Source organism: Rana temporaria, chromosome 11 (genome assembly GCF_905171775.1).
Source record: "Rana temporaria chromosome 11, aRanTem1.1, whole genome shotgun sequence".
In the NCBI taxonomy this organism is placed as follows: domain Eukaryota; kingdom Metazoa; phylum Chordata; class Amphibia; order Anura; family Ranidae; genus Rana; species Rana temporaria.
Genome location: NC_053499.1, coordinates 142343424 through 142454540, shown reverse-complemented (window position 1 = coordinate 142454540; position 111117 = coordinate 142343424). Strand labels below are relative to the sequence as shown.

The 111117-nt window shown below is 48.8% G+C and overlaps 3 protein-coding genes across 12 annotated transcripts in view; 2 read left to right on the top strand and 1 right to left on the bottom strand.

Moving 5' to 3' along the window:
* Positions 1 to 13464, top strand: part of LOC120916834 (cyclic nucleotide-gated cation channel beta-1-like) — a 15147-nt gene extending 1683 nt beyond the window's left edge. Inside the window, exons 2-9 of the mRNA XM_040327777.1 lie at positions 321 to 557; positions 2063 to 2222; positions 2613 to 2710; positions 4697 to 4780; positions 6307 to 6425; positions 6854 to 7000; positions 10363 to 10552; positions 12113 to 13464. Of these exons, the coding sequence (XP_040183711.1) occupies positions 321 to 557; positions 2063 to 2222; positions 2613 to 2710; positions 4697 to 4780; positions 6307 to 6425; positions 6854 to 7000; positions 10363 to 10552; positions 12113 to 12331 (1254 nt within the window). The 3' untranslated portion in view covers positions 12332 to 13464. The remainder of the gene's footprint in view (positions 1 to 320; positions 558 to 2062; positions 2223 to 2612; positions 2711 to 4696; positions 4781 to 6306; positions 6426 to 6853; positions 7001 to 10362; positions 10553 to 12112) is intronic.
* A 13663-nt stretch (positions 13465 to 27127) lies between these two features.
* On the top strand, positions 27128 to 81658 carry KIFC3 (kinesin family member C3). 9 transcript variants are annotated; one of them, XM_040329248.1, is made up of 20 exons: positions 27128 to 27410; positions 44602 to 44671; positions 49479 to 49993; positions 50033 to 50110; positions 50191 to 50229; positions 57969 to 58076; positions 59998 to 60213; positions 60329 to 60502; positions 61316 to 61463; positions 62427 to 62557; positions 64648 to 64759; positions 65103 to 65284; positions 70267 to 70371; positions 72005 to 72135; positions 72503 to 72626; positions 73957 to 74086; positions 75724 to 75953; positions 77932 to 78066; positions 79929 to 79992; positions 81440 to 81658. In XM_040329248.1, exons 1-20 carry the CDS (start codon positions 27228 to 27230, stop codon positions 81463 to 81465), a joined length of 2901 nt encoding a protein of 966 aa, XP_040185182.1. In that variant the 5' UTR covers positions 27128 to 27227; the 3' UTR covers positions 81466 to 81658. The 9 variants fall into 9 exon arrangements, with proteins under 9 accessions (XP_040185182.1, XP_040185181.1, XP_040185183.1 ...); XM_040329247.1 differs by having other exon boundaries at positions 27129 to 27410; positions 49479 to 50110; XM_040329249.1 differs by lacking the exon at positions 27128 to 27410 and adding an exon at positions 36920 to 36995 and having other exon boundaries at positions 49479 to 50110.
* Positions 81659 to 81740: 82 nt separating this feature from the next.
* KATNB1 (katanin regulatory subunit B1) lies at positions 81741 to 107526 on the bottom strand. 2 transcript variants are annotated; one of them, XM_040329258.1, is made up of 20 exons: positions 107330 to 107526; positions 104825 to 104960; positions 102985 to 103115; positions 102044 to 102161; positions 101864 to 101964; positions 100170 to 100211; positions 100007 to 100090; positions 97271 to 97386; positions 97123 to 97194; positions 95324 to 95474; positions 93926 to 94113; positions 93573 to 93670; positions 92330 to 92380; positions 92157 to 92230; positions 88274 to 88423; positions 88048 to 88197; positions 86655 to 86731; positions 86513 to 86587; positions 86262 to 86378; positions 81741 to 82125 (listed from the first exon to the last, which is right to left on the bottom strand). In XM_040329258.1, exons 2-20 carry the CDS (start codon positions 104862 to 104864, stop codon positions 81993 to 81995), a joined length of 1968 nt encoding a protein of 655 aa, XP_040185192.1. In that variant the 5' UTR covers positions 104865 to 104960; positions 107330 to 107526; the 3' UTR covers positions 81741 to 81992. The 2 variants fall into 2 exon arrangements, with proteins under 2 accessions (XP_040185192.1, XP_040185191.1); XM_040329257.1 differs by having other exon boundaries at positions 107360 to 107526.
* Positions 107527 to 111117: the final 3591 nt, after the last annotated feature.

Here is a 111117-nt window from a genome sequence, read left to right as displayed (position 1 = left end):
GGTCGCATAGAATAGAAATCTATGCGTAACTGATTCTAAGAATCAGGCGCATAGATACGACGGCTCGGATTCGGACTTACGCCGGCATACATGGCGCTACGCCGTTGTAAGTCCTCTGAAAATTCTGGGCCTTAATGCTTATTTCCTTTACTCAAGCTTTGGGAGAGGCAAGGGGACATCATAGATTGGGGGATGTCAGAGGAACAGTGTAACACAGTGCACGCAGGGCTCCACCTTCATACATATGAGCAGGTGTAGGGTGTATTCAGTGGCTGAAGCCAATTGTTCCCCCAGAGTCTGTTAAAGACATGGCTGAATAGGTGACACATCTGGCCCTACCTCCGAGGTTCCATTTCTTTGTGTTTTCATTAAATTGTCCTCATGACTCCAGTGATGTTTCCCTCTTCTCCTTCAGCTACATCCGCTGCTATTACTGGGCTGTGAAGACCCTCATCACCATCGGGGGGCTCCCCGACCCACAAACTCTCTTCGAGCTTTGGTTCCAGCTACTGAACTACTTCATGGGAGTGTTCGCCTTCTCCGTGATGATTGGTCAGGTGTGTACTCTACTCCTCTGTTATGATGGTCAGGTTACTTCTCCGCCATGATTGGTCAGGTATATTCTCTGCTCCTTGATCATGGTTGGTCAGGTGTGTACTCTACTTCTCCGTCATGTTTGGTCAGGTCTTTACTCTGTTTCTTTGTCATAATTGGTCAGGTGTGCACTCTACTTCTTGGTCATATTTGGTCAGGTGTGTACTCTACTCTTCCGTCATTGTTGGTCGGGTGTGTACCCTACTCCTCAGTCATGATTGGTCAGGTGTGTACTCTACTCTTCCATCATTGTTGGTCGGGTGTGTACCCTACTCCTCAGACATGATTGGTGAGGTGTGTACACTGCTCCTCAGACATGATAGGTCAGGTGTGTACTCTACTTCTCCATCATGATTGGTCAGGTGTGTACGCTACTCCTCCATCATCATTGGTTAGGTGTGTACTCTACTCCTTGGTCATAATTGGTCAGGTGTGTACTCTACTCTTCCGTCATGATTGGTCAGGTTTGTACCCTACCTGCTCCTCCATCATGATTGCTCAGGTTACTCCTCCGCAATGATTGGCCAGGTGTATTCTCTGCTCCTTGGTCATGGTTGGTCTGGTGTGTTCTCTACTTCTCCATCATGCTTGGTCAGGTCTGTACTTTACTGCTCTGTCATGATTGGTCAGGTGTGTACTCTACTTCTTGGTAATATTTGGTCAGGTGTGTACTCTACTCTTCTGTCATGACTGGTCAGGGTGTACCCTACTCTTTGGTCATGATTGGTCAGGTGTATACTCTACTTCTTTGGCATGATTGGTCATGTGTGTACTCGACTCCTCCATCATGATTGGTAAGGTATGCGCCCTACTTCTATGGCACGATTGGTCAAGTGTGTACTCTACTCCTCTGGCATGATTGGTCAGGTGTGTACTCTACTCCTCCATCATGATTGGTCAGGTGTGTACTCTACTCCTCCATCATGATTGGTCAGGTGTGTACTCTACTCCTCTATCATGATTGGTCAGATGTGTACTCTACTCCTCCATCGTGATTGGTCAGGTGTGTACTCTACTTCTCCATTATGATTGGTCAGGTGTGTACTCTACTCCTTCATGATTGGTAATGTGTGTACACTAGAACAAAGATCAAATGTAAAATGAGAGAGAATGAGAAGAGTGGGGGGTGAGTGCAGTGGCGTAGCGTGGGGGGGCGAGGGGAGCCACCGCCCCGGGCGCAAAATTTAGAGGGGAGCTGTCACGAGTGTGGAGAGGAGGGAGAGCCAACAACAGATGGGACATAGGAACATATTCATGATGTCACCACTCCAGGCTTTACAGTGGATCATGTGACCAGACTGGAGCTAGCTGAAAATAGGTAAGTCCATGGGTCAGGGGGGTGCAAATTACTTGCCTCGCCCCAGGTGCTGACAACCCACGCTACGCCACTGTGTCAGTGGCACTGATAAAAGTAATGGTGAGCTATCTGTAGTTGGTCATTTGGTAATTGCCTCTCTTCCTGTCACAGATGAGGGACGTGGTAGGAGCTGCTACAGCTGGTCAGACATATTACCGCAGTTGTATGGACAGCACCATCAAATACATGAACTGCTACAAGATCCCGCGCAATGTACAGAACCGCGTCAAGATGTGGTACGAGTACACCTGGCAGTCACAAGGCATGCTGGGTAAGAACCCCATTCCTGGCTTTGTTCTTATTACCTGTAACTACATTTCCTATGACCCTCCTCTCCAGAATGGACACATGTCAGGGAGGCACAGCTTCAGTCACACCCTAATCACACCGGTGTTTTACTTGGTGGTGAATATAAGAATGGGGGTCTCAGGGCTTACATACCATTATAGTAAAATTATAGTAAAATCTGTCTGAATATTGAAAGGAAGCCTGAAGACAGGTTCCCAGGTGACAATGAGGATTTCCACAAATGGGAAATCTGCGAGAAATAAAGGAAACTAAAAAAGGGAAGTGATTATAGAAGATTTATCACCCAGAGATAGAAGGGAAGGGCAGTCTGATATCTGTCTCTCCTCTGACATTGTCATTCTGTGTCTGTCAGATGAATCAGAACTGATGGTGCAGCTTCCAGACAAGATGCGGCTGGATTTGGCTATTGATGTGAATTACAACATTGTCAGCAAGGTGGTGCTCTTCCAGGTAAATGTCACATTTCATTTCCATAAAGGTTTATTTGTAGTACCAGGAGAGTCTGAGGGGATCCTTGTAGTACTGGGAGAGCCTGGAGAGATCCTTGTGGTACCAGGAGAGTCTGAGGGGATCCTTGTAGTACTGGGAGAGCCTGGAGAGATCCTTGTGGTACCAGGAGAGTCTGAGGGGATCATTGTAGAACTGGGAGAGCCTACAGAGATACTTTCAGAGTGGGAGAGTCTGGGGGATCCTTGTTGTACCAGAAGAGCCTGGGGGATTCTTTTAGTGTCAGGAGAGCCTGGGGAAATCTTTGAAATATCAGGAATGTCCAGGGGGATCCTTAGCAGAAGAGCCTGGGGAGATGCTTGTAGTACCAGGAAAGCCTGGGGAGATCCTTGTAGTGCCAGGAGAGTCTGGGGATCCTTGTGGTACCAGGAGAGTCTGGGGATCCTTGTAGTACCAGGAGAGTCTGGGGATCCTTGTAGTACCAGGAGAGTCTGGGGATCCTTGTAGTACCAGGAGAGTCTGGGGATCCTTGTGGTACCAGGAGAGTCTGGGGATCCTTGTAGTACCAGAAGAGCCTAGGGAGATCCTTGTAGTACCAGGAAAGCCTGGGGAGATCCTTGTAGTACCAGGAAAGCCTGGAGAGATCCTTGTAGTACCAGGAAAGTCTGGGGATCCTTGTAGTACCAGGAGAACCTGGGGGAGATCCTTGTATTATCAGGAGAGTCTGGGGATCCTTGTAGTACCAGGAGAGCCTGGAGAGATCCTTGTGGTACCAGGAAAGTCTGGGCATCCTTGTAGTACCAGGAGAACCTGGGGGAGATCCTTGTAGTACCAGGAGAGTCTGGGGATCCTTGTAGTACCAGGGGAGTCTGGGGATGCCTATAGTACCAGGAGAACCTGGGGGGGGGATCCTTGTAGTACCAGGAGAGTCTGGGGATCCTTGTAGTACCAGGAGAACCTGGGGGAGATCCTTGTAGTACCAGGAAAGTCTGGGGATCCTTGTAGTACCAGGGGAGTCTGGGGATCCTTGTAGTACTAGGAGAACCTGGGGGAGATCCTTGTAGTACCAGGAGAGTCTGGGGATTCTTGTAGTACCAGGAGAGTCTGGGGATCCTTGTAGTACCAGGAGAACCTGGGGGGGATCATTGTATTACCAGTGAGTCTGGGGGAATCCTTTCAATACCAGGAGAGGCTGGGTCAAGGATTTGAGGGGATCCTTGTAGTGCTAAGAAAGCCTGGGGATCCTGATTGTAATGGAGAAATCTTTGTAGTACCCGGAGAAACTGGAGGGATCCCTGTAATACCATGAGATCCTATGGGGATCCGTGTAGTGCCAGAAGAACCTATGGAAATCCATCTAATACTAAGAGGACCTATGGGTATTGGGGTTTTCCTGTTGTACTGGGAGAGTCTGATGGGTTCCTGTTTGTATTGGGAAAGCCTGGGGGTTCCTTGTTGTACTGGGAGAGCCTAGGGGGTTTCTGGTTGTACTGAGAAATCCTGGGGGTTACTTGTTTTGCAAGGAGAGACTGGGGGGATCCTTGTAATACTGGAAGAGTCTAGGGGATCCTTGTAATGCTGGGAGAGCCTGGGGCATTGATGACGAACCTTGGCACCCCAATGTTTTGGAACTACATTTCCCATGATGCTCAACTACACTGCAGAGTGCATGAGCATGATGGGAAATGTAGTTCCAAAACATCTGCCAAGGTTCGCCATCACTGGCCTAGGGGGTCCTTGTAGTGCTGGGAGAGATTGGGGTGATCCTGGTAGTAATGGGAGAGCCTGGGGGATCCCAGTACAATTAGGAATAATGAATGGTACTGGTACTGTGCATACTAATTCCAGTTTTTTTCTTGCTTTCCCTCTGTCCTTCTCAACTCCTCTTCATCACCTAATTTCTTTCTTCTTTCATCAATTCTTGCCCCTTCTTTGTTATTCTACCCCTTTCCCCCCCTTTACTTTTCCCCTTCCAACCCCCCTCTGCAGGGTTGTGACCGGCAGCTGATATATGACATGCTGAAGAGGCTGCGCTCTGTAGTTTACCTGCCTGGGGATTATGTCTGTAAGAAGGTGATGTACAGGGGGGGTTGGAGGGGTTCAGATGAGAGGAGAAAGTGATGAATGAAGCTTCTCATAATCTCTCATTTAAAGTCATGTATACATATATATTGCCTTCAGTGATAGGGATTATTCAGAACAGTGGTCTGTGTGAAAGCTGGTGGAGGTGACACAGGTGAATGTGACACACATGGAAGTGATGTAGGAGGTAGTGGTATGGGTGGAGGTGACTCGGGTTGCAGTGACACTTGTGAAGGAGACACAGATAGTAGTGACTCAGGTGGTGGTGGCACAAGTAGAGGTAACAATGGTGGCTGTGACTCAGGTGGCGATGATGACACAAGTGGAAGGGACTCATGTTGCAGTGACACAAGTGGAGGTGACACAGCTGGCAATGGCGCAAGTGGAGTTGACAAAGGTGGAGTTCACACATGTGCAAGTGGATCAGGTTGTGGTGACACAGGTGGCAGTGACTCAGGTGGCAATGACACAAGTGGAGCAGACAAAGGTGGCAGTGACTCAAGTGGCAGTGACACAGGTGCTAGTGGCTCAGGTGGCGGTGACACAAATGGAGGTGACATAGGTGGCGATGACACAAGTGGAGTTGACACAGGTGGCAGGGACTCAAGTGGTGGTGACACAAGTGGCGGTGACACAGGTGCTAGTGGCTCAGGTGGCGGTGACACAAGTGGAGGTGACATAGGTGCTAGTGGCTCAGGTGGCGGTGACACAAGTGGAGGTGACATAGGTGGCAGGGACTCAAGTGGTGGTGACACAAGTGGCAGTGACACAGGTGCTAGTGGCTCAGGTGGCGGTGACACAAGTGGAGGTGACATAGGTGGCAGGGACTCAAGTGGTGGTGACACAAGTGGCAGTGACACAGGTGCTAGTGGCTCAGGTGGCGGTGACACAAATGGAGGTGACATAGGTGCTAGTGGCTCAGGTAGCGGTGACACAAGTGGAGTTAACACAGGTGGCAGTGACTCAAGTGGTGGTGACACAAGTGGTGGTGACACAAGTGGCGGTGACACAGGTGCCAGTGACTCAGGTGGCAATGACACAAGTGGAGTTGACACATGTGGCAGCGACTCAAGTGGCGGTGACACAAGTGAAGGTGACAGTGAAACAAGCAGAGGTGACTCAGGTGGGAGTGACACAGGTGACAATGATACAGGTGAAGGCTACACAGGTGGCAATGACCTAGGTGAGTTATGGCACAAGTGAAGGGGACTCAGGTGGAGATGACACAGGTGGCAGTGGTGCAGGTGAAAATGATACAGATGGTATACACCCACTCATGTCTGGCTATTAAATATTTCTTGCAGAGGGAGATCGGGAGAGAAATGTACATCAGCAAAGCAGGTAGAGGTGGCAGTGACACAGGTGGAGGTGGCAGAGGTGGCAGTTATTCAGGTGGAGGTGACACAGGTGATAGTAATGCATGTTGTGGTAACAAAGGGGAAAGGGATACAGGTGGAGGTGATACAGGTGAGGCGGCATACACTTGCTCATGTTTGGCCATGAAATATTTCTTTCAGGGGGAGATCGGGAGAGAAATGTACATCATCAAAGCTGGACAGGTCCAGGTCCTCGGAGGGCCGGAGGGACAGACTGTGCTAGTCAGTCTTAAAGCAGGATCTGTCTTTGGAGAAATCAGGTGAACTAGACAGACACCTTCATCTTCCTCACAGAGGGGGGGGGGTGTATTTGTGGTAGCAGGGATTATAGGGGATATTTGTGCAAGGAGGGGAAAATTTGGGGGGGGGGGGGGGTATTCCATCTAGGGTGGGGGATTGGAGAGAATTTGTGCTGGAAAGGGGGATTTGGAATAGAGGGGAGAGGATTTGTGCTCAGAGGGGAAATTTGAGGGGTAGAGGATTTGTACTAGGAGGGGGAATTTTTTTTGGGTAGGGGGGTGGATTTCTGATGAGAGCATATGTGGAATGAGAGGCTTTTTTTTGGGGGGGGGCTCATACATCTTGGGGAGGGGGGGGTGCAATTTGGCATGTTCGCCCTGGGCTCTAGGTGACCTTGCCCCAGCACTGTGAGGAAGCAAGTTTTTCTGAATATTTTCTCTCTTTATAGTCTGCTGGCTGTGGGCGGAGGAAACCGACGTACTGCCAATGTGGTGGCGCATGGCTTCACCAACCTCTTTATCTTGGATAAGAAGGATCTAAATGAAATCCTGACCCATTACCCTGAGTCACAGAAGGTTCTGCGCAGGAAAGCAAAGTGAGTAAGGGTAATCGCAGATGTCCAAAAATTACAACTGCCTCTGTAGTTTGATAGGCTTCCAAGTCAATATCCATATTCCAAAGCAGCTGTACGCGTGAATGGTGGCTGTGGGGAGCCAAGACAGTTCTTACTGCAGATATTGTATTCCTAAAAACAACGGGGTGGATTTACTAAAGGCAAATAGACTGTGCACTTTGCAAGAGCAGTTGCTCCAGAAATTGGTAAATTACCAGAAGTTCTGCTGACTTCCATTATCCAATCATGCAAATAATGCAAGCAAAGCAAAAAAAATATCCCGATCACATGCAGGGAAAATTTAAAAAAACATGCATTTGCATGTTTTTTTTAATTTTCCCTGCATGTGATCGGGATTTTTTTTTGTAAAGTGAAGCTTTACCTCGTTTACCCCCCTCCCAAAAATCAGCTTGTGCTGTAACGAATCACACGCGCTCTACCCAGAAGCACTCTCTCATGTCACGCTGCCCTGGCGGCCCCTTCTCTCTTCTCGTTCATCCCCATTTACTTGTGACATCATCTGGGATGGACGAGAAAAGGAGGAGGGGCCGCCGGGGCAGCGTGACATTAGAGAGAACTTATCACAGATGCTTCCTGCATACTGGCTGCCAGGTAAACGCTGTGCCCCCTGATGTGCTCCAATATGCCCCGATGTGCTCCAATATGCCCCGATGTGCAGGGCCGGACTTACCATTGGCCTTGACTGGGCTCAAGCCCAGGGGCCCCACCCAATAGGGGGCCCCCTTTAAAAAAAAAAAAAAAAAAAATTTTTTTTTTTTTTTTTTTTTTTTTTTAGGGGTCCGGAGGTCCCCAGGGGCCCGGAGGCCCCCAGGGCCCCGGACGGCAACCCCCCTTTTTTTTATTTATTTTTTGTAAAAAAATGTTTTTTTTTTATATATTTTTTATTTTTATATATATAATATATATATATATATATATATATTTTTTTTTTATTATTATTATTAAAGGGCCCAGGGGTCTCCAGGGCCCCGGACGGCAACCCCCCTTTTTTTTATTTATTTTTTGTAAAAAAATGTTTTTTTTTATATATTTTTTATTTATATATATATATATATATATATATATATATATATATATATATATATATTTTATTATTATTATTAAAGGGCCCAGGGGTCTCCAGGGCCCCCGGATGGCAACCCACCTTTTTTATTTTTTTATAAAAAAAAATTACATTTTTTTTTATATATATATATATATATATATATATATATATATATTTTTATTAAAGGGCTCAGAGGTCCCCAGGGCCCCATGTGGCAACCCCCCCTTTTTTTATTTTTTTTATAAATGTTTATTTTTTTATTTTTGTTTATTTTTTTATTAAAAGGCCCAGAGGTTCCCAGGGGCCCAGAGGTCCCCAGGGCCCCCGGGTTTGGCAACCTCCCTTTTTTAATGTATTTTTTATAAATGTTTTTTTTTTTTATTATTAAAGGGCCCAGAGGTTTATTTTTTCTTTTTATTAAAAGGCCCAGAGGTCCCCAGGGCCCCGGATGGCTACATATATTTATATATATTTGTTTTCTTCTTTATTTCTTCTATTTTTTGTAAAGGCCCCCCCGCTTCTCAATTTGCGGCAGCCCCCACGCTTCTCAATTTCAGGCGGCAGCACCCCCACCCCCCTAGGTTCTCTGCTTCAGGGGGCCCATGCCTTAAGCTGTGCAAGGGGCCCCAAAATTCCTGATGGCGGCCCTGCGCATACCTCCCAACACGCACGGATTCTGTGGGACTTTCCCGCACAGACAGCTTCTTCCCGCAGTCCCGCAAAAGGGTTAATTTTCCCGCACTGCAAGAGGAGGCAGCACAGAAGCAGGAGGAACCGGAGTGGTGTGTGGAGGACTGTGGCTGCTGAACGGAAGAAAGCCGACAGCCGGGCTAATGACAGTCTGTGGCCCCGGCTGTTGGCACAGGCTCAACAACTTTAATGCGCTCCCCCCCCGCTCAACAACTTCAATTGGCCCCCCCCCGCTCAACAACTTTAATGCGCTCCCCCCCGCTCAATAACTTCAATTCGCCCCCCCCCCCGCTCAACAACTTCGATCCCCCCCAATTCTCGGCTCCAGGGGGCCCCTTCAACACTCAAGCCCAGGGGCCCCCCCCACCCTAAGTCCTGCCCTGCCGATGTGTGCTAATATGCCCCGATGTGCGCCAAGTGCCCTGATGTGCCATGTGTCCTGATGTCCCGTGCCCCAGTCTGCTGTGCCTCAATGTTGTGTGCCCTGATGTGCTGTGCCCTGATGTACTGTGACCTGTGCCCTGATGTGCTGTGCCCTTTACCCTGATGTGGCCAGGTGTGCTGTACCCTGATGTGCTATGCCCTGATGTTCACTGTGCCCTGATGTGCTGTGCCCTGATGTTCACTGTGCCCTGATGTGCTGTGCCCTGATGTGCACTGTACCCTGATGTGTTGTGCCCTGTGCGTGCCGGGGGGGGGCGGCAAAATACACCTTCGCCTGAGTTGGCAAAAATCCTTGCACCGGCCCTGTACACTATATACAGTAAAAGCATGCCCTGTTTTAGGTGCTTCATTGTACTTGGAGGAGGTATAGAATTCCAGCTGAAGTATTATTTTTTGGCCTCGATAGCTGGTCTGAAACTTCCTGATTTGGCCAAGGTCAGTATAGCTGATTCATCATGTATGAGTTATGTGAAGGAGGAACACTTGGACTGTTTTGTTTCTTTCTCTGGAACACTGGAGATATGGGAGTAATCTGCCGTAATTGGAAAATGGTTTGCCGTGTCAGTGATTGGAATGACATCAAATCTTTGGGCCAGATTCAGAGAGAATTCCGGCGGCGTAACGTAATGCATTTACGTTACACCGCCGCAAGTTTTATGGGCAAGTGCTTGATTCACAAAGCACTTGCCTGTAAACTTGCGGCGGCGTAGCGTAAATCCGTCCGGCGCAAGCCCGCCTAATTCAAATGGGGCGTGTATAATTTAAATTAGGCGCGTTCCTGCGCCGAACGTACTGCGCATGCTCCGTTTTGAAATTTCCCGCCGTGCTTTGCGCAAAATGACGTCGCACCGACGTCATTTTTTGAATGTCGACGTGAGTTACGTCCTTTCCTATTCACGGACGACTTAAAAATTTGAAATTCGACGTGGGAACAACGGCCATACTTTAACATGGCAAGTCTAAAGATAGGCCACGAAATAGCTGCTTTAACTATACGCCGGGAAAAGCCGACTAGCGCATGCTCCGTTTTGAAAAACAGCAGATACTCCGGCGTATTTCTTCTGTGAATCTGGCCCTTTGTGTGTATGTCCAGTACATTGTATACAGATACAGTCAGTCCTCCTCTGATTTTTCGCCACTGCAGGAAAATGCTGAAAAACACCGCCAAACCGAAAGGGGGTGAGGGTCCAGCACAGAAGGGATTCCAGCACATAATTCCGCCCAGACCTGAGACTCCCAAACTGCTAAAGGCGGCTGTTGCTGCTTCCGAAAAAATGGGCTTCAAGGGATTTTCTAAACTGAAGCATCGACTTAAAGTAAAGACAAGTGTGGAGGTAAGAGTGATGTTTGAGATGATCTCCTGTCTGAGTGGTCCCCGGTTCAGCCAACCATCAGTCCCGATCACTACTGGATCCCTGCCAAAAAGTTGGTGTCCCTGCCCTGCCCCCTCTCCACTGGTGCTGCTTACAAGTTTGTGGAAGCCTCCAAAGTCTACAAACTACAAAAAAAAAAGAAATAAAGAAAGTAAAAAATATATATATAAAAGGGGTGTAGCCATCTGGGGCCTTGGGGACCTCTGGGCCCTTTAATAAAAAGAAAAAAAGAAATAAAATATATATATATAAAAAATATATATTTGTTTATTTTTTTTAAAAGGGGGGTTGCCATCTGGGGCCCTGGGGACCTCTGGGCCCTTTAATAAAAATAAAAAAAAGAAACCTCTGGGCCCTTTAATAAAAAATAAATCAAAAACTATTTAAAAAAAATAAACATTTATAAAAAAAAAAGGGGGGGGTTGCCATCCAGGGCCCTGGGGACCTATGGGCCCTTTAATAAAAAAAAAAAAAAATATATATATATATATATATATATAAACAACAACAACAAAAAAAAACATTTATAAAAAAGGGGGTTTGCCACATGGGGCCCTGGGGACCTCTGAGCCCTTTAATAATAATTAAAAAAAAATGGCCCTTTAATAAAAAATAAAATAAAAATATATTAGAAAAATATATTTTATTTATTTAAAAATAAATAAAAAAAAGGGGGGTTGCCATCTGGGGCCTCCGGGTCTGGACCCCTAAAAAAAAAAGGGGGGTTGCCATTCGGGCCCCTGGGGACCTCCGGGCCCCTTACACGTGTACTGCCTGTACCCCCCTGATGACGGCCCTGCGCCTGCCTATCTCCTTGCCTTCCCTGGCAGAGTGATCTTCGTCTGCTCCCCACCCAGTAGTAGCCGGGGCCCGGAGAGTAAGGCCCCGTACACACGACCAAACATGTATGCTGAAACTGGTCCGCGGGCCAGTTTCAGCATACATGTTCGGTCGTGTGTGGGCGCGAGCGGGCCGAATTCCAGCAAACATTTGCCCGCCGGGCCTTTTCCCAGCGGGCAAATATTCCTGGACGTGTTTTAAAACCGTCCGCTGGAATCCTGCCCGCTCGGACATGTACGGTCGTCAGTACAGACCTACCGTACATGTCCAGGCGCCCGCCGTCCCTCGCATGCGTCGAATGACTTCGACGCATGCGTGGAAGCCTTTAAATGGCAGGCCCGCCCACGTCTCCGCGTCATCGTCGTGGACACGCCCCGCGTATTGTTTACGTGCGGACTTCTGTACGATGGTGTGTACAACCATCGTACAGAAGCCCTCTGGCAGACATGTACGGTGAAAACGGTCCGACGGACCGCTTTCACCGTACATGTTTGTTCGTGTGTACCCGGCCTAAGACTTGACAGGCTGTGAGCCATTACTAGTAAAAAAAAAATATGTTCCTGAATTTCATTTTAAAAATCTGGTCACCTTATCATAGACTGCACTTTAGATCTCTGTGTCAGAATGATGGAGAAATTGTACAATCTTCTGACACGCTGCCTTGTGTATTTATCTTTGTAGCCCTCCAGAACGAGTCCCCTGCCCCCCGGGTCCCCGGTGCACCGAAGATCTCCAGTGCCCTCTATTAAACCAGAAGATGATGACCCAACGGAAATCGTGGCAGAGTCTACAGACAGCACAGTCTTTATCAGGGTTAGCCCCTCCCCACGAGGGGATGAGCAGATACTGTCGGTGGAAGTGACGGCCCCTGAGGAGGAGGAGGAGGATGGGAAGAAATGATGAAATAGGTAGAAGATGAATGATGCAGTGCCTCATGAGCCTCACCATAAATCTCCGAGGCTTCAACTTTCATCTGAGCAATATTATCGCAATCTCATCTGCAGAGGATCATCACAACTTCACGAGGGACCTGAAAACTAGATTGCACTACAGACTCCACCCACAATGTAATGTAGAATTTCTGGTAGAGGCGGATGTCTATATTCATGGAACATTCCACTGTGTCTATCATAGCACTAGGACCAATTTACAGAGTCCATACTGTCCCACTAGAGCTCTCATATATTGTTTTGTGTAGGAGATTCCCCTGTGGGGGGCCACACCAACATCAGGGCCGATGTGCGGGACAATAAATATATAGAAAGGGGCAGATTATTGGACCAAACCACAGGCTTACCTTTCCTCATCTGGAGAGAGTGCCAACCAAAATATTGCAGATGCTCTGAGGAAGGAAAGAGGCAAGTCTTCACACTGCAGATAGAGGGCGCTCTCTTCTCACATCACAGAGAGGGGGCGCGCTCTACAGGACCCCGCACATGGGCTGCGGTTTTGAATCATTGCATTGAGAATGGGCGCTCTCTCCACACACCACACAGGGGGTACTCCTTCCAAGTATTGCAGAGAGAGGGGGTGCTCATTCTACACACCACACAGAGGAGGATCTTTCCAAAGACTGCAGAGGGGAGGCAGGCTTTCCAAATATTGGAGAGGGGGCACCTTCTCCACACACCACAAAGGGGGCGTTCTTTTCTAAATATTGCCGAGAGGGCACGCTCTCTTCATACACCACACAGGGGGTGCTTTCTCTACATGGGGTACAGAACCTTTACCACATGCTGCAGAAAGGGGGCGCTCTATTTCTACACATCACAGAGAGGGAGCACCCTCTTCATAGTGAACAGTTAGCCTAGAAATTAAGCAGCAGAAAGTAAACTGGGTGGCAGGATTCTCCCCCCCCCTTTCCACAGAATCGCACCTGTGAGGGGTGTAGAAAGTATGGAGTCTGGGGACCCCTTGGGTTCCTGAGAGGGGGTGGAGACTCCCTCAGTTCCTGTGAATGCATTGTAAAGGTGGAGCTCTGTGTTTGTTAGATTTGGAGTTTCTATTTTTGAAATAAATATAACCTTCTCTGATTTGGTGTGTTATCTGTAGTGGGCGGGGCCCGGATCACAGACACCCTGAATTTGGTGCCGATTTACTCCTCGGCTCCTGCACCTGGCTGCTCTTCCCAATAACCACCCCTGGCTCCCCAGCAGCTCAGAGTATGAGGCCAACGTGTTCACAGCATCTGTCTGATGGAGTACTGCTACCACTAAAGCCAGAGAAGGGATCCCTGTGTATTTGTACCGACCAATCAGGAGAATGGATCCCAGTGTATCAGTACCGCTATCGCCCTATCGGGATAGTGTATCCAGTGTATAGGTACCACTATCATTATATTACGACCCCAGTGTATAGGTTCCACTATTGCCCGATTGGGAGAGTGGATCCCAGTGTATCAATACCACTATCACCCAATCAGAAGAATGAATGCCTGTGTATTAGTACTGCTATCACCCAATCCGAAGAGGGGATCCCAGTGTATAGGTATCACTATCGCTCTATTACGACAGTGGATCCCAGTGTATAGGTACCACTATCGCCCTATTGGGAGAGTGGATCCCAGTGTATCAGTACCACTATCACCCAATCAGAAGAATGAATGCCTGTGTATTAGTACTGCTATCACCCAATCCGAAGAGGGGATCCCAGTGTATAGGTATCACTATCGCTCTATTATGACAGTGGATCCCAGTGTATAGGTACCACCATCGCCATATTGGGAGAGTGGATCACCCAATCCAAAGAGGGGATCCCAGTGTATCAGTACCGCTATCGCCCTATCGGGATAGTGTATCCAATGTATAGGTACCACTATCACTCTATTACGACCCCAGTGTATAGGTTCCACTATTACCCTATTGGGAGAGTGGATCCCAGTGTATCAGTACCACTATCACCCAATCAGAAGAATGAATGCCTGTGTATTAGTACTGCTATCACCCAATCCGAAGAGGGGATCCCAGTGTATAGGTATCACTATCGCTCTATTATGACAGTCAGGGCAGGACTTAGGGTGGTGGGGGCCCCTGGGCTTGAGTGTTGAAGGGGCCCCCTGGAGCCGAGAATTGGGGAGGGGGTCGAAGATGTTGAGCGAGGGGGGGATCATAGTTGTTGAGCGGGGGGGGGTACATTAAAGGATTAAAGTTGTTGAGCGGGGGGGCAAATTGAATTTGTTGATCGGGGGGGGGGGCGCATTAAAGTTGTTGAGGGGGGGGTGCCTCTCACCTGTGCATGGAATGTGTCGGCTCTCTTCCCTTAAGCAGACATCCACACACCACTCCGGTTCCTCCTGGGGGGTTTTGCAGTTGTTGAGCGGGGGGGAGTGCCTCTCACCTGTGCCGACAGCCGGGCCACAGACTGTCATTAGCCCGGCTGTCGGCTTTCTTCCCTTTAGCAGCCACAGTCCTCCACACACCGCTCCGGTTCCTCCTGCTTCCGTGCTGCCTCCTCCTCTTGCAGTGCGGGAAAATTAACCCTTTCACGGGACTGCGGGAAGAAGCTGTCTGTGCGGGAAAGTCCCGCAGAATCCGTGCGTGTTGGGAGGTATGCGCAGGGCCGCCATCAGGAATTTTGGGGCCCCTTACTAGGGTTGCCACCTGTCCAGGAATCACCCGGACAGTTCGGGTTTGGGATCTTGTGTCCGGGTTTCAGTCTGCCTGAAACCCGGACACATTATTTAGACTGGGCTGTGGCTCCCCAAGTAACTGAGGTAGTCACACAAAAATCTGTTGCCATTCGGGAGATGCGGGCCGCTGACTGGGGGCAGGTTTGGCATCACTGAGGGGGAGCCATGATGTCAGCAAGAGCAGTTTGGCCACACCCACTGTTTGCCGCAGTGCGCTGCATTACCACTGTCCTTGAAGCACCCAAAGGTGCCCCAGGTCTTTTATAATTCTATTGTGTATACTACGAAAAAAATGTGCCCTGTGCCGCTAAAGTGTTCAGGTTTGGCTTGAAGAAAAGGTGGCAACTCTACCCCTTACACAGCTTAAGGCATGGGCCCCCTGAAGCAGAGAACCGGGGGGGGGGGTGCTGCCGCCTGAAATTGAGAAGCGGGGGGGCTGCCGCAAATTGAGAAGCGGGGGGGGCCTTTACAAAAAAAAGAAGAAATAAAGAAAAATATATATACAGTACAGACCAAAAGTTTGGACACCCCTTCTCATTCAAAGAGTTTTCTTTATTTTCATGACTATGAAAATTGTAGATTCACACTGAAGGCATCAAAACTATGAATGAACACATGTGGAATTATACATAAAAAAGTGTGAAACAACTGAAAATATATTTCATATTCTAGGTTCTTCCACCTTTTGCAGCAGACACATCTCTAGAACTGGTAAGAGGAGACTGTGTGAATCAGGCCTTCATGGTAGAATATCTGCTAGGAAACCACTGCTAAAGAAAAGCAACAAGCAGAAGAGACTTGTTTGGGCTAAAGAACACAAGGGATGGACATTAGACCAGTGGAAATCTGCGCTTTGGTCTGATGAGTCCAAACTTGAGATCTTTGGTTCCAACCCCCGTGTCTTTGTGCGACGCAGAAAAGGTGAACGGATGGACTCTACATGCCTGGTTCCCACCGTGAAGCATGGAGGAGGAGGTGTGATGGTGTGGGGGTGCTTTGCTGGTGACACTGTTGGGGATTTATTCAAAATTGAAGGCATACTGAAACAGCATCTTGCAGCGGCATGCTATTCCATCCGGTTTGCGTTTAGTTGGACCATCATTTATTTTTCAACAGGACAATGACCCCCAAACACACCTCCAGGCTGTGTAAGGGCTATTTGACCAAGAAGGAGAGTGATGGGGTGCTGCACCAGGTGACTACCTCTTGAAGCTCATCAAGAGAATGTCAAGAGTGTGCCAAGCATCAGGGCTTTTTTTCAGGGGGAACTTGGGGGAACTCAGTTCCACCACCTTTGGCTCAGACCCTTTGGTGCCTGCTCACCACAATCACTTGTAATCACAGAAGTCTGGTTTCTGTGTTTACAAGTGACAGCTCTGCGCTCTGTGTATAACCCCCCCTGAACTCTGCACTCTGTATGTAATACAATCCTGGTATTTAATGCCCCATTAAGACCCTTCTACTGTTTGTGAAATATGAACGGGGTCGTGGTTGAGTTCCTGCACCTATTTTCTGAGAAAAAAAGCTCTGCCAAGCAGTAATCAAAGCAAAAGGTGGCTACTTTGAAGAACCTATAATATGAAATATATTTTCAGTTGTTTCACACTTTTTTGTTATGTATAATTCCACATGTGTTCATTCATAGTTTTGGTGCCTTCAGTGTGAATCTACAATTTTCATAGTCATGAAAATAAAGAAAACTCTTTGAATGAGAAGGTGTGTCCAAACTTTTGGTCTGTACTGTATATATAAAAAAAGGGGGGTAGCCATCCGGGGCCCTGGGCACCTCTGGGCCCTTTAATAAAAAGAAAAAATAAACCTCTGGGCCCTTTAATAAAAAAAATAAAAATAAAATAAACATTTATAAAAAATACATAAAAAAATGGAGGTTGCCATCTGGGGCCTCTGGGCCTCCTAATAAAAAAATATATATATATATAAAAAAAAAAAGAAAAAAAAAGGGGGGTTGCCATCCAGGGGCTTTGGAGACCTCTGGGCCCTTTAATAATAATAATAATAATAATAATAATAATAATAATAATAATATTATATATATATATATATATATATATATATATATATATAAAAACATATTTTTTAAATAAAAAAAGGGGGTTGCCATCCAGGGGCCCTGGAGACCTCTGGGCCCTATAATAATAATAATTATATATATATATATATATATATATATATATATATATATATATATATATATATATATATATATATATAAAACATTTTTTTTAATAAAAAAGAAATAAAAAAAGGGGGTTGCCGTCCAGGGAACGGGGGGCCTCCGGGCCCCAGGGGACCTCCGGACCCCTAAAAAAAAAAGGGGGGGTTGCCAGGAGACCTCTGGGCCCTTTAATAATAAAATATATATATATATTATATATATATATGAAAAAAACATTTTTTTTAATAAAAAAAATAAAAAAAGAAGGGGGGTTGCCGCCCGGGGCCCGGGGGGCCTCCGGGCCCCTGGGGACCTCCGGACCTCCGGACCCCTAAAAAAAAAAAAAATGGTCAAGCCCAATGGTAAGTCCGGCCCTGATGACAGTGGATCCCAGTGTATAGGTACCACCATCGCCCTATTGGGAGAGTGGATCACCCAATCCAAAGAGGGGATCCCAGTGTATCAGTACCGCTATCGCCCTATCGGGATAGTGTATCCAATGTATAGGTACCACTATCACTCTATTACGACCCCAGTGTATAGGTTCCACTATTACCCTATTGGGAGAGTGGATCTCAGTGTATCAGTACCACTATCACCCAATCAGAAGAATGAATTCCTGTGTATTAGTACTGCTACCTATCACCCAATCTGAAGAGGGGATCCCAGTGTATAGGTATCACTATCGCTCTATTACGACAGTGGATCCCAGTGTATAGGTACCACTATCGCCCTATTGGGAGAGTGGATCACCCAATCCAAAGAGGGGATCCCAGTGTATCAGTAGTGCTGAGGTCTGCTTTGAACGGTGGACCCCTTGACTACTAAAATCTTTTTTTTCTTTTCTCACTTCTGTAATACTAACAACAGGTGGTTCCTTCCCCCGACACATTCCCTTCACCAGCACCACTCACAGTTTTTCTCTCATTCCTTGCGGACCTCCTTTATTCTGTTCATCTGTACAATCTCCCTCTTGAGTTCAAGCTGGGGCCAGGAGCAGAGATGGAGTAGCTCCTATAATCTGTTACTGTGAATTCTGGTGACCAATCACACTGCACCAGCACCAAACTGCCAGCACAACAAGGCTTCAAAGAGCTGAAAACCTTGAGAATTCCACTCCATGTTTGACAGAGAGTGAAAATAACAAAAACAACAACACAATACAAAGTACATCATGCCATGTATACACTGAATAGCTACAGTATCTCACAAAAGTGAGTACACCCCTCACATTTTTGTAAATATTTTATTCTATCTTTTCATGTGACAACACTGAAGAGATTACACTTTGCTACAATGTAAAGTATTGAGCGTACAGCTTGCATAACAGTGTAAATTTGCTGTTCCCTCAAAATAACACACACAGCCAAGTCTGTCCCCGGTTTTCGTGGGACTGTCCCTGATTTGGAGCAATGTCCCTCTTTCCTTCTCATTTGTCCCTCATTTTGGTCTGATCGCTATAGATGTATATAAAATGCACTTTTTCTCTATAAAAAAGTGTTTTCCAGCACAAAACCTTTCATCTGATCTCTAAATTGCTGCATTTGTAAATTCCAAAAGCCAATTTAATGAAATAGTAGTGGTAAAAAAGCATTTGTGGGTTTAACCAATCTTGTTTTTTTGTACAATTCTCCTTTGAGGGGGCGTGGCAGGGGGTGTGTCCTATGCCTGCATACTTTTGCTGATAGGTGTCCCTCATTCCCATCTCAAAATGTTGGGATGTATGCCGGAGAGTAAGATTTGAGAGGCTGCGAGGCGAGCGGCAGTGGCGGCACGGAGCGAGTCACTGATTTCTGCCATTACTAGTAAAAAAAAAATGTCCCCGGATTTCATTTAAAAAATCTGCTCACCTTACCATACACTGAATATAACAGATGTACACTGAATACATACCTCCCAACTTTCTGAGATGGGAATGAGGGACACCTATCAGCAAAAGTATGCAGGCATAGGGCACACCCCTTGCCACACCCCCTTAAAGGAGAATTGTACAAAAAACAAGATTGGGTAAACCCACAAGTGCTTTTTTTTACCACTACTATTCCTTTATATTGGCTTTGGAACCTACAAATGCAGCAATTTAGAGATCAGATGAAAGGTTTTGTGCTGGAAAACACTTTTTGAAAGATAAAAAGTGCATTTTATATACATCTATATTAGGGTTGTCCCGATACCACTTTTTTAAGACCGAGTACAAGTACCGTTACTTTTTTTCAAGTACTCGCCGATACCGATACTTTTTTTTTTCAATGTCATGTGACAGTTTGACAGATGGGGACTGATAGGTGGCACTGACAGGTGGCTGGCACTGATAGGCGGCACGTTTGGGCACAGACTGGTGGCTAGCACTGGTGGCTGGCACTAATAGGCGGCACTTATGGGCACTGACTGGTGGCTGGCGCTGACAGATGGCACTGATAGGTGGCACTTGTGGGCACTGATTGCACTGATAAGTGGCACTTATGGGCACTGATAGATGGCACTGATTGCACTGAGAGGTGGCACTTGTGGGCACTGATTGCACTGATAGGTGGCACTTGTGGGCACTGATAGATGGCACTGATTAGTGGCACTTGTGGGCACTGATAGATGGCACTGATTGCACTGATAGGTGGCACTTGTGGGTACTGATAGATGGCACTGATTGCACTGATAGGTCGCACTTGTGGGCACTGATAGATGCCACTGATTGCACTGATAGGTGGCACTTGTGAGCACTGATTGGACTCACTCTCCACCCACCGTCTCCGCCCACCCTCTCCAGCCACTGACTCCGCCCACCCTTTCCGTCCACTGACTCTGCCACTGACTCCGCCCGTACTCTCCGGCTATTGACTCTGCCCGCCCTCTCCAGCCACTGACTCCTCCCACCCTCTCTGGCCACTGACTCTACCCGCCAACCAGGTATCGGGTAAGGCATCGGGAGCATTTGCGCGAGTACAAGTACTCGCGCAAATGCTCGGTATCGGTCCCAATACCGATACTAGTATCGGTAACTATCGGGACAACCCTAATCTGTTTAGATCAGACCAAAATGAGGGACAAATGAGGAGGAATGAGGGACAGAGGGACATTGCTCCAAATCAGGGACAGTCCCTCAAATTCAGGGACAGTTGGGAGCTATGTGAATATAACATGTACACGGCTCCATACACTGAATATAACATGTACACGGCTCCATACACTGAATATAACATGTACACGGCTCCATACACTGAATATAACATGCACACGGCTCCGTACACTGAATATAACATGTACACGGCTCCATACACTGAATATAACATGTACACGGCTCCATACACTGAATATAACATGTACTCGGCTCCATACACTGAATATAACATGTACATGGCTCCATACACTGAATATAACAGATGTATACGGCTCCATACTATGAATATAACATCTGGGCCCCATACACTGATTCTTGTTTTGATAACGAAACTTTAAGGCAGTTTCCATTGTGACATTTTGGATTTTGGTTTGTCGCCTTGACAGAGTTTTCGGGGATTTCCCGGAATGAATCATTTTCTAATAATAAATAATTATATATAGAATACGGGAGGAGGAGGAGGAGCTGAGTCAGAGTATTGTCTGAATGGAAGAAGGATGACGGATGTCCCTCAGATTCGTAGTGATGTCACACACTTCCTACTGTCTTCCTTTGGTGGCCCCAGAATCCATCATGACGGTTGGGGTGACACAGTAAATTTATTACCACTCATTACTCCCCCCGTATTTCATCATATCTGCCCCGGGTGCGTTTTAAGGCGTCATCCACGCGACCATAAAAATCTTACTGATGTTTATACACACGGGTCTTCACCATGCTCCTAGGTGAAGATTTTTGGATGCTGTTTTACGGATCTGAACACAGTTCATGTTAACGCACCTGTGTGAATGGCTCCATTGAAAACAATGCAGCTGCATTCAGATCCATATAGATCCATTCATTTATATGGATCTGAATGCAGCTGCATTTTTTTCAATGGAGCCATTCACACATGTGCGTTAACATGAACTGCGTTCAGATCTGTAAACACACAGATCCACATCCTGTCAGGGGTGTATAGGAACAACGATTGGTTTCCTCATGTCATCAGTCCCCTCCCCCCCACAGTTAGAATCACTCCCTAGGACACACAATTAACCCCTTGATTGCCCCCTAGTGTTAACCCCTTCCCTGCCAGTCACATTTATACAGTAATCAATTCATTTTTATAGCACTGATCGCTGTATAAATGTGAATGGTCCCAAAATAGTGTCAAAAGTGTCCGACATGTTTGCCGCAATGTCACAGTGACGAGAGAAATCGCAGATCGCCGCCATTAGTAGTAAAGAAAAAAAAATTATAATAAAAATGACATAAATCTATCCCCTATATTGTAGGCGCTATGGGCCAGATTCACAGAACAAATACGCCGGAGTATCTACTGATACTCCGGCGTATTTTCAAATTTGCCGCGTCGTATCTTAATTTGTTATTCACAAACAAGATACAACGGCTTTTGGCTAAGATCCGACAGGCTTACGGCTTCGTACGCCTTCGGATCTTAGGCTGCAATACTTCGGCCGCCGCTGGGTGGAATTTGCGTTGTTTTCCTGCGTCGGGTATGCAAATTAGCTTTTATGGCGATCCACGAAGCTACTCGCGTGCGTAACATCGTTTTTTGCTGTCGCAAAGTTAAGCAATTTTTTTCATTGCTTAACTTTACACCAGCCATGTTAAAGTATGGCCGTCTTTACTGCTTCGAATTTAAAAAAAAAAAATTTCGGCGTAAGTACGGCGTAAGTATGTTATGCACGTCGCCATTCACAAACACGTCGGGGGGCGCCGTAATTTCGCGCACAGCACATCGGGAAAATTGCGAACGGAGCATACGTGTAACGTATAGACGATACATTACGCCGCCGCATTTATATGTGAATCTAGCCCTATAACTTTTGCGCAAACCAATCCCTATACGCTTATTGCAATTTTTTCTTACCAAAATATCGGCCTAAACTTTTTTTTTTAATTGATCTTTATTATAGCAAAAAGTAAAAAATATATATATTTTTTTTCAAAATTGGCAGTATTTTTTTGTTTATAGCACAAAAAATTAAAACCGCAGAGGTGATCAAATACCACCAAAAGAAAGCTCTATTTGTGGGGAAAAAATAACGTTAATTTTGTTTGGGTGCAATGTCGCACGACCGCGCTAATAGCTTCAACTCGTCTGGGAAGGCTGTCCACAAGGTTCAGGAGTGTGCCTATGGGAATGTTTGACCATTCTTCCAGAAGTGCATTTGTGAGGGTGTTCCCCTAAAATCCATACCATGCCTGGTATGCATTGAGAGGCGGGGGGACCCGCTGACACCCAACAGTCAACCCTAAAAGCAGAGTTCCACCCTAAAAATAAACTTTCTATTAACAGCTTTAGGTGGATTCACACACAATGGCCTAAACTTGCGGCGGCGTAGCTAAGCCTGTTTAGGCTACGGGCCGTAAGTTAGCTAGGCAAGTACATGATTCACAATGTACTTGCCTGCTAAGTTACGGCGGCGTAGCCTAAAGCGGGCGGGCGTAAGGGCGCCTAATTCAAATGTGTGTAAGGGGGTGTGTTTTTTATGTTAATGTGGCTTGACCTTACATTTTTTATGTTTTTTTATTTACTGCGCATTGCGGCTAAGTACGCCGCACGGGCCTATTGATTGTGACGTGGACGTAAACGACGTAAATCCCGATTCACGGACGACTTACGCAAACAACGTAAAAATTTCGAATTTTGACGCGGGAACGGCGACCATACTTGACATTACTATTCCAACTAGGGCCTAGCTCTAACTTTACGCGGCCTATCTCTTACGTAAATGGCGTAAAAGTACTGCGCCGGCCGGGCGTACGTTCGTGAATCGGCGTATCTACTAATTTGCATATTCTACGCCGACCGCAATTGAAGCGCCACCTAGCGGCCAGCCTCAATATTGCAACCTAAGATAGGACGGCGCAAGCCGTCGTATCTTAGATATGTTTAAAGTGGTTGTAAACCCACTATTTGGACTTTTACCAACAGGTAAGCCTACAACAAGGCTTACCTGTAGGTAAGGAGAATATCTCCTAAACCTGCACGGTTTAGGAGATATTCCCCCCGCAATGCGGGCGGCGCATGCGCAGGGGGGACTCCACGGCTGAAGGACCGGCATCGCCGGACCCTGCCGATTTTAAATCTCCCGCGCGCACGCGCGGGAGTGACGTCATCGCCGCTCCAGCCAATCACAGCGCTGGAGCGGCGATACCCGGAAGACACGCCGGAGCAAGATGACATCCTGCTCGGCGTGGACCAGGTAAGTGGTACACACCTCGTTCCGAGGTAAGTATTTCATAATAGGCTAGTATGCGATGCATACTAGCCTATTATGCCTTTTGCATTGCAGGTTTGGGGGAAAAAAAAAAAAGTTTATGCGGTTTACAACCGCTTTAAGCGTATCTCTGTTTGAGCATACACTAAAGGCTCATACACACGGTAGGACATCCAACAAAATTTCCCTTGGATTTTTGTCCTAATTGATTTGTCCTGCCACACCCATAGCATACACACAGTCAGACTTTTCTGCAAACTTTTCTAAAAGTTTCCTAACATCATGTGTTTTTTTTTTGCTCTTTTCTGCTCTTTACCGCCACCCTTTGGTTAACTTCTGCTATTGTTTTTTGCTTTTAACATTGGTTTTGAGCATTCGTATTTGCACTTTGTCCAAAAGTTGGTTGGATTGCTGTACACACGGTCACACAAAGCACCATCGGACTTTTGTTGCCGAAAAGTTGGTCCGTTCGCAGACCCAACTTTTTGTTGGATGAAACCAGAAAAAGTTGGTCTGATGGAGCGTACACACGGTCGGACAAATTTGAAAAGTTGCAGATTTTGAAGTTGGTTGGCCAAAAGTCCTACCGTGTGTACAGGGCTTTAAACATAGGTCGGCGCAGACTCTGAGTTAGGTCGGCTTATCTACCGATAAGCCGGCCTAACTGTTTGTGAATCTACCTACTTGTCTTTAATGTAAAAAAAAAAAACATATATATACTTTGTTTTTACTCACTTGTATCTGGCTGTTACTAGGCAGATTTTGCCTAGTTCCTGGTCCTAGATGGTTCAACTTCCTGTCCTAAGACCCCATTGCCTCCTGGGAAATGATGACACTCATTTCCCAGGAGTCTCTGGGCAGTACTGTGCCTAAAAATCGCCCAGCATGCACCTCTCCCTGAAAACCAGGAAGAAAAAGGGACTGGGCTTCACATCCCCACACATATGATGGATACGGCCACAACATGAGCTGGAGAATATAAGGCAAGTGTTTGCAATGATTTCTGGAACAATTGGGGGGCTATGAATATGTTTTAGGGACTATTTAATGTGATTAATTTTAGCTTGCAAAATTAAAAAATTATGCCCAGAACCCCGCTTTAAGGACACGGCGGCCAGCTTCCCGGCTCAATCCTTAGCAAGCTGTTGGGGGGAGGGGACCCCCACACTGTTTCTAACAAATACCCCATGCTATACCTCCAGCAAAACCCTGGTGACAAATATTGCGTGTTTTTTTACTCTCTGTTCCGTTTGTGAACTGGACTTAAGAGCTTACTGCCTGGTATTTTGGCGATATTTACCGACACATTTTTTATTTTGCCATAAATACCGCATAATCGTTAGTTTTTTTTTGTGAATTTACTTTTTCTTTTACTGCATGTAATCATTTTTGCAAATGAGTCACGTGACCGTGTTATCGCATGCAATAAACGTTAGTGAATTGACCCCATTATCTGATCCTGATAATATCTTCTCACTCTTCAGTTATTTACAGACTTCTCCAATAAACCACTTAAGCCCCGGATCTTTAGGCAGCTAAATGCCCAGGCCAGGTTTTGCGATTTGGCACTGCGTCGCTTTAACAGACAATTGCGCGGTCGTGCGACGTGGCTCCCAAACAAAATTGACGTCCTTTTTTTCCCACAAATAGAGCTTTCTTTTGGTGGTATTTGATCACCTTTGCGGTTTTTATTTTTTGCGCTATAAACAAAAATAGAGCGACAATTTTGAAAAAAATGCAATATTTTTTACTTTTTGCTATAATAAATATCCCCCAAAAACATATATATAAAAAAAAAATGTTTCCTCAGTTTAGGCCGATACGTATTCTTCTACCTATTTTTGGTAAAAAAAAATCGCAATAAGCGTTTATCGATTGGTTTGCGCAAAATTTATAGCGTTTACAAAATAGGGGATAGTTTTATTGCATTTTTTTTTTTTTACTACTAATGGCGGCGATCAGCGATTTTTTTCATGACTGCGACATTATGGCGGACACTTCGGACAATTTTGACACATTTTTGGGACCATTGTCATTTTCACAGCAAAAAATGCATTTAAATTGCAGTGGGGTAGATTCAGGTAGCAATTGCGTCTGCGTAACCATAGTTACGCAGCGCAATTGCTTTGTTGCGCCGGCGTATCGACTGCTCCTGATTCAGAGAGCTCGATACGCCGACTGCAGCCTAAGATATGACTGGCATAAGGCTCTTATGCCGTCGTATCGTAGGCTGCATTCTTACGATGGCTGCTAGGGGGCGTTCCCGTAGTGGTCAGCGTATAGTATGCAAATTGCATACTAACGCCGATTCACAACCCTACGCGAGCCCTGCGTACGCAGTTAACGTTGTTTACGTTCGTTGGGTTCCGCATAAGGCTGCTCCTGCTATTAGCAGGGGCAGCCAATGCTACGTATACCCGTCGTTCCCGCGTCGCGAATTTAAAATTTAACGTCGTTTGCGTAAGTGAATCGTGAATGGCGCTGGACGCCATTTACGTTCACTTTGAAGCAAATGACGTCCTTGCGACGTCATTTGCCGCAATGCATGTCGGGAAAGTTTCCCGACGGAGCATGCGCACTACGTTCGGTGCGGGAACGCGCCTAATTTAAATGATCCACGCCCCCTACGGGATCATTTATATTACGCGCCCTTACGCCGGGCAGTTTTAAGGAGCGCCCACGCAAATTACGTGGCTACTGCTTCATGAAGGTACTGAATTCAGGGTTTTTCTGTGGAGGAGGCTAAGCCTGGGTACCTCTGTGGCTGAGTCGGGATGTTCTGTGGAGGGGGCTAAGTACAGTATCTTCGGTGGAGGGGACTGAGTACTGGGTCTTCTATTGATGGGACTAAGTCTGGGGCCTTTTGTGAAGGAGACTAAGTCTGGGGGCATCTATGGAGGGAACTGAGTCTGGCATCTTCTTCGGAGGGGGCTGAGTCTGGGTGATCTCTAAATGGGACCAAGTCTGAGGTGGTGTGGAGGGGACTGAGTCCAGGGTGGTCTCTGAAGGGGACTTCGTTTAGGGGGTTTCTGGAGGGGCCTGAACCTTGAAAGTCACCGAAGGGGACTAAACCCGGGGTGGTCTGTGATGGGGACTGAGTCTGGGGTGGTCTCTCAAGGGGGCTGATCCCAGGGGTGGTGTCTCTTAAGGGGACTGAACCTGTGATGGTCTCTGAAGGGGAACTGAGTTCAGCATCACGCTGCATTACAGCTGACATGTTTTGTCGTCTGCCACGAGGAGGCCTCAATCCTCTTAGACAGATGGCGGTCGAGGGACTCCTGATTATCCTTGGACATGCCGAGGGGTGTGCAGATTAATCAGGATATGGAGCTTGGTGTAATCACTGCTATTCCACCACTGCTCATTATCTGTAATTGGGTCAGCGCTCTCCTATGTGGACAATTCTCTGAGTCCACCCTCTCACCCTCTGTACGGCCTCCATGGTGTGTGCGCCGCGCTTCTGCCCTCTATATGCCCCCATGCTGTGAGCGCTCTGTTGTCTCACCCTTCATATGCCCCCATGGTTTTAGCGCTCTGCGTCTGCCCTTCGTATGGTCCCTATGGTGTGAGCGCTCCGCATTTGCCTGCAGTCTATGGATGTCCCTCTGGCACAGAAGAGCCTCTGAGGAAAGAGTCATTCTCAGACCATGTACGTCCTCTGCTCACTCCTATATCTCTCCATCCAGAACTTTGTGGGGTTCCAGCGGACGGAGATCACAGACGGCAATGTCAGTGAGAGAAAAATGAAGAGGGGGGCAAAGCGACGTCCCACGCGGGACAGGACTGGCCTATCATTGCGCACCGCACCCACCACACCCAGCATGACGCAGGTGAGACGCACTGCTAGTATTTTATATGCTCTGTATCATGTAGTATATAAATGTATGGGGGGTGGCAGAGTTTCTGAGTGATATGAATGGCGTCATTCCTGTGGTAAACCCAAATAATAAAGATCGCATTATTCCCGCATTACACTGTAAATGATAAAGATGGTGTCATTCCTGCATTACACTGTAAATAATGGAGATAGCATTATTCCTGCAGTACACCCGAGTAATAAAGATATTGGCCCAGATTCTCGTAGATCGGCGTAAAAATGGGCGGGCGTAACGTATCTGATTTACGTTACGCCGCCGCAAGTTTTTCAGGCAAGTGCTTTATTCACAAAGCACTTGCGTGTAAAGTTGCGGCGGCGTAACGTAAATCACCCGGCGGTTTTCAAATTCGGCGGGTAGGGGGCGTGTAGCATTTAAATGAAGCGCGTTCCCGCGCCGAACGAACTGCGCATGCGCCGTCCGTTAAATATCCCAGGGTGCATTGCTCCAAATGACGTCGCAAGGACGTCATTGGTTTCGACGTGAACGTAAATGGCGTCCAGCCCCATTCACGGACGACTTACGCAAACGGCGTAACTTTTCAAATTTCGACGCGGGAACGACGGCCATACTTAACATTGGTTGCGCCTCATAGATCCAGGGGCAACTTTACGCCGGGAAAAGCCTAACGTAAACGTTGTAACTTTACTGCGTCGGCCGCGCGTACGTTCGGGAATTCGCGTATCTAGCTAATTTGCATACTCAACGGGGAAATCGACGGAAGCGCCACCTAGCGGGCCAAAAAAAAATTGCAGTTAAGATCCGACGGCGTAAGAGACTTACGCCTGTCGGATCTAATGGATATCTATTCGTAACTGATTCTAAGAATCAGTCGCATAGATACGACGGGCCAGATTAGGACTTACGACGGCGTACATGGCGCTGCGCCGTCGTAAGCCCTTTGAGAACCTGGCCCATTGTTATTCCCGCGTTGCACCATAAATAATGGAGATGGCGTTATTCCTGCGTTATACATCCCCGCTATTCTCACCACTTTTCTTGTACAGTGTTTCCTGATGATTGCTACACCTTTGTGGGGGAGGAGCTACAATAAGCATTTTGGAAACTGAAGTCTTACATTGGTGTGGCCAATGGGGGGTGAGAGATTTATTTGTGGGCGTGGTTGTCTGTTGCCTCTCTGACATCACCCATTAGGCATGCCGATAATATCAGCATCTTTGGCCTGACTGGGGGGTAACGATCGGCTGACGCGTGCTTTAAAATCAAATGTGTACTGAGGGACCACCATCTGTCCGCTCATGGCGTCACTTTCTATAATCTGTTCAATGATGAAAATATATAACAACTGAATTTTTATTGCAAATAGATCAGAAAACATAGCTACCAACTGTCCCTGATTTTGAGGGACTGTCCCTGATTTGGAGCAATGTCCCTCATTCCTCCCTCATTTTGGTCTGATCCACAGGGCCGCCATCAGGGGGGTACAGGCAGTACACCTGTAAGGGGCCCGGAGGTCCCCAGGGGCCTGGATGGCAACCCCCCCTTTTTTTTTAGGGGTCCGAAGGTCCCCAGGGCCCCAGATGGAAACCCCCCCCTTTTTTTTTTTTTTTATAAAAAATATATATATATATTTTAATATATTTATTTTTTATTTTTTATTAAAGGGCCAATTTATTTTTTTTTTTTTTAGAGGTCCACCCTGCTGCTAGCTAATCAGAACTCAGGGACTCCCAGCACTTTGTACTAGGCAATCCCAAACTTCCATAAATCAACATCAAGTAATAGTAGATGTCAATCATAGGCCACTCCTGGGAGATAATGGGTGGGGATTATGTGAAAAAACCTGATCCCCTTCCAATATCACAGAGCTCCCCTCTACATCAGAGTTTCCCTTTACATCAGAATCCCCTTGTTCCCCCTTACAGTGTAGGGATGTAAGGGGGGATGCTGTAGACTCTGGTGTACACACGATCGGTTTTCCCGTCGAAAAAAAACCAGATGTTTTTTCCGACGGAATTCCGCTCAGGCTTGTCTTGCATACACACGCTCACACAAACGTTCGGTGAACTTTTGACTGCCAAGAACGCGGTAACGTAAAAGACCACGATGATCCGAGAAAACAAAGTTCTATGCTTCTGAGCATGCGTCGATTTGTTTCCGAGCATGCGCCGGAATTTTGCGCGTCGGAATTTGTACACACGATAGGAAATTCCGATCGGATTTTTTTTTCCTGACGGGAAAATAGAGAACCTGCTCTTTATCTTTTTCCAGCAGTTTTTCCGTTGGGAAAAAGTCTGATGGAGCATACACACGGTCGGGATTCCCGACCAAAAGCTCTCATCTGATTTTTTCCAACGGGAAAACCGATAGTGTGTACGGTGTATTGGTGTTTTCACTCCCCCCTTACATCAGTGACCCTCCTCAGGCTGTGACCTAGCTGGGGGCGCTGACACTGATCTCCTCCATAATGATCGCTCAGGTGCACTGTGCAGGGGAGGCTCGCTCAGTTAGATAGTCCTCTCTGGCATGGCGGCTGTGGTTTGATCCTCTTCTCCTCTCCAGTGTGACAGTCTGACTCCTCCCATGATAACAAATTAAATAAAAAAGACTCCTCCCGTGAACTGCCCCAGCGGCGCTCCTGCTCCCGCATCCCCCTCCAGTCCTTTCTAATTTGTAAAAGGTGGCAAGTAGCACAATGACGTCACTGCATGCACCCTCTTCAATCTGAGTGCGGCTGATAAGAGGCATTTATGGACAGTTTGTAAATGGCCCAATATTTACGGGCGATTGGAAACCCTGTGCCCAGGGCTGGTGCAAGGATTTTTGACACCCTAGGCGAAACCTAATTTTGCCTCCCCTGGCTCCACCCCCTTTTCCCTGCCCACGTAAACCCCAACTTTTTTTTAATGAAGTGCCCATCAAATGCAGCCTCACCAGCTGGTGAGGGGGACCCCAGTGACACCAGAGAGGAGAGGAGGGTGACACCAGAGAGGAGAGGAGGGGGACCCCAGTGACACCAGAGAGGAGAGGAGGGGGACCCCAGTAACACCAGAGAGGAGAGGAGGGGGGGACACCAGTGACACCAGAGTGGAGGGGGGACACCAGTAACACCAGAGAGGAGAGGAGGGTGGGACACCAGTGACACTAGAGTGGAGGGGGAACACCAGTGACACCAGAGAGGAGAGGAGGGTGACACCAGAGAGGAGAGGAGGGGGACCCCAGTGACACCAGAGAGGAGAGGAGGGGGACCCCAGTGACACCAGAGAGGAGAGGAGGGGGACCCCAGTGACACCAGAGAGGAGAGGAGGGGGACCCCAGTAACACCAGAGAGGAGAGGAGGGGGGGACACCAGTGACACCAGAGAGGAGGGGGGACACCAGTGACACCAGAGAGGAGAGGAGGGTGACACCAGAGAGGAGAGGAGGGGGACCCCAGTGACACCAGAGAGGAGAGGAGGGTGACACCAGAGAGGAGAGGAGGGGGACCCCAGTGACACCAGAGAGGAGAGGAGGGGGACCCCAGTGACACCAGAGAGGAGAGGAGGGGGACCCCAGTAACACCAGAGAGGAGAGGAGGGGGGGACACCAGTGACACCAGAGTGGAGGGGGGACACCAGTGACACCAGAGAGGAGAGGAGGGTGACACCAGAGAGGAGAGGAGGGGGACCCCAGTGACACCAGAGAGGAGAGGAGGGTGACACCAGAGAGGAGAGGAGGGGGACCCCAATGACACCAGAGAGGAGAGGAGGGGGACCCCAGTGACACCAGAGAGGAGAGGAGGGGGGGACACCAGAGAGGAGGGGGGACACCAGTGACACCATAGAGGAGGGGGGGACCCCAGTGACACCAGAGAGGAGAGGAGGGTGACACCAGAAAGGAGAGGAGGGGGACCCCAGTGACACCAGAGAGGAGAGGAGGGTGACACCAGAGAGGAGAGGAGTGGGACCCCAGTGACACCAGAGAGGAGAGGAGGGGGACCCCAGTAACACCAGAGAGGAGAGGAGGGGGGGACACCAGTGACACCAGAGTGGAGGGGGGACACCAGTGACACCAGAGAGGAGAGGAGGGTGACACCAGAGAGGAGAGGAGGGGGACCCCAGTGACACCAGAGAGGAGAGGAGGGTGACACCAGAGAGGAGAGGAGGGGGACCCCAGTGACACCAGAGAGGAGAGGAGGGGGACCCCAGTGACACCAGAGAGGAGAGGAGGGGGACCCCAGTAACACCAGAGAGGAGAGGAGGGGGGAACACCAGTGACACCAGAGAGGAGAGGAGGGTGACACCAGAGAGGAGAGGAGGGGGACCCCAGTGACACCAGAGAGGAGGGTGACACCAGAGAGGAGAGGAGGGGGACCCCAATGACACCAGAGAGGAGAGGAGGGGGACCCCAGTGACACCAGAGAGGAGAGGAGGGGGGGACACCAGAGAGGAGGGGGGACACCAGTGACACCATAGAGGAGGGGGGGACCCCAGTGACACCAGAGAGGAGAGGAGGGTGACACCAGAAAGGAGAGGAGGGGGACCCCAGTGACACCAGAGAGGAGAGGAGGGTGACACCAGAGAGGAGAGGAGGGGGACCCCAGTGACACCAGAGAGGAGAGGAGGGGGACCCCAGTGACACCAGAGAGGAGAGGAGGGGGACCCCAGTAACACCAGAGAGGAGAGGAGGGGGGGACACCAGTGACACCAGAGTGGAGGGGGGACACCAGTGACACCAGAGAGGAGAGGAGGGTGACACCAGAGAGGAGAGGAGGGGGACCCCAGTGACACCAGAGAGGAGAGGAGGGTGACACCAGAGAGGAGAGGAGGGGGACCCCAATGACACCAGAGAGGAGAGGAGGGGGACCCCAGTGACACCAGAGAGGAGAGGAGGGGGGGACACCAGAGAGGAGGGGGGACACCAGTGACACCATAGAGGAGGGGGGGACCCCAGTGACACCAGAGAGGAGAGGAGGGTGACACCAGAAAGGAGAGGAGGGGGACCCCAGTGACACCAGAGAGGAGAGGAGGGTGACACCAGAGAGGAGAGGAGGGGGACCCCAGTGACACCAGAGAGGAGAGGAGGGGGACCCCAGTAACACCAGAGAGGAGAGGAGGGGGGGACACCAGTGACACCAGAGTGGAGGGGGGACACCAGTGACACCAGAGAGGAGAGGAGGGTGACACCAGAGAGGAGAGGAGGGGGACCCCAGTGACACCAGAGAGGAGAGGAGGGTGACACCAGAGAGGAGAGGAGGGGGACCCCAGTGACACCAGAGAGGAGAGGAGGGGGACCCCAGTGACACCAGAGAGGAGAGGAGGGGGACCCCAGTAACACCAGAGAGGAGAGGAGGGGGGAACACCAGTGACACCAGAGTGGAGGGGGGACACCAGTGACACCAGAGAGGAGAGGAGGGTGACACCAGAGAGGAGAGGAGGGGGACCCCAGTGACACCAGAGAGGAGAGGAGGGTGACACCAGAGAGGAGAGGAGGGGGACCCCAATGACACCAGAGAGGAGAGGAGGGGGACCCCAGTGACACCAGAGAGGAGAGGAGGGGGGGACACCAGAGAGGAGGGGGGACACCAGTGACACCATAGAGGAGGGGGGGACCCCAGTGACACCAGAGAGGAGAGGAGGGTGACACCAGAAAGGAGAGGAGGGGGACCCCAGTGACACCAGAGAGGAGAGGAGGGTGACACCAGAGAGGAGAGGAGGGGGACCCCAGTGACACCAGAGAGGAGAGGAGGGGGACCCCAGTGACACCAGAGAGGAGAGGAGAGGGGGACACCAGAGAGGAGAGGAGGGGGACACCAGTGACACCATAGAGGAGGGGGGGGACACCAGTGACACCAGAGAGGAGGAGGCAGCGCACTCCTGAACCCTGTGCTCCCTATGCAGCGCGATCCTGAACCCTGCGCTCCCTATGCAGCGCAAGAAAACTGGAGTGCAGATACAACCGGCCCTTTGAGGGCAACCAAACTGCTGATACGGCCCCCGATGAATTTGAGTTTGACACCCCTGTGTTACAGCATGCCACGTGTGCAGGGAGCCACGAAGGTGCTGTTAAGTATTAAGGCATATAGTGTACTTAATGGTCCGGGATGGTCCTGTTACAGCATGCCACCAGTGCTGGTTTCTGTGCCTGGGGTGCCCCAGCTTTACACACACCCGGCTGCCTTTCATTTGGAGCCGATTAATCACTAATTGTCATATAATAGACTCTCAGAGACTCGCATAACCTGACCGGTTCTCAGGAATTACTGTCATGTTTGATTACATCACCCGTGTCACCTGCCAAGTGTCATCTCATTCACTGGGGAGAATCCACTGGGGAGTCGGTGCCGGAATACACTGGCTGCTGATAATAATAATCATATAGTAATAATAATGGCACATATTTGGGATGCCAGTGGCCCTTACCCCCTACAGGCTGTTTATAGTAATAATAATGACACATCACCCATGGAGACTGGCTGGAATCACCTCCAGGCTGCTGACACTAATAATAATAGAGTTTGTGCCGGGACCTGTTTATTCTTAAATAGCCTGTACATAGCTTGTGCAGAGAGCAGAGCTGTGTGAGGGGTCCAGGAGGCTCCACCCACTGCCGAAAAAACGACATGAGGGGGCGGAGACGTGACCAGTCACCCTGCACAAGGAGAGTGAGCAGCAGTGAGTGGTCTTTATTATAGAAAGCCCCTCTTCTTTTTTAGCCCGGAGTTCACCTTTAATATTCATCATCTGGTGGTCAGAGGTGCAGACAAGCTTTTAGTTTTCGAATGGAGTGTGGGAGGTTTGGGGTTTTTTTTTTTTTTTTGCTGCCCCTCTGTCAGGACAGGAAGTGACGAGAAATATTTCCCATGGGGACAAAGACACAAGGAAAAAAACTATTGTTAGGGTTACTTCTAATGAGAATAACGCACGTTCCTGTCCAAAATCTCCCCAATGGGGTCACAGACAGAAAGATTAAGTCTTCTGAACTCCATCCAAATGTAGAAAAGCAGGGGATCCGAAGCTGGAGCCTTCCTCAGTGATGAGTCATTTTGCTGTTCCATGTTGCAGTTTACAACTATGGGCACTCCAGTATAATATATGACCTTTACAGTGCTTCTTAATGGAGAGTCCCTGTCCTTTCCTGCACCATCTATGTGTCACAATGCTGAAGGAGAGCTCTGTGTTTACGATTATGTCAGGATCTCTGTAGTGTCTCCTCCTGCAACGATTGTCGGAATCCCTCCCGAGTCTCCTCCTCCACTGATTGTCAGGATCCCTCCAGAGTCTCCTCCTGCACTGATTGTCAGGGTCCCTCCAGCGTCTCCTCCTGCACTGATTGTCAGGATCCCTCCAGAGTCTCCTCCTGCACTTATTGTCAGGATCCCTCTAGAGTCTCCTCCTGCACTGATTGTCAGGATTTCTCCAGTGTCTCCTCCTGCACTGATTGTCAGGATTTCTCCAGTGTCCCCTATTGTCCTGATTGTCAGGATTTCTCCAGTGTCTCCTCCTCCACTGATTGTCAGGATTCCTCCAGTGTCTCCTCCTGTCCTGATTGTCAGGATTTCTCCAGTGTCTCCTCCTGCACTGATTGTCAGAATTCCTCCAGTGTCTTCTCCTGTCCTGATTGTCAGGATTTCTCCAGTGTCTCCTCTTGCACTGATTGTCAGGATTTCTCCAGTGTCTCCTCCTGCTCTGATTGTCAGGATCTCTCCAGTGTCTCCTCCTGCTCTGATTGTCAGGATTCCTCCAGTGTCTCCTCCTGCACTGATTGTCAGGATTTCTCCAGTGTCTCCTCCTGCACTGATTGTCAGGATTTCTCCAGTGTCCCCTATTGTCCTGATTGTCAGGATTTCTCCAGTGTCTCCTCTTGCACTGATTGTCAGGATTTCTCCAGTGTCTCCTCCTGCTCTGATTGTCAGGATTTCTCCAGTGTCTCCTCCTGCTCTGATTGTCAGGATCTCTCCAGTGTCTCCTCCTGCTCTGATTGTCAGGATTCCTCCAGTGTCTCCTCCTGCTCTGATTGTCAGGATTCCTCCAGTGTCTCCTCCTGCACTGATTGTCAGGATTCCTCCAGTGTCCCCTCTTGTCCTGATTGTCAGGAATTCTACAGTGTCTCCTCCTGCACTGATTGTCAGGATCCCTCCAGTGTCTCCTCCTGCACTGATTGTCAGGATCCCTCCAGTGTCTCCTCCTGTCCTGATTGTTAGGATTCCTTAAGTTGTCTCCTTCTGCACTGATTGTCAGGATTTCTCCAGTGTCTCCTCCTGTCCTGATTGTTAGGATTCCTTAAGTTGTCTCCTCCTGCACTGATTGTCAGTATCTCTCCAGTGTCTCCTCCTGCTCTGATTGTCAGGATTCCTCCAGTGTCTCCTCCTGCACTGATTGTCAGGATTCCTCCAGTGTCCCCTCTTGTCCTGATTGTCAGGATTTCTCCAGTGTCTCCTCCTGCACTGATTGTCAGGATTTCTCCAGTGTCTCCTCCTGCACTGATTGTCAGGATCCCTCCAGTGTCTCCTCCTGCTCTGATTGTCAGGATCCCTCCAGTGTCTCCTCCTGCACTGATTATCAGGATCCCTCCAGAGTCTCCTGCTGCACTGATTGTCAGGATCCTTTCAGTGTCTCCTCCTGCCCTGATTATCAGGATCCATCCTGAGTCTCCTCCTGCACTGATTATCAGGATTCCTCCAGAGTCTCCTCCTCCACTGATTGTCAGGATCCCTCCAGAGTCTCCTCCTGCACTGATTGTCAGAATCCCTCCAGAGTCTCCTCCTGCACTGATTGTCAGGATCCCTCCAGAGTCTCCTCCAGCCCTGATTGTCAGAATCCCTCCAGAGTCTCCTCCTGCACTGATTATCAGAATCCCTCCAGTGTCTCCTCCTGCACTGATTGTCAGGATCCCTCCAGAGTCTCCTCCTGTACTGATTATCAGAATCCCTCCAGTGTCTCCTCCTGCACTGATTATCAGAATCCCTCCAGAGTCTCCTCCTGCACTGATTATCAGAATCCCTCCAGTGTCTCCTCCTGCACTGATTGTCAGGATCCCTCCAGAGTCTCCTCCTGCACTGATTATCAGAATCCCTCCAGTGTCTCCTCCTGCACTGATTATCAGAATCCCTCCAGAGTCTCCTCTTGCATTGATTGTCAAACCTTATGGGATCCCCATCCGCTTCCTGTAAGGTATAAGCAGCAGACTAAAAGGAAGGGGGGTGGTGTCCCCCACAAACAGTAGAGTCCTAGGAAGGGTTGGGAGCCCCTACAAGCAGTAGACCAGTAAGAAGGGGGTGGGGGCCCCTACAAGCAGTAGACTGACAATAAGGTGGTGGAGGCCCATAGCTTCTTCGGTAAATGTTGGTACGGGTATATTATGTATCCCAGACAGAATATTTTGGTGTAATGCGGTTCCAGTAATTTCTCACCTTTTTATTAGAGGACACCGAATGTTTATCACCCATCACTGATCCGCCTTGTATAATAGGTGACAACGAGCTGGGTTGGGTGTGCCTCATGCCTCACTCCTCTATGAAGGTTCCCGGTATGAGCAGGCAAGCACAGCAAGCTTCATCCTGAGAGTGTGTACACCACTACAGTACAGAGAGGTGATATAGGTGGGTGTTATTCTGAGTATTGGGGATATTGTTCTCCATATTAAGGTTCTATGTGGGGGTATTATTCTGTATATTGGGGTATTATCCTTTATATGGGGGTACTATGGAGATGGGGTATTATTCTGTATATTGGGGATATTGTTCTCCATATTAAGGTTCTATGTGGGGGTATTATTCTGTATATTGGGGTATTATCCTTTATATGGGGGTACTATGGAGATTGGGTATTATTCTTTATATTGGGGATATTGTCCTCTATATTAAGGTTCTATTTGGGGGTATTATTCTGTATATTGGGATATTATCCTCTATATGGGGGGTACTATAGAGATAGGGTATTATTCTGTATATTGGGGATATTGTTCTCCATATTAAGGTTCTATGTGGGGGTATTATTCTGTATATTGGGGTATTATCCTTTAAATGGGAGTACTATGGAGATGGGGTATTATTCTGTATATTGAGGATATTGTCCTCTATATTAAGGTTCTATTTGGGGGTATTATTCTGTATATTGGGGTATTATCCTCTATATGGGGGGTACTATAGAGATAGGGTATTATTCTGTATATTGGGGATATTTTCCCCTATATTAAGGTACTATGTGGGGTATTATTCTGTATATTGGGGTATTATCCTCTATATGGTAGTAAAATGGGGGGGATTATTGTCTATATTGAGGGTACTATCCTCTATATAGGGGTACTATGGGGGGGGGGTATTACCCTCTACATGGGGGTACTATTGAGATGGGGTATTATTCTCTTTTTTTGGGGTGTTATCCTCAATATGGAAGTACAATGAGGGGTATTATTGTCTATATGGAGAATATTATCCTATATTTGGGGGTACTATGGGGGGGGGGGGGTATTATCCTCTACATGAGGGTACTATTGAGATGGGGTATTATTCTCTATTTTGGGGTGTTATCCTCTATATCAGGGGTCTCCAAACTTTTCCAACCAAGGGCCAGTTTATTGTCCTTCAGACTTTAGGAGGGCCGGATTGCGACCTGCGGGGGCAGAACATGTCCTGAGCCCATCATCGGTGAGAATAATTATGGCCTCAAGGTTGGTGGTCAGTAGGAGGAATAGTAGTGCACCTTATTAGTAAGAGGAATATTATCCCATCATTGGTACCAGTGTAAGAAATAGTGCCCCCTTGTTGGTGTCAGTGGGAGGAATAGGGCCCCAAGGGCCGGATAAAGGCTAGCAAAGGGCCACATCTGGCCCTCGGGCCGCAGTTTGGAGACCCCTGCTCTATATGGAAGTACAATGAGGGGTATTATTGTCTATATAGAGAATATTATCCTATATTTGGGGGTACTATGGGGGGGGGGGGGGCAATATTCTCTATATTAATGGTATTATCCTCTATATTAAGCTATTATCGGGGGTATTATTTTCTATATTGGGGGTATCATCCTCTATATGGAGGCATTATTGGGGAATATTATTCTCTATATTGAGGTATCTTGGGGGGTAATATTCCTTATATTGGGGAGATTAGCCTGTTTATGGAGGAACTAAGGGGGTGGAGGTTCCGTTTATGCTCCAAAAACTATTTTTAGGGGGTCAGTTGCCTCTCTGAATTTTGATCCCCCCAAAAAGTTGATCCTATAATAAATTCTTGTTTGCGGCGTTCAGTTGCGGACGGAGCTGTGGTGTCTCGTATAAAGGATTGGCAGCAGGTGGCGATCAGTCAGTGATGGCAGACGAGTCACATGACTGGAGATTAATTATTTATGGCGGAGTCAGGTGTGCGGAGGGTTTGCCTCCTGTATTGTGCCCTCAGGTCAGGAATGTATCTTCCACCATATACACCCCTCCACCTATAATAACGCCTCATATGCATCTCCAAAATGAATATTTCTGCAGGTAAGTCAGACAACCAGCACTCATCTACCTGCACAGGTGGGAACCTACCGTGGGGGGGTTACTATTTATCTCTGTATATGGAGGTCATATCTCAGTGGTGGGATGGCGACTGCTGTTCACTTCTGTGTGGAGCTCGGTGGGTGATCGCTGGCATTTCCCCAGGAGGATAATATGATCAGATCCTGTCACCCACCCCACTGTGATTGGGAGGTGGATTGTTTGCAGATATCATTTGTTTGCAAGAAATAAAACAATTGATTTGATTGGATTTCCCTCCAGCCTCATTAGTGAATGTCTGATTGATGAAACAAAGCCTCCTCTGTTCTCCCACAATGGACAATGGCAGAGCAGATTCCAACGGAGCTGAATATGGGGCACTGAGAGCCACCAAGGGGGAGGTGTGGATTCAGAGATGGAAATTCAGGGCAACTAAAATGTAAAAAGGTTGAGAAAAAAAAAAAAAAACACAACAGGAATGACACGACGGTAGATACTAGTGTAGAAAAGTCTTCCTGTATAGGTGTGAAGAATTCTTTCTGTATGGGTGTACAGAAATATTTTGGTTTAGGTGTAAAGAATTCTTTCTGTGAAAGTGTAAAGAATTCTTCCTGTATACTGTAGGTGTAAAGAATTCTTCCTGTATACTGTAGGTGTAAAGAATTCTTCCTGTATACTGTAGGTGTAAAGAATTCTTCCTGTATACTGTAGGTGTAAAGAATTTTTTCTGTATACTGTAGGTGTAAAGAATTCTTTCTGTATACTGTAGGTGTAAAGAATTCTTTCTGTATACTGTAGGTGTAAAGAATTCTTTCTGTATACTGTAGGTGTAAAGAATTCTTCCTGTATACTGTAGGTGTAAAGAAATCTTCCTGTATACTGTAGGTGTAAAGAATTCTTCCTGTATACTGTAGGTGTAAAGAAATCTTCCTGTATACTGTAGGTGTAAAGAAATCTTCCTGTATACTGTAGGTGTAAAGAAATCTTTCTGTATACTGTAGGTGTAAAGAAATCTTTCTGTATACTGTAGGTGTAAAGAAATCTTCCTGTATACTGTAGGTGTAAAGAAATCTTTCTGTATACTGTAGGTGTAAAGAATTCCTCCTGTATGGGTGTATAGAATTATTCCTGTGTAGGTTTAAAGAATTCTTCCTGTATACTGTAGGTGTAAAGAATTCTTTCTGTATACTGTAGGTGTAAAGAATTCTTTCTGTATACTGTAGGTGTAAAGAATTCTTCCTGTATACTGTAGGTGTAAAGAATTCTTCCTGTATACTGTAGGTGTAAAGAAATCTTCCTGTATACTGTAGGTGTAAAGAAATCTTTCTGTATACTGTAGGTGTAAAGATGTCCTCCTGTATGGGTGTACAGAATTATTCCTGTGTAGGTGTAAAGAATTCTTCCTGTATACTGTAGGTGTAAAGAATTCTTCCTATATACTGTAGGTGTAAAGAATTCTTCGGGCCAGATCCACAAAGCAGTTACGTCGGCGTATCTATTGATACGCCGCGTAACTTCTAGGATGCGCCGGCGTATCTTCTTTCTGTATTCAGAAAACAAGATACGCCGGAATTTGGCTAAGATCCGACTGGCGTAAGTCTCTTACGCCGTCGTATCTTAGTTGCATATTTACGCTGGCCGCTAGGTGGCGCTTCCGTCGAATTACGCAAGGAATATGCAAATTAGGTAGATACGCCGATTCAGAAACGTACGTCCGCCCGGCGCATTTTTTTACGTTAGGCTTTTTCCGGCGTAAAGTTACCCCTGCTAAATGAGGCGTATCCTATGTTAAGTATGGACGTCGGGCCAGCGTCGAATTTTCCGTCGATTACGTCGTTTGCGTAAGTCGTTCAGGAATAGGGCTGGGAGTAATTTACGCTCACGTCGAAAGCATTGGCTTTTTGCAGGTTAATTTGGAGCATGCGCACTGGGATACGTTCACGGACGGCGCATGCGCCGTTAGCCAAAAACGTCATTTACGTGGGGTCAGTCATCATTACCATACAACACGCCCACTGCATGGAGAATTTTAATTCCGTGGGCTTACGCCGGACCACATACGCTACGCCGCCTTAACTTAGGGCGCAAGTTCTTTCTGAATACAGGACCTGCCTCACTAAGTTACGGCGGCGTAGCGTATTGGAGATACGCTACGCCCGCACAAATTTACGCTGGGCTATTTGAATCTGGCCCTAGGTGTAAAGAATTAATTTGGGTTAATTTGGAGCATGCGCACTGGGTTACGTTCACGCCGTGGGTTACGAGCATGCGCCGTTAGTCAAAAACGTCAAATACGTGGGGTCAGCCATCATTATCATACAACACGCCCACTACATGGATAATTTGAATTCCGCGGACCACATACGCTACGCCGCCTTAACTTAGGGCGCAGGTTCTTTCTGAATACAGAGCCTGCCTCACTAAGTTACGGCGGCGTAGCTACGCCCGCACAAATTTACGCCGGGGTATTTGAATCTGGCCCTAGGTGTAAAGAAATCTTCCTGTATACTGTAGGTGTAAAGAATTCTTCCTGTATACTGTAGGTGTAAAGAATTCTTCCTGTATACTGTAGGTGTAAAGAATTCTTCCTGTATATTGTAGGTGTAAAGAATTCTTCCTGTATACTGTAGGTGTAAAGAATTCCTCCTGTATACTGTAGGTGTAAAGAATTCTTCCTGTATACTGTAGGTGTAAAGAATTCTTCCTGTATACTGTAGGTGTAAAGAATTCTTCCTGTATACTGTAGGTGTAAAGAATTCTTCCTGTATATTGTAGGTGTAAAGAAATCTTCCTGTATACTGTAGGTGTAAAGAATTCCTCCTGTATGGGTGTACAGAATTCTTCCCGTGTAGGTGTAAAGAATTCTTCCTGTATATTGTAGGTGTAAAGAATTCTTCCTGTATATTGTAGGTGTAAAGAATTCTTCCTGTATACTGTAGGTGTAAAGAAATCTTCCTGTATACTGTAGGTGTAAAGAATTCCTCCTGTATGGGTGTACAGAATTCTTCCCGTGTAGGTGTAAAGAATTCTTCCTGTATACTGTAGGTGTAAAGAATTCTTCCTGTATATTGTAGGTGTAAAGAATTCTTCCTGTATACTGTAGGTGTAAAGAATTCTTCCTGTATACTGTAGGTGTAAAGAAATCTTCCTGTATACTGTAGGTGTAAAGAATTCCTCCTGTATGGGTGTACAGAATTCTTCCCGTGTAGGTGTAAAGAATTCTTCCTGTATAGTTACATAGTAAGTCAGGTTGAAAAAAGACCATCCAGTTCATCCAAAAAAAATGTATAATAATAATAATACAACCCCATATACACAATACTATACCCACAGTTGATCCAGAGGAAGGTGAAAAAACACAGCAAAGCATGATCCAACTTGCTACAGCAGGGGAAACAATTCCTTCCTTATCCCCGAAAGGCAATTGGATTTTCCCTGGATCAACTTTACCAATAAATGTCAGTACCCAGTTATATTATGTACATTTAGGAAATAAAAAGGTGTAAAGAATTCTTCCTATATACTGTAGGTGTACGGAATACCTCCTGTATGGGTGTACAGAATCATTTCTGCATAGGTGTAAAGAATTCTTCCTTCTACCTATACTGTAGGTCAGGGGTCTCCAAACTTTCTAAACAAAGGGCCAGTTTACGGGCCTTCAGATTTTAGGGGGGCCAGACTAGGGCCATTGGGAGTAGAAATGTCCAGTGGGAGTAAATAATACAATATCTTTGGTGTCAGTGGGAGGACTAGTGCCCCATTGTTGGTGTCAATGGAAAGAATGGATGGTGTCAGTTGGAGGAGTAGTGCCCCATTGTTGTCAGCAACAAGAATTATGCCCCATTGGAGTTGGATGGAATAGTCTCAAGGGCCGCATTAAGGCACGCAAAAGACTGCATTCGGCCCCAGGGCCGCAGTTTGGACATCCCTGCTGTAGGTGTAAAGAATTCCTCCTGTATGGGTGTACAGAATTATTTCTGTATAGGTGTAGAAAATTCCTCCTGTATTGATGTAAAGAATTCCTCCTGTTTTCTTGTGAGAAAAAAAAAAAAAAGAATTCCTCCTGTATTGATGTAAAGCAGGCCTATGCAATTAGCGGACCTCCAGCTGTTGCAAAACTACAAGTCCCATCATGCCTCTGCCTCTGGGTGTCATGTTTGTGGCTGTCAGAGTCCTGCTTTGCCTCATGGGAATTTTAATTTTGCAACAGCTGGAGGTCCGCTAATTGCATATCCCTGATGTGAAGAATTCCTCCGGTATTGATGTAAAGAATTCCTCCGGTGTTGATGTAAAGAATTCCTCCGGTGTTGATGTAAAGAATTCCTCCGGTGTTGATGTAAAGAATTCCTCCGGTGTTGATGTAAAGAATTCCTCCGGTGTTGATGTAGAGAATTCCTCCTGAATAGGTATAGTGGGCCGGATTCAAGAAGCAATTGCGCCTGTGTAACCATAGGTTACACAGCGCAATTGCTTACTTGCCCCGGCGTAATGAATGCTCCTGATTCAGGAACCTCGTTGCGCCGACTGCAGCCTAAGATCTGCACGGCATAAGGCTCTTATGCCCACAAATCTTAGGCTGCATTCTTGCGGTGGACGCTAGGTGGCGTTCACATTGTGCTCAGTGTATAGTATGCAAATTGCATACTAACACCGATTCACAACGTTGCGCGAGCCCTGCGTACGCAGTTTACGTCGTTTACGTACGGCGGTTTTCGCGCAAGGCTGCCCCTGCTATTAGCAAAGGCAGCCCATGTTACGTATACCCGTCGTTCCCGCATCGCGAAATTCGAATTTTACGTACTTTGCGTAAGTGAATCGTGAATGGCGCTGGACGCCATTCACGTTCACTTTGAAGCAAATGACGTCCTTGCGTCGTCATTTGCCGCAAAGCACGTCAGGAAAGTTTCCCGACGGAGCATGCACGCTACGATCGGCGCGGGAACGCGCCTAATTTAAATGATTCCCGCCCCCTACGGGATCATTTAAATTGCGTGCTCTTTAGCGCCGGGCATTTTGCCGGCGCGCCTGCGCAATTCACGGAGCTTCTGCTCCGTGAATCAAGGGCAGCAGAGCAAATTTGCGGGGGGGCAGGGCAAAAACGTTGCCCTGCGCCTCCGTAAATTATGGGCAATTCTACCTGAATCCGGGCCAGTGATATTGGGATATTACATCCAGCCCATGTGATCTATAGATCTGTGGATCGTGTGATCTATAGACCTGTGCAGTAGTTTGATTCATTCTTGATGAATGAGCGACAGGAAACCTTTTTTGATTGCAATTCCCTGATTTATTTTTCCCCCTGAAGAAGCCATATTGGTCGAAACGCGGTGGAACTCCCTATTTCATCAAGAACCGTTTTCTTCAGAACCCTGGGGGTTGGTCACTCCTGGATGGACTATGAGTTATTTGTTGGGTCTATAGGTATTTTCACAAACAGCGGATGAATCTTCCTAGTGGGGTTGCAATATATCTGACTTTGGCGCTGTACTTCTAATTACATTTTAATGATTTTGGGTTTTCGATAACCCAATGTGTCTCTCTCTCTTTTTTTTTTTATTTATTTTTTAAAAGTCCTGTTGGCCTCAAACCTGTTTTGTAAATGAAGACTAAAGAAGTTTCCGCCGCCATCCTTGATCCGCAGACAGGGACCTCCATCCTGATCTGCGGAGGAGCCTGGGTTGAGTATTTAAACTTCCTCTGTATATTGGTAATAAGTATTTGTGTCTCCGCAGGTTGTGCGCTGTTCCCGCTGTTGGATCCTCCGAGTGACCCCATGTATGAGAGACTCCCTGAGAACGCACGGTGAGTGTGATACTCAAGTGGGGGAGGGGTTACAGGTGTTCAATCCAGTCTGACCACATTCCTTTCATTACTTCACACACACACCGCATACAGCAGCTGCAATGTGCCTGACACACAGACCCTTATCTGCTACTGCCAGGTACGCTGTAGGGGACAGTGCCAGGTTTGGGACCCAAAGGAAGACTGGGTAGAATGCCAGGTGTGGGGCTCCAGGAGGGACCAGACGCAGCGCCAGGTATGGGTCCCTGAGAAGGACAAAGGACAGTGCCCAGTGTGAGAACCCAAGGAGTACCAGAGACCGTGCCAGGTGAGGTGCCTCGAGAGACCAGAGGCAGTGCCAGGTGTGTGTTGCCGCGAAGGACAAAGGACAGTGCCCAGTGTGAGAACCCAAGAAGTACCAGAGACAGTGCCAGGTGAGGTGCCTCGAGAGACCAGAGGCAGTGCCAGGTGTGTGTGACCGCAAAGGACAGTGCCCAGTGTGAGAACCCAAGCATTACCAGGGACAGTGCCAGGTGAGGTGCCTTGAGAGACCAGAGACAGTGCCAGGTGAGGTGCCTCGAGAGACCAGAGGCAGTGCCAGGTGTGTGTGACCGCAAAGGACAGTGCCCAGTGTGAGAACCCAAGCAGTACCAGGGACAGTGCCAGGCGAGGTTCCTCGAGAGACCAGAGGCAGTGCTAAGTGTGGCACCCGAAGGAGGACTGGGAAGAGTGCCACTCGTTGGGCTTTAAAAAGAATCAGTGACAGTCCTTAGTACGGGGCCCCAAGGAGGGCAGGAGGAAGTGCCAGGTGTGGGGCCCCAGGCAGGACTAGGGTCAGTGCCAAGAAGAAGACAAGAACCAGGGACAATCCCAGCTGTGGAGACCCAAGGAGGGCAGGGGATAGTGCCAGGTGTGGGGCCCCAAGAGAGACCAGGGACAGTGCCAGGTGTGGGGCCACGAGAGAGACCAGGGACAGTGCCAGTTGTGGGGCCACGAGAGAGACCAGGGACAGTGCTAGGTGTGGGGCCCTGAGAGAGACAATTGACAGTGCCAGGTGTGGGGCCCCAAGAGAGACAAGGGACAGTGCCAGGTGTGGGGCCCCGAGAGAGACAAGGGACAGTGCCAGGTGTGGGGCCCCAAGAGAGACAAGGGACAGTGCCAGGTGTGGGGCCACGAGAGAGACCAGGGACAGTGCCAGTTGTGGGGCCACGAGAGAGACAAGGGACAGTGCTAGGTGTGGGGCCCTGAGAGAGACAATTGACAGTGCCAGGTGTGGGGCCCCAAGAGAGACAAGGGACAGTGCCAGGTGTGGGGCCCCGAGAGAGACAAGGGACAGTGCCAGGTGTGGGGCCCCCGAGACAGTGTCAGGTGTGGGGCCCTGAGAGAGACAAGGGACAGTGCCAAGTGTGGGGCCCTGAGAGAGACGAGGGACCGTGTCAGGTGTGGGGCCCCAGGGAGGACCAGGCTAAGCTCAGAGCACTCTACTAGATAATGAATGTTCTGGCAGAGGGGGGCCAGGGGGAAGGAAAATGATACATTGTGAGATTATTGTTGTTGTTATTATTATTATTACTGTTGTAGTTTATATAACATTTCATGTTTCCCCTCCTTACATCTGGTGGAGGGGGGGGGGGGCTCTGAGTCAGTGTCTGGGTCTGATGTGGAGAGGGAAGGAGGGGCAATGCTGGGAGAGGGAGGGGGCAGTGCTGGGAGAGGGGGGGGCAGTGCTGGGAGAGGGGGGGCAGTGTGCGTCCTCTTCCAGCCTCCCTCCTCCTCTTCCTCTCCTTCCCTTCCAGAGTCTCTGAAGTTTTGGACTGGGTTTGCGCCGAGAAGGGAGCTGGGAAAGTGTCAGGAAGAGGACGAAGGGTTAATGGCCGGCTGGGGGCAAAGGGGGTTTGGGGCAAAGCGGGGAATTTCTACTCTGGCACACGACGGGTTAATGCCGCTTGTCACTGGACTTGGATTTCTGTATGGTGACCTTGGCACAGCTGATCCCAGAATTGGTTAATGATTACCCCCCCTGATCCGGAGAACCCACCACGGGTACAGTGATCTCTACGCCACCTACCTTGCCTGTACTCCGTTATAAAATCTAGAATTCTCTTCATACTCTACTTTACACTGTATAATACTCCTCTGTACTCTATAATACTCGATATACTCTGATATAAACTTTATAATACCTACTATACTCCGCCATAAACACTATGATACTCTGTACTGCGCTACAAACTTCATGTACTCTGCTATAGACTCTATATACTCGGATTTAAACCCTATAATACTCAGCTATATACGCTAAAATACTCTATACTGCGATGTAAAGTCTATGTATTCTGCTATAAACTCTATAACACTTTGTATACTCCACCATAAACGCTATAATACTCTATATACTCCACCATAAACTCTATAATACTCCACCATAAACTCTATAATACTCTATATACTCCACCATAAACGCTATAATACTCTATATACTCCACCATAAACTCTATATACTCCACCATATACTCTATACTACACTCTAAACGCTATAATATTCTATATACTCTGCTGCAAACTCTATAATTCTCTATATAATCTGCTCGAAATTTTGTGATTCTCTATATATTCTGTCAAAAACTCTATAGTATTCTGTTCTCCATTATAAACTGTATAATACTCTTCCATAAACTCTTTACTTCTTTATATGCTCCACTATAAACTCTATAATACGCTAAATACCCCACTATAAACTATAATACTCTATATAGACTCCACTATAAACTTTATATTACTCTCCTCCATAAATTGAATAATACTCTGTGTTCTGCCATAAACTCTATAATACTCTATATACTCTACTATAAACTCTATAATACTCTGTATACTCCACCATAAACTCTATAATACTCTATATACTAGACCAAAAACTCTATAATACTTTGTTCTCTGCTATATACTTTATAATACTCTATATACCCTGCCAAAAGTTCTGTACCCTGCTATAAACTCTATAATACTCTATATACTCTGCCCAAAACTTTTTAATACGCTGAACTCCGCTATAAACTGTATAATTCGCTATATACTCTACTGTAAACATTCTAATAATTTATATACTCCGCCATAAACTTTAAAATACCCCAAAAACTCTGCCAAAAATACTATACAACTCTAAAATACTCTGTATACTCCGCTATAAAATCTATATAACACCAAAAAAACTCTATAATACTTTGTACTCTGCTATAAACTTTATAATACTTTATATACTCCGACAAAAATTCTGTACCCTGCTATAAACTCTATAATACTCTATATACTCTGCCCAAAACTTTTTAATACTCTGTGCTCTGCTATAAATGCTATAATTCGCTATAAACTCCACTGTAAACATTCTAATAATTTATATACTGCACCATAAACTTTAAAATACTCTATATACTCTAAAACTCTAAAATACTCTGTATACTCCACTATAGAATCAATAATACTCGATATACTACACCAAAAAACTCTATAATACTTTGTACTCTGCTATGAACTTTATAATACTCTATATAATCCGACAAAAATTCTGTACCTTGCTATTAATTTTATAATACTCTATATACTCTACCACAAACTTTGTAATACTCAACTCCGCTATAAACTCTAAAATTCTCTATATACTCCACCATAAACTCTTTAATGCTTTGTACCCCCTCTATAATACTCCATAAACTCTGAGGGGCAGATCCACATACATCTGCGTGGGCGCAGCGTATGTGAGATACGCCGCTGTAACTTACTTTGCTATTCTTTGAATCCTGAAAGAATTTGCGGCGGCGTAGTGTATCTCTCGCGGCGTAAGGGCGCGGAATTCAAATGCGGCGAGTAGGGGGCGTGTTTCATTTAAATGAAGCGCGTCCCCGTGCCGAACGAACTGCGCATGCCCCGTCCGTCAAAACTCCCAGGGTGCATTGCTCCAAATGACGTCGCAAGGACGTCATTGTTTTCAACGTAAATGGCGTCCAGCCCCATTCACGGACGACTTACGCAAACGACGTAAAATTTTCAAAATTCTACGTGGGAACGACGGCCATACTTAACATTGAGTACGCCACCAGATAGCAGCTTTAACTATACGCCGGAAAAAGCCGAACGGAAACGACGTAAAAGAATGCGACGGACGCTCGTACGTTCGTGGATCGTCGGAAATAGCTAATTTGCATACTCAACGCGGAATACGACGGAAACGCCACCCAGCGGCCGCCGGAAAATTGCATCTTAGATCCGACGGCGTACTAAGGCGCACACCTGTCGGATCTAACACAGATGCCGTTGTATCTTGTTTGGTGGATACCATAACAAAGATACGACGCGCAAAATTTGAAATTACGCGGCGTATCAATAGATACGCCGGCGTAATTTCTTTGAGGATCTGCCCCTAATACTCGATATACTTCACTACAAACTCTATAATATACCATATGTTACTCTTGTTAGTTATACATTACTCTCTGTACTTCACTATAAATTCTGTATAATGTTCCCTATGATAGACTTCTGTATTGAAATGCTTCACCGATCACTAGAATTACTCCACCCCATGTCTCCTCCCGGTCACAGGGATCGGATTAGTCCTGCAGAGACTTTATAAACATTCCTGACATATAATGAGGGTCATTCTCTTCCGTTTGCTGGATTGACACTTCCCTGGATTTCGGTGGAGTTGGCACTGAAATGGCCTTATGATTACCGCTTTGTGGGGGGGTAATTGGGGTTCAGAGTTTCCGGGGACCCTACCCCCACCTTCTATGTACGATACAATTTCTCTAACTGCGCTCTCTTCTCTCCTCAGGCTGCTGGTGGTGCGCGGTATCAGGGAAGGCGTGTAAGATCACCATCCCACTGACCATGGTGGGTACCCTGCCACAAGATGTCCCCAAACCCCCAGATACAGAGGGACCCCAGCAGAGACCCCCAGAGGGGCCTGGAGCACCCCGACCGCTGTTGACAAGACTGCAGGAAATGAGAGCGTCCCAAGGAAGAAGACAACTACAGGGAGAGCCACGGGACACCACTGACCTGCAGATACACCTGCAACGTCTGAAAGTTCGTCAAGACCTCCGTCCAACCCCAGCCAGAGAGGAGCGGAGTTCACCCAAGTCTGACCACCTCCCAGAGGACAGTCTGCCCCGCCGAGTAGCCCTCCAAGAGAGGAGAGCGCTGCATATGAGACTGCAGGAGGATCGAGCGAAGCGGGAGGAGCGAGCGTTTCAGAAGGTGCAGGAGGAGAGAGTGCTGCAGGAGGTGCGGGAAGAGAAAGCGCTGCAGGCCAAGCTGCAGGAGGTGCAGGAAGAGAGAGTGCTGCAGGCCAAGCTGCAGGAGGTGCGGGAAGAGAGAGTGCTGCAGGCCGGTCTGCAGGAGTGGCAGGAGAAGTTGGAGCAGAAGCAGAAGGAACATGTGGATATGTGCAGGAAGGTACAGGAGGTAAGAGCGGGCAGGTTGTGTTGTGTCATTGTCACGCTGAAGTGTGTATGGAAGTTGTACAACATCTGTTTGTTTTGCAGATGCAGCGACAGTTGGAGGAGATGTCCGGTCTTCAACAGGTGAGTCCCGACCTTCGTTCACTAATTGTATCATTCTAGCATAGGGGTCTCCAAACTTGCTAAATCAAAGGGACAGTTTACTGTCCTTCAGACTTTAGGGGGGGGGGGGGGCGGACTAGGGCCATTGGGAATACAAAATGTCCAGGTGTCCTGTGGGAGTAAACGATACCATATCTTTGATGTCAGTGGGAGGACTAGTGCCCCATCGTTGGTGTCAATGGAGGAATTGTGCCCTTTTAATGGTGTCAGTTGGTGGAATAGTGCCCCAAGGCAGTGGCGGCTGGTGCTCAAAATTTTTTGGGGGGGCGCAAACGGAAAAAAAAAAAACAATTGCAGCCTCATTGTACCTATCAATTGTCACCACTGTGCCATGCCATCAAATGCAGTCACTGTGCCATCAAAACTCAACCACTGTGCCATCAAAACGCAGCCACTGTGCCATGCCATCAAAACGCAGCCACCGTGCCATCAAAACGCGGCCACCGTGCCATGCCATCAAAACACAGCCACTGTGCCATACCATCAAATGCAGCTACTGTGCCATCAATTGTCACCACTATGCCATCAAACACAGCCACTGTGCCCCCAATTGTCGCCACTGTGCCCCCAATTGTCGCCACTGTGCCCCCAATTGTCGCCACTGTGCCCCCAATTGTTGCCACTGTGCCGTCACTTGTAGCCACTGTGCCCCCACTTGTAGCCACCGTGCCCAGTACCCCCCCCTGGCACTTACCTTTATGGCTTCTACGTCCCTCGTCCCGCCCTCGATGACGCTTCAGCCAATCAGGTTACCTGATTGGCTGAGACGCCTGTCAGTCTTATCCTCGGACGTACGGCCGGTACGTCCCGAGGATGAGCTTCAGTAAGCCGACTACAGCCGACTACAGCCGCTGGCCCTGATAGGCACTTCCACAAAGCCAGTCAGCTGCCGCTATTCAGCTGACCGGTGCTCAACTTCCGGCCAGCTGAATAGTGGGCGGCAGCGCGAAAATATACAGATTCATACAGTGTATGAATCTGTATATTTTACTGGCTGTGAGCGAGCCAGAGGGGGCGGCGCTCCTGCGTCCCTATGGACGCACCACCACTGCCCCAAGGGCCGGGTAAAGGCAAGCAAAGGGCTACATCTGGCCCCAGGGCCGCAGTTTGGAGACCCCTGTTCTAGCAGATTGTGCATACAATCCTATACCAAGCAGGAATTTTCCAGCTCCCTGGTTATTATTCAGATTATCATTGCTGATATTTCTTCTCCTGAGTCTCCAGATGCTTTGTGATGAGTGACCCTGATTGTTAGCTCTTGGGTCACCTGATCGCATTGCGATACGTTCAGTTCTGTATTGTATCGCACTGGAGATCCAGTGATTGTGGATCCAGAGAGCTCCCCCGATCCCTTCTCCACCTCCACACTGAGTGGCCATAAAACTGGATTCCTCCACCTCTTCCGCTATTAAATGTCGTGGTTTAGGAGCGTCGGCTGCTCTCCTCTCTAATTATCCTCTTTATGGATGTGTAAAGTTTGTTAAATAGAATCCGTAAAGTTTTATAACAATCGCACGCATACTAATGATGCTGCACAATAAAACTGCTCTGTCCCTTTAAGTGCATTTGATTTTGTCCATCCTCTATAAACCCCAACATGTATCCTGATGACCTTCTTATATGTACAAAAGATTTCTCATATCGCATCTCTCTGGTGACCCCCTCCACCAGGTGTACCCCAGTGTCTCACGTCTCTGATGGCCCCCATGTGTACCCATGGCAGCCATCAGAAATTTTTGGGCCCCTTAACCACTTCCATACAGGGCATTTTCACCCCCTTCCTGCCCAGACCAATTTTTAGTTTTCAGCGCTGTCGCACTTTGAATGACAATTGCACGGTCGTGCGACGTGGCTCCCAAACAAAATTGTCACCCTTTTATTCCCCACAAATAGAGCTTTCTTTTGGTGGTATTTGATCACCTCTACGTGTTTTTATTTTTTGCGCTATAAACAAAAGAGCGACAATTTTGAAAAAAAACACAATATTTTTTACTTTTTGATTTAATAAATATCATATTTTTTTTCCTCAGTTTAGACCGATACTTATTCTACATATTTTTGGTAAAAAAAAAAACACGCAATAAGCGTATTTGATCGGTTTGCGCAAAAGTTCTAGGGCCAGATTCACAAAAGAGATACGACGGTGTATCTCAGATACACCATCGTATCTCGCATTTTTTCTAGTCCTATCTATGCACCTGATTCATAGAATCAGATACGCATAGATAGGGCTGAGATCCGACAGTGTCACACTGTGTTACACTGTCGGATCTTTTTTTTGATTTAAAAATGGCGCCGGGGGCGTTCCCGCTGATTTACACTGAATAATATGTAAATCAGCGAGATACGCGAAATTCACGACCGTACGCGGACCCGACGCAGTGTTCTTACGTCGTTTCCGTAGCGCGGTACCCGTCGTATACTTACCCATGCTAAAAGCAGGGGTAAGTATTGTTTAGTATGGCCGTCGTTCCCGCGTCGATTTTGAAATTCCCTACGTCGTTTGCGTACGCCGATTCACGAACACGCGCGTCGCAAGTCCCGCTCACGTCGCAACCACTGACGTCCTATTGACGTCAGTGGGAGCAATGCACGCCGGGAAATTCCCCGGACGACGCATGCATATTTAAATCGGCGCGGGAGCGCGCCTGATTTAAATATGACACTCCCCTAGCCGCGGAATTTGAATTCCGCTGGGGGAGTTAGGATCCGCCGTCGCAAGTTTGGAGGTAAGTGTTTTGTGAATTTGACACTTTCCTCACAAACTTGCGAGGGCGGATCTTAATTCACATAGGTTACACGGATCTAAAGATCCGCTAACCTTTGTGAATCTGGCCCCTAGCGTCTAAAAAATAGGGAATAGAATTATGGCTTTTTTTTTTTTTTTTTTTACTAGTAATGGCGGCGATCTGCGATTGTATTTTTTTTAAATTTTTTTTTTTTATTGTGACCGTGACATTGCGGCGGACATATCGGACACTTTTGACACATTTTTGGGGCCATTCACATTTACACAGCGATTAGTCTTATAAAACTGCACTGATTACTGTGTAAATGTGACTGGCAGAGAAGGGGTTAACACTAGGGGGCGCTGAAGGGGTTAAATATGTCTCCTAAAGTGTGTTCTAACTGTTAGGGGGAGGGGGACTGACTAGGGGAGGAGATCGATGTGTGTTCCTCTGTACTGGAACACACATCAGTCTCCTCACCGCTGACAGGACATGGATCTGTGTGTTTACACACACAGATCCATGGTCCTGCCGTGATTGCGGGTAATCGCGGGTGCCCGGCGGACATCGCGGCCACCGGGCACGCGCACCGGGTCCCGAGGAATGCGGCGGGCGCGCGCCCCCTAGCGTCCGGTAAAGACAGGACGTCATATGACGTCCAGTCTGAAGGACGAGAGGTCCCCGACGACGTCATTTTACAATGGCTCGGTGGGGAAGTGGTTAAACAGCTTTAGGTCTGCCGCCCCCCCTGAAGCCTGACAACCAATATTTCCCAGGGCCTGCCCACGGGCCATCTCACCGAATCCGCACACTGACCACCCCACCTGTACGCACTCGGCCCCCCCTCAATCCTGTATATACAGTTGTGCTCATACGTTTACATACCCTGGCAGAATTTATGATTTCTTGGCCATTTTTTAGAGAATATGAATGATACAACAAAATTTTCTTAGACTCATGGTCAGTGCCGATCCTGACCTCCCTGGGGCCCTAAGCAAAATGACATGTCACATTAAAGTTGAGAACCGGGGGGTGGGGGGGGGGCTTATGTCACTGCCGACGGGGGGTGTTCTGCTGTCGGAAATGACATCTTACATTAAACTGAGAAGCAGGGGGTGCTGACTTCTTACCTCTTCTCCCATGCAGCCAGCAAGCTGAGAAGCAGGGTGAGGGGCTGAAAATGACTTCTCACCAGGCGGGGCCTCTAGTAATTTGGGGGGCCCTCCGCAGCTTTGCGGGGCCCTAAGCGGCTTGCATAGTGAGCCTATAGGGCGGATCGGCCCTGCTCATGGTTAGTGTTTGGCTGAAGCCATTTATTATCAATAAACTGCATTTACTCTTTTTAAATCCTAATGGCAACAGAAACTACCCAAATGACCCTGATCAAGACTTGCATACCCCAGTTCTTAATACCGTGTATTGCCCTATTTAACATCAATGACAGCTTGAAGTCTTTTGTGGTATTTGTGGATGAGGCTCTTTATCTTCTCAGATGGTAACGCTGCCCAATCCTCTTGGCAAAAAATCCTCCATTTCCTGTAAATTCTTGGGCTGTCTTACATGAACGGCACGTTTTGATATCTCCCCAGAGTGGCTCAATGATATTGAGGTCAGGAGACTGAGATGGCCACTACAGAACCTTCACTTTATTCTGCTGTAGCCAATGACAGATCGACTTGGCCTTGTGTTTTGGATCATTGTCATGTTGGAATGTCCAAGCCATGCACAGCTTCCTGGCTGATGAATGCAAATGTTCCTCCGGTATTTTTTGATAACATACTGCATTCATCTTGCCATCAATTTTGAACAAATTTCCAGTGCCTTTTGTAGCTCACACATCCCCAAAACATCAACGATCCACCTCCATGATTCACAGTAGGGATGGTGGACCTTTCATCATAGGCCTTGTTGACTCTTCTCCAAATGTAGTGTTTATGGTTGTGGCCAAAAAGCTCAATTTTGGTGTCGTCACTCCAAATGACTTTGTGCCAGAAGGTTTGAGGCTTTTCTCTGTGCTGTTTGGCGTATTGTAAGTGGGATACTTTGCGGCTTCCGCATTTCTAGGATTTCTTCTGGCGACTCGACCATCCATCTTTCTTCAAGTGCCTCCTTATTGTGCATCTTTAAACAGCCACACCACGGGCCAGATTCAGAAAGAATCGCCTATCTTTAGGCGGGCGTATCGTATCTCAGATACACTACGCCGCCTTAACTTAGAGCGGCAGGTCCCGTATTTAGAAAGAATTTGCACTCTAAGTTACGGCGAAGTAGTGTAAATGGGCCGGCGTAAAGCCTGCCTAATTCAAACTAGGCTGGTAGTGGGCGTGTTGTATGTAAATGATTCGTGACCCCACGTAAATGACGCGCTTTACGAACAGCGCATGCTCAGTATCACGTCAAATTTTCTCCCTAAGATACGCCGGGTCAATGTTTAGGCGACGTGAACGTAACCTACGCCCCTCCCCATTCACGGACGACTTACGCAAACGACGTAAAATACAACGCTGTTCCGACGTTTCCGACGTCCATACCTAACATGACTTACCCCTGCTTTATGACGGTTAAAGTTACGCCGGACCGGCCTTACGTAAACGACGTAGCTAAATCCGACGGGCGCAAGTACGTTTCTGAATCGGCGTATCTACCTCATTTGCATATTCGACGCGGAAATATACGGAAGCGCCCCTAGCGGCCAGCGTAAATATGCACCCCAAGATACGACGGCGTAGGAGACTTGCGTCGCTCGTATCTTGGCAAAAGTGAGGCGTAACTGAATCTTTGAATCAGGCGGCAAGATACGACGCCTCACACTCAGACTTACGACGGCGTATCTGGAGATACGCCGTCGTAAGTTGTTTCTGAATCCGGCCCAATATGTTTTCAGAGTCATGTATTTCATCTGAAGTTATTTGTGGGTTTTTCTTTGCATCTCAAACAATTTTCCTGGCAGTTGTGGCAGAAATTTTAGTTGGTCTACCTGACCGTGGTTTGGTTTCAACAGAACCCCTCATTTTCCAATTCTTGATTAGAGTTTGAACACTGCTGATTGGAATTCTTAATTCATTGGGTATCTTTTTATATCCCTTTCCCTTGTGTTATACAATTCAACTACCCTTTCCCGCAGATCCTTTGACAATTCTTTTGCTTTGGTTTTGCATGACTCAGAATCCAGACCTTTTATACACACACACTAATTGCAAGCAACCACATCAAAGGTGAGGATGGTTACCTTTAATAGCCTTTAATAGCCATTCAAACCCCTTTGTGTCAACTTGTACATGTTGTTATCAGGCCAAAACTTTTGATCAGGGTCATTTGGGTAGTTTATGTTGCCATTCTGATTTTAAAAGAGTAAACACAGTTGATTGATAATAAGTGGCTTCACCCAAGCACTAGCCATGAGTGAAAGAAATGTTTTTGTGTTATCATTCATAGTCTCTGAAAAATGGCCAAGAAATCATAAATTCTGCCAGGGTATGTAAACTTATGGGCACAACTGTATGTCAGCCCCCTTCACACCTGTAGATATGTCAGCCCCCCTCACACCTGTAGATATGTCAGCCCCCCTCACACCTGTAGATATGTCAGCCCCCCTCACACCTGTATATATGTCAGCCCCCCTCACACCTGTAGATATGTCAGCCCCCCTCACACCTGTATATATGTCAGCCCCCCTCACACCTGTATATATGTCAGCCCCCCTCACACCTGTATATATGTCAACCCCCCCCTCACACCTGTATATATGTCCGCACCCACATACAGAAATCTGTAAACACAAAGCTCTGGCCCCTCCCTGTATACAAACAGCCCCCCTCCCTTTCCTTCACAGCCCCTACTTGTAAAGGAGGTCTTGCTACCGAGTTACAGCTATTGTTTCCACAAAAATTACAGGTTGCTGAGACAGAGGAGCTGCAGCTGATCACACTATATTTAACAGTACAGGCAGCTCACACAAGGGGTGCACATGCACATAGTAGCCAGAGGTGGCAGTAAAGAGCTCGATGTCTGAGCTCAATGTATCATGTCACTTCTCTGATGGCCCCAGTGTCTCATGTCTCTGATGGCCCCCCGTGTGTACCCAGGTTAGAACTGCCCATGCCCAGTTTGCGGAAATCACAGAGAAAATCCAATCCTCCACGAGTGCGGGGGGTTGCTGATGTAAGGGGGGAGTGAATGCAAAAATGTAAGGGGGCACTGATATAAAGGTCCCCCCTCCTATATTAGTGACCCCCCCTTACCTTAGTGTATTTACTCTATGGAAGGTGGTCTCTGGTCACCAGAGTGCCCCCCACATCAGAGTTCCCCTTTACATCAGAGTCTGCAGGATTCCCCCTTACAATGCAAGGGGGAACTCAGTCTGCGGACCCTGATGTAAGTGGGAAAGAGAAAGCAATGGACTCTTATATAAAGGTGGTCTCTGGTCACCAGAGCCCCCCTCCACATCAGATTTCCCTCCTTAGATCATGATCTGCAGCGTTCCCCTTTACATAAGAGTTCCCTTTCACTGTAAGGGGGAATCCTGCAGACTCTGATGTAAGGGGAAACTCTGTGCTGGCTGGGTTATAGTAACCTGACCTTCATGTCAATGAAGACATTTTTTTTTCTTTTTTTTACTTTTGTTTAACTTAAACACATTGCTAATAGCACTAGCTACTGTATATGTTTATAGTTTAAATACTGACATTTGCATTGTTCGGCACTGAAAACTGTAATTTTAGGTACTTTTTTTGCACTGGCAGTAAAAGACGTGGTTCTGCCAGTAAATTTTATGATTTTTGTCAGTAAATTCTCGTGCGTGATTGTGTAGACAGGGCCCCAGTGCACTGTATTGCCCAGGGGCCTATAATGCTTTTAAGATGACACTGTGTGTACCCCAGTGTCTCGTGTCTCTGATGGCCCCCATGTTTACCCGTGTCTCTGATGGCCCCCATGTGTACCCCCATGCCTCATGTCACATGTCTCTTTCAGGGTGGGACAGATCTGGAAAAACATAGAGATCTTCTGGTGTCTGAGAATGGCCATCTGCGCCAAGAACTGCAGCTGCTCCGGAATCGTTTGGACAGTGCAAGTAATCAGGTAAAACAGCATCACTTGTGAGATCACCAGATCTGCACTAGTTCACCGGCATGATCCCAGATCAGCTGATATGCACCAAAAATCTCATTAGCCTATAAGGCACTTAGTGTGTGGATTGGCCAGTAGAGCAGTGGTCATCAACCCAGTCCTCAGGGCCCACTAACAGGCCAGGTTTGCAAGATAACTGAAATACATCACAGGTGATATAATTTACTGCTCAGTGATTGCAGTATTCTAGTCTGCATCTCCCCAAGGTAATACATAAAACCTGGCCTGTTAGTGGGCCCTGAGGACAGGGTTGATGACCACCGCAGTACGTGTGGATGGTCCAGTAGAGGGTGCTCTACGTGTGGATGGCCCAGTAGAGGGTGCTCTACCTGTGGATGATCCAGTAAAGGGTGCTCTACGTGTGGATGGTCCAGTAAAGGGTGCTCTACGTGTGGATGGTCCAGTAGAGGGTGCTCTACGTGTGGATGGTCCAGTAGAGGGTGCTCTACGTGTGGATGGTCCAGTAGAGGGTGCTCTACGTGTGGATGGCCCAGTAGAGGGTGCTCTACGTGTGGATGGCCCAGTAGAGGGTGCTCTACGTGTGGATGGCCCAGTAGAGGGTGCTCTACGTGTGGAGGGTGCTCTACGTGTGGATGGCCCAGTAGAGGGTGCTCTACATGTGGATGGTCTAGTGCAGTGGTTCTCAACCCGGTCCTCAAGTACCCCCAACAGGCCATGTTTGCAGGTGTTGCTTTATCTTGCACAGGTGGAATAAACAAGTGGGTGACTAAAGCGCTAGCCAACAGTGAAGATTAAAAGTGACCAGTGAAAAACAAAATGCTGCTCAAATCTAAAATGTGCTAACAACAAATAAAGGTCTGAATAAAGAATGATGAGCGCAAACTAAAAATCTAAAAGTGAATATAAAGACAGTCCATAGGGGACTGATAACAATCAATAAAGATATGCAGTGAATTCAAAATTAGTGAAATAACCCAAAACTGATAATAAATCCAAAAATAAAAGTCCAAATATATAAATCAAAGTTTGGATAAATCAATCTGGTGTGCCAGTGATAAACAAAACTTCTGCACTTCGGGCATCAATGTGGACAATCTTGATAGCTCTTTGCTTAGCTTGGGCTCACAGAGCGCTTACCTCCAGACACTAGGTCATGCGTATCAACGAAATCCTCCCAAAACTGGAACAGAATCCAAACAGTGGGTAACTCGTGTTGCACGGAATCTTCCCAGTGCTGAGATAGAGTCGAGGGGCGTTCTCTGTATCCAATACCAGTATCGGTCCAGGCGCAGCGAAGTCGACTCCACAGGATAGCCACAAGGTGTATCAGGAGCAAATGTAGAAATAAAAAGCTCTCATGGTGAAGTATGCAAGCACTTAAAATTTAATAAAGGTAAAAATGTGCTTACATTGAAAAAAACGAATAAAACGCCAAACAGCGGCACTTCCGGTGGACGGTCAGGGTGTCACGTCACTTCCGGTCACGTCTAACCTTATTTTTACCTTTATTAAATTTTAAGTGCTTGCATACTTCACCATGAGAGCTTTTTATTTCTACATTTGCTCCTGATACACCTTGTGGCTATCCTGTGGAGTCGACTTCGCTGCGCCTGGACCGATACTGGTCTTTATATTCACTTTTAGATTTTTAGTTTGCGCTCATCATTCTTTATTCAGATCTTGCACAGGTGCTTTTAAATCAGTCAATGGCTTGGTATTTCCGACAGCTATTTCATCTAAGAGAAATTCCCAAAACATGGCCTGTCGGGGGTACTTGAGGACAGGGTTGAGATAATAACCTCACTGGTGATCTCTGTGTGCAGAGAGGGGTGTATAGAGTTGGCGGACAGTCTGGTGGGTCCCCTGTGGTTTGGGAGATAATGACTGACTGGTTGTCTTTTCGGCATTGCAGGAAGTTGCAGCTCTGGAGGAACGTCTGCAGCGGATGGTGCAGGAAGAGAGCGAGCGCAAGGCGCTGATCTGCGCTCTGCAGAGAGAGGTCCAGCAGAAGGCGGAGCGATTGGCAGAGGTGGAGCTTCGAGTGAGGGACTCAGTACGTGAGAGGGTGGAGGAGGAGGAACGCCTGAATCGCAGGCTACGAGAATACCAGCAACAGCCTCAGATAAAGGTAGACAGACAGATTGGCGGCAAATTGTGGGAATGGAGAAGATTTCGATGAGGGGCCATGGTCCAGCATTCTTAATACAGCCGTGTCTCATATGTCCCCCCCTATGTCTCTGCAGTATGTGGTACAGACGGTGGAGGTGGAGTCGGGGAAGATGAAGGCTGCGCTCAGCCAGGCGGAGGAGCAGACGTTGTACCTCCAGGAGCAGCTGGACAGACATAACCGGACACTGCACGAGATGAAGAAACAACTACAACACGAACAGCAGGAGGCAGCCAAACTGCGAGCGCAGGTCAGCATCATGTGTTTAGTGAACAACATAACCAATCCCTGAGTATGCAGCACTGGCACCCTCCTAAACCCTGTACTGTGCAGATGCTTATGCTTCTCCTGTACTGACCTCTCTCCTGCAGGTGGCATTGTGTCCCCAGTACTGACGCACTATGTCCTGCAGATGGTGCTTTGGCCCCTGTACTGACACTCTTTGGTGACACTGTGTCCCCTGTACTAAAAATTTTCCCTGGAGGTGGTGTTGTGACCCGTACTGATGCTCTCTTTCCTGCAGGTGGCACTGTGTCCCCTGTACTGACTCTTTTTCCTGCAGGTGGCACTGTATCCCCTGTATTGGCACTCTTTCCTGCAGATGACACTGTATCCCCTCTACTCTCTTTTCGGAAAATATTGTTGTGCCCCCTATATTAAAACTTTCTCTCCTGCAAGAGACACTGTGTCCCATGTACTGACACTCTCCTGCGGGTGGTGCTGTGTCCTCTGTACTTACACTTTCCTGCATTTGGTGCTATTTCCCCAGTATTGACACCCCCCTACAGGTGGCGCTGTGTCCTCTAAATTTAAACACTGTTTCCTGCAGATGGTGATGGGTTACCTGTATTGATACTTTCTCTTCTGCAGGAGACACTGTGTCCCATGTACTGACACTCTCCTGCAGATGGTGCTGTATCCTCTGTACTTACTCTTTCCTGCATTTGGTGCCATGTCCCTAGTACTGACACTCCCCTACAGGTGGCGCTGTGTCCTCTAAATTTAAACACTGTTTCCTGCAGGTAGTGATGGGTTACCTGTATTGATGCTATCTCTTCTGCAGGTGGCGCTGTATACGGCAGAGTTGGAGCGGGTCCAGGCAGAGATGGTACAGGAGTTCCAGGTTCTCCAGGAGGAGAAGGCGCAGGCAGTGGCGGAGGCCTATGACCGAGCACAGGTGGAAATGAAAGCCGTACACCACAGCCTGGATGGTAAGTCTGTGCGTGGATGAGAGTGATTTGGGCTCTCTGGGTCACCTACATCCTGTTACAATTTTCAGTTACTGGATTATTTTGGGAAAATGTCTGGACTGCCCATCACAAACAACCAATCAGACATCTGCGGGTACAGCAGCCGGCATTGAATGTTGTGGACGCCTCACTCTGGGAATTCTAAACTGGTGTGGGATGGGAGCTTTTCCTACCTGCTGATCATCTGTCGAACTTGGAGCGCACATGACGTCCTCCGCTTAGAGACGGGGTGGGAGGATACTTTCCTGTTATCTGTTGTTGGAGACAATTTTCTTTGTAGCATATATGTGTGCTCCTCAGCTGTGGGCCCGCATGCTCCACCATTAGGTAGTGTTCACTGAAGCTGAATTGGCCTGGGCAGAGCAGAGTGCCAAATTATTTTGAATGCACTAGTTTGTCCAATTATAAGATGCTTCTAATCAGGTAGGGGAAAGGGAGGGTACAGCCCAGGGCTCAAGTCCTGCGGGAACGCGTGGGAACGGAGTTCCTGCACTTTTTTCACAGCAGGAACGCAGTTCCCTTTGCAGGACTAGAGCAGCCGAGCCGCCCGAGCCAATCCTTCACTAAGCGGCGATGCCCAGCTCGAGTCACTGTCAGGGGCAGGCGAACCTTAGTAATCCTTTGTTACTGGCCCATTTTCAATTTTCAAGCATTCCTATTGGTCCTTTGATGGGCTGCTCTGGTTATCTTAACCTATGGGTGGGAGGGGACCTAAATTCATATTTTACAGGAGAATAAAGATCTGAATCTAACTTTCAGTCTGGATAATCAATAATTTGGCTCATCAGCAGTGCAAATAACAGCCCATGTCCTTTCTTTACCCCTTTCCACAAAATGTGTCAGATTGGCTGTTCTACCACCGTATGTCTACCACCCCACCGGTGACTGACACTTATCCCCCTCCTCTTGTCTCCCAATTGTCAGGTGTGCGTAGGAATCTCCTTGTTCTACAGCCAGCCCTGCGCACTCTCACCCAGGACTACAACAGTCTGAAGAGACAAGTGCGGGACTTCCCTGGCCTGCTCAGCCAAGCCATGAAAGAGGCCCGAGATGAGGTAAGTAGCCAAGTCTGAAGTGGGGGAGAGGATGTTAAAGCTCCCGCATATAGAGACTGTAAATGACAATGCGTAGTTTAGTGTGTGGGGGGGGGGGTGTTGGAGGGCCCAGGTACAGGAGTGAGAGAGGGGGTGTAGGAGCTGCCAGGTACAAGGGGTAAGAGAGAGAGGGTGTAGGAGCTCCCAGGTACAGGGGTGAGAGAGAGGGGGTGTAGGAGCTCCCAGGTACAGGGGTGAGAGAGAGAGGGGGTGTAAGAGCTTCCAGGTACAGGGATGAGAGAGAGAGGGGGTGTAGGAGCTTCCAGGTACAGGAGTGAGAGAGGGGGTGTAAGAGCTTCCAGGTACATGGGTAAGAGAGAGAGGGGGTGTAGGAACTCCCAGGTACAAGGGGTGAGAGAGAGGGGGTGTAGGAGCTCCCAGGTACAGGTGTGAGAGAGAGGGGGTGTAAGAGCTTCCAGGTACAGGGGTGAGAGAGAGGGGGTGTAGGAACTCCCAGGTACAAGGGGTAAGAGAGAGAGGGGGTGTAGGAGCTCCCAGGTACAAGGGGGTAAGAGAGAGGGGGTGTAGGAGCTCCTAGGTACAGGGGTGAGAGAGGGGGTGTAGGAGCTCCCAGGTACAAGGGGGTAAGAGAGAGGGGGTGTAGGAGCTCCCAGGTACAAGGGGTAAGAGAGGGGGTGTAGGAGCTCCCAGGTACAAGGGGTAAGAGAGAGGGGTGTAGGAGCTCCAAGGTAAAGGGGTAAGAGAGGGGGTGTAGGAGCTCCAAGGTAAAGGGGTAAGAGAGGGGGTGTAGGAGCTCCCAGGTACAAGGGGTGAGAGAGAGGGGGTGTAGGAGCTCCCAGGTACAGGGGTGAGAGAGAGGGGGTGTAAAAGCTTCCAGGTACAGGGATGAGAGAGAGGGGGTGTAGGAGCTCCCAGGTACAGGGGTGAGAGAGAGAGGAGGTGTAGGAAATTCCAGGTACAAGGGGTAAGAGAGAGGGGGTGTAGGAGCTCCTAGGTACAGGGGTGAGAGAGGGGGTGTAGGAACTCCCAGGTACAGGGGTAGGAGATAGGGGGTGTAGGAACTCACAGGTACAGGGGTAGGAGAGAGGGGGTGTAGGAGCTCCCAGGTACAGGGGTAGGAGAGAGGGGGTGTAGGAACTCCCAGGTACAGGGGTAGGAGATAGGGGGTGTAGGAACTCACAGGTACAGGGGTAGGAGAGAGGGGGTGTAGGAACTCCCAGGTACAAGGGGTAAGCGAGAGGGGTGTAGGAGCTCCCAGGTACAAGGGGTGAGAGAGAGGGGTGTAGGAGCTCCCAGGTACAAGGGGTAAGAGAGGGGGTGTAGGAGCTTCCAGGTACAAGGGGTAAGAGAGAGGGGGTGTAGGAGCTTCCAGGTACAAGGGGTAAGAGAGAGGGGTGTAGGAGCTCCCAGGTACAAGGGGTAAGAGAGGGGGTGTAGGAGCTCCCAGGTACAAGGGGTAAGAGAGAGGGGTGTAGGAGCTCCCAGGTACAAGGGGTAAGCGAGAGGGGTGTAGGAGCTCCCAGGTACAAGGGGTAAGCGAGAGGGGTGTAGGAGCTCCCAGGTACAAGGGGTAAGCGAGAGGGGTGTAGGAGCTCCCAGGTACAAGGGGTAAGAGAGAGGGGTGTAGGAGCTCCCAGGTACACGGGGTAAGAGAGAGGGGGTGTAGGAGCTCCCAGGTACAAGTGGTAAGAGAGTGGGGGTGTAGGAGCTTCCAGGTACAGGGGTAAGAGAGAGGGGGTGTAGGAACTCCCAGGTACAGGGGTGAGAGAGAGGGGGTGTAGGAGCTCCCAGGTACAGGGGTGAGAGAGAGGGGGTGTAGGAGCTTCCAGGTACAAGGGGTAAGAGAGAGGGGGTGTAGGAGCTCCCAGGTACAGGGGTGAGAGAGAGGGGGTGTAGGAGCTCCCAGGTACAGGGGTGAGAGAGAGGGGGTGTAGGAGCTCCCAGGTACAGGGGTGAGAGAGAGGGGGTGTAGGAGCTTCCAGGTACAAGGGGTAAGAGAGAGGGGGTGTTAGAACTCCCAGGTACAAGAGTTGGGAAGGGTTGTTGGAGCTCCTGGGTAAAGTGTCTATATATGACAATGTGTTTTTCAGTTTTCCAAGGGCATAAAAAGCGTTCAGGATGCCAACAACGAACTCCTCTCCAAATACAGACGAGAACTTCACCTGCGCAAGGAGTGTCACAACCAGTTAGTGCGCCTGCGAGGTGAGAGAAATGCCATCTGTGTGTCGTCACTTTAAATTCATTATATTTAAAACTTTTATTTCTTTATTATGTTCAGAAATAAAAAGTAATAAAAATAATGTAAAAATACGAGCTTCGACTTATGAGTAGGTTTACCGAGTTATCCTTAGCTGGTCTGTTATAAAAAAAAAACTGCTTCCAGAGCTCAATATATTTAAAAATCTAATATTCACTCATGTGTTTGAGACAGGGGACAGACTTCTCCATAAATATTGTTCCCAATGTACTCTGTGGGGTGAACATGCTGTACATTTTCCCTCAACAACATATTTTGAATCTGTGGCTGTATAACCTCTTATTACAGGAAACATTCGAGTCCTCACTCGTGTTCGACCAATCACAGATGAAGATGGTACAGGCCCAGGTGCACAGAACGTGGTTACTTTTGACCCAGATGACGACGGGATCCTCCATGTGACACATAAAGGGAAATCTATGAGCTTTGAGATGGACAAAGTTTTTACACAGAGTGCCACCCAGGAGCAGGTGAGGGGAGAGCATGGGGAGACAGAGGAGGGGGAGGTGAGAGGAGAGCGTGGGGAGACACAGAGGAGGGGGAGGGGAGGTGAGTGTGTGGGGTGACACTGGGGAAGGGGAGGGGGGGTGAGAGGAGAGCGTGGGGAGACACAGAGGAGGGGGAGGGGAGGTGAGTGTGTGGGGTGACACTGGGGAAGGGGAGGGGGGGTGAGAGGAGAGCGTGGGGAGACACAGAGGAGGGGGAGGGGAGGTGAGTGTGTGGGGTGACACTGGGCAAGGGGAGGTGAGGTGAGAGGAGAGGAGAGCATGGGGAGACAGAGGAGGGGGAGGGGAGGTGAGTGTATGGGGTGACACTGGGGAAGGTGAGGTGAGAGGAGAGCGTGGGGTGACACTGGGGAAGAGAAGGTGAGAGAGAGGTCCAGGGTGAAACTGGAAAGGGTAGGGGGTAAAGTATGATGACACAAGGAGATGGAATCCAGGAGGAAACGGGAAAGAGAGAGGAAGTGAGAAGAGGGCACAGGGTAACACTGGGGAAGGGGAGATGAGGAGAGCATGGGTGACACTGGGAAAGGGGAGGTGAGGAGAGCACGGGTGACACTGGGGAAGGGGAGAAGAGGAGAGCATGGGTGACACTGGGGAAGGGGAGAAGAGGAGAGCATGGGTGACACTGGGGAAGGGGAGAAGAGGAGAGCATGGGTGACACTGGGGAAGGGGAGAAGAGGAGAGCATGGGTGACACTGGGGAAGGGGAGAAGAGGAGAGCACGGGTGACACTGGGGAAAAGGGAGAAGAGGAGAGCACGGGTGACACTGGGGAAGGGGAGAAGAGGAGAGCATGGGTGACACTGGGGAAGGGGAGAAGAGGAGAGCATGGGTGACACTGGGGAAGGGGAGAAGAGGAGAGCATGGGTGACACTGGGGAAGGGGAGAAGAGGAGAGCACGGGTGACACTGGGGAAAAGGGAGAAGAGGAGAGCACGGGTGACACTGGGGAAGGGGAGAAGAGGAGAGCATGGGTGACACTGGGGAAGGGGAGAAGAGGAGAGCATGGGTGACACTGGGGAAGGGGAGAAGAGGAGAGCACGGGTGACACTGGGGAAGGGGAGAAGAGGAGAGCACGGGTGACACTGGGAAAGGGGAGGTGAGAGAAGTCCAGGGTGAAACTGGAAAGGGGAGAGTGTGGTGACACTGGGAGAGGAGAGTGCTAGGTGATGCTCGGGAGGTGAGAGAAGATCATGGGGTAACACTGGGGAAGGGGGGATGAGGAGAGCACGGTGACACTGGGAAAAGGGAGGTGAGAGAAAGGTCCCGGGTGAAACTGGGAGACAAAGAGTCCGGGATGAAAATGGGAAAGGGGAGGTGAGAGGAGAGTGCTAGGTGATGCCGGGACGGTAAGAGGAGAGCATGGGGTGACACTGGGGAAGGGGAGGTCAGAGGGGAGAGAAGAGCGCATATAGTAACACTGGGGAAGGGGAGAAGAGGAGAGCACGGGTGACACTGGGGAAGGGGAGAAGAGGAGAGCACGGGTGACACTGGGGAAGGGGAGAAGAGGAGAGCACGGGTGACACTGGGGAAGGGGAGAAGAGGAGAGCTCGGATGACACTGGGGAAGGGGAGAAGAGGAGAGCACGGGTGACACTGGGGAAGGGGAGAAGAGGAGAGCTCGGGTGACACTGGGGAAGGGGAGAAGAGGAGAGCACGGGTGACACTGGGGAAGGGGAGAAGAGGAGATCACGGGATACACTGGGGAAGGGGAGAAGAGGAGAGCACGGGTGACACTGGGGAAGGGGAGAAGAGGAGAGCACGGGTGACACTGGGGAAGGGGAGAAGAGGAGAGCACGGGGGACACTGGGGAAGGGGAGAAGAGGAGAGCACGGGGGACACTGGGGAAGGGGAGAAGAGGAGAGCACGGGGGACACTGGGGAAGGGGAGAAGAGGAGAGCATGGGTGACACTGGGGAAGGGGAGAAGAGGAGAGCATGGGTGACACTGGGGAAGGGGAGAAGAGGAGAGCATGGGTGACACTGGGGAAGGGGAGAAGAGGAGAGCATGGGTGACACTGGGGAAGGGGAGAAGAGGAGAGCACGGGTGACACTGGGGAAAAGGGAGAAGAGGAGAGCACGGGTGACACTGGGGAAGGGGAGAAGAGGAGAGCATGGGTGACACTGGGGAAGGGGAGAAGAGGAGAGCATGGGTGACACTGGGGAAGGGGAGAAGAGGAGAGCACGGGTGACACTGGGGAAGGGGAGAAGAGGAGAGCACGGGTGACACTGGGAAAGGGGAGGTGAGAGAAGTCCAGGGTGAAACTGGAAAGGGGAGAGTGTGGTGACACTGGGAGAGGAGAGTGCTAGGTGATGCTCGGGAGGTGAGAGAAGATCATGGGGTAACACTGGGGAAGGGGGGATGAGGAGAGCACGGTGACACTGGGAAAAGGGAGGTGAGAGAAAGGTCCCGGGTGAAACTGGGAGACAAAGAGTCCGGGATGAAAATGGGAAAGGGGAGGTGAGAGGAGAGTGCTAGGTGATGCCGGGACGGTAAGAGGAGAGCATGGGGTGACACTGGGGAAGGGGAGGTCAGAGGGGAGAGAAGAGCGCATATAGTAACACTGGGGAAGGGGAGAAGAGGAGAGCACGGGTGACACTGGGGAAGGGGAGAAGAGGAGAGCACGGGTGACACTGGGGAAGGGGAGAAGAGGAGAGCACGGGTGACACTGGGGAAGGGGAGAAGAGGAGAGCTCGGATGACACTGGGGAAGGGGAGAAGAGGAGAGCACGGGTGACACTGGGGAAGGCGAGAAGAGGAGAGCACGGGTGACACTGGGGAAGGGGAGAAGAGGAGAGCTCGGGTGACACTGGGGAAGGGGAGAAGAGGAGAGCACGGGTGACACTGGGGAAGGGGAGAAGAGGAGATCACGGGATACACTGGGGAAGGGGAGAAGAGGAGAGCACGGGTGACACTGGGGAAGGGGAGAAGAGGAGAGCACGGGTGACACTGGGGAAGGGGAGAAGAGGAGAGCACGGGGGACACTGGGGAAGGGGAGAAGAGGAGAGCACGGGGGACACTGGGGAAGGGGAGAAGAGGAGAGCACGGGGGACACTGGGGAAGGGGAGAAGAGGAGAGCTCGGATGACACTGGGGAAGGGGAGAAGAGGAGAGCATGGGTGACTCTGGGAAAGGGGAGAAGAGGAGAGCACGGGGGACACTGGGGAAGGGGAGAAGAGGAGAGCACGGGTGACACTGGGGAAGGGGAGAAGAGGAGAGCACGGGTGACACTGGGAAAGGCGAGAAGAGGAGAGCACGGGTGACACTGGGGAAGGGGAGAAGAGGAGAGCTCGGATGACACTGGGGAAGGGGAGAAGAGGAGAGCACGGGTGACACTGGGGAAGGGGAGAAGAGGAGATCACGGGATACACTGGGGAAGGGGAGAAGAGGAGAGCACGGGTGACACTGGGGAAGGGGAGAAGAGGAGAGCACGGGTGACACTGGGGAAGGGGAGAAGAGGAGAGCACGGGGGACACTGGGGAAGGGGAGAAGAGGAGAGCACGGGGGACACTGGGGAAGGGGAGAAGAGGAGAGCACGGGGGACACTGGGAAAGGGGAGAAGAGGAGAGCTCGGATGACACTGGGGAAGGGGAGAAGAGGAGAGCACGGGTGACTCTGGGAAAGGGGAGAAGAGGAGAGCACGGGGGACACTGGGGAAGGGGAGAAGAGGAGAGCATGGTTGACACTGGGGAAGGGGAGAAGAGGAGAGCACGGGTGACACTGGGAAAGGCGAGAAGAGGAGAGCACGGGTGACACTGGGGAAGGGGAGAAGAGGAGAGCTCGGATGACACTGGGGAAGGGGAGAAGAGGAGAGCACGGGTGACACTGGGGAAGGGGAGAAGAGGAGATCACGGGATACACTGGGGAAGGGGAGAAGAGGAGAGCACGGGTGACACTGGGGAAGGGGAGAAGAGGAGAGCACGGGTGACGCTGGGGAAGGGGAGAAGAGGAGAGCACGGGGGACACTGGGGAAGGGGAGAAGAGGAGAGCACGGGGGACACTGGGGAAGGGGAGAAGAGGAGAGCACGGGGGACACTGGGAAAGGGGAGAAGAGGAGAGCTCGGATGACACTGGGGAAGGGGAGAAGAGGAGAGCACGGGTGACTCTGGGAAAGGGGAGAAGAGGAGAGCACGGGGGACACTGGGGAAGGGGAGAAGAGGAGAGCATGGTTGACACTGGGGAAGGGGAGAAGAGGAGAGCACGGGGGACACTGGGGAAGGGGAGAAGAGGAGAGCACGGGGGACACTGGGGAAGGGGAGAAGAGGAGAGCTCGGATGACACTGGGGAAGGGGAGAAGAGGAGAGCACGGGTGACTCTGGGAAAGGGGAGAAGAGGAGAGCACGGGGGACACTGGGGAAGGGGAGAAGAGGAGAGCATGGTTGACACTGGGAAAGAGGAGGTGAGAGAAGAGCATATAGTGACACTGAGGAAAGGGAGATGAGAGGAGAGCGTAAAGTGACAGCGGGGAAAGGGAGACAAAAATCCAGAGTGAATCTGAAAAGGGGAGAGTGGGGTGACACTGGGGAAGGGGAGGTGGAAGAAGAGCGTGGCCTGACACTGGAGGGGAGGGGAGGTGAGAAGATAAGCGTGGAGTGACACTGGAGAAGGGAAGGTGAGAAGAGGAGCGCGGAGTGACACTGGGGAAGGGAAGATGAGAAGAGGAGCGCGGAGTGACACTGGGGAAGGGGAGGTGAGAAGAGGAGCGTGGAGTGACACTGGAGCCAGACTGCAGAAGTGGAGGTGAGAAGAGAGTGAAGAGTGTCAGCATCATGGGAGAGGTGATTGGCGTGGGCGGAGCGATGACCGAGGCAGTTCTGTATATTGTACACTATTGGAATGGCGAGGGCGTAGTGACGGCTGGGGCTGTGCTGTGTGTGTATATATGAATGGGCAAGGAGTGACGGCTGAGGTGGTACTATCTTCTAATATATAATACTGGACCTTTTCTCTTGTCAGGTTTTCACAGAAGTGTCTCCACTCATCACATCCTGCTTGGACGGTTACAGCGTCTGTATTTTGGCATACGGTCAGACGGGTTCTGGTAAAACTTACAGCATGGAGGTGAGTATCCGGAGAGGCTGTGTGTGAAGGGATTGTAGTCGATGGTCAGAGAGGGTCTGTGTGGGGGGCAGGGCCTCTGCGACAGGACAGGCAAACCAAGCAATTGCTTGGGCCCCCGAGCTGGCCTGCTGGGTCCCCCCCTTGCAACTCGCTTGCTGCATGGGAGAAGGAAGGAGGATGAGGGACGAGGAAGAACTAAGAAGTCAGTAGCGACCGAACCCCCTGCCTCTGAACGTGAAATGTACCCCCAACTTCTCAACTTGAAAAGACTCTCAGCAACACACCGGCCCCCCCGCTTCTCAACTTGAAAACAAATGTCGTTGTCCATTTTGCTTGGGGCCCCCAAATTCCTTCAAATGGCCCTGGTGTGGGGGGATTGCAGGGGGAAGTTGAAGAAGCTGTGCAGGGGTTGTAGAGAAAGGTCAGGGGAGCTGGGGAGGGTGTGTGTGGAGTAATTTTAGGAAAGTTAGATGAGGATGTGTGTAGGGTGGTTGGGAAAATTGCGTGTGTGGGGGGATTGTAGAGGAAAGGTAGGGGAGGTCACATGCGTTTGGGGACTGTAGAGGAAGGCTGGAAGGGTCATGTGTGGGGAGGATTGTAGAGGAAGGGTGGGGGAGCTATATGTGGGGGGGGGATTGTAGAGGAAGGTCAGAGAGGTGCGAGTGGGGGGGATTATAGAAGGAGGATAAGGGAGGTGCGGGAGGGGGGATTGTAGAGGAAGGTTGGGGGAGCTATATGTGGGGGGGGATTGTAGAGGAGGATCAGAGAGGTGCAAGTGGTGGGGATTATAGAAGGAGGATAAGGGAGGTGTGGGAGGGGGGATTGTAGAGGAAGGTTGGGGGAGTTGTATGTGGGGGGGGGGGACTGTAGAGGAGGATCAGAGAGGTGCGAGTGGGGGGGATTATAGAAGGAGGATAAGGGAGGTGTGGGAGGGGGGATTGTAGAGGAAGGTTGGGGGAGCTATATGTGGGGGGGGGATTGTAGAGGAGGATCAGAGAGGTGTGAGTGGGGGGGGATTATAGAAGGAGGATAAGGGAGGTGCGGGAGGGGGGATTGTAGAGTAAGGTTGGGGAAGCTATATGTGGGGGGTGATTGTAGAGGAAGGTCAGAGAGGTGCGAGTGGGGGGGATTATAGAAGGAGGATAAGGGAGGTGCGGGAGGGGGGATTGTAGAGGAAGGTTGGGGGAGCTATATGTAGGGGGGGGGGGATTGTAGAGGAGGATCAGAGAGGTGCGAGTGGGGGGGATTATAGAGGGAGGATGAGGGAGGGGGATTGTAGAGGAAGGTTGGGGGAGCTATATGCGGGGGGGGATTGTAGAGGAGGATCAGAGAGGTGCTAGTGGGGGGATTGTAGAGAAAGGTCAGATGAGTGTGGAAGGGTTTGTAGAGGAAGGTAAGATAGCTTCTTAGGTAGGAATGGGGGTATGGTAGAGGAAGGTCAGATGGGTGCAAGTGGGGGATTTGTAGAGGAAGTGGGGGGGATCTTGAAGGAAGGTTATATAGATGCGAGGGGGGGGGGGTTAGTGGAAGGTCAGAGGGGTACAAATGGGGGGGATTGTAGAGGGAGGCCAGGTAGGTGGGAATGATGGAATTGTAAAGGAAGAGTGGCTTATATACGTTTTTGGTCCTCCAGGGTCCTCACGCTAATCCAGGAATAAACCAGCGAGCGCTGCGCCTTCTCCTCTCTGAGGTCAGCAAGCGATCCGATTCCTGGGAGCACCATCTAAGCGTCAGCATGGTTGAGATCTACAACGAGTCACTGCGGTAAGAGCGGATACCAGAGGATGATGGGGGTTGGTGTTTTGTGTAGTGATCACAGTTTAATGGATTAGATAGCTGTCCGGGTAAAGAAAAAAAAAGATGATGGGTGTAGTAGTTTCTAGACCACGTCCCAGTTGGATAAAGCCATAGTTTGGAGTAACATGGGAGTCTGCGGTGGCAGTGGGGAGGTCCAGATGTAACCTGGAACATAATAGCAGTCATGGTCTGCAGTGGGGTGGGATGACAGAAGCCATAGCTTAAAGGGAGGCATGATGGCAGCCATGACCTGGAGTGGAGGATCAGAGCCTTAACCTGGGGCAGGGGGATGATGTTAATCTCTAAATAATCTAAGCTCCTCTTTCTGGTACAGGGACCTGCTGGGTGCCGACAGTAACGCCTCTTTAGATATAAAGATATCTCCAGGCAGTACTGGTGAGCTCTATGTTCCGGGTCTGACGCAGCAGAGTGTCCACAGCATACAGGACATTAATAAGGTGAGCAGCAAGCTTATTGCATAAAATCAGCTCAGTGAATTATTTGTTGAGGTATCGTCAGGGGCGGACTGACCATTCGGGCACTGCCCGAGGGCCCCATGCCACTAGGGGGCCCCATCAGGGTTGCCAGCCTCAGTAAAACCAGGGACAGTATGTCAAAATCTGTGTTTTCTTTTTTTAAATCCCAAGATTATAGCTGCCCTGCCACTCCAGTACCTTTTCAGTGTATGTATGTATATTCTGAGTGTATGTATACTGTGTATGTATATTCTGGGGCAGATCCACGAAAGAATTACGCCGGCGTATCTCTTGATACGCTGCGTAATTTCAAATTTTGCACGTCGTATCTTTGTTTTTTATCTTCAAAACAAGATACGACGGCATCTCGGCTAGATCCGACAGGCGTACGTCTTAGTACGCCGTCGGATCTAAGCTGCAATTTTTCGGCGGCCGCTAGGTGGCATTTCCGTCGAAATCCGCGTTGAGTATGCAAATTAACTAGTTACGGCGATCCACGAACGTAAGTCCGGCCGGCGCTTTTTTTTTACGTCGTTTGCGTTCGGCTTTTTCCGGCGTATAGTTAAAGCTGCTATTCTGAGGCGTACTCAATGTTAAGTATGGCCGTCGTTCCCGCCTCGCATTTTGAATTTTTTACGTCGTTTGCGTAAGTAGTTCGCGAATCGGGATTTGCGTAGAATGACGTCACCGTCCTAACCATTGGCTTGTTCCGGTTTAATTTCGAGCATGCGCACTGGGATACCCCCACGGACGGCGCATGCGCAGTTAAAAAGAAACGTTGTTTGCGTCGGGTCACAACGTATTTACATAAAACATGCCCCCATCACAGAGATTTGAATGGCGCGCCATTACGCCGCCAAAGATACACTACGCCGCCGTAACTTACGGCGTGAATTCTTTGAGGATTCGAAAAAAAAAAATTAAGTTGCGGCGGCGTAGTGTATCTTCGATACGCTGCGCCCGGCGTATTAATGCGCCGAGGTACGTGAATCTACCCCTCTGTGTGTATACTGTGTGGCCCCATAATCTATTGCCTGGGGGCCCCATAATCTCCCATTGTCCGGGGGCCCCATGAGTTGTCAGTCAGTCCGCCCCTGGGTATCATCACCACACAAGCCCTAGAAGCCCCATGCAGGGGGGGGGATCCTTGCCTCACAACCCCAAGAGACCCCTCTAGAGCCATATGGAGCATCTTCACCTTACGAGCCCCAGAGGCCCATATAGAGCCCCATGGGGTATTTTCATCTCACAACCCCCAGACTGATCTCCCAGTGCTCAGATTACTTACTCCTTTTTCCTGTTGTCACTGCAGATCTTGGAATTTGGACACAAACAACGAGCCACAGAACAAACCAATCTAAACACACACAGCTCCCGCTCCCACGCTCTCCTTATTCTTACTGCCAGGGGTCGGGAAACCAGCACTGGCATCTGTACAACAGGTAGGTCAAATGCTAAAGGCTTATTGATGGCAGCTTTAATAAATGAATCCAGTGGATGGCACTCTAGGTAGGTCTGGCGGGGTTTCCTTTTTTTATCCGCAGCAGAGCCCGATGGATGAAACTCTAGGTGGGTCTGAAGGGGAGTCATCTCATATAGGCAGAGCCTGGTAGATGGCCCGCTAAGTTGGTCTTGAGGGAAGTCTTCTCATAAAATCAGAACCCGGTAGATTGAGTTCTAGGTGGATCTAGAGGGGAGTCCTCTTCTATACGCAGAGCATGCCAGGTGGCACTGTAGATGGATTTGGCGTCGAGTCCTCTTCTATACGCAGAGCCTGGTGGAATGAGGTTGGCCTGGCAGCGAGTCCTCTTTTACGCAAAAGTCCAGTAAATGGCACTCAGTGTTGGTCTGATGGGGTTTCCTCTCTTACCCATAGAGCCCGCTAAAAAAAAAGCTTTAGGTTAGTCTGACAGGGAGCCCCCTCTTATATGCAGAGCCCAGTACATGGAACTCTATGCAAATATTCCTCTCCTATATGAAGAGCTCAGTAGATGGCAAGTTGGGTGCAGAGCCCTTTCTTATATGCAGAGCCCAGTACATGGCACTTTAGGCGAGTCTGGAAGGTATTTATCTCCTATATGCACGGCCCAGTATATGGCACTGTAGGTGGGTCTGGCAGGTAGTCATTTCTTATATGCAGAACCAGGTGGATGGCACTGTAGGTGGGTCTGGTGTGGAGTCCTCTTCCGTAAGCATAGTCTGGTAGAATGCGCTCTGGGTTGGTCTGGGGGGTAATCCTCTTTTATACACAAGAGCCCAAGAGATGACAGTCTAGGTTGGTCTGGCAGGGATTCCCTCTTATATGCAGAACCTGGTAACTTGTGCACTAGGTGGGTCTGGCGGGTAAGTCCACTGTGACGGTAGTAGAGAATATCCCCGTCAAGCATTCCCTTCTTCCCATAAAAGACCATACATGAGCCAAAGCTTAATGCTGGAACAAGACACACTTTAATGGCAGCATGCTGCTAGTTATATACAGTTTACAAGCTAATCATCAATCAAAGAACAATGAAATCTCCACCCCCTTTCCACACACTGGGGGCTCCCATACAGATTATAGGTAGACACTTTGGAGCCGACCCTGACAAGGCACATTTCTTTAGATAATGACATCAGTGAAGTTAATTACTACAACAAAGCAATCAGAATAATTAACATGAGACAATTATCTAATCATTTAGCCTGACGATACAATACACATCTCTTAAGGGTAAACACAGGTCTTCTTCACACACACAATAGATCAATTACCCTTTAGAATAGAGAGCTGGCTGGGGGTGGGACATTAACATTTCAACAGTCTGTTATGCAGAGGAATGAGTAATTCGTGTCCCCATGAAATCACCTTCTACACATAACACACAGACATTAAAATAGCAGGGAGAGAATTAAACTGAAGCATATAGGCAATTGCATAAAAGTCCTTCACATCCACCCATACACAAAGCAGGGTATATGGCACTGTATATGGGTCTGGTGGGGGTGTCCTCACATAATGCCAAATCCCGGTATATGATGGTGCTTAGTATGGGCCACATGCAGTGCTGTGAGATGATGAGTCTTGATCCTCCTTCTCCAGGGAAGCTCTATCTGGTGGATCTGGCAGGATCAGAGAGGGTATCGCGTTCAGGTGCCGCTGGGGATCGTCTTCGGGAGGCTCAATGCATCAACCGCTCTTTGTCTGCGCTTGGTGACGTATTCTCAGCGTTGCGCTCCAATCAGGCCCACATTCCGTATCGGAACTCCAAGCTCACCTACCTACTGCAGGAGCCACTCAGCCGAGATGGCAAGGCTCTTCTCCTCTTACAAGTAAGTCAAAAATGCTAGAGCACTCTTTGCTCTCTATCCCAACTTGGCATTAGTGGCAGCATAGCATATTTACAGGTGGAACTCTGCTTAAAGTGAATGTAAACCTGATTCATGAAATTCGACCTGGGCACATCTATCTCTAGGGTTTTCTTATTTCTCTCCAAAGCACTAAGTCCTGTGTGTTTCTGCTGCTCCGTTCTTCTGTTATCAGCATGATAACTTCTGACAAGTGCTCCGTCAAAGAGATAAAACCAGCCTAAAATTTGTGTTGTGGGGGGTTGCTATAAACAGATTAGCAGAGAGCTTGTCTTGTCACAGCACAGTTCTGTACATTCCTTCCTTGGCCTATGTGGGGTGGGGGTGTGTGCCTTTCCTCCAATCAGCTGTATGCCAAGAATCCACTCACAGTGCTGAACAGGAAGAGAAAAATCTCTAATACAATGTGCACTTTCTAAAGAATATAGCAAGTTGAAGACAGAAAATATACATATTAAATGTATGTAGGGAGATTTGTTTAATCCCTGTGTATTCAAAAAGGGGGGGGGGGGATATATTGCGCTAAGGAAATAAATAGTGGAACATTAATGAAATTAATGAGTAAATAATTGATATGGTATTAAATTAATAAAAAGCTGCAAACCTAAAAAAACATGTGATATGCATGTAACAAAATGGAAAAAAACAGGAAAAATAGGTTGCTCTACAAAACACACAACCTGATTGTAATGTGTATGTGAATCAAAAAACGTGAAATAAGGTTGATTCAGTACATACATAAATTATGATTTCCTTAAGTGAAAACCTGATATCAAATACTATGTAAATATAAAAAGTTCAAACATCAATTAAATGAAGATAAGGAGAAAATGTCCAATTTCAAATGGTAATCAGAAAAGTGAACAACCACCGATTCAGATAAAGTTGATAGAAACGGAACCCAAATCCTCAAGGGTACACCAGCAAGAAAGGTAAGTAATTGCTCTTGCCAGATTGAATGGACCCCCTGTTAGATGGTGAATTGCTACGCCTTTTTGACCCCGATTCGATGAGAAATCCCTGGGGCTGCAGGCTGTGCCGATCTAAAACAATCCCCACCGAGCTCACATTGATAATCCTCTCTCCTCAATGACCCGCTCCAGGTCTCAGCATCCCATAGAATCCACAGAGGGAAAAAAAAGGAACCAGAGGCTCGAGATCGTGAAATACCATATGTACTCGGGTTTATTAAAAAATTGTGTAGCATATACACGAAAAAAGCAGTTTAAAATTGCCGGCACAATAAAAACGTACACCCGTGCTTCCGGGGTCACGTTAACGTGGTGACGTCAGTGCATGGCTCCGCCCTGACATGTTTCGTCATAGGTGACGTTATCAAAGGGCATTATGTATTATGTGTATTATCTGAGGCTGTTCACTTCTGGGTATATGTGAGGGTTTACGTTCACTTTAAAAAGGAAGGTGAAGTCCAGCCAAAGCTCTTTTGGCTGTACTTCTCCTATGGATCACATGAGTGCAATTCGTTTTGCACTCCTGTGACCCGTTTTCAGCAGAGAGCGGACTGAAGTCTGCTCTCCGCTGACGTCACCAAGTTCAGTCCAGGCACCATGTCACACACACACACACATATATACATACACACATACAGTGTGTGTGTGTGTATATATATATATATATATATATATATATATATATATATATATATATATACACACACACACACACACACACACACACACACACACACACTTTAACCTGAATTTATACCCTATACAAGGACTTTTCAAAACCAGCATTTTTTTTTGTGTTCTATTGTCTTATTCTTCAGCCCTGATGAAGGGGGATTTCTGCCCCCGAAATGCATTTGGTTTCTCTATCACATACAATAAAAAAAACTTACTGGACTTTGATCAGACATTTGGCACTCTCATTCTTCATAACAAAACAATAATTTGCCCCCTCTATCCTCTGTTCTACTCAGGTGTCCCCAGCTGAAAGGAATGTTAGCGAGTCCCTCTGCTCCCTTCGCTTTGGAGACCGAGTCCGAGCCGTGGAACTAGGAGCACCCAGCAGGAAGATTGAACAACCACCATCGTCCAGCACAGAGACATCAGAGGTACGTAAGGTGGCATATGGGTGATGGAACATAATGGGCTTCCAGAAACCTAGGCTCCCTAAAATGAGCTACCTGCACCATGTTTTATCAGAAACTATGCAGACTTTACATCAGGGTTTGACAAATTTGCTTGGAATCTAGGAGCCAGCTAAAAAAGTTAGGAGCCAGAAAACGCACCCCGTCCCGACAAGCGCAAACGCATACGTGAGTAGCGCCCGCATATGTAAATGGTATTCAAACCACAAGTGAGGTATCGCCGCGATCGTTAGAGCGAGAGCAATAATTCTAGCTCTAGACCTCCTCTGTGACTCAAAACATGCAACCTGTAGATTTTTTTTAAACGTCGCCTATGGAGATTTTAAAGGGTAAAAGTTTGTCGCCATTCCACGAGCGGACGCAATTTTGAAGCGTGACATGTTCGGTATCAATTTACTCGGCGTAACATTATCTTTCACAATAAAAAAAAAATTGGGATAACTTTACTGTTTTTTTTTTTTTTTTTATTAAAAAATAAGACGTGTATTTTTTCCCAAAAAAGTGCGCTTGTAAGACCGCTGGCAAAAACGGCGTGACAGAAAGTATTGCAACGATCACCATTTTATTCTCTAGGGTGTTAGAATAAAAAAATATATAATGTTTGGGGGTTCTAATTAGAGGGAAGGAGATGGCAGTGAAAAATAGTGAAAGATTACACATTAGAAAGCCGTTTAACTTGTAATGCCAACGGCCACCACCAGATGGCCCCAGCTCACAGAAGGTCACAACTCACAGAAGGAAGAGCTTGGGACTTCACAAGGCCGCGGCCTCAATTACCGGCCGCCGCGGGCCCGCCGTGCGCACGGAGACACAGATCCTGTGCCTCTGTGCGCCCCCGCCGCGCGATCAATTACCGGCCGGCGCGGGCACCAGGTCACAATTTCTTGTTGCAATTGCGACCTGGCGCCCGGATTTTGTCGACCCCTGCTTTACATACTAAACTGACTAGAAGGTAAAAAAAAAACTCCATCAAAACTAGAACAACGCAACCAGAAATATCTCAGATATGTTAACGTGGTGTATAGTTGACAGCCCGGGCAGCAGTCTAGCCCCCCAGGACCTGATGTCCCCTACAAGGAATGGAGCAGGGGAGTTTTGATTGGCAGCCTCTACTGCTTTTAACATGTGGACGCGCCACTGGAATGTTATCAGCACTAGTAAGTAATTTAAAAGGTAATAGTATCAGCGCTAAATGGAAAAAAGTGGCTGCTGTCCCCCGTTTCAAGTGTCCTATTAGGACATTAGTGGTAAGAGTGCATGTGTGTTAGGGGTATTGGCGCTGCCCAATGGGCTGTCAGATCGTCGGTACTTGGCACTGAACAAGTAAAGTGACGATTAATGTTTTGCGTGCTGTGTATATGTGTGCAGCCAAGGGACCGCACACATATACACGGCACGCAAGACATTAGGCGTCATTCTACTTGTTCAGTGCCAAGTACTGACGATCTGATAGCCCATTAGGCAGCGCCAATACCCCTAACACACCTTCACTATAGTGGTAATGATGGGCAAGCACATAGTATTCAATATTTAACCTTGTAGATGGTACCCAGCAGCATTGGGGCCTCCTATCGGCTTGTAATAATGTCCACATTGGACAGGAAAACCCCCTCAGAGCAGACCAGATAAAATTAACACAGAGCAACAAAGTATACAATATATATATATACACACACACACACACACACACACACACCATGACCAGGGCTACTACTTATACCACTATATACCAAATCCTGAGATACATGAGAACCTTCACAGACATACTGAAAGAATGAAAAGTCCCAATGATGCATCTATAATGACTCATTTGTGTTTCTTCAAAGAGTGACACCCCCTCACCGCGCGGAATCAGGAACACATCTGTGCGAAGAAAAGCTCCCAGCTCAGGTATGTGTGCATACTTCGTTAAAGTGAAACTCCTGCTAGGCAGGGTGGAAATTGGTCAGAGGCTCTGGGCCAGATTCACATAGATCCGCTGATCTATGTGATTTAAGATCCGCTGCCGCAAGTTTGAGAGGCTAGTGGGTAATTCACAAACCACTTACCTCCAAACTTGCGGCGGCGGATCGTAAAACCCCCGGCGGAATTCAAATTCCGCGGCTAGGGGGAGTGTACTATTTAAATCAGGCGCGTCCCCGCGCTGATTTAAATGAGCATGTGCCGTCCGTGAAATTTCCCGGCGTGCATTGCTACCACTGACGTCGCTAGGACGTCAGTGGTTTTGGCGTGAGCGTAACTTGCGGCGCGCGGGTTTCTGAATCCGCGTACGCAAACGACGTAAAAGAAAAAAAAAATCGACGCGGGAACGACGGCTATACTTAATATTGGCTGCGCCTCATAGAAGCAGGGGTAAGTATACGCCGGGAAAACCGCTACGGAAACGTCGTAACAACACTGCGTCGGGTCCGCGTACGTTCGTGAATTGGCGTATCTCGCTGATTTACATATTTCTCAGTGTAAATCAGCGAGAACGCCCCCCGCGGCCATTTTTAAAATGCAGTTAAGATCCGACGGTGTAACACAGTTACACCTGTCGGATCTTAGGCATATCTATGCGTAACCTGATTCTATGAATCAGGCGCATAGATACGACCAGTGTAAGTCAGAGATACACCATTGTATCTCTCTCTGAATCTGGCCCTCTGTGTTTGTCATCTATGTTTCCTTGGAGAACACAAAGGAAGTTAAATCTCCAGCAGATCGCAACAAAAATAAAAGTGTTGGGTTTTGTTCAGCTTAGACATGGCACTGCTCAGCACCACGATAGAGCTTGGCCCAGTCCGACCCCGGCTTAGCACCACAACACAGCTCTACCCATTCCCTCCCCTGCTCCTGAGCGCCACGACCTAGCTCTACCCATTCCCTCCCCTGCTGCTGAGCACCACAACCTAGCTCTACCCATTCCCTCCCCTGCTCCTGAGCGCCACGACCTAGCTCTACCCATTCCCTCCCCTGCTCCTGAGCGCCACGACCTAGCTCTACCCATTCCCTCCCCTGCTCCTGAGCGCCACGACCTAGCTCTACCCATTCCCTCCCCTGCTCCTGAGCGCCACGACCTAGCTCTACCCAGTCCCTCCCCTGCGGAGCGCCATAACGCAACATAGTGCAGTGCCTCTTCAGCCAACAAAAGGTGAACGCAGCGTGCAGTAACCCAGGGCATCTGGTCAGGCTGATGCTAGTTAGAGAACATCAAATTTCTGATTGATTGCCGAGTTTGTTGATCCGCCGTGTTTTGTACCCCCCCTCCCCCCCCAGTGTAGATCTGTACTCTCCCCCCACCCAGTGTAGATCCAGAACATAAAATGGTCAATACTTCTCTTTTATTTATTTTTAGTGCGCCACCGAATTGGACCACCGTAAGGGCCACGTCGAAGCTTAGAACAATCCTGAACTGAAGCCAGTATGGAGAAAAGGGGCGGAACTCCAGATTGAGCGGATGCCAGATGCACCTTGAGTTACAACTACATGAACTGATAATGCTGCCCATTTATATTTCTACTTTAATATATTTATAGAGAATTAACACTTTATTACAGAGTATTTTATACCTAAATTGGCTGCTGGTGTTTTGTTCAGTGAGGTCACATGATGCGTGGCTGACATCAGTAATCATTAAAACACGATGCTCACAAGTGTAACATAAAATATGAAATTTAATTTATTGTCACTAGAAAGGATAAAACAGGCGATGGCTGGTGGTCTCTGGACATCGCAGAGCCCCGGGCGGCCAGCCACATGATCAGGTGCCAATTCCAGGACTTTCTATACCAGTAAAGTTCCCTATTCTGATAACAGGCACATCCACAGTACCGACCAATAAATAGTTCCTCCACGTCACAGTTCAGCACTGGTGAAGAATTCTGCGAATTTATCCATGGCTTGCCAGCTTATTCCAGCGCAGACATTAGGAGGTGTAGCTCTCGGAAGGCACTTCCATACCGGCCGCTCTGAGACGCTCTGCTCTTCACCAACGACGAGAGGCTTCGGAGCTGCTTGTAGCACGTCTTACACTTTGTCAGTCTGTGGAAAGCAGAAAGACTGGGTCACTGGATGGAAGACGGGCACTGTTTGGGTCCATAAAGGGCATATGGGCACTCTGCATGATCTATATTAGACTTGGGAAACTTAACATTAATAAATCACTGGGACCAGATGGCTTGCACCCGAGGGTACTTAGGAAACTCAGTCAAGTAATTGCCAGACCATTGTTCCTAATTTTTACTGACAGTCTACTGCAGGGGTCTCCAAACTTTTCAAACAAAGGGCCACTTTATTGCCCTTCAGACTTTAGGAGGGCCGGATTGGGGCCAGCAAGGGAAGAAAGTGTCATGGGTCCAGCATCAGTGATAACAAATATGGCCTCAGAGTTGGTGGTCAATAGGAAGAGGAGTATTCCCCCTATTGGTAGTATCCCATCATTGGTATCAGTGGATAATATAGTGCCCCATTGTTGGTGTCAATGGGAGGAATAGTGCCTCATGTCAGTGGGAGGAATTGTGCCCCAAGGGTCGGATAAAGGCTAGCAAAGGGCCACATCTGGCCCTCGGGCCACAGTTTGGAGACCCCTGGTCTACTGACTGGAATGGTACCAGCTGATTGGAGAAAAGCAAATGTAGCACCAGTATATTTAAAAATGGCCCAAAATACATCCCTGGGAATTACAGACCGGTTAACCTAACATCAATAGTATGTAAGCTCTTGGAGGGGATGATAAGGGACTATATACAAGATTTTAGTAATGAGAACGGTATCGTTAGCAGTAATCAGATTGGTTTGGCAAGAACGATTCTTCAGGAATCCATGCCATTAACCTTCTATGAGGAGGTGAGTTGCCATCTAGATAAAGGAAGACCTGTAGACGTGGTGTATCTGGATTTTGTAAAAGCATTTGACACAGTTCCCCATAAACATTTAGGGCCAGATTCAGGTAGATCAGCGGATCTTTAGATCCGCATGATCTATCCGATTTAAGATACGCTGCCGCAAGTTTGAGAGGCAAGTGGGTAATTCACAAACCACTTACCTCCAAACTTGCGGCGGCAGATCGTAAAACCCCCGGCGGAATTCAAATTCCGTGGCTAGGGGGAGTGTACCATTTAAATCAGGCGTGTTCCCGCGCCGATTTAAATGAGCATGCGCCGTCCGCAAAATTTCCCGCCGTGCATTGCTCCCACTGACGTCACTAGGACGTCAGTGGTTTCGATGTGAGCGTAACTTGCGACGCGCGGGTTTCTGAATCGGCGTACGCAAAAAAAAAATCAAAATCGACGCGGGAACGACGGCTATACTTAACATTGGCTGCGCCTCATAGAAGCAGGGGTAAGTATACGCCGGGAAAACCGCTACGGAAACGTCGTAACAACACTGCGTCGGGTCCACGTACGTTCGTGAATTCGCGGATCTCGCTGATTTACATATTATTCAGCGTAAATCAGCGGGAACGCCCCCCCGCGCCATTTTCAAATTGAAAATAAGATCCGACGGTGTAACACAGTTACACCTGTCGGATCTTAGACATATCTATGCGTAACTGATTCTAGGGATCAGGCGCATAGATACGACCAGTGTAAGTCAGAGATACGACGGCGTATCAGGAGATACACCGTCGTATCTCTCTGTGAATCTGGCCCTTACTGTACAAAATAAGGTCTGTTGGCATGGACCATAGGGCGAGTACATGGATTGAAAACTGGCTACAAGGACAAGTTCAAAGGGTGGTGATGAATTGGGGAGTACTCAGAATGATCAGGGGTGGGTAGTGGGGTCTTGCAGGGTTCTGTGCTGGGACCAATCCTGTTTAATTTGTTTCATAAACAACCTGGAGGATGGGGTAAACAGCTCAATCTCTGTATTTGTGGACGATACTAAGCTAAGCAGGGCAATAACTTCTCCGCAGGATGTGGAAACCTTGCAAAAAGATCTGAACAAATTAATGGGGTGGGCAACTACATCGCAAATGAGGTTCAACCTCTGGGGGAATCTAGGATGAAAAAGGACCTGGGGGTCCTAGTAGATGATAGGCTCAGAAATGGCATGCAATGCCAAGCTGCTGCTAACAAAGGGGCAGATTCAGGTAGCTTTTACGGCGGCGTATCTCCAGATATGCCGCCGTAATTTGAAATCTGCGCCGGCGTATCGTTACGCCGATTCTCAAAGGCAGATACGCTTAAAAAAAAATAGGCTTCCTCCGCCGACGTAACCTGAATGCGGCGGCGTATAATTGTGTCCAATATTACGTTGACCGATAGGGGCGCTTCCGTTTTCGGCGTAGAATATGCAAATTACCTAGTTATGTCGATTCACGAACTTACGTGCGCCCGGCGGTAGTTTTTTACGTCGTTTGCGTAAGGCTTTTTCGGCGTAACGTTGCACCTGCTATTAGGAGGCGCAGCCAATGTTAAGTATGGACGTCGTTCCTGCTTCGAAATTTGAATTTTTTTACGTCGTTTGCGCAAGTTGTTCGCGAATAGGGCTGGACGTAATTTACGTTCACGTCGAAACCAATACGTCGTTGCGGCGTACTTGAGAGCAATGCACACTGGGCTATGTACATGGACAGCGCATGCGCCGTTCGTAAAACACATCAATCACGTCAGGTCATCACACATTAGCATAAAACACGCCGGCCCCATTTACGCTACCCCGCCGCAACTTACGGAGCAAGTGCTTTGTTAATACTGCACTTGCTCCTGTAAGTTGCGTCAGCGTAGCGTAAATACAATACGCTGCGCCGACGTAACTAGGCGCGCAGGTACCTGAATCTGTCCCAAAGCAAACAGAATATTGGCATGCATTAAAAAGGGGATTAACTCCAAAGATAAAAAAATAATTCTCCTGCTCTACAAGACTCTGGTCCGGCCATACCTTGAGTATGCTGTCCGGTTCTGGGCACGAGTCCTCAGGAAGGATGTACTGGAAATGAAGCGAGTACAAAGAAGGGCAACAAAGCTAATAAAGAGTCTGGAGGATATTCGTTATGAGGAAAGGTTGTGAGCACTGAACTTATTCTCTCTGTAGAAGAGACTCTTGAGAGGGGATATGATTTCAATTTACAAATACCATACTGGTGACCCCACAATAGGGATAAAAACATTTTGTGGAAGGGAGTTTAACAAGACACGTGGCCACTCATTAAAATTAGAAGAAAAAAGGTTGAACCTTAAACTACGTAGAGAGGCAAGGATGTGGCATTCCCTTCCACAGGCGGTGGTCTCAGCGGGGGGCATCGATGGTTTCAAGAAACTTAAAATAAGCACCTGAACTACCACAACATACAGGGATATACAATGTAATACTGACATATAATCACACACATAGGATGGACTTGTGTCTTTTTTCAATCTAACCTACTGGGGTAGATTCAGGTAGCTTTGTGCAGTTTTTACGGAGGCGCAGGGCACCGTTTTTGCCCTGCGCCCCCGCAAATTATCTGCGCTACCCTTGATTCACGGAGCAGTAGCTCCGTAAATTGCGTGGGCGCTCCGGCAAAATGCCCGGCGTAAGCGCGCGCAATTTAAATGATCCCGTAGTGGACGGGAATCATTTAAATTAGGCGCGTTCCCGCGCCGAGCATAGGGCGCATGCTCCGTCGGGAAACTTTCCCGACGTGCATTGCGGCAAATGACGTCGCAAGGACGTCATTTGCTTCAAATTGAACGTGAATGGCGTCCAGCGCCATTCACGATTCACTTACGCAAACAACGTAAATTTCAAATTTCGCGACGCGGGAACGACGGGTATATGTAGCATTGGCTGCCCCTGCTAATTTGCCTTACGCAAAAACCGACGTACGCAAACTGCGTACGCAGGGCTCGCGTAACATTGTGAATCGACGTTAGTATGCAAATTGCATACTATACGCTGACCACAACGGGAACGCCACCTAGCGGCCTGCGTAAGAATGCAGCCTCAGATATAACGGCATAAGGAGCCTTATGCCAGTCATTTCTTAGGCTGCAGTCGGCGTAACGAGGTTCCTGAATCAGGAGCATTCGTAACGCCGGAGCAGGTAAGCAATTGCGCTGCGTAACTATGGTTACGCAGACGCAATTGCTCTTTGAATCTACCCTACTATGTATAAGCACAAGGCTTGCCATATATTAAAAGTAGGCGGAGTTCACTCAATACAGTGGGCAGGACCATGAATGAAATCTTACCTCTCCTCACGGGAAATGTCCACACCCATTGAGGGTGGAGCCGCCAGCATCTCTGTGATCAGCGGGAGGAACCTCTGCAGCACCAACTTCAGGGTAATGCAGCCAGTCTGCATGTAGCTGAGAAAACACGAAGAAGTAGAGGGATAAGACCAAAGGATGGGCCCTGAAGGTGGGAGATAGATGAAGCAGATGGGCCCTAGCAGTGGACAGGCAGCAATCACTGAAGGTCAGAGGCAATCCCGGGTATTTACCTTTCGTATTTGCTCTGTAGCAGTTTGTCTATCTGTGGGAGGATGGTCAAACACAGATCCAGTTTCCACAGCGACCTGTGAAAGACAATCGTTAGGATCCTGGTGGAGACAGGAAACGTCCGCTCACAACTATTGTACTTACGCTTTCTGGTTGATGATATTTAACATGTCCACAACCACCGACATGTCATTTACTGACACAGCGGAGTCCATAGAGGTCTACGACACAGAAGATAAATCAATTACATTACATTTTTTACTTTTTGCTATAATAAATATCCCCCAAAAACATATATAAATTTTTTTCCCCCCCTCAGTTTAGGCCGATACGTATTCTTCTACCTATTTTTGGTAAAAAAAAAAAAAAAAAAAAAAAAAAATCGCAATAATCATTTATCGGTTGGTTTGCGCACAATTTATAGCGTTTACAAAATAGGGGATAGTTTTATTGCATTTTTATTTTTTTTACTACTAATGGCGGCGATCAGCGATTTTTTTCGTGACTGCGACATAATGGCGGACACTTCGGACAATTTTGACACATTTTTGGGACCATTGTCATTTTCACAGCAAAAAATGCATTTAAATTGCATTGTTTATTGTGAAAATGACAGTTGCAGTTTGGGAGTTAAACACAGGGGGCGCTGTAACATTTAGGGTTCACTGTGTGTGTGTTTACAACTGTAGGGGGGTGTGGCTGTAGGACTGACATCATCGATCGAGTCTCCCTAATAAAAGGGATCACTCGATCGATGCGCCGCCATAGTGAAGCACGGGAAAGCCGTGTTTACATACGGCTCTCCCCGTTCTTCAGCTCCGGGGAGCGATCGCGACGGGGCGGCTAGAAACGAATAGCCGCGCCGTCGTCCCGGATCGCTCCCCGAGGCTTACCGACCGCCGCATGTACCGGGGGGGGGGGTCCCGACCCCCGACCCACGTCAAGCAGAGCACGTACAGGTACGTACATGTCCGTGCCATTCTGCTGACGTATATGTACATGAGGAGGTCGGCAAGTGGTTAATACCCTACATGCCCAGAGATATCTCCAACCTCAGTGGAGGGTGGTATGACCCGATATCCCCAGAGCTAACCTTGTGTTGTGTTCCTACATCCCAAGAAATAGCCAACCACCTAACTGAAGGATGGAACTGATAATGGAGCGACCCAACATCCCCAAAATATCTCACAACTGACTGGATCATTGTATGGCCCTACATCCCCAAGAACATGCCACCACCTGACCAGATAATGGTATAGCCCTACATCCCTCGAAAAATCCCCCATCTAAGTAGATCATGGTACAACCCTGTGTCCCAAGATGTATCCCCTGAACTTCAGTAGCGATACATCCTTAGAAATATTTTCCCATCTGTCAGGGTAGTGGTACAGCCCTAAGTTTGGAAACCCCCCTTCCCTTCTCTTGCTCCCCATCATCCTTCTCCTGACCACCGTCTTTCTTCTCTGACCCTCACCTCCCTTCTGCCAACCCTGTTGCGTTCCTCCTTCCTTGATGCCCCACAGGAGGATTTCCTTACCTTGATGTCCCCGGTGCTCCATACAGCTCTCACCGTGTCCAGATTGCGCATTCGGCTGATCAGCACCTTACACATTGTGTCATGCCCCTTCCGGATCTGACCCACGGCTTCCTCATCCCCAACTTCTGTTGGAGACGAGCCCTTTACCACCTACAAAAGAAGAAGGTGAATGATGATGCGGAGTTGCTGAGGGTCAAGGTAATGTAATATCACTACCATCACTTACTGGAAGGAAGTCGGCCACTTTCAACCCGATGGGCTCCTTTCTGGCAGCAGAGATAACCGGGGGGTGGCTGGGGGTGGAAGGGGCAGCAGGGGGATCAGGGCACACTGTGGGGGTAGAAGATGCCACAGGGGGTCTGTTCAGCTGTTCACGCTGCAGGAAGGAAATAATCCAATATCAAGACAAAGCCATTAGAACTAGGAAAAAAGGATGTGTATTGAGTATGAGGAGCTGTCTACTTCAGACAACATGAGGGCAAGCAATGTCACAAAGAGCACTTTTCTTCATAGTGACACCATTGCATGAGAAGATCGCACATTTCACTGGTGGACTTTATTCACCATACAGAAAACACATTCTCAACACCATAAAATGCTATAGAAAAAGACAAAAACACATCTCAAAAACTTCTGAACTCTCTCTACCCTGAACACTGAGCTGATGAGAAGATATTAGTACTTGAAGTAAAGCCATTTCTCAGGAGTATATTGAGGGACACAGGCATTCAGAAACAGTCAGGCTATACTGCCACCTTCAGGAGGTCGGGACACCAACATGCCTAAAGTTTGTAGAAAAGCAATACAGGTGTACAAACATAAACTTAGGCCCCTCAATAGACATTTATATATATATATATATATATATATATATATATATATATATATATATATATATATATATATATATATATATATATATATATATATATATAGTGACAGAAAGTCAGGTAAATCTGTGGGTGTTGTCACAGACGGGACATACATTTCTGCCTGGTTTAGACAATACACCAATTGTTATTAGGCGTCGGCTGCAAAAGTAGTCAGAAAAGGTCTAAGGGCGTTGGAAAACTTCAGCTGTTCAGAATGAGGCAATTAAGGCCTCTATACTACTGTCCAGAGGATTACCACTGATTTGCTGCATCCTGAGGCTTTCTGAGTGAAGGAGAGCAGTAGCTGAAAGTCTTCTGAGGAGGTGAGGAATTTTTCTGTGTGATAAAAATCAAAAAGAGACTATTGTTTTTCTGCTGTATGACCAGCAGTGTCTGCCCAGCACTAGGGTGTCCCAGACTCCCTATATAGGTTCCTGTGTGGTGAAGGTAGACGTCCCAAGTGGCCAGGGTTTATTTTAGGTTTGATTTTGTTTATGCTGTTTGGATGCTTGCACTTGTTTCCAGCAAGATGAAAGAATAAACCAAAATCGTTGTTTTTAACCGTCTTCGACTGCCTGTCTGTATAAATTCAGTGTGTAGTGAACCCTTCCAGGGGGTCACACACCCCGCTACCGAGCTAACCCCTTACAATATAAATATATATATATATATATATATATATATATATATATATATATATATATATATATATATATATATATATAAAAAAAATTTTTTTTTTTTTTTTTTCTGTGAGTAGATCTTATTTTCATTCTTACCCATTGAGGGACATACAAATTCAGAAACAGCTGGGAGATCCAAAAGCAAGGGTGGGCAACAGCCACTGACAGGCCTCTAAAAAAAGGACTGGGAATGGTCTGCAACTAAGGACTACTTGAAGAATCTGAAGCAGATGAGAAAAAGGGACCATGTTGAAAGTGTTGCAGCATCACCCTGCAGGCACCTGATGGGGATGGAGGGGGGAATTTCGCTGCCAGTAACAAGTCAAATGACCCCATAGGGTGTAGACTTTTTTAGTGAGGGTTTAGCCTGAACAGCCTCCCCCAGATGGTGACTGATAGTTTACACCTGTGTGGCCCTATCTGGTGACGGTAACCCTCTGGTTGATCCTGGAAGGTGATAGGCCCTTCAGAAGGATTTTGCATACAAAAGGTCCAAAAAGCTGAGGCTCGTTCAGGAAGTCCATCTGAATGTCCCCCAATAAGGATGCCAAGAAAGGGCACCAGGATAGTCATAAAGCACAGTGCTTCGAGGAACTGTAGATGCCGTTGAAGAAGGTTCCAGTAGACCTTGTAAAGTGGAGGGTTCCTTTAAAAAATGGGGATGCCGAGATAGACCAGGTACCATGCGGCAGTCAGCAGTATCCAATGATATAGGATACACTTGAAGAAGGAAATGTAAGATAGGGTACAACTTCAAAAGCTACGTTCCCACTTGAAGTATTGTTAGAGGAGTCAGCTGATCTCTGGCTTCAAACCCTACAGGCTGAGTAGGGGTTGGGCTCTTAAAGCCTACAAGTACTTACTGGCGAAGTAGATGAAGGATGAGATTCCTCCAACCCATCTATAGACTTCCTGCATTGATGTAGGAGGCAGTGGCGGTTCATCCATAGAGGGCGCTGGAGCGCCGCCCCTCTGGCTCTCGCCCGCCACTGAGTCTAATAACATACATTCATGCATTGCCGGCTGCCGCTGGTCTATTCAGAGATGGCCGGAACTTGAGTGCCGGCCACCTAAATAACGGCAGCTGGTTGGCTGTGCGGAAGTGCCTATCAGAGTCAGCGGCTCTGATAGGCTTTCCGAGTACAGCCCTCGGCTCCTGGATGTCTTATCCTCGGAACGTACGGGGGGTGCGTTCCTTGGATAAGACTGACGGCCGTCTCAGCCAATCAGGTTCCCCGATTCTGGTTATCGGTAACCTGATTGGCTGAAGCGTCACCAAGGCGGGAGAAGAAATCGAGGGATGTGGAAGGAGTAAGGTAAGTACATTTTACAGGGCACAGAGGCGACAAAGGGCACAGTGGTGACAATGGCAACAATTAAAGGGCACAGTGACATGCACAGTGGCAACAATGGGCACAGTGGCGACAATTGAGGGGCACAGTGGCTGCGTTTGATGGCATGGCACAGTGGTGACAATTGATGGCACAGTGGCTGTGTTTGATGGCATGGCACAGTGGTGACAATTGATGGCACAGTGGCTGTGTTTGATGGCATGGCACGGCACAGTGGCTGCGTTTGATGGCATGGCACAGTGGTGACAATTGATGGCACAGTGGCTGTGTTTGATGGCACGGCACAGTGGCTGCGTTTGATGGCATGGCACAGTGGTGACAATTGATGGCACAGTGGCTGTGTTTGATGGCATGGCACAGTGGCTGCGTTTGATGGCATGGCACAGTGGTGACAATTGATGGCATGGCACAGTGGTGACAATTGATGGCACAGTGGTGACAATTGATGGGCACAGTGAGGCTGCAATTTTTTTTTTTTTTTTTCGTTTGCGCCCCCCCCAAAAATTTTGAGCACTAGCCGCCACTGGTAGGAGGACACTACAAAGAAGAAAATAATTTTTCTTTAGCATCCAACTTCCTAGGACACTAGAGAAAAACGAGGCATGCTAGGCAGAGGAGCGGTTATAATAGAATGGCCACAATTTTTCTGTTTCCAGCATCCAATCCTCCTGTCAATGGCAGTAAAACCCGACTATATGTGAATTAGTGTGTTCCTCAACGGAAGAGAAAGAAACTTCAATAAAAATACACCAAAAGTTAAAGCGATACTAAAGCCTCATTTTTTTTAATTAACATGTTACACTTACCTGCTCTGGGCAATGTTTTTGCATAGAGCAACCCCAATCCTTCTCTTTTAAGGTCCCCCATTTGCGCTCCCGATTCACCCCCATAGCGAGCCACTTGCTATGGGGGAACTCACGCGTGCTGCTCCCGAGCCGCGCTCCCCCCCTCACTGCTGTAATTGACAGCAGTGGGAGCCAATGAGGAAGAAGAGAGCCTGAAGAGCTGCTGCTCTTGTGCACAATCGCTGGATTGAGATAAGGCTCAGGTAAGTATTGGAGGGGCTGGGGGAGAACGCATGAAGGTAAAAAATCATTCAGCCTTTAGAATCACTTTAACAGGGCTGTTCCAGGCCCAAATCTTCATTGTACATCTCATCTACCCCACCATTCACTGTTCCCCCGCACACAAGACAGACTCACATTTTTATTCATGGCCGCGACAGGTGTGACTACTTCTGCTGCTGGCGGGACAGACTCCTTTACAGGGACACATTCTGAAAAATACAACATGGATAGCGTCAATGGGCAGACAGGAGAGAGGGTCCAATATACAAAGTTTTATGCTTATCACAGTAAAGACAACTTCCTCTTACCGTCTTCTGGGGGGGCTGGGAACGGCTCGCTTTCACGTGGAGGAGTCCGTGCTAAAAATGAGAAAAAAAATTAATAAGGAGAAGGGACCATACATACTGTACATAGACTGCAAAAGTGTGGGTGCAAAGGAGGGCAGGATGAGTAGTGTAGAGGGCACACAGTGAGGACAGAGAAAGATATGGCAGGCACAGAGAGGGGAGGAAGGGTAAATTAGTGCCAGAGAAAAGGCTGGTAGAGGGGGGAGAAGAGGAGGGCAGGGAGGGTAAAGTGGTGGCAGAAGAAGGGCTGGCAGGGTCATGGGGGGAGGAGAGGAGGGCAAGATGAGTAGTGTAGAGGGCACACAGTGAGAACAGAGAAAGATATGGCAGGCACAGACGGGGAGGAGAGGGGAGGAAGGGTAAATTGGTGCCAGAGACCAGGCTGGTAGGGGGAGGGGGAGGAGGATAGGGCAGGTAAGTGGTGACAGAGGAAGGGCTGGCAAGATCAGAGGGGGAGGAGAGGAAAGGTAGGGTAAAGTGATGGCAAAGGAGGGAAGGATGGGCAGTGTGGGGAAAAACAGTGTGGACATAAAAAAAACTCTGGCAGGGCCGCAGTGGGGAGGAGAGGAGGGTAGGGTGGGTAAAGTTGTGGCAGAAAAAGGTCTGGCAGGGTCGGGGGGAGGAGAGGAGGGCAAAGTGGTGGCAGAAGAAGGGCTGGCAGGGTCGGGGGGAGGAGAGGAGGGCAGGGAGGGTAAAGTGGTGGCAGAAGAAGGGCTGGTAGGGTCGGGGGGAGGAGGGCAGGGAGGGTAAAGTGGTGGCAGAAGAAGGGCTGGTAGGGTCGGGGGGAGGAGAGGAGGGCAGGGAGGGTAAAGTGGTGGCAGAAGAAGGGCTGGCAGGGTCGGGGGGAGGAGAGGAGGGCAGGGAGGGTAAAGTGGGAGCAGAAGAAGGGCTGGCAGGGTCGGGGGGAGGAGAGGAGGGCAGGGAGGGTAAAGTGGTGGCAGAAGAAGGGCTGGCAGGGTTGGGGGGAGGAGAGGAGGGCAGGGAGAGTAAAGTGGTGGCAGAAGAAGGGCTGGCAGGGTCGGGGGGGAGGAGAGGAGGGCAGGGAGAGTAAAGTGGTGGCAGAAGAAGGGCTGGAAGGGTCGGGGGGGGGAGGAGAGGAGGGTAGGGAGGGTAAAGTGGTGGCAGAAGAAGGGCTAGCAGGGTCGGGCGGGTAAAATGGTGGCAGATAAAGGGTCTGACAGGCATAGCAGGTCTCCGGACTCACAGATTGCAGTCTTTGGTTGGAAGATTTCTTTATAGTCTTCTGGATTCTGGATCTCAGCACTGGACTCCTTCTCATCCTCCTCACTGCATGGACTTGCCCTGTGGATATCACATAACTATGGGGATTACAATGGAAGAGACACGTGTCATCTGTCTACAGGATTTGAGTATTGGTGCGTCATCCCTCTGTGTAGGGGTGATATTTAGGATATATTTGGGGGGGGGGGGGTACATATGTTGGTGCAGTGTGCCATTTCTGTGTAGGGGGGGCATTTATGATATATACAGTATTTAGGTGTACAGATTTTGGTGCAGGGTGTCATTCCTCTGTGTATACTTTGCCACATTTCTCACCTCTTTGGTTTGCTGCAGGTGGTAGACGGTCTCTCGTAGATTCTTCTCAATGAGGACGCAGAGGGTGCTGGCTGACGGATGGGGATCTCAGCTGGAAGAGACCCCTGTGGCTCTGATCCAATCAGTTTTACACGGTTTAGGTCTACCACAAAGGAAGAGACATTCGTCTGGGCGATAGAGACACCAATCTGCAAACAAAAATAAAAACATCCTATGGTACATCAGTAAACCACCAAGCAGTACACAGCCACCCACCCTCCTCTTCAGCACCTACCCTTCCTACCACCAACCAGCACACAGAACACATTCTCCATCAGAACATAGACCACCTCCAACCAGCACACAGACACTTGCCCAATCCCCTTCTCAGTACAAAAACAGACCAGCACACAGAAGTCTTCTCTTAAATTACCCCTTACACCCATTCACCAACCAGCCCTGATCCCCCCACCTCCTCCAACCAGCACACAGACCCTCCTTCAAATCCCCCCCACTGACCAGCACATAGAAACATGGACTACACACATAGGCCCAGATTCACAAAGCACTTACGCCGACCTAGAACAAGATACACCGACGTAAGTGCAAATGTGCGCCGTCGCATCCGGACCCACAAAACTAAGATGCGCCTAAAAACAGGCTTAATCCCGACGACGTAACTTGCCTACGCCGGCGTAGAGTGGGCGCACATTTAGGCTGGACGCATGGTGGCGCTCCCATTGATCAGCCATTCAAATATGCAAATGAGGAAAATACGGCGATTCACGAACGTACGTGCGCCCGACGCAGGCTACGCAATATGTGCGTAAGTTGTACGTCCGGCGTAAAGTTAAGCCCCATAAAGGAGGTGCAACCCAGCAAGGTCTGCACCAGGGAATACAAGCCGGCGTATTTTACGTATCTTACGTCGGACGTGTGTCTGGCTGGATGTAGGTTACGTTCACGCCGTAAGCAGTGATCCGGCGTAGTTTAGGCAGTTATTCCGACGTGGTTGTGAGCATGCGCAGAGGGATGCGTCCACGTCTCGGCGCATGCGCAGTTCGTGATACGTATCTGTCTGGCGCTCGGCCCATCATTTGCATGGGGTCACGACTCATTTGCATGGCTCACGCCCACTTCCACCTACGCCGGCGTACGCCTTCAAAACCCAGTGCAGTTTTGGGAGCACTTGCTTTGTGAATTCCATGCTTGCCTCTCTGCGCTGCGTTGGCGTAGCGTACATTATTTGCGATACGGCGGCGTAATGTGCGCCCGCTCTCTGTGAATCTGGGCCATACACCCTCCAAAATGCCCCTCACTGACCAGCACATAGGCTGAACCGTCCAGCATAAACACACACACACACACACACACACACACACACACTAAACAGCACAGACACCCCATTCCCCTTCTTACCAGCTGGTTGTTACAGAGGGACAGGTCGGAGACTTTGCCCCATGACACAGGGACGGTGTCAAAGCATCGCTCAGGTTCCCAGCCATAGACTCGAAGAGCATCGCGGCCTCCACAGAAGAGACAACCACCATCACCACTGAACAGGATCGTCCTTTAGGACAAACACACGTTATCACTACTACATACAGACAACCTGAAGATGAAGGATCAGCATGCCAACACATCTCCAATGTCTTTTCTCTGCAATATTCTGATTGGCTGATAAAAGCAACAACCCCTCCCTTTGTCTGCCGTTATTAGGGAAGAACTGGAGGGGCGCAGAAGTAGAATGCGGAGCCCAGGCAGGGGGAGGCTGACTTTCTGTAGACCAAGATGTAGGCCAGCCATATGAACAAGGGGCCAGCAAACTCCACCCAAGCTGGAAGATGTGTAAAGGGACTGGAGAAGAATCTGTTGTCTGCAAGCAAGTAATCTCTCCCCTCTAATCTGCATCCTGCAAATGTCAGTTATATGAGATAACCTCTAGCAACCAGTCCGACTACTAACCTGTGATTGGCTGTCTGTTATAGTACAAGGCGCCGCACAGACATGGGGCGGCAGATATGCAATCTGGTCTCTGACATCACCATGTATGCTCAGCCTGTCCAATCACTGGTCCCATATGACAGCGGTCAGTGGACCGTGTCTGTCTGACAGACATGAATTGGTCACTCAATCAGATCATGTTCATGGGTTGCTGAGGATGCTAGGCATGACCTTTAACCACTTAAGGAACGGACCAATATGCTGCTAAATGACCCAAGGGGTTTTTACAATTCGGCACTGCGTCGCTTTAACAGAGAATTGCGCGGTCGTGCGACGTGGCTCCCAAACAAAATTGGCGTCCTTTTTTCCCCACAAATGGAGCTTTCTTTTGGTGGTATTTGATCACCTCTGCGGTTTTTATTTTTTGCGCTATAAACAAAAATAGAGCGACAATTTTGAAAAAAATGCAATATTTTTTACTTTTTACTGTAATAAATATCCCCCAAAAACATATATAACATTTTTTTTCCCCCTCAGTTTAGGCCGATACGTATTCTTCTACCTATTTTTGGTAAAAAAAAAAAAAAAAAAAAATCCCAATAAGCGTTTATCGATTGGTTTGCGCAAAATGTATAGCGTTTACAAAATAGGGGATAGTTTTTTTTTTACAACTAATGGCGGCGATCAGCGATTTCTTTCGTGACTGCGACATTATGGCGGACACTTCGGACAATTTTGACACATTTTTGGGACCATTGTCATTTTCACAGCAAAAAATGCATTTAAATTGCATTGTTTATTGTGAAAATGACAGTTGCAGTTTGGGAGTTAACCACAGGGGGCGCTGTAGGAGTTAGTGTTCACCTAGTGTGTGTTTACAACTGTAGGGGGGTGTGGCTGTAGGACTGACATCATCGATCGAGTCTCCCTATAAAAAGGGATCACTCGATCGATGCAGCCGCCACAGTGAAGCACGGGGAAGCCGTGTTTACATACGGCTCTCCCCGTTCTTCAGCTCCGGGGAGCGATCGCGACTATAAACGAATAGCCGCGCCGTCGTCCCGAATCGCTCCTGAAGCCACGGAGACCACCACATGTACCGGGGGGGTCCCGATCGGACCCCCGACCCACGTCAAGCAGAGGACGTACAGGTATGTTGATGTGCCCGTCCGTGCCATTCTGCCGACGTATATGTACATGCGGCGGTCCGGAAGTGGTTAAAGGGGTTGAATAAAACCTGTTCTGGTCCACAAATTCCCAACAGTAGGTCTCACCTGAAAGAAGTTGCTTCTCCTTCCACACAGCCAACCAGCTGGAACTTCTCCAGATCCCAGAACCTTAGCGTCCTGCAATATTGAGAGAGTAAGTCTGAGAAATAACGGGACACACGCCAACAAATCCAGGGAGAAGACTGCCCCTCACCTGTCCGAACTCGCCGAGGCCAGCAAATACTCATTGGGATGAAACTCCACAATCTGGACGGGTCCTCGATGTTCCGTCAACTCTGCTATAATCTTCCCGGCACTCAAATCCCAGAGCTGGAGGACAACATGGAGTCAGCGATTGCTGGTATGTCTACAGACACCTTTATCTCCCATGACCCAGACATCCTCACCCCGGGTAACCCAGCTTAGACCATATACAGACATTCAAAGGCTATAAACTGCACAGGTAGGGTCAATGTATCCATGAGAAACAAGTAGATAAACCGGAGGATGAGGACTAAACAAATAAAAATAGCTTCCATATAAAACCATGTAATAAAAATCGTTATGTGGCCATAAAGCACACAGGCCCGGATTCAGAGAGCAGTTACGCAGCGCAATTGCTTACTTGCGCCGGCGTAACGAATGCTCCTGATTCAGGAACCTCGTTACGCCGACTGCAGCCTAAGATATGCGTGGCATAAGGCTCTTATGCCCGCATATCGTAGGCTGCATTCTTGCGATGGCCGCTAGGTGGCGTTCCCGTTGTGCTCAGTGTATAGTATGCAAATTGCATACTAACGCCGATTCACAACGTTACGCGAGCCCTGCGTACGCAGTTTACGTCGTTTGCGTACGGCGGTTTTCGCGTAAGGCTGCCCCTGCTATTAGCAGGGGCAGCCAATGTTACGTATACCCGTCCTTCCCGCGTCGCGAAATTTGAACTTTTTGTAGTTTGCGTAAGTGAATCGTGAATGGCGCTGGACGCCATTCACGTTCACTTTAACGCAAATGATGTCCTTGCGACGTCATTTGCTGCAATGCACATCGGGAAAGTTTCCCGACTGAGCATGCGCTCTACGATCGACCTAATTTAAAATGATTCCCGCCCCCTACGGGATCATTTAAATTGCGCGCGCTTACGCCGGGCATTTTGCCGGAGCGCCCACGCAATTTACGGAGCTACTGCTCTGTGAATCGCAGGTAGCGCAGAGAATTTGCGGGGGCGCAGGGCAAAAACGTTGCCCTACGCCTCCGTAACAACTGCGCAAACGTACCTGAATCTACCCCACAGTCTTTATAAAAACATAGTCATGTGTAAATGAGCCCAAGTCTTATCCAGCCTCAAACACTAAATTGAGGGCCCAGCCCTTGCAATGGAAACAGTCTTAAAGGGGTTGTAAAGGTACAATTTTTTCCTAAATAGCTTCCTTTACCTTAGTGCAGTCCTCCTTCACTTACCTCATCCTTCCATTTTGCTTTTAAATGTCCTTATTTCTTCTGAGAAATCCTCACTTCCTGTTCTTCTGTCTGTAACTCCACACCGTAATGCGAGGCTTTCTCCCTGGTGTGGAGTGTCGTGCTCGCCCCCTCCCTTGGACAACAGGAGAGTCAGGACGCTCTCTACGTTGCAGATAGAGAAAGGAGCTGTGTGTTAGTGGGCGCCCTGACTCACCTGTAGTCCAAGGGAGGGGGGCGAGCACGACACTCCACACCAGGGAGAAAGCCTCGCATTACTGTGTGGAGTTACAGACAGAACAGGAAGTGAGGATTTCTCAGAAGAAATAAGGACATTTAAAAGCAAAATGGAAGGACGAGGTAAGTGAAGGAGGACTGCACTAAGGTAAAGGAAGCTATTTAGAAAAAAAAAAAAAAAAAAATATTGTACCTTTACAACCCCTTTAAGGTTTGCTGGGTTCAGCCGTTTGTGTCCCGAGAAGAAGGCACACTTTAGTGTGGTGTGTAGTAAATCTGAAGGCCACCAAGAAGACTGCCGCTCACAGGATGGAAACAATGCGGCAGGCCAGGGGAGAGGTCGTGGTCACTCCGGCGGCTCATGTCAGAGGAAGGATCCAAGCATCTCCCTTGGCCTGTCGCATTATTGTCCCCAACCCGTGAGCGGCCATCTTCTTGGTGGGCTCCAGCTTTACTCCACCTTTTAAATTAGACTGTGGGCTAGATTCAGGTAGGGGCGCGCATAGTTACGGCGGCGCAGCGTATCGTATTTACGCTACGGCGCCGAAATTTACAGGAGCAAGTGCAGTATTCACAAAGCACTTGCTCCGTAAGTTGCGGCGGCGTAGCTTAATTGGGGCCGGCGTAAGCGCACGCAATTCAAATGTGGAAGGGGGGGCGTGTTTTATGTTAATCTAAGATGACCTGACGTGATTGACGTTTTGTACGTGTACATATCCCAGTGTGCATTGCTCCCAAGTACGCCGCAACGACATATTGGTTTCGACGTGAACGTAAATTACGTCCAGCCCTGTTCGCGAATGACTTACGCAAACGACGTAAAAAATTCAAATTTCGAAGCGGGAACGACGTCCATACTTAACATTGGCTGCGCCTCCTAATAGCAGGAGTAACCTTACGCCGAAAAAGCCTAACATAAACAACGTAAAAAAATTGCGCCGGGCGTACGGACGTTTGTGAATCGGCGTATCTAGGTCATTTGCATATTCTACGCCGAAAACAACGGAAGCGCCCCTAGCGGCCAGCGTAAAAATGCACACAATTATACGCTGCCGCATTCAAGTTACGTCGGCGGAGGAAGCCTATTTTTCCGACGTATCTGCCTTGGAGAATTGGCGTAAAGATACGCCGGCGCAGATTTAAAATTACGGCGGCGTATCTGGAGATACGCCGCCGTAACGGCTACCTGAATCTAGCCCTGTGACAGTACTAAACATAGTATAGCCCCCAATTCTCTGGTAGAGAATCCTCCACTAACCTTTACACTGTTGTCGTCTGAAGAGGATGCCAGCCACTTGCCATCCGGGCTGAAGCGCAGGCAGCGCACAGCTTGTGTGTGACCCTGCAGAATGAAGGAAAGAAGTTATACCTGAAGGAGTAACATGGTGACCACAGGAAGCTGTAGATGGCGCTACACTCACCTTATATCGAAACACACAACCTTTCCTCCGCACATCCCAGAGCTGTACAACACGGAGAGAAAAACACAACATATCATCAGAATCAGATTACAGCGGAGAAAAGAAGCAGATTTCCCCTTGCTGGCTCAGAAGAGACATTAGAGGGCCTTCACCAGAAGGACTTTCATTGGGAAAGACACTGACACCACACAACCCCCAACCAGCTTGGAGAGTAAGGTTGGATTCACACTTATGCATGTTTAGTGCTATTTGCAGATTTTGCACTACAGTCCATTTACCTTGGTTTCCTATGGAACACGCTCTGTAGTGCAAATCTGCAAAAAGCACTAAAAATGCATCAGTGTGAATCCAGCCTTAGATACATCATGGCTAATGGCGGAAAATGATAAAACTAAGCATCCGACCAATAGACTGGGGCCTAGATTCACGTACCCCGGCGTAAGTGTGGGTGGGCGTATCGTATTTACGCTACGCCACCGCAACTTACAGAGGCAAGGGCTGTATTCACAAAGCACTTGCGTCCTAAGTTACGGCAGGGTAGCGTAAATGTGCTGGCGTAAGCGCGCCTAATTCAAATTGGGAAGAGGTGGGCGTGTTTTATGCAAATAAAGCATGACCCCACGTAAATGACGTTTTGAACGTACGGCGCGTGTGCCGTCCGTGGAAGTATCCCAGTGCACATGCGTCGGATAGAATGCCTAAGATACGTCAAACACAGCCTACGACGTGAACGTAACTTACGCACAGCCCTATTCACGTACGGCTTACGCAAACGACGTAAAAAGATACGCTTGTTCCGACGTCCATACTTTGCATGGGCTACGCTACCTAGAGACCTGCTTTATCTTTACGCCGGCGTATGTCTTACGTATACGGCGTAACTAATTGCGACGGGCGTACGTACGTTCGTGAATCAGCGTATCTTGCTCATTTGCATATTCGACGCAGAAAACAACGGAAGCGCCACCTAGCGGCCAGTGTAAATATGCACCCTAAGATACGACGGCGTAGGAGACTTACGCCACTCGTATCTTAGCCAAATTGAAGCGTATCTGGTTTCCAGAATACGCTTAAATATACGACGGTGCAGATTCAGACTTACAACGGCATATCTACTGATACGCCGACGTAAGGCCCTTTTCAGACTGGGGCGGGAGCTGCGGTGGCGGTATAACGCCGCTAAAAATAGCGGCGCTATACCGCCGGAATTTCCGCGGGTATCAGCCGCTAGCGTTGCGGTATTAACCCCCGCTAGAGGCCGATAAAGAGTTAATACCGCCCGCAATGCGCCTCTATAGAGGCGCATTGCGGGCGGTATTGCCGCGGTTTCCCATTGTTTTCAATGGGAAGGAGCGGTGAAGAAGCGGTATACACGCCGCTCCTCTCACCGCTCCAAAGATGCTGTTGACAGGAGATTTTTTTGTCTCCCGCCAGCGCATCGCCTCAGTGTGAAAGCCCTCGGGCTTTCACATTGAGTCTGCAGTGAAGTAGTTTTTCAGGCGCGATAGCAGCGCTATTTTTAGCGCTGTACCGCCTGAAAAACTCCTCAATGTGAAAGGGGCCTAAGTCTCTGAGAATCTAGCCCTGGGTGTCCTCTTAACATCCTCTAGGGCCGTTTAGAGCATAGAAGGGAGACACTGATTGGTTACTGGGAGGGACACAGATTGTCCTTCACACAACAGACATGTCTGTACCTTTATATTTGTGTCCAGAGATCCGGACGCAACAAACTCGCCATAGGGATGAAAATCCAAACTGCAAATGCTGGCCTTGTGACCCATTAATGTTCTCTGTACTGGGGGAAAAAAAAAAAGTGTTACAAACAGATATCAAGAATTATTTGATTAAATGGAAGATGGTAAGTGGGATCTTACTTTTGGCTTCTTCCATATTCCAAATCCGCAAAGATCCCGACTGTGATCCGGCAACAATCAGCTTCTCCGACGGGTTGAACCGCACGCTCTCTACTGGGGATGTGTGACCAGTCAGACTCTATCACACCAAAAAAAGAGAAGGAGTTAGGCTTACCAGTAACTCTATTTCCAGTGGTCTTCCAGGACAGCCCTTGAGAGATGGAGCTCCCCCCATGGACACAGGAAACACATTGCCAAATCACTTAAGACCCGGACCATTATGCAGCTAAAGGACCTGGCCAGTTTTTGCGATTCGGCACTGCGTCGCTTTAACTGAAAATTGCGCGGTTGTGCGATGTGGCTCCAAAACAAAATTGGTGTCCTTTTTTCCCACAAATAGAGCTTTCTTTTGGTGGTATTTGATCACCTCTGCCGTTTTTATTTCTTGCGCTATAAACAAAAATAGAGCGACAATTTTGAAAAAAAAAAAATCAATATTTTTTACTATAATAAATATCCCCCGGAGGAAACACAAATGACTGGCCACGATACTGAAGGACCGCCTTTTAAAGGAATTTGGCAATGTGTTTCCTGTGTCGTTGGGAGGAGCTCCATCTCAATGGCTGTCCTGGAGGACGACTGGGGAAATAAAAGTTACATTGGGAAGGGCCATCAGTGACAGAAAGACAGAGAAGAGGAGACCCAAACAGGGGGAAGGGGGTTAGAGAGAGAAAGCAAGAGAGACAAAGCCACAGGAGAGACAGATACAGAATGCGGGGGCGGGGGGGGGGGGGGGCTTGGCTGACTGGGGGGTGTTCAGGGGAGAGACAGAGATGGAAGTGGGGGTGTGGGATAGACACTGATTGGGGGGGCACAGAAAAAAAGGTGGGAGGACGAGATCAGACAGAACAAGATACAGAAAGATTGTAGCAGGTCACAAACAGTGTGTGGTTGGCTCTCACCATGATGCAGTTCGGTTTATTCACTGACCACAGGTTAACTCGGCAGTCCTCTCCACCTGTGGCCAAGAGACGGCCTGAACTCTTCCCCAATGCCACAGCTGACACATTGCTGGCGTGAGCAACAAACTCCTCTGCAAAAATGTTAAGGGGACAATATGAGGAAGAGGGACAAGACAGACGACACCACGGGGGAGGACAGAGAGAGACACAGACCGACACCACGGAGAGAACAGAGAGAGAGACACAGAGCGACACCACAGAGAGGACAGAGAGACACAGACCGACACCACGGAGAGGACAGAGGGACACAGAGCGACACCACGGGGGAGGACAGAGAGACACAGACCGACACCACGGGGAGGACAGAGAGACACAGAGCGACACCACGGGGGAGGACAGAGAGACACAGACCGACACCACGGGGGAGGACAGAGAGACACAGACCGACACCACGGGGGAGGACAGAGAGACACAGACCGACACCACGGGGAGGACAGAGAGACACAGACCGACACCACGGGGAGGACAGAGAGACACAGACCGACACCACGGGAAGGACAGAGAGACACAGACCGACACCACGGGGGAGGACAGAGAGACACAGACCGACACCACGGGGAGGACAGAGAGACACAGACCGACACCACGGGGAGGACAGAGAGACACAGACCGACACCACGGGAAGGACAGAGAGACACAGACCGACACCACGGGGGAGGACAGAGAGACACAGACCGACACCACGGGGAGGACAGACAGAGCGACACCACGGGGAGGACAGAGAGACACAGACCGACACCACGGGGGAGGACAGAGAGACACAGACCGACACCACGGGGAGGACAGAGAGACACAGAGCGACACCACGGGGAGGACAGAGAGACACAGACCGACACCACGGGGAGGACAGAGAGACACAGACCGACACCACGGGAAGGACAGAGAGTCACAGACCGACACCACGGAGAGGACAGACAGACCGACACCACGGAGAGGACAGACAGACCGACACCACGGAGAGGACAGACAGACCGACACCACGGAGAGGACAGACAGACCGACACCACGGAGAGGACAGACAGACCGACACCACGGAGAGGACAGACAGACCGACACCACGGAGAGGACAGACAGACCGACACCACGGAGAGGACAGACAGACCGACACCACGGAGAGGACAGACAGACCGACACCACGGAGAGGACAGACAGACCGACACCACGGAGAGGACAGACAGACCGACACCACGGAGAGGACAGACAGACCGACACCACGGAGAGGACAGACAGACCGACACCACGGAGAGGACAGACAGACCGACACCACGGAGAGGACAGACACAGACCGACACCACGGAGAGGACAGACACAGACCGACACCACGGAGAGGACAGACACAGACCGACACCACGGAGAGGACAGACAGACCGACACCACGGAGAGGACAGACAGACCGACACCACGGAGAGGACAGACAGACTGACACCACGGGAAGGACAAGGAGACCGAGCGATGATGCGGGGAAGAAGGAAAGAGACAGACCAAGCGAACGACAACAACGGGAAGAAAGGAAGACAGACAGACTGAGCGAACAAAGACACGGGGAAGAAGGGGAGACAGACAGAGCGAACAAAGACACGGGGAAGAAGGGGAGACAGACAGAGCAAACGTCGATGATGTGGGGAAGTAGGAAAGACAAACCGAGTAACGACGCAGGGAAGAAGGAAAGACACAAGGAGCGAGCGACGATGCAGGGAGGACACAACGAGCGAGGACACCGGAAAGACAGGCAAACTGAGCGACAGCACGGGGAGATCAAACAGACTGACACACAACTTACGCAGCTTCCATGAAGTTTTCGTCATCCCTGGTGCGGCCATGTTGGCACGTAGATGGGAGAACTCTGCCCCCAGAGGGGTCGGACCCCCCCAGTAACCAGCACTGGAGTAAAGCACAGGAAGTGTCACATAAGGAACCTGACAGACAAAAACAAAGTTGTTATTATTATACAGGATTTACATTATTATCGTCCAGGATTGTTATTATAATTATACACTGGGGGGGGGGGGGGGACACAAAGGAAGGAGAGGGACAAAGTAAGAGTGAAGGGGACACATAGGATGGGTGAGGGGGTAAACAGTGGGAGGTAGAGAAGGGAGAGGGGTGGGACACAGTAAGAGGGCAGGGGACAAGGAGGGGACACAAAAGGAAGGAAGGAAGGGGGACAAGGAGGGGACACAAAAGGAAGGAAGGAAGGGGGACAAAGAAGAATGGTGGGGGACAAAGAGGGGACACAGAAGAATGATGGGGGGACAAGGAGGGAGAGAAGGTTACATAGTGATATGGAGGGGAGCAAAAAGGAGGATAGGGATGACACACACCTCTCCCCGGGAAGGAAGGGGATCTCTTAATAATAATAATAATAATAATAATAATAATAATAATAATAATATCGTCCAGGATTGTTATTATAATTAATATTATACACTGGGGGGGGGGGACACAAAGGTGGGAGAGGAACAAAGTAAGAGTGAAGGGACACATAGGAAGGGTGAGGGGGTAAACAGTGGGGGGTAGAGAAGGGAGAGGGTGGCAGGGGATAAAGAGGGAAGAAGAGGGACACAGTAAGAAGGCAGGGGACACATAGGAGAGAGGAGGAGGAGGGGAGGGGGACACAGCGGGAGGCAGAGGAAGGCAGAGATGGGTGAGGGGTGGGACACAGTAAGAGAGGCAGGGACAAGGGAGGGGACACAAAAGAAGAAGGAAGGGGCAAGGAGGGGACACAAGAAAGAAGGAAGGAAGGGGGACACAAAAGAAGGAAGGAAGGAAGGAAGGAAGGAAGGAAGGAAGGAAGGAAGGAGGAAGGGGACAAGGAGGGGACACAAAAGAAGGAGGAAGGGGGACACAAAAGAAGGAAGGAAAAGGAAGGAAGGAAGGGGAAGGAAGGAAGGAAGGAAGGAAGGGGGGCAAGGAGGGGACACAAAGGAGGAAAGGATATGGGGACACAGAAGAATGATCGGGGACAAGGAGGGAGAGAAGGTTACATAGTGATATAGAGGGGCGCAAAGAGGAGGATAGGGATGACACACACCTCTCCCTGGGAAGGAAGGGGATCTCTCACTATTATTATTGTCCAGGATTGTTATTAATATTATACACTGGGGGGGGGGGGAGAGGGCCATAGTAAGAGTGAAGGGGACACATTGGAAGGGTGAGGGGGGGGTAAACAGTGGGAGGTAGAGAAGGGGGAGGGTGGGCGGGGGATAAGGAGGAAAATAAGAGGGACACAGTAAGAAGGCAGGGGACACATAGGATGAGGAGGGGGGACAGCAGTGACTACACAGTGGGAGGCAGAGAAGGGTGAGGGGTGGGACACAGTAAGAGGGTAGGGGACAGGGGGGGGGGGCACAGAAGAAGGAAGGAAGGGAGACAAGGAGGGGACACAAAAGAAGGAAGGAAGGGGGGACAAGGAGGGACACAGAAGAAGAAGGAAGGGGGACACAGAACAAGGAATGGGGACAAGTAGGGGACACAAAAGAAGGAAGGGGGGACAAGGAGGGGACACAGAAGAATGATGGGGGGACAAGGAGGGGACACAGAAGAATGATGGGGGGACAAGGAGGGGACACAGAAGAATGAATGGGGGACAAGGAGGGGACACAGAAGAATGAAGGGGGGACAAGGAGGGGACACAGAAGAATGAAGGGGGGACAAGGAGGGGACACAGAAGAATGAAGGGGGGACAAGGAGGGGACACAGAAGAATGAAGGGGGGACAAGGAGGGGACACAGAAGAATGAAGGGGGGACAAGGAGGGGACACAGAAGAATGAAGGGGGGACAAGGAGGGGACACAGAAGAAGGAAGGGAGACAAGGAGGGGACACAGAAGAAGGAAGGGGGGAAAAGGAGGGGACACAGAAGAATGAAGGGGGACAAGGAGGGGACACAGAAGAATGAAGGGGGACAAGGAGGGGACACAGAAGAAGGAAGGGGGACAAGGAGGGGACACAGAAGAAGGAATGGAGACAAGGAGGGGACACAGAAGAAGGAATGGGGGACAAGGAGGGGACACAGAAGAAGGAATGGAGACAAGGAGGGGACACAGAAGAAGGAATGGGGACAAGGAAGGGACACAGAAGAAGGAATGGGGACAAGGAGGGGACACAGAAGAAGGAACGGGGACAAGGAGGGGACACAGAAGAATGATGGGGGGACAATGAGGGGACACAGAAGAAGGAAGGGGGGACAAGGAGGGGACACAGAAGAATGATGGGGGACAAGGAGGGAGAGAAGGTTACATAGTGATATGGAGGGGCGCAAAAAGGAGGATAGGGATGACACACACCTCTCCCCGGGAAGGAAGGGGGTCTCTCACCTCTCCGCTCTCTCGGGGGGTCTCAGATGGAGGTCACGTGTTCTTGTATCCCCCTCTCTATACCACTCTCAGTTCCCTGACAACCAACTTCACAACAAATCTCTGATCCCGCCCACAACGGAAGGCGTCTACGTCGTTCCGTCACGCTACCTGTACTGGGGCCATAACAGTTCCTGGCAAAGGAGTCTCCGCCCTCTCATGTGACTGAACTGCAGGGACACGCCCCTATACTTCACTACAGTACTGTGTAAGCAGAACAGGACACTGGAAGGAAAGAGGATTCTGATTTCTACTCCCTCCAGCCTGCAGGAGGCGGAAGAGAGACAGCACTGACACTGAGACCTCAGCTCAGACTTAGTGCGGGGCTGATGGGTAGTGAGGGCGGAAAGATCTTCTGTCTTTCTCCACTTCATTCAATTGTGGGCGGTGTGATCTGTGATTACAAGGGGGCGGAAACGACTCCGTCCCAGACCCCCCCCTTTGTTCTCCTCTATCCCCTCCTTGTCCTCCTTTATCCCTCCCTTGTCCTCCTCTATCCCTCCCTTGTCCTCTATCCCTCCCCTCCTCTATCCCTCCCTTGTCCTCCTTTATCCCTCCCTTGTCCTCCTCTATCCCTCCCTTGTCCTCCTCTATCCCTCCCTTGTCCTCCTCTATCCCTCCCCTCCTCTATCCCTCCCCTCCTCTATCCCTCCCTTGTCCTCCTTTATCCCTCCCTTGTCCTCCTCTATCCTTCCCTTGTCCTCCTCTATCCCTCCCTTGTCCTCCTCTATCCCTCCCTTGTCCTCCTCTATCCCTCCCTTGTCCTCCTCTATCCCCTCCTTGTCCTCCTTTATCCCTCCCTTGTCCTCCTCTATCCTTCCCTTGTCCTCTATCCCCCCCCCTTGTCCTCCTTTATCCCTCCCTTGTCCTCCTCTATCCTTCCCTTGTCCTCCTCTATCCTTCCCTTGTCCTCCTCTATCCCTCCCTCGTCCTCCTCTATCCTTCCCTTGTCCTCCTCTATCCTTCCCTTGTCCTCCTCTATCCCTCCCTTGTCCTCCTCTATCCCTCCCTTGTCCTCCTCTATCCCCTCCTTGTCCTCCTCTATCCCCTCCTTGTCCTCCTCTATCCCTCCCTTGTCCTCCTCTATCCCTCCCTTGTCCTCCTCTATCCCCCCTTGTCCTCCTCTATCCCCCCCTTGTCCTCCTCTATCCCTCCCCTCCTCTATCCCCTCCTTGTCCTCCTCTATCCCCTCCTTGTCCTCCTCTATCCCTCCCTTGTCCTCCTCTATCCCTCCCTTGTCCTCCTCTATCCCCCCCTTTGTCCTACTCTATCCCTCCCTTGTCCTCCTCTATCCCTCCCTTGTCCTCCTCTATCCCTCCCTTGTCCTCTACCCCCCCCCCTCGGCCTCTTCTACCCCCCTTGTCCTCCTCTATCCCCCCCTTGTCCTCCTCTATCCCCCACCTTGTCATTCTCTATCCCCCCTTGTCATTCTCTATCCCCCCCTTGTCATTCTCTATCCCTCCCTTGTCCTTCTCTATCCCCCCCCTTGTCCTCCTCTATCCCCCCCCTTGTCCTCTATCCCTCCCTTGTCCTCTATCCCTCTCTTGTTCTTCTCTATCCCTCCCTTGTCCTCCTCTATCCCTCCCTTGTCCTCCTCTATCCCTCCCTTGTCCTTCTCTATCCCTCCCTTGTCCTCCTCTATCCCTCCCTTGTCCTCCTCTATCCCTCCCTTGTCCTCCTCTATCCCTCCCTTGTCCTTCTCTATCCTTCCCTTGTCCTCCTCTACCCCCCCCCCTGGCCTCTTCTATCCCTCCCTTGTCCTCCTCTATCCCTCCCTTGTCCTTCTCTATCCTTCCCTTGTCCTCCTCTACCCCCCCCCCCTGGCCTCTTCTATCCCCCCCTCCCCAATCACACAGCAGAGGCACCGATTGGAGATGGAACATCCCCCCGCCCCCGTTGCCTGTAAAAGCCATCCAGTGACTAAGTAGGCCCTGGGATGGCTTTTACCAAAAAATAAAAATTGCTGGCTGAAAACACCAATACCAGGATGAGGCCTGTAGCTGCACGCATCATCCCAGTATAACAACCCAAAGTCAGGGATGTCCACCCATCAGGAAATGATTAAAGTTATTGTGTGTTTTTCACATAATGGTGAAATTAATGGGCTGCCCTAAATGTACTGAAACCTGTGACTGGCGTAGGTGTGAACAAGTTAGATTACAATACACTTGCAGTAGCCCTCTGAAGAATGATTTGCATTGTATTGCCATCTTCACCCTGGGCACTGGATGACCTCGTCCTGGCATTGGGAAGAAGAAGAAAAACAAGAAGAAGAAGAAAAAAGAAGAAGAAAGAAAGAAGAAGAAAGAAAGAAGAAGAAAGAAAGAAGGAAGAAGAAAGAAAGAAGGAGAAGAAAGAAAAAAAGAAGAAGAAAGAAAAAAAAAGAAAGAAGAAGAAAGAAAGAAGAAGAAGAAGAAAGAAAGAAGAAGAAGAAAGAAAGAAGAAGAAAGGAAGAAGAAGAAAGAAGAAGAAGAAAGAAAGAAAGAAGAAGAAAGAAAAAAAGAAGAAGAAAGAAAAAAGAAGAAGAAAGAAAAAGAAAGAAAGAAAGAAGAAGAAAGAAAGAAGAAGAAGAAGCCACCATTGATCCAATAACGATTTAGTGTGTTAATAAAGACACAGAAAACAGGTGACGCGTTTCACACTTAACTTGTGCTTCTTCAAGCGCTCTTACATTTATGTTACAACTACACTACGGTATATGTGTCCTCTCATCTCAGAATATACTACATTACGGTATATGTGTCCTCTCATCTGAGAATATACTACACTACGGTATATGTGTCTTCTCATCTCAGAATATACTACACTACGGTATATGTGTCTTCTCATCTCAGAATATACTACACTATGGTATATTTGTCTTCTCATCTCAGAATATACTACACTACGGTATATGTGTCTTCTCATCTCAGAATATACTACACTACGGTATATGTGTCTTCTCATCTCAGAATATACTACACTACGGTATATGTGTCTTCTCATCTCAGAATATACTACACTACGGTATATGTGCCCTCTCATCTGAGAATATACTACACTACGGTATATGTGTCCTCTCATCTCAGAATATACTACATTACGGTATATGTGTCCTCTCATCTGAGAATATACTACACTACGGTATATGTGTCTTCTCATCTCAGAATATACTACACTATGGTATATTTGTCTTCTCATCTCAGAATATACTACACTACGGTATATGTGTCTTCTCATCTCAGAATATACTACACTACGGTATATGTGTCTTCTCATCTCAGAATATACTACACTACGGTATATGTGTCTTCTCATCTCAGAATATACTACACTACGGTATATGTGTCCTCTCATCTCAGAATATACTACATTACGGTATATGTGTCCTCTCATCTGAGAATATACTACACTACAGTATATGTGTCTTCTGATCTCAGAATATACTACACTACGGTATATGTGTCTTCTCATCTCAGAATATACTACACTACGGTATATGTGTCCTCTCATCTCAGAATATACTACACTATGGTATATGTGTCTTCTCATCTCAGAATATACTACACTACGGTATATGTGTCTTCTCATCTTAGAATATACTACACTACGGTATATGTGTCTTCTCATCTTAGAATATACTACATTATGGTACTGTATATGTCAAGAATATACTACATATTGATATCCTCAAGCCCTGGCTTTGGTTGAACAGCTAGGCCCAGGACGATCCTCAGCCC

Coding starts and splice junctions, on each gene's coding strand:
- KATNB1 (XM_040329258.1), bottom strand. CDS start 104,864: ATGGCCGCACCAGGGATGACGAAAACTTCATGGAAGCTGC. Junction 92,231..92,329: donor CCCAGCCCCCCCAGAAGACG/GTAAGAGGAAGT, acceptor TGTATTTTTCAG/AATGTGTCCCTGTAAAGGAG. Junction 88,198..88,273: donor AAGTGGCCGACTTCCTTCCA/GTAAGTGATGGT, acceptor CTTCTTTTGTAG/GTGGTAAAGGGCTCGTCTCC.
- KIFC3 (XM_040329247.1), top strand. CDS start 27,228: ATGTACGTCCTCTGCTCACTCCTATATCTCTCCATCCAGAACTTTGTG. Junction 44,672..49,478: donor AGACTCCCTGAGAACGCACG/GTGAGTGTGATA, acceptor TTCTCTCCTCAG/GCTGCTGGTGGTGCGCGGTA. Junction 58,077..59,997: donor TGGACAGTGCAAGTAATCAG/GTAAAACAGCAT, acceptor TCGGCATTGCAG/GAAGTTGCAGCTCTGGAGGA.